This window comes from Papio anubis, chromosome 2 (genome assembly GCF_008728515.1).
Source record: "Papio anubis isolate 15944 chromosome 2, Panubis1.0, whole genome shotgun sequence".
NCBI classification, from domain to species: domain Eukaryota; kingdom Metazoa; phylum Chordata; class Mammalia; order Primates; family Cercopithecidae; genus Papio; species Papio anubis.
Window position 1 is genome coordinate 73,387,955 of NC_044977.1, and position 144,179 is coordinate 73,532,133.

A 144,179-nucleotide genomic window follows, 5' to 3' on the forward strand; every position below is an offset into this window, starting at 1 on the left:
TTATTTTCTTAGCAGTTGGAAGGAGGGAAGGACAGGGAAGTTATGGGTTCTGTTCCACTTGAGTAGTTACAATTTGACTGTAAGTCTACAAAGGGTGCAAGTTCAAAGCTTTGATTTGTGTCATGAAATGATTTTTTAAATATAATTTTGCATTTTTAGTTATGGACACATAATAGTTGTCCATATTTATGGGGTGTATGTGATATTTTGATACAAACATACAGTGTGTAATGATCAAATCAAGGTAATTGGGTTATCCATCACCTCAAGCATTTATTATTTCTTTGTATTGGAACATTGCAGTTTCCCTCTTTGAGTTATTTTGAAATATACAACAAATTATTGTTAACTATAGTCACTCTATTTTCCTACCTAACACTAGATCTTATTCCTTTTGTCTAATTGTATTTTTGTACCCATTAATCATACTCTCCTTATCCCCCTCTCCCCACTACCCTCCCAAGCCTTTGCTAACCATCATTGTACTTTCTCAGGAAATTTTCATTTAACTGTTTCCCACGCAAAGCCAAGATACAGAAATTTCACACATCGCTGGCAGGATCATAAAATGGTGCCACCGCTTTGAAAAAGAGGTTGGCAATACATTAAAAAGTTAAACACAGGGTTTCCTTATGACCCAGCAATTCTGCTCCTAGATGTATACCTGTAGTAAATGAAAACAATCACCTGTAACTGAATGTTTCTAGCAGCATTATTTATAATAGCCTATAAGTGGAAATAACCAAAATGTCCATCACCTGGTAAACAGATCAATAAAATGTGGTATAGCCAATAAATGGAAAATTATTTGACATAAAATAAATTAAGCATTGATATATGCTACAATATGAATGAACCTTGAAAACCTTATGCTAAATGAAAGAAGTCAACCCCAAAGGCCACATTGTATGATTCCACTTATTTGGGATCTTCAGAATAGGCAAGTCTGTACAGACTGAAAATAAACTAGTGGTTGCCATGGGCTAGGGGGAGAACAAAATAGGGAGTGATGACTAAAGGATACCAAGTTTCTTTTAGGGATGATGAAAACATTCTGGGATTAGAGAGTGGTGATGTTTGCACAGCTCTGTGAATATGCTAAAAAACACTAGGTTGTATGTTTTAAAATAGTGAACATTTTGATATGTGAATTATATCTCTATAAAGCTCTTTTTTAAAAAACAATCATACTCACTAGACTGTATTAAAGGTAATGATAAAAACAGACAACAACCCCACAATTTAAATCCCCCCCCCCCCGGGAACAATTTAATATACTTCCTTTTTGTATTTTATCATGTGTATATTTTATTATTTATGATCAGCATATAAATTTAACTTTGTGTTCTGATTTTTTTTTTCACATTAGTCCTAAGCATTTTTTTCAGTTTGCTTCCTGGTCTTGGTGTAACTATCTTCAACAATAATCGCTTAATTTCCACAAGTGTGGATGTACCATATTTTATTTAACAGTTCCTCTATTTGTTACTTGATTTCTTTCCATTTCTTTGCTATAATAAAAACCACAATAATAAGTATCTTTGTGCACATAGTTTTTGTCAGTTATTTCCTTAGAGATTTTAAAAAGCAAAGTGTTAATGCTGTGTGAAAGTTTTTGATCATTTCCTGATGCTTGATTAATATTGCCAAATTTTATTCCAGAGGAATTTTTCTATTTTATCCTTTGGGATGAAACACATTCCACTAAGTATTATATAGTTGAGTAACTACATTACCACTAACATAATATGCAGAGGATTTTCTACAGACCCCATGTGTGAAAATTCACCCCAGACCTTTGAGAAGCTGACCATGTGCCATTGAGTGGGTGAGAGCAGGCGTGAAATTGGTTATGAACAGGTGAATTGCATGACTGATTACCCAAGCCTCACTGTCTCTTCTTTAATTAATCAAAAGCTCTTTATAAGAACCACATTGCAGAGGAGCCCATCACTTATAGAGCAAGGAGGGCACATTATACCAGGAATTAGGAAAGAATGGAGGATACGGTTGAGTAAGGAAAACAGATCAGACTGTCATTTCAGGGCAAGATTCTGTTCCCGTGGGCGTGGAGACTTCACATCATGGCAATACCCTATATGGCTTCCTGTCTGAGCATTGAAGTCTGCGGAGTACAAGCTTATTTTCTGAGGCCTACTCTTTATAAAAGTTCTGTAATTGCTGAGGGAACCAGGTTTCTTTGTGCCAAGTCCCTGCAGACTCTGGAAGTCACATTTGGAAAACACTCACCCACCCATAGCCAAGAGTTCTCAACAAGCTTTCATAAAGGAGAGTTTTGTCATTGATCTAAGTATTCTACCTGAACATACACATCATATGCTGGCTCACGGGCCCCTTTGAGCCTAAAAAAGGAACATTTTCTTACTTATTTCAATGCAGAGCTGAGTCTAAGACCCAATTCTAGGTGGTCCACCAAAAACAAATGGTGGTGTCAAGTAGAACAACTGGCATCTTTTGCAACATGAGCTCTCCGGGAGAGAAGCTTAAGGCAAATCACCAACTGGCATAGCATTCTAATTTCTGACAGGTGTATTAATCACAATGTTTCATTTCCACATGCCCGCACCCTCACTTCACTCTTGCATACATAACTGATGCACTTAGTCCATAGTTCACATCGGTAGGTGTAATCTCCAGGGTAGATTCAGTTAGAGTTTTGACTGATCTCTAAAGTAGCTACATGCTCATGTGGCTTTCAGATTCATTCTAGGAGGAGTCTACATTTCTGCCATAAATGTGAAGATGGTTGCGTTATACCACTGCTTTCCTTTTTTTTTTTTTTTTTTTAACGTTTCAAAGGTCTGAGGGTTATATTTTTCTTGCCATCACAGCTTTTGGGAAAGTTCCTATAATTTATCCATAGTATCTTTGAATGTAGGGTATCTTGTTCATAATTTTTCATGTTTTCAGAATCCACTTTGACTCTACATCTTTGAATATATTCATTTGACAGTCTCCTCCTGCAATCCTGTTCTGCAGTTTGTTTGTTTTTTTTTCATTCAATTCAACTGTTTTTATATCCATCTGCAAACATGGAATCATTTCCAACTACTAATATAGAAATGGCAAATCAGGCCAGGTGCAGTGGCTCATGCCTGTAATCCTAACACTTTGGGAGGCTGAAGTAGGCAGATTTCCTTAGCTCAGGAGTTCGAGACCAGCCTGGGCAACATGGTAAAACTTCACCTCTACTAAAAATACAAAAAATTAGCTGGGCATGATGGCATGCATCTGTAATCCCAGCTCCTGGGAAGACTGAGGCACGAGAATCACTTGAACCCAGGAGGCGGAGGTTACAGTGAGCTGAGATTAACTTATTCAACAGTGTTTTGAAATTGAGTACCTCCTGTTTTTCCTTCACTCTGCTAAGCCACTAGTAAACAAAAATTGTCTCCCTATCTTCATGAACTTATAGTCCAGTAGAGGTGCCAGAAAAGCAAATAAGGACAAGATTTTTAAAAACAACTACAAAATTGTAACTGCTATAAATGCTCTGAAGGAAAGGTCTGTGATGCTGGGAGGATGTATGAGAGGAGGATATGACCTGGTCAGGGAAACCTTTTCTGAGAAAGTGACACTTCTCTGGTACATGAAGGATAAATAGAGTTACTCATGTGAGTGGAGAAGAGGAGATAAGATGTTTAAGGCAGAGGGAACAGCATGTACAAGCTTTGTCATAGGAGCTGAAAGTCTCCAAGACTCTGAAGAAAGTCCACTGTGGCTAGGAGAAATACCTAATGTAGGTGACATGTTGATGGGTGCAGCAAACCACCATCTGCCATGGCACATGTATACCTATATAACAAACCTGCACATTCTGCACATGTATCCCATAACTTAAAGTATAATAATTTTTTTTAAAAAAAAGACCAGTGTGGCTGAGGTATATGGAGAAAATCAGAAGCGTGGAAGGAGATGAGTTTGGTGAAGAAAGCAGTGGCCATATTAATATTTGTCTTTGTCCTAGGAACAGTTACATTAATATCAATTATCACTGTCTTAGAGCTGCAAATGTTGATAATGTATAACCATTAGAATCATTATCTAAGCTATTGATTTTGCAGTATCCAACAGCAAATTTGAATTAAAAACCCATATGTACTAAAGCAGTTACAGGTGTTACACTGGCCGTTTGCATATGATTTTTTTTGCATTTGCAATTGAAAATATTAGTTTTAAGTACCCAATAGTTTTTTTATTCTATATTTCCCCTACCTAATCTTTTATTGTAGTGGTACCTAGCATAGTGATTCATGCTTAGTTGATGCTCAATAAATGCTTGCAGAATGGTGAGAAAAAGAGTGAGTCTCAGGCTGCAATGTGAAGAAATCATCAAGAGAGCCATGCTCATATGTTCATCTACAAATTCATTTATGATATGACAAAAGATAAACAGAGTGGAGCTATGAACACTGTTTCAAATTCAAGTGCATTGCTCTCTGAGTCATTACTACTACTGCAATTGACTTCTGCATTCTAAAATGATTCCTTCTCTTTTCACATTCATTGTATGGCTGTTATCTGGTTCGGGTGTTGACTGATGTAATCAGAGCAGACAGTACACCCATCTGTTTCAAAGATGTCTCTTGCTGTGGGAATGTGAGAGTGTGAAACATCAAACAGCATTGCAATAGATCCCTCACTCCTGGGTTGAAGATAATTGTTTCCCCAGAGTAGTGGGAGGCTTTATAATAACTTGGCTAAAACCTGTGAATCTAGTTAAGCTTATTTCAGTTCTGCAGGCCTTCATGGAATGGTTTCAATGTGCAAGACACTCCCTATGTGAGCCGAGAGATACAAAGATGAATGTGCTGTAACTCCAGCCCTTTAGAGGAACTCACAATTTCATGCACAAACATAATTCTAATTCAAAGCAGATGTGATACTTGCTATAGAAATTAGACACTTGGAGAGCTTTGGTAATGAATGGGAAAGAGCTCTAGTTGTAGATAAAGTTGGTGTCTTAGTCCCAATCCACTTATATTTTAACCAAATTTTTTTACTCAGCGATACCCATTGAGTCCTAATTTTTGTGTTTGGTCCTGGAAATAAAAGGATAAGACATTTCTAGCCCTGGAGGAGCTCACAGCTTTTGATGAAAATATATGAATACATATTTTAGTATGATAAAATGTGGCAACTATTTATATGATATCAGAGGTATGTGTATAATTCTAAGGAAACAGAGGGAAAAGCCTGAAGCACAGGGTGGAGCTGAGACCATTTTTCAGTGGAGCTGGTAGGAGCTGGGTCCTAAAGGATGAGTTGGCAAGGGACAGGTCAGGTCAGGGGGGAAGGATACTGAAGGCGGTGGGAAGAAAATGTGCAAGACTCAAAGAAGTAAAAGCTTGCCATGTCTGGGGAATTACTAGTCATTCTAGACTCAAGAAGTATAGTGTGTGTAAAAGAGATAGAAGGAGGAGATGCTAGACAATTTGCTGAGAGGAAAATTTTAACCTGCCTTAGGGAAATTAGACATTATCTTATAGGGCACCTATAAGTCAGAGAAAATTGTAGGCAGTGGCATGATCTAATCCATATTTTAGAGGGTGCATAGAAGAGAGGAAGCTGAAGGCAGGAGACAGAGCTGTAGACAAATGCAGTGACCACACAGGAACACACTGACCACAGGTGAGGGCAGGGCAAGAAAAACAGCATCAGTGTTGCTGTCCACCTGTTTCAGTATCCCATGCAGGCATAAAAGGAAACAGTATTTTGCTGTTTCTCTGTTTTTGATTTGGCTGTCATAATACATGCAAATAAAATGCAGCATATATTAGATTCCCCCACAGATTTGTTCTGTGTAGTTAAATTAGACTGAGTTAATTTTCTAAAAGAATCAGAAACAAATTAAGCTAATCATGAACACAAATAAGATTTTCAGTGCCCGTATGCAAAATGAGGATAATAATGAGACCGTCCTCATAGGGCTGGTGTGATGATTAAATGAGATGACACCTGCAGAGCACTTGACACTGTACTGGCATGTAGTTGACAAACAAGTGTTAGCTTCACATGTATACATATGTAACAAACTTGCACATTGTGCACATGTACCCTAGAACTTAAAATATAAAAAAAAAAAGTTCAAAATAAAATTAACTAATGTTAAAAAAAGAAAAAAAAAGTGTTAGCTTTATATGAATGGGTGTCATGCGATCTGATGGTTTTAAAAATGGGAGTTTCTCTGCACAAGACCTCTCTTTGCCTGCTGCCATCCATGTAAGATGTGATTTGCTTCTCCTTGCCTTCTGCCCAAATTGTGAGTTCTCCCCAGTAATGTGGAACTGTAAGTCCAATACACCTCTTTCTTTTGTAGAAAAAAAAGTGTTAGCTATTATAATCCATTCAGAGGATAGTTAATAAGCAACTAGTCTGAACCCTCAGACACTGAGGCACAAAGTTATGAAGAGAAGTAAACCCTGCTCTCCTTAGTCTCATAGTCCTTTGGCAGAAAACACTATATAAAGAAATGATTAAAAGAATAGGGCAAGTACAAATAAAGGGTATGAGAAGGATGTTAGAGGTTCTAGAAAAGGATGTATAGAGGGACAAAGTGCAGGAGCTTTTGGGGAAAGGACCATTTTGAGCCTAATCACAGAGAATAATTGAGAAGGGCATTCCAAGTAGTTGCATAGAGCCTTCCTACTCAAAAGGATTCACCAAACTAGCAACATCAGAATCAGCAGCACTTGGGAATTTGTAATAAATGTGAAATCTCAGGGCCTGCACCAGACCTACAGAATCTGCATTTTAGCAAAATTCCGAGACAACCTGTGTGCATATTAAAGCTGGAGGAGCAGGTACAAAGGTGAAGAAGTGGAAATGAACTAAATAAGTACAGCAAGTACATTTATTTACTGAATCCAAATGACTCATTAACAAAAAATCAAAACCTAGCAGATGACAAATTGATGTTTTTCTTTTTTAAAAAATGTTTATTTTAGGTTCAGGGTTACATGTGCAGGTTTGTTATGTAGGTAAACTTCTGTCACGAGAGTTTGTTGTACAAATTATTTCAACACCCAGATACTAAGCCTGGTACCCAATAGTTTTTTTCTTCTAATCCTCTCCCTTCTCTCACTCTCTTACCTCAGGTAGGCCCCAGTGTCTGTTGTACTCTCTTTCTTCCATAGGTTCTCACTATTTAGCTCCCACTTATAAGTGAGAACATGTGGTACTTGGTTTTCTGTTCCTGTGTTAGTTTGCTAAGAATAATGACCTCTTGCTCCATCCATGTTCCTACAAAGGACATGATCGCATTCTTTGTGTGGCTGTGTAATATTCCATGGTGTATGTTTACCACATGTTTTTAGACAGATTCTTGCTCTGTCAACCAGGCTGGAGTGCAGTGGCATGATCTTGGCTCACTGCAATCTCCACCTCTCGAGTTCAAGTGATTCTCCTGCCCCAGCCTCCCAAGTATCTGGGATTATAGGTGTGTGCCGCCATGCCCAGCTAATTTTTGTATTTTTATTAGAAACAAGGTTTCACCATGTTGGTCAGGCTGATCTCAAACTCCTGACCTCAGGTGATCTACCTGCCTTGGCCTCCCAAAGTTCTGGGATTACAGGTGTGAGCTACCACATCTGGCCATATTTACCACATTTTCTTTATCCAATCAGTCATGTAGGTTGATTCCATGTCTTTGCTATTGTGAATAGTGCTACAGTGAACTTACATGTACATCTGTCTTTATGATAGGATGATTTATATTCCTTTGGGTATATACCCAGTAATGGGATGGTTAGTTCAAGTGGTATTTCTGTTTTTAGCTGTTTGAGGAATCACCACACTGCTTTCCACAATGGTTGAACTAATTTATACTCCCTGCAACAGTGTTTAAGTGTTCCCTTTCCTCCACAACTATATTAGTCCATTTTCCACCTGCTAATAAAGGCATATTTGAGACAGGGTGATTTGCAAAGGAAAGAGGTTTAATGGAGAACTCACAGTTGCATGTGGCTGGGGAAGCCTCACAATCATGGTGGAAGGCGAGGAGGAGCATGTTACATCTTACATGGATGGTGGCAGGCAAAGAGAGAGCTTGTGAAGAGAAACTTCCATGTTTAAAACCATCAGACCTCGTGAGACTCATTCACTATCACAAGAACAGCACAGGAAAGACCCGCCCCTGTAGTTTAATCACCTCCCACAGAGTTTCTCCCACAACATGTGGGAATTGTGGGAGTTACAATTCAAGATGAAATTTGGGTGGGCACACAGCCAAACCATATTAGCAAACTTGCCAGCATCTGTTATTTTTTGACATTCCAGGAATAACTGTTCTGACTGGTGTGAGATGGTACCACGTTGTGGTTTTGATTTGCGGAGAAATTGGAATTTCTCCCTTCCATAATTAAATTATTGAACTTCACACTTAAATGAACTTATATGCCTAAATAACCAGTGGATCAAATAAGAAATTACAAGGAAATTAGAAAATAATTTGAGATGACTGAAAATGAAACACAGTCTATCAACTGATGGGATGCAGCTAAAGCAGCTATTAGAGGCAAATTTATAGTTATAAATGCCTACATCAAAAGAGAAGAAAGATCTCAAGTCAATAGCCTTACTTTCCACATTAAGACACTGGGGAAAAAAGAGCCAACTAAACCTAGAGCAGGCAGAAGGAAGGAAATAATAAAGATTGGAGCAGAAATTAATGAACTAGGGAATAGGAAATACAAAAGAAATCAATGAAACTAAAAGTTGGTTCTTTTAAAAGATCAACAAAATCAACAAACCTTTAAGTAGACCAGAAGAATGAGAAGACTCATTACTAAAATCAGGAATGCTTAACAACATGCAGAGAACATAGTGGACACTCAATAAAAATGAAAAATTATAAGTAGAGGTGTCATGAAAATACTATATTATTATTCTCAAAATATTAAAGTTTTAAAATCTGTTAGATGAATATGAAATAATTTGAAGTGAATGAAAGTAAACTGTGGAACAGAATTGCTGGAGAAGAATTTCCAATGAATATATTCAACAAAGCAGATGCATGCGCATAGATCAGTAGGCTTACTATTGTTAAAATGGCAATACTTCCCAAATTGATCTTGGATTCAACAAAATCTTGATTAAAAAACCCAGATGGATTTTTTTTTACAGAAATTGGCAAACTCATCCAAATATTCATATAGAAATGAAGGAGATGCAGAAGAGTCAAAAAATCTTGAAAAAGAAGAACAAAACTATAGAACTTACATTTTTCAACTTCAAAACTTACTACAAAGCTATAGTAATCAAGACAGTGTGATACTTGCTGAGGATAGACATAGATCAATAGAATAGAATTGAGAGTTCAGAAATAAACCTTTACATTTATGGTTCATTGATTTTTGACAAAGGAACCAAAACAACTCAATGAGCAAAGAGTAGTCTTTTCAAGAAACAGTTAAATTGAGCTTGTGGAAGTAAAGAGTAGAATAGTGGTTATTAGAGGCTAAGAAGGTTTGGAGAGGGAGGAGGCTAAGGAGAGGTTGGTTAATGGATATAAAATGACAGCTAGACAGAAGGAATAAGTTCTAGTGTTCTGTAGCACTGTTAGGTGAATATGGTTAATGATAATTTAGTTTATATTTTCTTTTTTTATTTGTTCATTTGTGGTTTTTTACATTTTTTTTTTCCTTTATTATACTTTAAGTTCTGGGATACATGTGCTGAACATTCAGGTTTGTTACATAGGTATACATGTGCCATGGTGATTTGCTACACCCATCAACCCGTCATCTAGGTTTTAAGCCCCGCATGCATTAGGAATTTCTCCTAATGCTATCCCTCTCCTTGCCCCCTACCCCTTGGCATGCCCAGGTGTGTGATGTTTCCCTCCCCGTGTCCATGTGTTATCATTGTTCAGCTCCCACTTATGAGTGAGAACACGTGGTGTTTGGTTTTCTGTTCCTGTGTTACTTTGCTGAGAATCATGGTTTCCAGCTTCATCTGTATCCCTGCAAAGGCCATGAACTCATCCTTTTTATGGCTGTATAGTATCCCATGGTGTATTTTTGCCACATTTTCTTTATCCAGTCTGTCACTGATGGGCATTTGAGTTGGTTCCAAGTGTTTGCTATCCTAAATAGTACTGCAATAAATATATGTGTGCATGTATCTTTATAGTAGAATGATTTATAATCCCTTGGGTATATACCCAGTAATTGGATTGCTTGGTCAAATGGTATTTCTGGTCCTAGATCCTTAAGGAGTCGCCACACTGTCTTCCACAATGGATAAACTAATTTACACTCCCACCAACAGTGTAAAAGCATTCCTATTTCTTCACATCCTCTCCAGTATCTGTTGTTTTCCTGACTTTGTAATGATCACCATTCTAACTGGTATGAGATGGTATCTCCTTGTGGTTTTGATTTGCATTTATCTAATGACCAGTGATGATGAGCTTTTTTTATGTGTTTGTTGGCCACATAAATGTCTTCTCAGGAGAATTGTCTGTTCATATCCTTGGCCCATTTTTTTATAGGGTTGTTTATGTTTTTCTTGTAAATTTGTTTAAATTCCTTGTGAATTCTGGATATTAGCCCTTTGTCAGATGGATAGATTGCAATACTTTTCTCCCATTCTGTAGGTTGCCTGTTCACTCTGATGATAGTTTCTTTTGCTGTGCACAAGCTCTTTAGTTTAATTAGATTCCATTTGTTGATTTTGGCTTTCACTGCCATTGCTTTTGTTGTTTTAGTCATGAAGTCTTTGCCCATGCCTCTGTCCTGAATGGTATTGCCTAGGTTTTTTTCTAGGGTTTTAGGTCTTACATTATGTCTTTAATCCATCTTGAGTTAATTTTTGTATAAGGTGTAATGAAGGGATCCAGTTTCAGCTTTCTGCATATGGCTGGCCAGTTTTCGCAACGCCATTTATCAAATAGAGAATCCTTTCCCCATTGCTTGTTTTTGTCGGGTTTGTCAAAGATCAAAGTTTGACAACCAACAAAGATGGTTGTAGCTGTGTGGTGTTATTTCTGAGGTCTCTATTCTGTTCCATTGGTCTATATATTTGTTTTGGTACCAGTACTATGCTGTTTTGGTTTCTGTAGCCTTGTAGTATAGTTTGATGTCAGGTAGAATGATGCCTCCAGCTTTGTTCTTTTTGCTTAGGATTTTCTTGGCTATACAGTGTTATTTTTGGTTCCATATGAAATTTAAAGTTTTTTTCTAATTCTGTGAAGAAAGCCAATGGTAGCTTGATGGGAATAGCATTGAATCTGTATATTACTTTGGGCAGTATGGTCATTTTCATGATATTCATTCTTCCTATCCATGAGCATGGAATGTTTTTCCATTTATTTGTGTCCTCTCTTATTTTCTTGAGTAGTGATTCGTAGTTCTCCTGGAAGAAGTCCTTCATGTACCTTGTCAGTTGTATTCCTAGGTACTTTATTCTCTTTGTAACAATTGTAAATGGGAGTTCACTCATGATTTGGCTCTCTGTCTATTATTGGTGTATAGGAATGCTTGTGATTTTTGCACATTGATTTTGTATCCTGAGACTTGGCTGAAGTTGCTCATCAGCTTAAGGAGTTTTGGGGCTGAGATGATGGGGTTTTCTAAATATACAATCATGTCATCTGCAAACAGAGACAATTTGACTTCCTATCTTCCTATTTGAATACTCTTTATTTCTTTCACTTGCCTGATTGCCCTGGCCAGAACTTCCAATACTATGTTGAATAGGAGTGGTAAGAGAGGGCATCCTTGTCTTGTGCTGGTTTTCAAAGGGAATGCTTCCAGCTTTTGCCCATTTGGTATGATATTAGTTATGGGTTTGTCATGAATACCTCTTGTTGTTTTGAGATACGCTCCATCAATACCTAGTTTATTGAGAGTTTTTAGCATGAAGGGGTGTTGAATTTTATCAAAGGCCTTTTCTGCATCTATTGAAATAATCATTTGGTTTTTGTCATTGGTTCTGTTTATGTGATGGATTACATTTATTAACTTGCATATGTTGAACCAGCCTTGCATCCCAGGGATGAAGCCAACTTGATTTTTGGTGGATAAGCTTTTTGATGTGCTGCTGGATTCCTTTAGCCAGTATTTTATTGAGGATTTTTGCACTGATGTTGATCAGGGATATTGGCCTGAAATGTTCTTTTTTTGTTGTGTCTCTGCCAGGCTTTGGTATCAGGATGATGCTGGCCTCATAAAAAGAGTTAGGGTGGAGTCTCTCTTTTTCGGTCATTTGGAATAGTTTCAGAAGGAATGGTGCCAGATCTTCTTTGTACCTCTGGTAGAATTCGGCTGTGAATCCATCTGGTCCTGGGCTTTTTTTTGTTTGGTAGGCTATTAATCACTGCCTCAATTTCAGAACTTGTTATTGGTCTATTCAGGGATTTGACTTCTTGCTGGTTTAGTCTTGGGAGGGTGCATGTGTCCAGGAATTTATCCATTTCTTCTGGATTTTCTAGTTTATTTGCGTAGAGGTGTTTATAGTATTCTCTGGTAGCTTGCATTTCTGTGGGATAAGTGGTGATATCTCCTTCATCATCTTTTTATTTTGTCTATTTGATTCTTCTCTCTTTTCTTCTTTATTAGTCTGGCTAGTGGTCTATTTTGTTGATCTCTTCAAAAAACCAGCTCCTGGATTCATTGATTTTTTGAAGGTTTTTTAGTGTCTCTATCTCCCTCAGTTCTGCTCTGATCTTAGTTATTTCTTGTCTTCTGTTACATTTTGAATTTGTTTGCTTTGCTTCTCTAGTTGTTTTCATCATCACGTTAGAGTGTCGATTTTAGATCTTTCCTGCTTTCTAATGTAGGCATTGAGTGCTGCAAATTTCCCTCTACACACTGCTTTAGCTGTGTCCCAGAGATTCTGGTACGTGTGTCTTTGTTCTCATTGGATTCAAAGAACTTATTTATTTCTGCCTTAATTTGGTTATTTACCCAGTAGTCATTCAGGAGCAGATTTTTCAGTTTCCACATAGTTGTGCAGTTTTGAGTGAGTTTCTTAATCCTGAGTTGTAATTTGATTGCACTGTGGTCTGAGAGACTGTTATCATTTCTGTTCTTTTGCATTTGCTGAGGAGTGTTTTACTTCCAGTTATGTGGTCAATTTTAGAATAAGTGCGATGTGTTGAAAAGAATGTATATTCTGTCGATTTGGGGTGAAGAGTTCTGTAGATGTCTATTAGGTTTGCTTTGTCCAGAGCTGAGTTCAAGTCCTGAATATCCTTGGTAATTTTGTGTCCCGTTGATCTAATATTGACAGTGGGGTGTTAAAGTCTCCCACTATTATTGTGTGGGGAGTCTAAGTCCTTTGTAGGTCTGTAAGAACTTTCTTTATGAATCTGGGTGCTCCTGTATTGGATGCATATATATTTAGGATAGTTAGCTTTTCTTCTTGCATTGATCCCTTTACAATTATGTCATGATCTTCTTTGTCTTTTTTGATCTTTGTTGGTTTAAAGTCTGTTTTATCAGAGACTAGGATTGCAACCCCTGCTTTTTTTTTTTTTTCATTCTTCATTTGCTTGGTAAATATTTCTATATCCCTTTATTTTGAGCCTATTTGTGTCTTTGCACATGAGATGTGTCTCCTGAATACACCACACTGATGGGTCTTGACTCTGTATCCAATTTGCCATGCTGTGTCTTTTTACTGGGGGCATTAAGGCCATTTACATTAAAGGATAATATTGTTATGTGTGAATTTGATCCTGTCATCATGATGCTGGCTGGTTATTTTGCACATTAGTTGATGTAGTTTCTTCATGGTGTCATTGGTCTTTATCTTTTGGTATGTTTTTGCAGCAGCTGGTACCAGTTTTTTCTTTCCATATTTAGTGCTTCCTTCAGGAGCTCTTGTAAGGCAGGTGACAAAATCTCTCAGCATTTACTTGTCTGTTAGGGATTTTATTTCTCCTTTGCTTATGAAGCTTAGTTTGGCTGGATATGAAATTCCAGGTTGAAAATTCTTTTCTTAAAAATGTTGGATGTTGGTCCCCCATTCTCTTCTGCATTGTAGGATTTCTACAGAAAGATCACTGTTAGTCTGATGGGCTTCTCTTTGTAGGTAACCTGACCTTTCTGGCTGACCTTAACATTTTTTCCTTCATTTCAACCTTGGTGAATCTGACAATTATGTGTCTTGGGGTTGGTCTTCTCGAGGAGTGTCTTTATGGTGGTCTCTGTATTTCCTGAATTTGAATGTTGGCCTGTCTTGCTAGGCTGGGGAAGTTCTCCTGATTGGCATCCTGAAGTGTGTTTTCCAACTTGGTTCCATTCGCTTTGTCACTTTCAGCTACACTAATCAATCGTAGGTTCGGTCTCTTCACATAATCCCATATTTCTTGGAGGCTTTGTTTGTTCCTTTTCATTCTTTTTTCTCTAATCTTGTCTTCATGCTTTATTTCATTAAGTTAATCTTTAATCTCTGATATCCTTTCTTCTGCTTGATCTATTCAGCTATTGATACTTGTGTATGCTTCACGAAGTTCTCGTGCTGTGTTTTTCAGCTCCCTCAGGTCATTTATGTTCTCTAAACTTAGCAATTCTTGTAACCTTTTTTCAAGGTTCTTAGCTTCCTTGCATTGGGTTAGAATATGCTCTTTTAGCTCAGAGGAGTTTGTTGTTACCCACCTTCTGCAGTCTACTTCTGTCAATTTGTCAAACTCATTCTCCATCCAGTTTTGTTCCCTTGCTGGGAAGGAGTTGTGATCCTTTGGAGGAGAAGAGGTGTTCTGGTTTTTGGAATTTTCAGCATTTTTGTGCTGGTTTTTCCTCATCTGCATGGATTTATCTATCTTTGATCTTTGGTGCTAATGACATTTGAATGGGGTTTTTGCACGGGCGTCCTTTTTGTTGACGTTAATGTTATTGCTTTCTGTTTGTTAGTTTTCCTTCTAACGGTCAGGCCCCTCTGCTGATCTGCTGGAGTTTGCTGGAGGTCCGCTCCAAACCCTGTTTGCCTGGGTATCACCAGCGGAGCCTGAAGAACAGCAAAGATTGCTGCCTGCTCCTTCCTCTGGAGACTTCATCTTCAGAGAGGCACCCGCCAGATGCCAGCCAGAGCTCTCCCATATGAGGTGTCTGTTGACCCCTGCTGGGAGGTGTCTCCCAGTCAGGAGGCATGGGTGTCAGGCACCCACTTGAGGAGGCAGAGTGTTCCTTAGCAGAGCTCGAGTGCTGTGTTGGGAGATCTGCTACTCTCCTCAGAGCCAGCAGGCAGGAATGTTTAAGTCTGCTGAAGCTGTGCCCACAGCCAACCCTTCCCCAAAGTGCTCTGTCACAGGGAGATGTGAGTTTTATCTATAAGCCCCTGACTGGGGCTGCTGCCTTTCTTTCAGAGATACCCTGCCTAGAGAGGAGGAATCTAGAGAGGCAGTCTGGTTACAGCTGCTTTGCCAAGCTGTGGTGGGTTCCACCCAGTCTGAACTTCCTGGTGGCTTTGTTTACACTGTGAGGGGAAAACTACCTACTCAAGCCTCAGTAATGGCAGGCATACCTCCCTGCACCAAGCTCCAGCATCCCAGGTTGACTTCAGACTGCTGTGCTGGCAGTGAGAATTTCAAGCCAGTGGATCTTAGCTTGCTGGGCTCCATGGGGGTGGGACCCACTGAGCAGGACCACTTGGCTTCCTGGCTTCAGCTCCCTTTCCAGGGGAGTGAACAGTTCTTTTTCACTTGGATTCAAGCACCACTGAGGTACGGAAAAAAAATCTCCTGCAGCTAGCTCCGTGTTTGCCCAGTCGCCCAGTTTTGTGCTTGAAACTCAAGGTCCTGGTTGTGTAGACACCCGAGGGAATCTCCTGGTCTGTGGGTTGCAAAAACCATGGGAAAAGCATAGTATCTGGGCCAGATAGCACTGTCCCTCACAGCACAGTCCCTCATGGCTTCCCTTGGCTAGGGGAGAATGTTCCCAAGCCCCCTTCACTTCTCGGGTGAGGCAACACCCCACCCAGCTTCTGCTTGCCCTCCATGGGCTACACCCACTGACTAACAAGTCCGAATGAGATGAACAGTGTACCTCAGTTGGAAATGCAGAAATCACCCATCTTCTGTATTGGTCTTCCTGGGAGCTGCAGACTGGAGCTGTTTCTATTTGGCCATCTTGCCAGATCCCTGTCAGTCTAATGTATATTTTCAAAATGGTAGAAGAGAGGATTTTGAACATTCATGACATAAAGAAATGATAAGTGTTTGAAATAATGGATATGCTAACTACCCAGATTTGATTATTACATATTGTATACATGTATGGAAATATCATGCTATATCCCATGAACATGTACAATTATTACATGTCAACTGGAAATAAAAGAAAAAAATATTTGAACAAATTGAAAAGGCAATCATGTAACTGCATTGTAAGGGAAATGCTAAAGTGTTGATTTCTTAATTTATGGATCTTAAATTTTTAATTAAACTTTTAAAAAAAGAAAGGATGCTAGAACTATTGGTTATCCACTTACAAAAGAACAGAGTTGGACCCCATCCTCATGGCATAAACAAAAGATGAACTCAAGATATATCACAGGCCAAAATATAAGAGCTAAATCTGTAACTGTTAGCAGAAAACATAGGGTAAATCTTCATGACCTTGGATCAGGCTATGATTTTTTTCCTATGCCGTCAAAAGCCTAATTGACCCCAAAATCGTAAAGTCCAGATAAACTGGACTTTACTAAAATAAAAAAATTGTGTCTTAAAGAACACCATTAAGAAACTAAAAAGACAACCCAGAGAATGAAAGAATGTATTTGTAAATCTTTTGTTTATAAAATACAAATATGATGTATATCATATATGTATGATAGGGACTTATCCAGAATATATAAAGAATGCTTACAACTCCACAATAAAAATATCAATTACCCAATCAAAAAATTGACAAAGGATTTTAACAGACATTTTCCAAAAAAATATGTGCAAATGGTCAATAATCACATGAAGAGATGCTCCACATCCTTAACCATTAGGAAAATACAAGCCAAAACCATAATAAGATACTACTTTGCCCCCCTGCCAAAATGCTTAAATTAATAAGCATATATAACAAGCATTTGTGAGGATGTAGAGAAATTGAAGCCTCCATGCATTGCTGGAGGTAATGTAAAACAGTGCAACCACTTAGAAAAACAATTTGGCAGTGCCAAACATGTTACAGATGAGTTACCACATGATCCAGCAATTCCACTCCTAGATATATACCCAAGAGAATTGGAAACATGCATCCATACAGATACCCATGGATATTCATAGCAGCAGCATTCATCACAGCCAAAAAGTGGAAGCAACCCAAATGCTTATCAACTTATGAATGGATAAACAAAATGTGATATATTCATACAATGAAATGTTATTCAACAACAAAATGAATGAAGTACTGTTCATGACGATCACTGATACCTCATGATCAGTATCATTGATACAACATCGTGGATTAACAACATCCAAAAGAACATTTCAACGAATGATGTAAAGAAGCCAGTCACGAAGAAAAAATCATGATTCCATTTATCTAGAATGTTCAGAATTGACAAATCTTGGAGAAAAAAAGAGTAGATTCATGGTTACCTAGGTCTAGGAGAAACTGAGGGAAAATGGGAAATTCCACCATTAGTGGAATTTAGGATTTCTTTTTGGGTGAGAGAAATATTCTAAGATTAATTGTGGTGATGGTTTGTATAAGTGTAAATATACTAAAAATTATTAAATTGCGTAATTTAAATGATCAAATTGTATGATATGTGATCTTAATAAAGCTGCTTTAAAAAAAACCCTATATGTATATGGGTCTTAGTCTTATGTCTGTGAACCTCTTGTCTAGAGCTAACCACCCAATATAGTACCTCCTAGCTACATGTGGCTCTTTAAATGTAAATTAAATTAACAATTCAGTGCCTCATTTGCATCTGCCATATTTCAAATGTTCAATAGCCACATGTATTTCATGGCTACCATACTGGACAGTGTGGATATGAACATATCATCACAGAAAAGTTCTCTTAGCAAAAGCCTAGAATATACATGGTGAAATGTTCACTGGATCCACGAAAACCTGGAAGTGAATCTGAAACCTTGAACATATTTGCATTTTTGGGGGGGCAGAGGTATATAGCTTTCATAAGATTCTCAAAGGAGTTAAGTGCCAGTGTGAACACAGCATTTTCTATAACCACTAACCTGAACTATTAAAAAAAATCAAAGTAATGTCCCACTAATCCTGTACCAAACTAAAATTTTACTTTATTTGAGGGCCAGATTTTACTACCTATTAAAGAATTTAAAAATCTGGAGGAGTGATTTTTGTTAGCATTGTGCCGCTTTTACCTGAAAAACAAAAAGAATTCATAGAAATCTCAATAAATTATTTCTCCCTTAATTAAATCAGAACACACAAATGAGTATTACCCAGAGCAGTAATTATTATGCAATAACCAACACTTGTGAGGCTCAGAAGGACGTTGACCCACAAAGGAAAGTGAAAGCAAATGTCACACTGAATTTGAATTGACATGAAAATGGGCATATTGATGAATGATAATGATGAGAACAGGCACAGTGGTGGAGAGGCTGGAACAATACAGAAAGTACAGGAAAATCTGAAGGATCGCTCATGGCATTCACAAGGTATAAGTGCTGCAGCACAGTCCTTTGAAGCTCTGACCTCAGAATGAAGGTAAATTCCGGGGGGGAGTCCCTGAGAGAAAGGTCATCACAAATCGCACACTGTGGAGATGCAAAGACTTAGTATCTGAAACTCTTTAATTTCATCTGGCCTAGTATGCTATCACCAGCTTGGCGGAAAAAAAAAAAAAAAAAAAAAAAAAATTTGAAATCCGCCACCACAGCTGTCCCTTACCACTGTTTGTTTCTAAAATATCAACACCTGGCACCCCACAGTTGTGCTCTCAAAACCAGGAATTATTGCTTTGACTAAAAGGAGCAAGCATGGAAACAGCAAGCACGTGTGACTGTGGCTGACAAATGGCTTGTGTCAAATTCTTGGGAGATAAATATGCGACCCCCTCCCACGGAGGCTGCACAGATGGATCTTCTTGTAAATCCAATCTCCAGTCAAAGCCACTCTTTGCTTAGGTCACAAGAACTCTAGCTTTTACCTCTCAATGATGAGAAGCCGACATTAAGGACAACGACCCCCCGACCCCTGCCCCACTAAATCATACCACTGGGAAGATCCCAGATCATGAGGTCAAATGCAAAATCATGGGACATGCTGGTGCCTCATGGTCCAGACGTCAGATGTCATACACACACAGTAGCCTCAGTCATTCCTGACAGTGCCATTTCAAAGGGGGAAAATGTTGTGTTTTCCTCCTTTTGGCATAATACTCAGTTAATATTTCAACATTTACAAGAAACCACAATCTGCTTTCTTTTTCTTTAGGATTCACCTTGAATTTGTTAATATGACAGAGTAGTTAAAAGCTTGAATCTTAAGTGGAGGCCTAGCTGTGACTTCTAGCTCTACTGCTCCTTAGCTGTATGACCTTGGGCACAGTACTCTCTCACTCTGAGCTTTAGTTTCCTTATCAGGAAAATAGCAAGAGTAGTAGTATCTGTTTTGAAGGACAGTGAGAAGTAAATAATATGATTTGCGTATAGTTCACAACAGTGCCTGTTGTTGAGCCAATGTCAGAGCTCAAGAGTTGGTGGGTATTGTAAAACCTCAAAGTGGTGTTGATGGCTTTTCATATATTATCTCATTTCATCTTAATCATGTTAACTGATGAAATCAGAAAAAATTAATGATTGGGAAAAAAATATGTTCTGAAATTTTTTTGAAAGAAAAACCCCATTGCTATAGGAAAACATATCTTAGTATTTCTTATACCTTTGTAATTTTGTGTGTGTAAGTTTCTGTGATATTTGAAAGAAGTACCTTTTCCCATCAATAATGTTCTCTCATCCTGTCTGATGAATTTAGCTCCAGGTAAAATTGATCAGGGCACTTTGATATTTAGCCTTTCACTGAATGAACAGACCATGTTGCTCAGCACAAGGCCACTGACTATAGGGCTAGGAGGTGATGTCATTAAGTTGCAAAAGGGATGAACCCCAGAATAAGCAGAAACAGAGCAGGAGTTGCTTTAGGAGACTTGTGGTTTGGGGGGCCTTTGGAAGTCAGAGAAGTATATGATGAGGAAATAAGATGAAAAGATAGGCCAGGGCACAGTGGCTCACACCTGTGATCCCAGCAATTTGGGAGGCAGAGGCGGGTGGATCTCCTCAGGTCAGGAGTTTGAGGCTAGCTTGGCCAACATGGTAAAACCCCGTCTCTACTAAAAATCCCCAAAATTAGTCAGGCCTGGTAGCAGGCACCTGTAATCCCAGCTACTAGGGAGGCTGAGGCAGGAGAATTGCTTGAACCTGGGAGGTGGAGGTTGCAGTGAGCCAAGATCATGCCACTGTACTCCAGCCTGGGCAACAAGAGCAAAATTCTGTCCCAGAAAAGAAAAAAAAAAAAAGAAAAGATAAATACTATTCAGGATTCAAACTGTTTATTTCAAATGACAGTTGTATTTTTTTATTTCTTCCTCTTTGGCGATATATCTGAACTTGAAACTATAAAGTTTGAATAGTTGCCAACAAAATAACCCAATAAGCTTTATGATTCATTTTGCTTCATTTCCTTGGAAGATCAAAATTAATCTGAAACTCACTTATAAATAGCTAAAAATTAAATGATACTAATTGTTCACCTTCTTGGGATTGATCCATAACTAGGTTCCAGTCAGGTAACAGAAGAGCTATTTGATAATCCTGACCTTTGGAGTTCTCCTCTTAAATATAAGATGATTACAGGCATGAGAAACAGCCTGGGTCCTTCATAACATGCTCACCGTAAGATTTCTACTTCAAGAAGTCTATTTGGAACTCAACTCTGTTTATTAATCTGTATGAGGAAAATGTCTTCATTTTCAAAAGAAAAGAGGCCTCAAGATGCATCTACTCAATTCCTCAGTAATTTCTAAGGCACATTTTTTTCCATTTGGAACCTTATGACTTATGAGAGGAACACTCAAAGACCCTCTCTACTCCATCTTACACATGTAAAATAATAACCCAAGGTCACATAGACTTTCTGTCATTGAGCTGGATCTAGCAGTTAGGTCTTCTGATTCTTGGTTCAGTATTCCATTCAGTTAATGAAATAAATGCAGAAAGAGTTTGGGGGACGTTTTTAGTGTATTTTCTTTATGGAATAATACAGTCACATTGACTTTCATCTTCAGGCTTATTTAAATCCTACCGAATTGTTCCCCTTTATTACCAACAATGCTTCTATAAAGTGACTTGAGGTACATGTAATTAAATGTTAACTGGAACATAGAATAACTGAATATGTAATTGTGGTGTACCAGGTAGGGTTACATGGTTACAAGGAACAAAACCTGGACAACTGAAGCCAAAAATGAATGTGTTGAAGGACTTGAGGGATCACACAGAATCAAAGCAACACTTCAAGAACAAGATCCTGAAGGGCAGAAAGCAGGGTAGTACTGGGGTCTCGTTATCCAGGTAGCAGAATTGGATCAAGCTTCTCCAACTCAGTGCAATTGGCCCTTCATATCTGTAGATTCAGCATCTACAGATTCAACCAACTACAGATTGAAAATGTTCAGGAAAAGCTAATAAAAATAATACAACAATTTAAAAAAGATAATACAGCATAACAACTGTTACATAGCATTTACATTGTATTATGTATTGTAAGTAATCTAGAAATGATTTAATGTATACAGAAGGATGTAGGTAGGTTATATGCAACTATTATGCCATTTTATAGCAGGGACTTGAGCATCTGTGGATTCTTGTACCTGCTGGGGCAGATGCCAAGGATGAATGTATGAAGTTTTCATTGATGTTGAAGTTTTTTTTGTCCATGTATGACTCTGCTCAAAATTTGAATTTCCAGGAGGATGACTCTGAATGGCAGAACTCAGGGCACTTACCTATCCTCTGACATTAAAGCAAGACTGTGCATGTGAGGGAAATGGGAGATTAGGTACTTTGAAAAGTTCAGGATGAAGTTACCAACGGAAGGGTGAGAGGATGCTGGACAGCGGAAATCACTTCCATCACTCTTGGCTTCCCTTTAGGGCGGTAATACAGTCCTCTTTGACAAAATCTCTCAAAGTCCAAGCATCTTTAACTCAAGCACATCTTTTAGAAGATGTGACATAAGGACAGGGACAACTTTCTGTGTTTCTTTAATGTTCTCCCCCCATCATCCTCTCTCCTCTCTTGCGCCACAACCAGGACTTAATAGGCACTTATTATTAGATTGACATGGACTGAACCACTCAACTAAAGTCATTTGCCTATTGAACCATTGCTCATGGAATGAGACTATTCCATGAGGTTTATAGTCTTATGGACTATTAGAGCCAGGAGAGCTACTTCATAGACAGTTGAAGTAAATATCATGGAATCTGCAGTGCCATGGTTGCACATCATTTAGTTTATTTGTATCATCAATATCAATGCTAGGAGGACTGAAAAGCACATGTGCCGAGGCCAGATTACCCAAAGTTGAGTACATTGTGCCATTAACCACCTATGTAATTTTAGACAAGTTATTTAAACTCTGTATGTCTCAAATTCCTCATCTGTAAAAATGGAGTTAATAAGCACCTATTTTATATTTTGTTGAGGAGTAGACAACTTAATATATGAAGAATACTTAGAGTACCCAGTTGATGACAACTTAGTTGCTGTCATTATCACCATTATCAACATCATCATGGAAACTTTCAGACATTTTAGTTGACATTTGAGTCAGGATGGGTTGCATTTTTCTAGTTTCTGTGCCCTTTTTGGGATGTGGCATAAGATGGGTTGTAACAACAAGATAATGTTTAATAAGCTAACTGCATTTGCAACTTGTGCTAAAGGTTTACTTTTTCCTCTTAAGCTCTTCCTTAAAAATTGCCTTGACAATTTTTACTTTCTTTGTAAATACAAAACTTATAAGCAGAATCAGCGAAATTCATGGAAGATCTGCATTTATTTCTTTCTAAGGGTTTAGATCTGCATTTACAATGGCTACACATTTAATCAGTGAATTGTGTTGTGATTATTCACTGCCCATTAATCAGCTTGCCCCCTTAAAAGGTGACAAATGGTGGTTCCTTTTAAGTTTCAAAGAGGCCAGTTTAATCTGGGCCTTCTGTTGCTTTGTTAGGGAAATCAAACTCCCAGAATTGTTCTTCAGCTTTCCCTTGTTGCTCAGAGGTCATGGGAAAGTCGATGTGAGAACCGCAGCGTGATTCATCATTGCCTGACGAAATAGCGTGACGCCTAGAAACCGCATTCTAACCAGTGGCACTCACATTCTCTGTCTGTTAAATCATCTACTAGAAAGCAAATGCAGTGGTGACTCTGAGCACGATAGGTAATATGTGGTCACTCCTGGTGTTAAAGCTGTTTCCAACTAGAGTGATATAAGTGACAGAAGATAATTGGGTTTTTCAACCCCAGTTTGTGTCTGCCTCTATGAAGAACATTTTTAGAACCTTCCTTCTTTCCTTGAGTCTTTACATTTTATGCATTTGCAATAAAGGTGATAAAATAACTGCATAAATAAAACTTCGCAATCCATGTCAAAGAACAGCCTACTCCGAGAAAAGGTATTTAAATATGGCCCTGTGAGCAGCTGTCTACGTCTTATAGATTTTTATGCTCAGGATGTTCTACACAGTGAATTTCATTACACAGTGAATGTTCTCATTTTGTAGAAATTCGAGAATTGTCTGTTGGAGACCAACTTCAGTCTCTTGATTAGTGGTCAGCTTGGTGACTTCTATTTCCTCTCCTTTTTCTGGCAGAGAGCCTTCCTTGATCTCAGAGAGGGAAGAAATTTTCATCTTAGAGGCAGAAATGTATCTGGAAAATGCATCCAGTTATGACAGCTACATGCTTACATGCCTTCAGTGTACAACCCGTTTCTGCTCAAAACTACATACCTTTCTTTTTTCTCCTTTCTTTCCATTCTCTCCTTCCGTCTCCTGCCTCTCCTTCCCTCTCCTTCCTCCCCCTCCTCCCTCCCCCTCCACCCTTCACCCACCTCCATCCATCCATCCATCCCTCCCTCCCTCCCTTCCTTCCTTCCTTCCTTCCTTCCTTCCTTCCTTCCTGCCTTCCTTCCTGCCTTCCTTCCTTCCTTTTCTCAGCATCTTGCTCTATCACCCAGGCTGCAGTACAGTGGCATGATCACAGCTCATGATGACCTCGACCTCCCCAGGCTCAGGTGATCCTCCCAACTCAGCCTCCCGAGTAGCTGAGACCACAGGCGTGTGCCACCATGCCTGGCTAATTTTTTGTATTTTTTGTAGAGATGGGGTTTTGTCATTTGCCTAGGCTGGCCTCAAACTCCTGGGCCCAAGCAATCCACCCGCATCAGCCTCCCAAAGTACTGGGATTACAGGTGTGAGCCACCATGCCCGGACCTTCCTTCCTTTTGTTTCTTCCTTTCTTCCTTCCCTCTCTGTTTCCTTCCTTTTTCCTTCCTTACACATATTAAGCATTTACTTTCAACTCCTATGTGTCATCTCTGTACTAAGCCCCTCAGAAAGAGACTAAGACAAGGTCCTGTCCCCTGCCTTCATTTTGCCCAGAGACAACTGGGGAAACAGACAAGTAAACTAACATGAAAAGGTTAGAGCCTCGCTATTCCAAGTGTGATCCCCTGGAAACTTGTTAGAAATACAGAATCACAGCCCCAACCCAGACCTACTAAGTGAGAGTCCACGTATTTGCAAGTTCCCCAGGTGATCTTGTTAGATGTATGTGCAAAGTGCTGTACTGTGAAAGTCTAGGGGCCAGAGAGCCAAGTGAGGGCACAGGCTGTGAAACCATCTTAACTCTGTGAGTTCCATGTCTTCCCACGCACAATCCCATAGTAACCCTGCGGTCCAGTTAGCACTGTGTCCTCAGGACCATGCAGCTGTACTGTGCCAAGAGTGTGGGGGAAAAGTAGGTCAAACTCTGCAGACTGCAGGCCACAACTCCAGGGGGTGTGACTCACACCCCCTTATATGCAACACCATTAGGTATCCCTAAGGCAAAGAATAAGCCTTTTGCTCTTCTACTCACCCACAGTCCCTACAGAGGAAAGGGAAAAACTTAGGTCAAAGGTCAAAGCCCCTGAATAGCAGATTAAGTGAGGTTGATCTGGTTATATGTATTTCTCTAGTAAGTTTTCTGTTTTCACCCTCCTACTTCTAATACTTCTTTGAAAATCTGATGAAAGTTATGTGTCTTTTTCCCAAACACAGAGGGAAGATACATGAATTTATACATCCTTTAAGACACTTAAAGGACCCCTCAAACCCAATTCAGGACCCCCTTAGGTTCACCTTTCTCCAGGAGGTTAAGAACCACTGACTTGCAGAAACGTTTGATGGATTTATAATAGCTACATTTTCTATAGCATATTGAAAGCTTTTACGCCATGCCAGAAATTATACTGAGCAATTTCCAAACATTTTATTGATTAATGCTTGCAGCAGTACTGTCTGGTAGGCCTTTATGAACATCATTTTACAGATGAGGAAACTGAAGGATAGAGAGGTTTTCAAATCGTCCAAGGTCATACCCTACAAAAAGACAGAAGTGGAAATCAAACAGCAATCTATTAGACTGCAGCACGCATGCAACTTCATCACACAACTGTCTCCTCAGGATGAAATACTACCTATGAAAAAAAAAAAAGGCAACAAATACATGTAATGTCATTGAGCTGCATACTTAAAAAATGGCTAGAATAATAGATTTTATGTTATATAAATAAGGCAACAACCAAGAATATATGCCTCGCAGAGCATGATGCTTGGAAATGTTCAATGTTTCCAAGTCCCTCTGGACTCCTTGATTCACCATCCTTTTTCTTATAAGGTAATGAAATATTGTCTGCGCACAGTGGCTCATGCCTGTAATCCCAGCACTTTGGGAGGGTGGGTGGATCACTTGAGGTCAGGAGTTGGAGACCAGCCTGACCAACATGGAGAAACCCCATCTCTACTAAAAATACAAAATTAGCTGGGCGTGGTGGCACATGCCTATAATTCCAGCTTCTAGGGCTACTAGGGAGGCTGAGGAAGGAGAATCGCTTGAACCTGGGAGGCAGAGGTTGCAGTGAACTGAGATCGCACCATTGCACTCCAGCCTGGGCAACAAGAGCGAAACTCTGTCTCAAAAAAAAAAGAAAGAAAGAAAGAAAAAAAAGTAATGAAATACCAAACCAAAATTTAGGCATCTCTGTCCCTTGCTCACCACAATTGAAAACCCTAACTACAGAATGATCAAACTACAGACCTATCTAAAGTCCCCAAGTACTGTTTATAGGATAGACTTTCAACTTGTGGTTACCCTTGAATATGCCAGATATTTGATATATTCATGTAGGCCTTTCAAGTTATAGAACTTTTTTTATTTCAGTTGGTTTTCAGGAGCAGGTGGTATTTGGTTACATGAATAAGTTCTTTAGTGGTGATTTCTTAGATTTTGGTGCACCCACAACCCAAGCAGTGTATACTGTATCCAGTGTGTATTCTTTTAGCCCTCAACCCTTCCCACCCTTTTCCCTAATTCCCCAAAGTCCATTGTATCATTCTTATGCCTTTGCATCCTCACAGCCTAGCTTCCATTTATGAATAAGAACATATGATGTTTGGTTTTCCATTCCTGAGTTACTTCAGTTAGAATAATGGTCTCCAGTTCCATCCAGGATGCTGTAAATACCATTATCTTGTTCTTTTTTATAGCTGATTAGTATTCCATGGTGAGTGTATATATATATATATATTTTTATATATATGGCTGAGAAGTATTCCATGGTATATAAATATGCAATATATATATCACATTTTCCTTATCCACTCGTTGCTTGATGAGCATTTGGGCTGGTTCTATAATTTTGCAATTGTGAATTATGCTGCTACATGTCCAATTTGATCAAGTTATAGAACTTTTAAAGAAACATCATTGTTCTTTATTCTATCCTTAGCTAGCAATATGAGAAATCCTGTCGAATAGCAATGTTTAAGTATTTTATTCCCAGTGTTAAGGGCCACCTAGAAGAGTGGTTTAAGAGCATGGATTCCAACTGGTTCAAATCTTGCATTATTAGTTCTGCAATCTAGGGCAAGTTTTACCGTTTATATGGCTTCATTTTCTTATCAATAAAATGGAGATAATAGTGAGATAAGCCTTCCAGGGTGGTTGTGATGATTAAATGTGATGATACAGTAAAATTTCTTGTAGAATGCCTGGTCCATGAAGAGTGAGTGCTTAACAAATACTAGTGTTGGTGAGAAGGGGATGATGATATCGTTATTCAGATTCTGAAGTCTCCTGAATCATTCGGCATGTCATCTCATGACTTACTTCCTTCAATACTCCATCCCTGTGACCTTGATCTCTGTGAATTTTCATTATTGACAAAATAAGCACCTTTTCCATTTTATGAAGAATAATTGAAGTACACCAAAATACACATATTTAAAATGCATAAGTTGATGTGTTGATGTTTGTATTTACCCGTGAAACTATCACCACAATCAAGATAATGAACATATCCATCACCCCCAAAAGTTTCTTTGTACTCCCTTTGTTATCCCTCCCTCCCTCTCCCAACGCCAACCCCAAGCAACCACTGATCTGCTCTCTGATAGATTCCTCTTGAGGTATATTAAAGCATACTGAGGTTTCCTCTGCATTTTCTATTTGACTGAGCATATCATTTTGCCCTCTCCTTAAATGTAATTACATATTTAACTTCTCTTAAAAGTGACAAGGGTTTCTGATGGGCAGGTGTTCAGCAACGTAGCCTTTCAAGATACATAATAGCCTTTCAAGATACATAAATCAAAAATGCCAACCTCTCCTCACTTTGAATTTCCATGAGTTATCCTGACAAATTTCGCAGATTCTCCTGCTGTTATTTGCACTGCCTGCTGTGTTACCAGCAGTCCTCTGCTTACCACATATATTTTTGTTTCAGGATTGCATCACAGTATTACCATTTTAGAAAACACCTGACATGTTTTCTAAATGCATAAAGCAACTGTCAGGTGTCCCCAGGTTCAGTTAAGATTCACAGGACCACCGTGAGGTGTCGTTTCTAGAAATGCATCCATTTACTTAATATGCAAGGGAAGATGATGTCACAATTTATTTCTCTTCTTTGAAAGGTTTTTTTTTTTTAATTTCAATTGTTAGATGCATCTCAATTTCAAAAACATTAAATATGGAAGGAAAGATGTGCATCTTAGGACCCAAGAAAGGTGGTAACTCTCAACTGCCATTTGGCACTCTTATTTAGCTTTTGTTTTGTTTAAATGATTTTCTTCCAATGGGGAGATGTTGGTCAAAGGGTACAAAGCCTCATTTAGACAGGATGAATATGCTCTGGAGATCAATTATACAGCATGGGGATTATAGTTAACAATAATGAACTGGATACTTGAAAATTGCCAAAAAAGTAGATCTTAATTGTTCTCAGCACAAAAACATTATATGTGTGTAAGTGGATGGATATGTTAGTTTGATTTAATCACTTAACGGTATACACATATATCAAATATCACATTGTGCTCTGTAAATATAACTTTTATTTGTGCCAGTTAGACTTTAACTATAAATTACGTTTCTTTATACTCAATATAAGGCCTAACACATTGCTCAAATGCATACGGACTCGCATACACAGAAAGAAAGTCGAACTTTATTTAATCTATTCCTCTCATTTTGCAGAGAGGCAAACAAATGATAAATACATGCCTGGATTCACATCGTCTTTACAGAGTCAGGATTTGATTTTAGATTCCCTAGTTCTCTGTCTACTGGTCATTTTAGCACAGGCAGGATGGAAGCTGGGAAATGACACTTTGAAAGCTCCCCAGGCAGGTAATTCTTATATGCACTAGGATTTGACTTGCTGCACACGAGATTCTCAGAATTTGCACTCTCGGTAATTCTAGTTTCAGCCATTTGAGAGATAGCAGGTATATGAATATAATTGCTTATAATTTTGCTGAGCCACTTAGTGAAATTATACTGTAGGCTATAAAACAAATATTTGAGTGTGAGTCAATTACCTAGTGACTGAGGCTTACTGATCACCCTACATCCGCATTTAAAATCTGTGTCATTCATTCATTCATTTGTATATTCATTCATTTAGTCATTTATTAAGCTCCTGTTTTTCGCCAGGTACTACCCTAGGATTCAGACACCATTATGAGGATGCAGTGCTGAGTAAGACTGGCAAAGTTCTTGACTTCTGGTGCAGAGGAGGTAAACAATAAATAAATAATTAATAAGGCAGGCAAATAATACAGCCATTGCAAGCCTTAACAAACATTGCAAAGGAAAATAATAGGAAGTTGTATTCATCCTGAAACCTGAAGGAGGAGCAGAAATCATAGGTGAAGAGTAACTCTTGACAACATATCTCAATATTTTATTTGGACACAAACACAATGTAATATTAATATTTAATCGTGACTCATACTCCATAGTTCTAAAAACTAGAATATGCCTAGTGTTTTTATTCCAGCTATTATGTTCCAGACGCCTAAAAGACTCTAAGTAAACATTTTATAGATGCCTTGGGAAGCAGCAGAATGCCTTTGAAAGGAACTTGCTCATGAGCTGAAGTCCTGATTCTCTTTTCTTCTGTATCCCCAGCCCTCCCTTAGCAATGAGTATATCATGAGTCTGGCAACCCTCCTTAAGTGTCTGAAGGAACCCTTAAATGTTGGTCATCCTTACTGCATTATAGGGTAAGATAGCTTTCAGAAGTGTTTGGGAGGTTTCAGCTCCTATGTCTTGTGCAAATTGAGTATCTGCTCTAATATACCCATGCTTCTCATGACATTTCTTTGAGTTTCATCCCAATGAAGCTGTCTTCAATCATTTCTGCCTCCTTCAAGCATTTCACCTTATATTTAGTATTCTTTTATCCACACCCTTGGTGGAATGTGTGAGTTAATTTTATTCTCTAGTACATATTTGGATGAATAGGTTTAAATTATTTGTTTTATAGACTCCTGTAGTTATAAAAATGTACTTTAGGCTGGGCATGGTGGCTCACATGTGTAATCCCAGCACTTTGGGAGGCTGAGGCAGGCAGATACCTTGAGGTCAGGAGTTCATGACCAGCCCGGCCAACACGGTGAAACCCCATCTCTACCAAAAAATACAAAAATTAGCCGGGCGTGGTGGTGTACGCCTGTAGTCCCAGCTGCTCAGGAGGCAGAGGCAGGACAATAGCTTGAACCCGGTAGGTGGAGGCTGCAGTGAGCCAAGATCGTGCCACGGCACTCCAGCCTGGGCAACACAGCAAGGCTCTATCTCAAGTACTTCAGACTTTACAATTTGAGGTGAAACATATTAAATGCACTAGAGACATATGAATATCAGATATTTGGGGTGAAGCATATTAAATGTACCCAAAGACATCTGAATATCAGATAAAAAAATGTTTTTCAGAGTCACATCTAAAGAATTTTCACTACGGGCTTGGAGCCAGCTGCCTAGATTCAAATCCTGGCTCTGCCATCTTACTTGCTGTGTGACTGTGGGTAAGGTATTAAACTTCTTTGTGCCTCAGTTTCTTCATATGTACAATGTGTTGTACCATGCTTATGTGCAATGCTTATGTAATAGCATTAGGGTTGTTATCAGAATATAGCAAAATGAAATTAGGTAGTGCATGTCTAGTACTCACATTAGTGCCTGGTGAATTATAAGCCCTGAATAAATTAACAGGTGTCATCATTTTCTCTGGTCTATTAGCCAGTAGTACCTGATAAGACAGGATGAAATCCTCTGAGAAGTGAATCTCATTTGTTCATACAATACTATTGAAATGTTGCTATCTTTCTCTGTATCAACATCAGCCCTTAATTTTGGAACATGTAAATTCCTTCTTTGTGAACTCCAATGAAAATAAGTATTTGTTTAAAAGACTGATTTCAGTAGTGCCATACAGGCAATTATGTGCGAATCATTTCAGATTCTTTAGAAATGATTGTTCCCAGAATTGCCAAAAAAAAGTGTACCTGAGATACATAGGAGGGCAGCTCCTCCACGCAGAAATTATTGAAAGGTTAGCAACAGTAATAATAAACCACTAACTCATAAGCCTTTATTCTATATATATATTAGTCTGTTCTTACCCTGCTATAAATAAATACCTGAGACTGGGTAATTTATAAGCAAAAGAGATTTAATCGGCTCATGGTTCTGTAGGCTATATAGGAAGCATGGTACCAGCATCTGCTGAACTTCCAGGGAGACCTCAGGAAACTTATAATCATGGCAGAAGTCAAAAGAGGAACAGGCATATCACATGGTCAGAGCAGGAGCAAGAGAGTGAGGAGGAGGGCCACACAATTTTAAGTGAGCAGATCACACAAGAACTCACTATCACGAGAACAGTAATACGAGGGATGGCACTAAGCCATTCATGAGAAACCCACCCCCAGGATCCCATCACCTCCTACCAGGCCCCACCTCCAACACTGGGGATTACATTATGAGATTTTGGCAAGGACACACATTCAAACTATAGCAGTATATATTTTACTTTATTAGTTTTTCCCCTTTCTCCCCTTTTGCCCTCCCCCCACCATCACAAATCTCTTCAGGATAATAAATTGAGAGAAAATATATTTTTAAATTAGTATATAATGTTCTGTCATATAGAAGAGCCAGTTCACCTAATTCTGCCTATTCGATGAATGACAATAATTGAGTTTTAAAATTTTTTAAATTATACTTTAAGTTCTAGGGTACATATGCACAATGTGCAGGTTTGTTACATATGTATACATGTGCCATGTTGGTGTGCTGCACCCATTAACTTGTCATTTACATTAGGTGTATCTCCTAATGCTATCCCTCCCCCCTCCTCCCACCCCATGACAGGCCCTGGTGTGTGGTGTTCCCCTTCCTGTGTCCAAGTGATCTCATTGTTCAATTCCCACCTATCAGTGAGAATATTCGGTGTTTGGATTTCTGTCCTTGCAATAGTTTGCTCAGAATGATGGTTTCCAGCTGCATCCATGTCCCTACAAAGGACATGAACTCATCCTTTTTTATGGCTGCATAGTATTCCATGGTGTATATGTGCCACATTTTCTTAATCCAGTCTATCATTGATGGAAATTTGGGTTGGTTCCAAGTCTTTGCTATTGTGAATAGTGCTGCAATAAACATACATGTGTATGTGTCTTTATAGCAGCATGATTTATAATCCTTTGGGTATATACCCAGTAATGGGATGGCTGGGTCAGAGAGTATTTTTGTTCTAGATCCTTGAGAAGTCGCCACACTGTCTTCCACAATGGTTGATCTAGTTTATAGTCCCACCAACAGTGTAAAAGTGTTCCTATTTCTCCACATGCTCTCCAGCACCTGTTGTTTCCTGACTTTTTAATGATCACCGTTCTAATTGGTGTGAGATGGTGTTTCATTGTGGTTTTGATTTGCATTTCTCTGATGGCGAGTGATGATGAGCATTTTTTCATGAGTCTGTTGGCTACATAAATGTTTTCTTTTGAGAAGTGTCTGTTCATATCCTTTGCCCACTTTTTGATGGGGTTGTTTTTTTCTTGTAAATTTGTTTGAGTTCTTTGTAGATTCTGGATATTAGCCCTTTGTCAGATGAGTAGATTGCAAAAATTTTCACCCATTCTGTAGGTTGCGTGTTCACTCTGATGGTAGTGTCTTTTGCTGTGCAGAAGTTCTTTAGTTTAATTAAATCCCATTTGTCAATTTTGGCTTTTGTTGCCATTGCTTTTTGTGTTTTAGACATGAAGTCCTTGCCCATGCCTATGTCCTGAATGGTATTGCCTAGGTTTTCTTCTAGGGTTTTTATGGTTTTGGGTCTAACATTTAAGCCTTTAATCCATCTTGAATTAATTTTTGTGTAAGGTGTAAGGAAGGGATCCAGTTTCAGCTTTCTACATATGGCTAGCCAGTTTTCCCAGCGCCATTTATTAAATAGGGAATCCTTTCCCCATTTCTTGTTTTTGTCAGGTTTGTCAAAGATCAGATGGTTGTAGATGTGTGGTATTATTTCTGAGGGCTCTGTTCTGTTCCACTGGTCTATATCTCTGTTTTGGTACCAGTGCCATGCTGTTTTGGTTACTGTAGCCTTGTAGTATAGTTTGAAGTCAGGTAGTGTGATGCCTCCAGCTTGGTTCTTTTGGCTTAGGATTGTCTTGACAATGAGGGCTCTTTTTTGGTTCCATATGAACTTTAAAGTAGCTTTTGCCAATTCTGTGAAGAAAGTCATTGGTAGCTTGATGGGGATGGCATTGAATCTATAAATTACCTTGGGCACTATGGCCATTTTCACGATATTGATTCTTCCTATCCATGAGCATGGAATGTTCTTCCATTTGTTTGTGTCCTCTTTTATTTCATTGAGCAGTGATTTGTAGTTCTCCTTGAAGAGGTCCTTCACATCCCTTGTAAGTTGGATTCCTAGGTATTTTATTCTCTTTGAATCAATTGTGAATGGGAGTTCACTCATGATTTGGCTCTCTGTTTGTCTGTTCTTGGTGTATAAGAATGCTTGTGATTTTTGCACACTGATTTTGTATCCTGAGACTTTGCTGAAATTGCTTATCAGCTTAAGGAGATTTTGTGCTGAGACGATGGGATTTTCTAAATAGACAATCATGTCATCTGCAAACAGGGACAATTTGACTTCTTCTTTTCGTAATTGAATACCCTTTATTTCTTTCTCCTGCCTGGTTGCCCTGGCCAGAACTTCCAACACTATATTGAATAGGAGTGGTGAAAGAGGGCATCCCTGTCTTGTGCCAGTTATCAAAGGGAATGCTTCCAGTTTTTGCCCATTCAGTATGATATTTGCTGTGGATTTGTCATAAATAGCTCTTATTATTTTGAGATACGTTCCATCAATACCTAATTTATTGAGAGTGTTTAGCATGAAGGGCTGTTGAATTTTGTCAAAAGCCTTTTCTGCATCTATTGAGATAATCATGTGGTTTTTGTCTTTGGTTCTGTTCATATGCTGGATTACGTTTATTGATTTGTGTATGTTGAACCAGCCTTGCATCCCAGGAATGAAGCCCACTTGTTCTTGGTGGATAAGCTTTTTGATGTGCTGCTGGATTCGGTTTGCCAGCATTTTATTGGGGATTTTTGCATCGATGTTCATCAGGGATATTGGTCTAAAATTCTTTTTTTGTTGTGTCTCTGCCAGGCTTTGGTATCAGGATGATGTTGGCCTCATAAAATGAGTTAGGGAGGATTCCCTCTTCTTCTGTTGATTGGAATAGTTTCAGAAGGAATGGTACCAGCTCCTCCTTGTACCTCTGGTAGAATTCGACTGTGAATCTATCTGGTCCTGGACTTTTTCTGGTTGGTAGACTACTAATTTCAGAGCCTGTTATTGGTCTATTCAGGGATTCAATTTCTTCCTGGTTTGGTCTTGGGGGAGTGTATGTGTCCAGGAATTTATCTATTCTAGATTTTCTAGTTTATTTGCATAGAGGTGTTTATAGTATTCTCTGATGGTAGTTTGTATTTCTGTGGGATCACTGGTGATATCCCCTTTATCATTTTTTATTGCATCTATTTGATTCGTCTCTTTGTTTCTTCTTTATTAGTCTTTCTAGCAGTCTACCAATTTTGTTGATCTCTTCAAAAAACCAGCTCCTGGATTCACTGATTTTTTGAAGGGCTTTTTGTGTCTCTATCTCCTTCAGTTCTGCTCTGATCTTAGTTATTTCTTGCCTTCTGCTAGCTTTTGAATGTGTTTGCTCTTGCTTCTCTAGTTCTTTTAATTGTGATGTTAGGGTGTCAATTTTAGATGTTTCCTGCTTTCTCTTGTGGGCATTTAGTGCTATAAATTTCCCTCTACATACTGCTTTAAATGTGTCCCGGAGATTCTGATATGTTGTGTCTTTGTTCTCATTAGTTTCAAAGAACATCTTTATTTCTGCCTTCATTTTGTTATGTACCCAGTAGTCATTCAGGAGCAGGTCATTCAGTTTCCATGTAGTTGAGCGGTTTTGAGTGAATTTCTTAATCCTGAGTTCTAGTTTGATTGCACTGTGGTCTGAGAGACAGTTTGTTATAATTTCTATTCTTTTACATTTGCTGAGGAGTGCTTTACTTCCAACTATGTGGTCAGTTTTGGAATAAGTGAGATGTGGTGCTGAGAAGAATGTATATTCTGTTGATTTGGGGTGGAGAGTTCTGTAGATGTCTATTAGGCCCGCTTGTATAGAGCTGAGTTCAATTCCTGAATATCCTTGTTAACTTTCTGTCTCGTTGATCTGTCTAATGTTGACAGTGGGGTGTTAAAACCTCCAATTATTATTGTGTGGGAGTCTAAGTCTCTTTGTAATTCTCTAAGGGCTTACAAAGTCATATTTTGACATATTGTATCTTTATCATTTAGTAAAATTATGTGCCAATTTTCTTTACAACTTTTTCTTTGATCTTCGAGTTATCTAGAAGTATACTGTTTAATCTCCAAGGATTTGAGTTTTATATATATATATATATATACACACACACACACACACACATATGTGTGTATATGTGTATGTGTATATACAATATGTATATATGTGTGTATATATGTGTATATATATTTTAAACTTATTTCTGATTTAATTTCTATTTAGTCAGAGAACACACTATGAATGATTTTATTTCTTTTACATTTGTTGAGATTCATGCTGTGGCCCACCAAATGGCTGGGGTGCATGTATTAATAATTAATATGCATACTTGAAAAGAATGTATATTCTTCTATAAATGTCAACTGGATCAAACTTTGATACTGTGTTCAAATCTTCCATATCTTTACTGATTTTTTTTCTATGTAGTTGTTTTAATTGCTGAAAGAGGAAAATTAAAATATCTAAGAACTCTGGATTTCTCTATTTCCCCCTTAAATCCTGCTAATTTTTACTTCATGTATTTTGATGCACTATTATTAGGCATATTTGCATTTATACTTGTTACACCTTCCTGATGAATGGATCCTTTACCATCATGAAATATTCCTATTTATCTCTGGTAATGTTTTTGCCTTGATGTCTATTTTTTCTAATATTAATATACTTACTCCAACATTTTAAGGCTTACAGTTTGCAGGATGTAGTTTTCTGGTCTGTTAATTTTCCCCTATCTCTCTCTTATTAATATTTAAAATTTGTCTACTATAGACAGCATATGGTTGGATATTGCTTTTTTTTAATTCATTCTGACAAGTTCTGCCTTTTAATCGGATCATTTCATCTATTTACATTTAGTTAAATGATGTAGTTCAATTCAGGTCTACTATTCTGTCATTTGTTTTCTCTATGTCCACTCTGATGTTCCTTTGGATCTTCTTCCTTGCCTTTTATTGAATTAATTGGATATTTTTAAAATTCCATTTAAATCTATCTGTCGACTCATTAGCTATCTCTTTTCATTACTTAGGGCTTCTTCAGGGAATAATACATTCTTAACCTTTCACAATCTACTTAGACTTAATATTGTTTCATTTTATATAAAATGTGTGGGATGACCATTGCAACATTTATTACTCTATCGCCATCATTGTTGCTATCATCATATTATTGCATTTATTTGTTAATTAATTTATTTATTTATTTGGAGATGGAGTCTCACTCTGTCACCCAGGCTGGAGTGCAGTGGCACAGTCTTGGCTCGCTGCAACCTCTGCCTCCCAGTTTCAAGCAATTCTCCTGCCTCAGCCTCCCACATAGCTGGGATTACAGGCATGCGTCATCACTGCTAGCTAATTTTTGTATTTTTAGTACAGACAGAGTTTCACTATGTTGGCCAGGCTGGTCCAAACTCCTGACCTCAAGTGATCTCCCTGCCTCAACCTCCAAAAGTTCTGGGATGACAGGCATGAGCAGAAATTGTGCCACAGCACTCCAGCCTGAGTGACAGAGCAAGACTCCTTCTAAAAGGAAGGAAGGAAAGAAGGAAGGAGGGAAGAAAGGAAGGAAGGAAGGGAGGGAGGGAGGGAGGGAGGGAGGGGAAGGGAGATTGACTGTAGTTCTTAGGTTTTATGTTTTTTTTAACCCAGTGGTTCTTTTAGAAACAAGTTCTTAGATTTGATCGTGTGTCAGAGTCTCTATATTTCTTTTGAAATTTTTAAGGTCTATTTGAAATGCCTTTATTTCACCATTTGTCTTAAATAATTTTTTGCTGGATTCAAATTCTGCATTTTTTTTTTTTTTTTTTTTGAGACAGGCTCGCTCTGTCACTCAGGCTGGAGTACAGTAGTGTGATCATGGCTCACTGTAGCATTGGCTTACCAGGCTCAAGCGATTCCCCTACCTCAGCTTTCCAAGTAGCTAGGACCACAGATGTGTGCAGCCATGCTCAGCTAATTTATTTTTTATTTTTTATTTTTAGAAACACAGTTTCCCTATGTTGCCAGGGCTGGTCTCAAACTCCTGGGCTTAAGCAATCCTCCCATGTCTGCCTCCCAAAATGCTGGGATTACAGGCTTGAGCCAATGCACCTAACTTTGGATTTTTTTACAAAAACTTTTAGCATTTTAAAGATATTGTCTTATGACCTCCATTGTTTCTGATGAGAAGTCAGCAATAATTCAAATTGTTTTCCTATAGGTAATATATCATCTTCCTCTGGCTGCTTTAAAGATTTTCTCTTTAATCTTGGTCTTCAGCAGCTTGATTATGATATGCCTAGGTGTGGTTTTCATTGAATATGGCTTTTGGGTTGCTGACATTTCTGAATCTGTTTGCTTTTTATCAAATTTGGAGATTTGTTATTAGTTAATAAAAATAATATAAATAATATAAAAATAAAAATAATATAAAATAATATAATAAATAATATAAAATAATAAATAAATATAAAATAATATAAATATTTATAAATAATATAAAATAATAAATATTTATAAATATTTATAAATAATATAAAATAATAAATAAATAAATAATAAAAAATAATATAAATAATATAAAAATAAAAATAATAGTTATTATTTCCCTAAAAATGTTTGCTCTATTCTTTTCTTTCATTCAGAGACTCAAATTATATGTATTTTAAATAGTTTTATATTGTCCCACATGTCCCCGAGGCTCTCTACTTTAATTTTTTTTCTAGTAGTGTTCCTCTGTGTTCTTCAGCTTGGAAAATTTCTATTAATCAATTTAAAATTTACTTACTCTTTTTTCTGTCATCTTCAATATGCTAGGCTCTAACAGTTCATTTCAGATATTATATTTTTCAGTTATTGATATTGTACCTGTAGCTGCCAAATCGTATCTTGAAATGTAATCTCCAGTGTTGGTGGTGGGGCCTGGTGGGAGGTGTTTGCATCATGAGGACATATCACTCATGAAAGGCTTGGTGCCATGCCCTTGGTGATGAGTAAGTTCAAGGGAGATCTGGTTGTTTAAAAATGTCTGGCACTTCCTTCTCTCTCTCCCACTCTTGCCAGGTGAGATGCCTCCTCCTCCTTCACCTTCTACCATGATTGTAAGCTTCCTGAAGCTGTTAGCAGAAGCCAATACCGGCACCATGCTTCCTGTAAATCCTGCAGAAACACAAGCCAGTCAAACCTCTTTTTAAATAAATTACCCAGTCCCAGATATTTCTTTATAGTAATGCGAGAATGGCTTAACACAGTTATGGACTTTATGTTAGATTCATTTTTATTCTTATTTTGAGACAGGGTTTCGCTCTTTGTGCAGGCTGGAGTGCAGTGGCGCCATCTTGGCTCACTGCAACCTCCACCTCCAGGGCTCAAGCAATTCTCCCACATCAGCCCCCAGAAGTAGCTGAGACCACAGGCTCATGCCACCATGCCTGGCTATTTTTTTTTCTTTTTTTTTGTATTTTTTGTAGAGATGGGATTTCACCATGTTGCCCAGGCTAGTCTCGAACTCCTGAGCCCAAGTGATCGGCCTGCCTGGGTCTACCTTCTTGCAAGGGAATTACAGGCCTGAGCCATCAAGACCAGCCTGGGTTCATTTTTAAAGTTCTATTTCTCTGCTGAGATTTTCTTTCTTTTTACTCATTATAAGCATTTTTTAAAAAAACCTTGACATCTGGGTTATCTTGAAGTTGGTCTCTGTAGATTTTTTTTTCTCTTTTACTGGATTACGTTTTTTATTTCTTCATATTTTGAGTAATTTAAGATAGGATTGGAAACATTGTGAATGATATCATAGAGATTCTGCATTCTGTTGTCTCTCTCTGAAGAGTATTAGGGTTTTTTTTTTTTTTTTTTTCAAGTAGTGCTTAACTTGACTGAACTCAACTTGATAAGTTTGTCTTCTCTGCAGTGGCTTACAGCTAAAATGTTAATTTGCTCCTTTTTTTAGCCTCACATGGGCTACTTGGAGTCTTCCCTACTCATGCACAGTTCAGGAATCAATTTGGGCCAAAGTTTTTTTGGTTTTGTTTTGTTTTTAAACTTTCATTTTAAGTTCAGGGGTACAAGTGCAGGTTTGTTACATAGGTAAACCTGTGTCATGGGGGTTTGTTGTGGAGATTATTTCATCACCCGGGCATTAAGCCTAGTACCCATTAGTTATTTTTCCTGATTGTCTCTGTTCACTCTCCAACAGGCCCTAGTGTGTGTTGTTCCCCTCTAGGTGCCCATGTGTTCTCATCATTTAGCTCCCACTCATAAGTGAGACCATGTGGTATTTGGTTTTCAGTTCCTGCATTATTGGGCAGAATGTGTAAATAGAAATGGGTGCTTTCATTTTCTGAATCTCTTCTTTTTGGAATTTTCTCCATTGTTTTCCAACACCTCTAGTTTCTCTAAACTTTGTCCTCTGTTACCTCAAGCCAATAAGACTATAGGTGTTCTGTCTGAATTTAGCCAGCAAGGAACAGACCAAAACTTAGCATCAGGCTGAAGGTTGTAAAAGATCAGGAAATTCATCCAGTGCCATTCCCTTCTTGCAAGGGATAATTCCCCTCCAGTATCAGTGCCTCCAGAAAACATAAAAACATACTTGTTTTTATACTCACATTTTTATAATATACTCACATTTTTCTCCTTGTTGTGGAATATCCTTTACTGTTATCTTTCTGACAATCTCAATATCCTATGGAATAACTGCCAGATTCCCGACAGCTCAATGAAATATTGATACTCTCACCAATTAAAACTTAGAAGTGGATATTCAGACAGCTTTTTGGTTCAGGCAGTTTATTGAGTGCCTATGTCCTTTCTCTGTTGACAAGGTGGAGGGTATAATAACCACATCTACTTGTGGTAGAAATAAATATCTTTCCATGTCAGGCAATCAGGTTTCCAAATCAGAGTAAAAACTAGTATGAAACATACGTAAGGATTAAGCTAATCTTTATTTGAGTTCCATCTCTGCAACTTTTAAGTTGTGTGACTTTGGGCAAGTGGTCCTGGGCCTTGGTTCCATCATCTGCAAAATCAAAAAAAAAAAATAGTTTTGACATGTAGTAAACCATTACTAAATGTTCACTGTATATATATTTTGCATTTATGTAGATTGATTATACTGATAAATTTGATGTAGTGGGTGTATCAGTCAGGGTTCTCCAGAGGGACAGAACTAATAGGATATATGTATATATGATGGAGAGTCTTTTAGGGAGAACTGGCTCACACCACCACAAGACCAAGTCCCACTATAAGCTGTCTGCAAGCTGGGGAAGAGTAGTGGCTCAGTCCAAGTCCAAAAGCCTCAAAAGCAGGGAAGCTGACAGTACGGCCTTCAGTCTGTGGCTGAAGACCCAAGAGCCCCTGGCAAACCAGTGGTATAACTCCAAGAGTCCAAAGGCTAAAGAACCTGGATTATGATGTCCAAAGGCAGGAGGAGGGGAAGGAAGCATTCGGCATGGGAGAGAGAAGAAAGCCAGAAGACTCAGCAAACCAGCTTATCCCACCTTCTTCTACTTGCTTTGTTCTAATTGCTTTGATTGAACAGTTCCCACCCACGCTGGGGGGAGGGTCTTGCTCTCCAGCCCACTGACTCAAATGTCAATCTCCTCTAGCAACACCATCACAGACACACCCAGAATAATACTTTACCAGCTATCTAGGCACCCTTCAATCCAATCAAGTTGACATCTAATATTAACCATCACATGGGAAATCGAATTATATGAAGACCTGATTTCAGACTCTGCCATAGGATGGAATTTTGGCTGTTGGTTTATTGGAAGGGATTTTATTTCATGATATGATATGATAATATGTTCTTACTTACTGAAAAACAAAACAAAATAAATTGTTTCTTCCCTTTAGAAGTGACTTACTGGATCAGGTGTGGTGGCTCACACCTGTAATCCCAGCACTTTGGGAGGCCAAGGCGGGTGGATCACAAGGTCAGGAGTTCGAGACCAGCCTGGCCAACATGGTGAAACCCCGTCTCTACTGAAAATACAGAAAGAAAAAAAAATTAGCCAGGCATGGTGGCACGCGCCTGTAATCCCAGCTATTCCAGAGAGTGAGGCAGGAGAATTGCTTAAACCTGGGAGGTGGACATTGCACTGAGCAGAGATCAGGCCACTGCACTCCAGCCAGGGTGACAGGGCAAGACTCCGTCTGGAGCGGGGAAAAAAGTGATTTACTGTCATCTGTCATTGGGGACCAAAAGGAAGGGATTTATAGGCTCTTTGATGTCTCCTTGCTCATTGGTTCAGGACCAAAATAGAAGGTGAAGAAGTTCTCTGTGTTCTGGGACGTGGAGCCCAGAGCAGTTTTGGAAAGCTAGAGAACAAGAACACACTGGCCTTGGAAGTTTAAGTGTGACAAGTTGGGCCTTTCTAGAGCTAGAGAAAGCTATTGGGATTATTACAGAAAGCAGAGTACCTAAGGTTTTCCTGCATGCTTTCCCACATTCTGGCTTAAAATTTAATAAAAATATTTAAGTACTAAATTAAATAACTAAATTCTGTCAGTGGTATAGTACTTCATTAGTACACATCACACATTGTCTCTTTTCAAAGGAACCAAAGAGAACAAGGAAGACTAGGATCTCTTAATTCTTGTAACTTTAGAAATCTTCGGAAAATAGAAACCATTCAGACAAAACATTTATTAAAATCTAACTTCTATTATAAAATAATATTTGATACTAACTTATGCCCTTATTATAGGCTAATGTCTACTAAATAATAATGTTACATGTTAATTACTACATCTTCATAAATGATCATTAATAATAATACCTTTCACTTTTCTTATGTTTTTCAAGGTAGCTTCTTACAGCAGCTCCTTGTTACAGTACAACCTTGAAAGGTAGATAGGACAGGTATTATTAGGACAGGAAGCTGGCACATAGGGAGATACAATTATTTTTTTTTTCTTATCCTTAGAGAGAAATAGCTGAGTCAGGTCTAGGACACTGTCTCCTTCAATTCAGGTAGAATGAAACACGGTGTTCTGTCTCCTGAAGAGATAATTGCCGTTTACATCATTTGTTACTCAAAAGAAAACAAATAATATAGGATATCATTTACTTTTTCTTATGAGAATGGCAATAAATGCCATGTGGAAAATACAAAAGAATACGAGAATCAAATTGCCTTCTTATTACCCAAGATAATGTATTCTTTGATGTTTGTTTTCTGTGCATAAACATGGAGACTTATATAAAATTTATTTTACTGAATTGGAATATTGTGTAATACTACTTTTTTTTTTCTTTTTGCTTCATGGTGTTGGAAAACTTTTCCATGTCTGCAACATGACTGTTAATAGCTCTTTAATTTTCCATCATGTGAACAAGCCAAAATTAATGTAATCCCAATTGTACTTTTAGTTTCTCTCTACTTTTCATGCTATTATTGATAATATGGCCTTGAGCATCCTCAATGCACATCTCTGATAATTTCATTAGAACATTTTTATAGAGGTAAGGCTACCAAAACAAAGGATGACCTATACAATTTTAAATACTATATTACTTATATGGCTTAATTAATAGACAGAGATTTGAAGGCTTCACTCACTATAAGATCTTGGCTTTTTTGAGCTTTTACAAAATGCCCTGGAATGCTAGCTTTCTGGTTATATGATTCACTTTGCAGGAGAAAGACTTACATGTCGTATTTCCCAAAATATTATTTAAACACTATAAATGTATATTAAAATGATTGAATTCAACCTAGATGTGTTTTTAAAATTTCATAATATCCCCTGTGATAATTGATGACAAATATATATCAAAACCAAGATTGGGAATTAGTGGTCTAAAGCCCACATAGCACCAAAGGATTTATTTAGGCTGGTGACTCTGCTAAAACGTTTCTAAAACGATTTCACTTTATATTGCTAAGTTTTAACAACTATCAATTTCAGTAAACTATCTGTCCAATAGAAATGAGCATTAAACCCTCTGCTCAATTATATACATCTAATACCAGTTTTCATAGCTTCGGCCCTTCTGTTATAATTTGCGTAGTTTAATATGATCAGAGTGCCAAAAAGCTTAATGTGCCTGGGTGATTTCACAGGATAGATGATGATCATTAAAATATTATGTTGTTTATTTCACTTGAGATAAAAATGAGTGATTAAGAGCTGAGAGATGGAAATGTCATTGAAGTGACCCATTTCTTCCATAATAGCAATAACAGGTTTTGTTTTCTGCATGGCAATAGTGTGTTAGTTGGGACTTTTAGTCCAGCAGAGCAGAAATACAGTGCAGGTAGCACAAGCAAAAGCAAAGGATTGTTATAAAGGATAGAGATGCAGCTGGCCTGAAAACTGAACTAAAATCAGTGCCTTGAGCACAAGGAGAAATCCTGGGAGTCTTCTCCATCTTTCATTTGTGTGACTCCTTTGTGTTTTAAGACTACATTGTGTCTTTTTTTTTTTTTTTTCTTTTAAATGGAGTCTCGCTCTGTTGCCCAGGCTGGAGTGCAGTGGCGTGATCTCGGCTCACTGCAAGCTCCGCCTCCCGGGTTCACGCCATTCTCCTGCCTCAGCCTCCCGAGTAGCTGGGATTACAGGCGCCCACCACCACACCCGGCTAATTTTTTGTATTTTCGGTAGAGACAGGGTTTCACCGTGTTAGCCAGGGTGGTCTCGATCTCCTGACCTCGTGATGCACCTGCCTCGGCCTCCCAAAGTGCTGGGATTACAGGTGTGAGCCACCACGCCGGGCCCATTGTGGCTTTTTTATACTTCTACCGCAGAGAAGAAAATGGTCACCAACAATAGCTAAATTTACATTTCAGCCATTCAAGAGACTAGGTAAACTGAAGCTGAGATTGTTTCATCTTTATTTAAAGTTTCCAAGATGAAATTTACAACAGCATCAAAAAGAATAAAATACTTAGGAATAAATTTAACAAAAGGTATAGAAATGTCCTCTGAATACTACAGAACATTGTTGCAAGAAATTAAACATCTAAATAAATGGAAACATATCACATCTTTCTCCCAAGTCTTCATAGATACAAAAACATGGTATTTGTTAAGATGGTAATGCTCCCCAAGTGGAACTACAGATTCAAAACAATCCCTGTCAAAATTCCAGATGCCAGTCTGGCAGAAATTGATAAGCTCATCCTAAAATGTATATGGAAATGCAACAAACCCAATATAGCCAAAACTGTCTTAAGGAAACAAAGTTAGAGGACTCACACTTCCCCATTTCAAAACTTTCTATAAAGCTATAGTAATCAAGGAAGTGTGGTATCATAGATCAGTGGAATAGAATTGAAAATTCCATTCAAAAATAAACCCTGGCATTTACGGTCATTTGACTTTCTACAAAGGTGCCAAAACAATTCAATGAAGGAAGAGTAGCTTTCCAGTAAATGGTACTGTGGCAACTGTTCATCCACATACAGCAGGATGAAGTTGGACTCCTACCTCATTTCAAACACAAAAATTAACTCAAAATGGATCATAGACCTAAAACTATAAAACTATTCAAAGAAAACACATAAATATATCTTCATGACTTTGAATTAGGCATTACCTTCTTTGTGAAACATGAAAAGCCACAAGTGACGGAAGAAAAAGTAGATAAATTGAACTACATCAATACTTCAGAAAACTTTCCTATTGTAAGAAAATGAAAGGAGGCTGAACACAGTGGCTAACTCCTGTAATCCCAGTGCTTTGGGAGGCTAAGGCAGGAGGATCACTTGAGACCAGGAGTTCGAGACCAACCTGAGCAACATAGCAAGATTCTGTCTTTTAAAAAATAAAAGAAAAAAAATAACTGGGCATGATGGTGCATAGCTGTAGTCCTGGTTACTCAGGAGGCTGAGGTAGGAGAAATTGCTTGAACCCCGGAATTCAAAGCTGTGGTAAGCTAGGATTGCACCACTACATGTTTGCCTGACAGACTGAGACCCTTTCTCTACAAGATAAATCAAGAAATGAAAAGACAATCTAATGAATGAGAGAAAATATTTGTAAATTATATACCTAATGAGAGACCTGTATCAAAAATAGATACATCTCAGGCTATATTGCTGTTTAAGAAAAAAATATGTTTTTATTGAGTTATAAGATATATATATAATAAATTACATATTTATATGTTATATATGTAATATATGTTATATATTATATATAAATATATATAAGTTATGTAAGTTATAGATATATAATATCTATAACTTGCAACTCAATAAAAAATGAGCAAAGATTTCAATAGACATCTATATAAAGAAGATCTACAAGTGACCAATAAGCACATGAAAAGATGCTCAACATCATTAGTAGTTAAGGAAATGCAAATAAAAACCACGTAAGATATCACTGCATACCCAAGTGTTGGTGAAGATGTGGAGAAATTAACACCCTCATTCTTTGTAGATAGGAACGTAAACTGATGCAGCCATTTTGAAAAACAGTTCGGCAGTTCCTCAAAATGAGTAATCACATGAGTTACCAATTTTCCTCCTTGGGTAAATACCCAAGACAAATGAAAACATGTCCACACAAAAACTTACATGCAAATGTTCATGGCAAGCAGCATTATTCATAATACTCCCAAAGTGGGAACAACGCAAAGGTTCATCAACTGATAAATGAACTATGATATATCCATACAATGGGATATTATTCAGCCATAAAAAAGAATAAAATTGGTATGTGCTACATTGTGGATACACCTTAAAAACATTATACTAAGTGAAAGAAGGCAGTCACAGAAGACCACATATTGTATGATTACATTTTCATGAAATACCCAGAATAGACAAACGTATAGAGACAGAAAGTAGAAATAGTGGTTGCCTAGGCCTGGGGATGGGAGGCATCAGGGGAGGGCTGGGAGTGAGGAGGAGGCAGAATGAAGACTGATTTCTAATTGGTATAAGATTTATTTCTGGGTGATATAAATGTTCTAAAATTGACTGTGATAATGGTTGTAAAACTCTGGGAATACACCAAAAGCCATTGAATTGGGAAAAAAATTCCCTAGGGATAGAACTTGAATGATCTGGTTTGGGCTATATATCTACCCCTAGAACCATCAGCTATGGCCAGGAAGATGTTTAGTGAACATATCTGCTTCCATAAATATGTGGACAGAAGGATGTGGGGGAGGGGGGAAGGGGTAGTTTTCAAAAAGAAGCTGCCTAGATAGATAAGTAACACATCAGATGACTCAGAGCTAAATATTCTAACAGCACACTAGTAGATTAGTATGATGAATATGAATATGTTATTTAAACTTACCCTTCCCTCTTTTTTATTTAGTCCATTGTAGGGTAGCTAGAATTTGTTAAAAACATTACTGGATAATATAAGCAATATTTTAACTTACATACAAGTTTTGACTCAATATTATTTTTCTTTTGTCTCTGAAAAGATATTTTTAACCAAAGGCTGTTAGTGAAAAGGCAACTGACGTTTGCTTTATTTGCCTGTCCTCTCAGAACACAAATACTCCTATGTGAAATGCCACCTGGAGACAGTGGCTATGGCCCATAAATTTAATTACTAACCTTTAATTCATGGCTGGCAAGATCAGTTCTGGAAGCATCTAAGCTAATCAGGCTTCTCTGACAATGCTAATCAATTGTTCAGCAGTCTACCTTTGGCTTAATTACTCGTGCACTACATTACATTTTCAAAATGTCAAGAATCCTCTTCTGGAAATGCAATAAATCATGCCTACATGGTGTAGTAGAGAGCCCGTTATTTCCTCACACCTGACCCTGGCTGCGTGAAGTTGAAATTGATCATTTACTGCAGTGGTGCAATGTTACAGAGAAAGGAGCTTCAATAAGAATCATAGCACAAAAGAAAAAAAGAAAAAACACAGGGAGGGTTTTCAGCACATCCTTTCTTCAGCTGAAATGAACCAGGTGCCGTCAGATGTTTTTAAAGGTTTCTACGTCCGCAGTAGTATTTTCTGAAACAGATGAGTGTTGAAGCTTTTACACTTCTGAAATTGTTATCTAAGCAGCATAAAACTACCATCTCAGCAGAAATCCATTTTGAGTCTCACTAGAAATTCAAATCCAAAAATGACTGCTTCTTTTTCTGCTACTTTCATGTAAATTTTGTTAAAAGTCATCCACAAATAATTCTCAGAAAATCAAAAGAAAGGAGAAAGACGGGAGAAGAAGTTTCAATGTTGAGATTTAGTATATGGTTTAGAGTTGGACCTGGGTTCGATTCCTGTTGCACCACTCAGTATCTGCATGAAGCGGAGCAAGTAATTTAGCCTGTGTATGCTTCATTAGCCTCATTTGTGCACTGGGTGTAGTAATGGGTTCATGCCTCTAAAGAAGTGGTTAACCAGCAGTGATTTTGCCCTCCAGGGGACATTTTGCCATGTCTGGAGACATTTTTGACAACCACAGCTGGATGAGGGGTGTATCAAGTGGGTAGAGACCAGGGATGATTCTAAGCATTTTACAGTGCACAGGACAGCCCTCATTACAAAGAATTACCCAGCCCCAAATGCCGATAGTGTGGGAGTTGAGAAGCTCTGTTCTAAAGCACTTAGCACAGTTCTTGACACAGAAGAAATATTCAGTGAATCATTACTATTACTATTTTGATTTGTTTGATTTAAATAAAGCCACTCCTACCACAAATAAAAATTCCCTCTCTCTCCTTGGCTGATTGATATTAATACATCATCAATAAAATATTCTATCTGTAGATAATATTAGAATTTTTTTTCCTTAATAATAAATGAAATAGGGCTTTTTCTCTTTACTAGTATTTAGTGCCTTTAAATGATCTCAAAATAGTGATTGAGATAGTGGTTTTTCAGTTTTAAAGTTGTCTACCATGAGTGAATATGTAGATCAGCTTTTAAAATCTCATTCAATCTTTCAAGGACAAATCTTTCTTTGACTCATAGACTCTTGGAGGCATGTCACAGGATGATATAAATCTTAGATGTCATTGGGTCTGATCTAACACACAAAGCAGAACTCCATTGGGTTTAAAATAATTATTCCATGATTATAATAAATCAGTAGCTCGGTTCACTTCTTAGCTTACTGGTTCTCACATGTAGGTTGGAAGACAGAGAAGGCAGAGTTTCCATGGGTGCCCTGCCCGGTAGGCCTCACTACGAGTCACTCCCAGTGATTACCAGTACATCTGGCTTGGGTACTGTCCAGTTGCCGTTCGCCACCCTTCCTCTGCTCTCCTTTGTATTACAGGGGTCTCTCTCTACCTATTACATTCTCTAGGCTCCCTTGCTAACTGACCTCTGACTACATTAACCCATGACAGCCACTGATGGGACACAAAACAGGAGAAGGCAAGAAGCCAGGGCGACGGCTTTCTGTCTCTCTCTCTGCTTCAAAAATCACCTCTCCATGGTCCTGCCTCCAGCTAGGTGGCCCTGATTCCTGGATTCTGGTATCAGGCATCTCTTCACCTTGTCCCTTAGCCTGAGCGATGGTATATACTTCCATTTTATTAATCCCTGAGTTGTCTCACCATCCCATTTGAGATCTTCCAGCATCTCTTTTTGCCAGCATTTATTTTGTAAACTAATTTTTCCATGTTGAATATCCTCACTGTATATATATTATATTAGAGAATATTTGATTCTGCCATAGGAAACAAGCAAGTAAAAAATGATAGAATTAGGTATAGAAGCAAATATCTTACAATGTGTTAGGCATAGAAAGACCTTGTCCAACCTGTGACCCATGGGCCACATGCAGGCCAGGATGGCTTTGAATGCGGCCCAACACAAATTTGTAAACTTTCTTTTTTTTTTTGAGATGGAGTCTTGCTCTGTTGCCCAGGTTGGAGCACAGTGGTACGATCTTGGCTCACTGCAACCTCTGCCTCCCGGGTTCACGCCATTCTTCTGTCTCAGCCTCCCAAGTAGATGGGACTACAGGTGCCGGCCACCGTGCCTGGCTAATTTTGTGTATTTTTAGTAGAGACAGGGTTTCACTGTGTTAGCCGGGATGGTCTCGATCTCCTGACCTCATAATCCACCCACCTCGGCCTCCCAAAGTGCTGGGATTACAGGCATGAGCCACTGTGCCTGGCCATAAATTTTCCTAAAACATTGTGGGTTTTTTTGTGATGTAGCTATTATATTAGTGTATTTTATGTGTGACCCATGACAATTCTTCCAGTGTGGCCCAGGGAAGCCAAAAGACTGGACACCCCTGGCATAGAAAATGTGAGCCAAGCACAAGTGTGCTTGGAAGGCATAGAAGGACCAATACAACTTTAAATGTCTCTGAAGCACCAAATATTCACACTACGCCAAATAAACATGAGGCTCTGGAAGCTCTCAATATCTGTGATGCTGTAATTGGTGACACCCATTCTGGCCCTTCATCTCCTCTGCCCACAAAGCACTGGCTAATTGATGAGTCACATCTGTAGCTGGGTGCACTTGACCCTACACCTCTCCCACAGAGCGAGCATGTTGGCTCTGAGCTCCTTCCACCTGCCAGGCCCTTTGCTGAAACTTTAACTCTTGTCCTTGTGGCTAGTGGGCAAGGCTGATGCAACACAGTTCCTAGCCTAGAGTGGACATATAAACATGGCACATCCGCAGTCAAGTGCAGTGGCTCACGCCTGTAGTCCTAGCACTTTGGGAGGCTGAGGCAGGCAGAATGCTCGAGCTCAGGAGTCTGAGACCAGTGTAGACAACATGGCAAAACTCCATCTCTGAAAAAAAAAAAAAAAAATTAGCTGGCTGTGGTGCCACCTGCCTGTAGTCCCAGCTACTCAGGAGGCTGAGGTGGGGGGATCACTTGAACCCAGGAGGTCAAGGCTGCAGTGAGCCATGATTGTTAATGACACGGGCAGATACTGTCTCAAAAAAAAAAAAAAAAAAAAAAGAAGATTGCATATTCTAGGTGTGGTCCTTCCAGCCCACTTGCACCCTAATCTAAGTGTCAGTCCTCATCTCTCACTTCTTGCTCTTTGGTAAGCGTTGTAGATTAATTCAAACCAGGTGCTTCCTGACTGTTAACTAGGCCCATGAGCCTTTCTTTTCGATGGCTTCTAGGAACAGCTCTCCTCACAGTGTACTGGGAAGTTACCATCCATCAAGGTAGTTTCCCACATGCCATTTTGAATCAGGCTTTGGTTCATGTAAAGACCCTGACATGTTTCTAGGGCCTGCATGTTGCCCCTCAGGAACCATCTCCCCAATCCAAATAAGAGACATTTTCCATCAGCTTTCTGAAGAGTGAAATCTCAGTGTGTCAGAACTCAACTTGGATTTTATGTTCTGTAGTAAAGCACTGGGAACCTAATCTGGTAGGGCTTTTGACAAGTATGGTCAAAAAGTTCAACCTCCATGAAAAGCAAACCGGCCTGAAACTGAAGGCCGTTCACCAAAAGAACATACATACTACATCAGGCTGGCCAATAGTCTTTAAAACCTGTTGTGGGTCTTGGTTGGTAGAGATGAGACAGACATCCCAGGTGAATAACAGAGAAACTAGTTTAATGAGGTCAACAATGCACTTAAAATATGCCCAGCTCTGTACTGGGCACTTTATATAATTATCTCACTTAATCCTTGAATAATCCCAAAGGTAGATAATATAATCCCTATTTCACAGAGGAGGCATTAGAGGGACTGAAAAGTTCATCCCACAGTCACTGAAGCAAGAAGTGGGCATTTCGTGCTGAAAGCACAGACTATGGAACCAGGCTGTCTGCGTTCAATTCCCAGCTCTGCCACTTTCAAGGTAGATAACCTTGGATGTTCTATTTGTTCTCTTGGTTTCTTTGTTTGCAAAATGGCGCTAATTACAGCTTCTACTTCAGTTTCCTATTTCATTGAGTGAAGATTCGATTAATATTTTAAAAGAATGTATAACAGCTCCTAGCCTAGAGTAAGCGCTAAAATGTTGGTTAAATTTTTAAAAACCCAATCTTCTTGACCCCAAGTCCACTATTCAGCTTTAGGTCACTCTAGAGCACTCTAGACTTGCTTGTCAGGGTATGGCCTGCAAATGTCTCTAGTGGGTTTACTGGAAGCCTGGCTTGAGATAGGGTTTCATATGGAAGTACAAGGCAATGCCCTCTGGAGAAATCTTTCAGGAAGTGAGGGAAGCAAGTGAGGGAAGGAAGTGAGTAAGGTATGCAGTTTCAGGTGAGGTTTAGCTCCAGCCTGCTCCCGCTCTGCTGAGGAGCTCTGACGCAGAAACTATACCCTGAGTTTGGCATCTTGTGGCAAGGGGGCTGGGCTTTTGGGCCTCTGTATCTGTGAGTCACTGGATACCAATTGCAGAGAATGAGGTGGGGAGGGGCGAGACATGAACAATAGCCCAAGGGCAGTCCTTTGGAGACTTTAGCAGCAAAACAGATATCCACTGGGGAATGGACACACGGAACCTGGTAAAAGGAATCCCAGTGGACCCACGTAAGGCACCAACAGCTAGACTCCTCCACTGTGGGATTCCGTGGCATTGGCATCACCTTTTGAAACAGGAAACGTTTCCTTATCCCCTTTGCAGGGCATGCGATGGGGGTGTGGCTCGCTTCATTGGTGCCCCGCTGCTCATACCTCCAGGGGGAGCATGCAAAAGGTCAGGTTGTGGAGAGTGCTGACCCCACAGCAGCATCTAGGCTTGAGCCTTTACAGCTCTCGAAGCCCCAGTGGGTGTGTGTTACAGCGTGCGCTTTCAGTTTTGCCATCTGCTGGCGGCTTGTGTTAGTCAGCTCAATTAGACCCTCTGCCTTATTGCAAGGACAGAGGGCTTTCTGTATTCCAGGTTCTTGCCTTAGTGTACCAGAAAAATCCGATCACGTATGGGCTTGGAGAATAAGTGCAAGGTTTTTTATTGAGTGGTGATAGCTCTCAGTGAGGTGGATGGGGAGGTCAGAAAGGGAAGGGGGTAGGAAGGTGGCCTTCCCCTGGAGTCAGACGACCCAGCAATGGGACTCTCCTCCAACCGAGTTCTCCTCGGCATCCATGTTGTTCTGCCTACCGGAGATGGCCTGCCAACATCTGCCGGTGTGTTCCTCTCGACGTCCAGCTGCTTGTGTCTGTGCCTGCTAGGGTCTCGGGTTTTTGTTTTTTGTGAGATGGAGTCTCACTCTGTCACCAGGCTTGAGTGCAGTGGCATGATCTTGGCTCACTGCAACTTCTGCCTCCCGGGTTTAAATGATTCTCCTGCCTCAACCTCCCGAGTAGCTGGGACCACAGGCATGCGCCACCACGCCTGGCTAGTTTTTGTATTTTTAGTAGAGACAGGATTTCACCATATTATCCAGGATGGTCTCGATCTCTTGACCTTGTGATCCACCCGCCTCGGCCTCCCAAAGTGCCGGGATTTCAGGCATGAGCCACCACACCCAGCCAAGTCTCGGGGTTTTTATAGGCACAGGATGGGGCATGGTGGTCCAGGGTGGTCTTGGAAAATGCAACCTTTTGGTGCAAAATCAAGAGTGCCTGTCGTCACCTAGTTCCAGGGACACAGGCCTGAGGGTGAAGCCCTAGCCAGGGACCCCACCTTTCTCTACCTAGCATTTCCCTGCCCCCCTCCTATATCACTTTGAGTTTTTTGGAAACACACAATTTCAGGATCCATCCCAGACCTTCTGGGTCAGAGTCTATGTTTTACCAAGCTCCCCAGATGTTTGCTCGTTGAGGATTGAGAAACTCTTTTTTAAAGAAGTTTATTGTGTGTGTGTGTGTGTGTGTGTGTATGTATATACGCCCATGCGCATGAATACAAATCTTCAGTACCACCTCCAAGTCAAAAAACATTTCTATCAGAGAATACCTCTTATTTCCATATTCCAGTATTTGGTAAACCACACCTGTAGCATTCCCTTCAACAAAATGGATAAGGAGGCAACAAATATTGTGTCTTAAAAACAACAAATTGGAAAACAAGAACCAGATGCCGAGCTTTAACAGGGATCTGTAGCTAAACTTTGCAGTTTTCCAGAGCTGGAAAGCCTCCAGGAGCTCACTGAACCGTATGAGTAGGACGTGGCATGTGCCAGCAAAACACATGCTCTCCAGGGCCTGGCTCTGACCTGGCTTTAGAGTGGCAGTCGATGAGCTTCACAAATATTTGTATTCATTTTACTGGAGGCAGAGCTCTCCCTGACATGGGGCCAACAGAAAGCTACAAAATGCCCTGGAAAGAAAGATCCAATTTAGAGTTCTGATCAGTGGAATTTTTACAGCCAGAGCAGGTGGCCAGTATTTTGGATCATAATGTTTGTGAGGTCTGGCCTAGGGATTTAGAATGGTTGTACTAAAAGAGGTGAATTCATACGCCATCAGTAATTTTTGCCAGGCCTTTATACTTTAATAAGGATTTAGTGGAAAGGTTATTTGTGATATTCTTACTTTTTAAAAACCCAAAATGCCTTCAAACTTCTTTTTACCCCAAGATCCTATATTTCTGACATCTGCATACATCTTATAGTGATAATACTTTAACTTTGTGCTTCTTGTAAACCAGGCATACACACACAGAAGAGGTGACAAGTGACCATCCATCTCTATTTTTCACTTACTCCCTGGAGAGTAGATTTTCCAGATCCTTTTGGTTTAGACACACCCATGTGACTCCTGGCCAATGAAATGTGAGTGGAAATAACACATCAGCCTTTCTGGATGGAAGCATCTAAGAATCAATGTGCTAACCCACATCCTCTTTCTCAGTGATTCAAGTTGGAGAGGATCTGGTTCTCTATTTCACAGGACAGAGGGAGTGCCTTCTGACTGACCTGCGATTGACTTTGCATGAGTGAATAATTTTCTTTGCTTAGCCACCAAGATTCAATTTGTCTACTGTACAATCTCAGTTCCTTACCCTGTTTATTACAACATTAGCAATCAAGACCATGGAATTTTGTTGGCTAAAATATTAAGATAGCCTAAGAGTTGTGGATTTGGAGTCAGAAGACACAGATTCAAGTCTCAGCTCCAGCACTTACTGAGTGTGTGACATTAGGAACACCATTAACAGTCTCTGGACTTAAGTAAAATTAGATTGAGTTACATAATCTCTAAGATCCCTTCTTCCCCAACTCTAGCATTCTATGATTCTTTAAAACCCCATACCACGTTTTCTCCTTTTAGACTAAAGCTACTCCCTACACACTTTTATTGGAAAATGATTAAGTCATTGCATGTATACACGCAAGTGTATATATTATGCAAATTCTACAAGGATATTCTCTATAAAGAGTCATGGAATCAGTTGGTGCCTCTAAAAATACAGTATTTTTTTCTGTGGAGAAAGTTTTATAGTTATATAAGCTATATTTACAAGGCCATGCCTTATATTTGCCTGACTTATTCATCTACCTGATTCACAACGGAGTCTAAAGGAGCCATTATTGTCACATTGAGGGGTCTGCCCAAAAACGAAACTCATATGAAACTGAGCTATTTTTGCTACCACTAAATGGATGACTTTCCATCTAGATTTAACCATAGTCTAATCTTCAACTTGAATACAGGAGATCAAGGTAGATTGCAGCTGAGAAATGTATTCTCTCTCAAATTTTAGGAGCTATATTGACCCTGACTCCTTTGAACTGCAGGTTACCACTTAGTAAATTACTTGTATGTAGGTTGATTTGGGGGTCTTCAAGTCTTCCTCTCCAAATCCTCCTTTTGTTTTCAATGCTATTGCCATGACACTGAGTCTCTCCTCCTTGTTCCACACATGCATTCACCACCTTCTCTTTTTACTCTTGCCTTTGATACGTCAGATCTTACACTCTAGAGTTTGGACTGCAGCAGACACCAGACTTCTTATTCACCTTTGAAAAACAGACACAAACATTCCACATTGAACATGAAAGAACAGCCTACTATAGGTTTTAAAACGCTGAGCTCTCGGCCAGGCGCGGTGGCTCGTGCCTGTAATCCCAGCACTTTGAGAGGCTGAGGCGGGCGGATCATGAGGTTGGGAATTCAAGACCAGCCTGGCCAATATGGTGAAACCCCGTCTCTAATAAAAGAAAACAAAAAATAAAAAATTAGCTGGGTGTGGTGGCAGGCACCTGTAGTCCCAGCTACTTGGGAGGCTGGAGCAGGAGAATTGCTTGGACCCTGGAGGCGGAGCTTTCAGTGAGCTGAGATTGTGCCACTGCACTCCAGCCTGGGCAACAGAGTGAGACTCCGTCTCAAAACAAAAACCCTGAGCTCTGAATATTGATCTGAGGGAAAACTCAGGGGATTGAACTGGCGGAAGGGAGAAATTGGGGTGAGGAGGGGCAGGTAGGAATAATGCAGTGATAATTTCATATGGTGCATTGTTCATGAAATGAATATGTCCTCCCAACTTGTTTCATCTTTTCAGAGTTCTTCTGAAAACAGAATATATTTGGTTGGTGCAAAAGTAATTGTAGTTTTGCCATTACTTTTAAGCAAAAACCACAATTACTTTTACACCACCTAATATTTGCTTTCTCAGTGCCTATTTACGGTTTGTCCTTTCTGGGGCTGTTCCAGCCACTGCAGCCTCCATCCCTGCTGCTCCTAGATTAATTATCTTGGGCCTCCTGTTTCGGTGAGCCGCTATTTCAGAGGGAAGGCCCTTTTGTCCCAACCTTCTCTGGCTTCACAGCTCAATGCATATTCAGGAGTCCCAGAGAAGAAAAAGCACTTCCATCTACGAGGAAATGCAGAGACAACTGCTTTCTTGCTACAGGGCAGAAAGAAAATAGATTTTTCTCATCTTTTCACAGTGGGTGAAAGTCTGTGAGGACAGACTTTAAAGTAGCAGACAACAAAAAATATTGGTGGAGTTTTGGGGATTTTGTTTTTCTGCATTTGGTCCTTTTGTTTTTGTATTTCGGAACTGGATTGGAAATCTAGGTACTTGTAAGTTGTTCTTTATCAAGTTTGGATAAATAAAAGCTGCTATTGTAAAAGGGAACATTTTTCCTAAAAAGTCATACTAAAAGGAACATTACATTTAGTTGTATGTTGTACAGTAATTTATTCTCCTATAGTCTCTGAAGTCCTTGTAATCTTTAGAGCTAAACTTTAATCTTATGTTTATTCTTTGACTTCAAGCACACGTGTTGTTATTGAACCCCCTGATTTTGTTCTGTCCCCATATTCAACAGACTTTGAAATTGCCTTTCTATCTCTACAGGTTTCTATTGCCATTAGTCCTCTAGAGTTTGTTGTCTTCCTTCCTTCCTTTTTTGGAAACATTTCAATGTATCTTTTCTTTTAAATATTGTTGTTCTACGCCCCTTTCCTGTCTAACCCTATTTCCAAGTTCTTAATTATTCTTTGCCTTTTTCTTTCTAACTTGTCTCAGAATCCAAACCAAATCTACTTGCTTTTATCCCACTGTTAGTTGTTACGAATTATATTAGAGTGTAGAATAACAAAATATTTGACTCATTTGTTTACCAAGAAATTTAAGTGTTTGTGATTCTTGTAAGGATAACATTCCTCCTGTGTGCTGGTAGCATAAGGAAGATAAAATTCCATCAAACCAAACTCACCATAATCTTATTCTTCATGAAATACTGCTAATTTATCTTGATAGCAAATTAAAGATAGCCAAAAATGTTTGATCTCCCATTTAGAAATGGGATCTCCTCCTGAATTGGGATGGACTCTGACTTCTTTAATCCATAAAATGTGGAAGAACTTTGACTGTGCTCAGTCAAACAAAAGTTTGACAGTATGAGGGCCCAGGCCTAAGAGACTCACACCTCTGCATCCTCTCTGTTGGGACACTCATTCTTGAAGCCCTAAGTCACCATGAAAAAAAGTCCAAATCCCCTTGATGGTGCTGGAGAAGCCATGTGTAGATGTTCCACTCAATCATCCCAGCTGAGCCCAGCCTTCTATGCAAGACTCCAAACACACAAGTGAAGCCATCATGAGCTCCAGATCAGTCCATCCGTCAGCTGAATACCACCCAGGAACTTCCAGTTAATGCCATAGGGAGCAGAGGAAGCACCCTGTAAAGCCATACCCAAATTTGTGACCCACAGAATTCTGGAACATAATAAAATAGTAGTTTTGAGACATTATGTTTTGGAGTAATTTGTCACCTAGCAGTTTATAACTATAATACATTTCTTTAATGCCACCAAGCTTGACCATGAACTGGTAGACCAAGAGGTACTCTTGAAGGAAACATAGTTTTTCCCTTGGGCCAACATGGAGCCAGAGAAGCAGTTGACCATACTTCTTCCTGGTCACTTGAGCAAAAGGATTATATCCTACTTGGCCTGAGGCCACTCTAGGTGATTTGAACCTCAATCTGCCATGTCATTGTGTGAGAGATTTAAATTTATTTTTACCCAAACAACTTCTTCTTTAAGCTTTTATTCCACTTTCACAGTGATCATGGAATCCTTCCCTTACCCTGGGATCAGCGAACTATGACCTATGGGCTGCCTGTTTTTTTTAGGTCCTCCAAGCTTAGAATGTTGTTGTTATTGTTTTACATTTTTAAACTGTTGTTTTAAAAAAGGAAAGAAAACTATGCAGCAGAGACAATATGTGGCCTGTGAAGTATAAAATATGTGCTGTCTGACTCGTTACAGAAACAAGTTGCTAACCTTTGGTAATACCCTGGGTATTGAGAATGATATATCAAAGAGTGCAATGGTGAATATTTAGTGTCAACTTGACTGGATTGAAGGATGCAAAGTATTATTCCTGAATGTATCTGTGAGGGTGTTGCCAAAAGAGGGTAACTTTTGGGTCAGTGGACTGGGAGAGGCAGACCCTCCCTCAATCTGGGTGGGCACCATCTAATCAGCTGCCAACGTGGCTAGAATAAAGCAGGCAGGAGAAGCTGGAGCGCTGACTTGCTGAGTCTTCTGGCCTCCATCTCTCTCCCATGCTGGAAGCTTCCTGCCCTCGTACATCAGACTCCAAGCTCTTCAGTTTTCGGACTCTTGGACTTACACAAGTTTTGCCAGGGGCTTTCGGGCCTTTGGCCACAGACTAAAGGCTGCACTGTCGGCTTGCCTGCTTTTGAGGTTTTGGACCTCGGATTGATCCACCACTGGCTTCCTTGCTCCCCAGCTTGCACATGGGCTATTGTGACTTCACCTTGTGATTGTGTGAGTCAAATCTCCTTAATAAACTCCCTTTCATAGATACATCTATCCTATTAGTTCTGTCCCTCTAGAGAACCCTGAGTACTACAAAGAGGCTCTGGATTCTGTTATGCTCCTTTGAAAACTATTTTTGGTTATTTTTGCAAGCAGCAAGTTAACTTTGCTGAACACAAAACTGCAAACTATTTCTCCCTTGCTGTGAACAGCAGCTGAAATCTTAGTTCATTTAGTCTTAGCTGGATTTCTGGGCATCTGACCCATGCGTGTATGACTTGGGACCAGCCACAGATTACGACAGCATTTATACACAAAATTTGCAGCTCCCTCTCTCTGGCTCTCTCCTTCCTATTATATACCACACCCTTACCCCCAACCCTGCCATTTTCCAGCTACTGCAATCCCCTCGGACCCTGACATCTGATTTTTCAAGCTAGTATAACTGCAAGTGTTCTGGGTTTCAGTTGCCCTACACAGCAGACTACAGACTGCCCTCAGGCAAAAAAAAAAAAAAACCTAAAAATATGGGAAACTCACCAAGTGCCATTCCCTTGTTTTGAGTGTCAACTCTAATGCAGTATCTGCTTTCTTCTGATTTTTATCCCATGCCTTTAGATAGTTGTTTTGTTGCACTTTGTCCAGAGTTTATAGTTATTATCGCCAGGAATGCTGGTCAACTTAAAAATACTCAAACAATGCCCAAAACAGAACCCTCCCACTCTTTTTATAATTCTTCAGTTACTCATATATCTTCCATTCGTTGGAGAGCCCTTTACGAGGCTGTATTTTGTTCATCTGTATTTATGATGCCAAGAGTCTTTCCACTCACTGTGTGATCCCTAGACCAGAAGCACTGGCTTCGCCTGAGAGCTTGTTAGAAATGCAAAGTCTCAGGTTCCATCCAAGACCTACTAAACCAGAATCTGTGCTATAACAATGTCCCAGGTGATATCACTGCACATTAAAATTTCATAAGCACAGACACAGGGCACACTAAGGGCCACATCATGGGCACTTGGAAAATGTTTACCGTAAAAGTAAATAAAGAAATTCCTCAGCTCAACATCCTTTTTCATTTTTTACAGTTTTATTAAGGTATTATTGACACACAATAAATTACACATACCTAAAGTATAAAGCTTAGAGATTTTTGACATGTTTGCTCTGTGAAACCATCACATAATCAAAATAATAAACATTTGTATATTTCCAAAAGTTTCCACTTAATCTTTGTTACCTTTCTGTCCCATTCCACATCCCTTTCCAGGCAACTACTGATCTGCTTTCTGAGATTGTGTATTAGTTTCCATTTCATAGATGTTTACATGAATTAAATTGTGTAGTATATACTCTTTTCTGTCTGGCTTCTTTTCAGCATAGACATTTAAGATACATCTTGTAGTAGTATGTATCAATGGTAAACTTTTATCATTGTGTAGTATTTCATTATGGGGATACATCACAGTTTGTTTTATCCATCCGCCAGTTGATGGACATTCAGGTTGTTTCTAGTTTTTGACTTTTGCAAGTAAAACTGCTATAAGTTTTTGTCTGAATATGTGGTATATCTAGGAATAGAATTCACTGGGTCATACAGCAGGTCTATGTTCAACTAGTTACAAGCTGCCCAGTAGTTTTCAAAGGTGGTTGTATCATCATACATTTCCACCAACACTGTATGAGAGTTGGTTAGAAGAATAACCTTGTTTTTCTCAAATTACAATCAAGAATTAGTACCTGACTCCTCAGGGAATAGAAATTAAAATCCTGAGTAATAGTCCCTTGAGGACCTTTTGTCTTCATTAAAAAATCGTATGCGGTTGGGCGCGGTGGCTCACGCCTGTAATCCCAGCACTTTAGGAGGCTAAGGTGGGTGGACTGCCTGAGGTCAGGAGCTCAAGACCAGCCTGGCTAACTAACATGGTGAAATCCCATCTCTACTAAAAATACAAAAATTAGCCTGGTGTGGTGGCGCATGCCTGTAGTCCCAGCTACTCTGGAGGCTGAGGCAGGAGAATGGCTTGAATCCAGGAGGAGGTTGCAGTGAGCCGAGATCATGCCACTGCACTCCAGCCTGGGCAACATAGCAAGGCTCCGTCTCGGGAAAAAAAAAAAAAAAAAATTCATGCTAAATGTACCAAGCAAGGTCTCCTGGAATGAAATTCTTTTGATTCCACACAAAAATAAAAAATATGTTTTGAATAAATTAAATAATTTGCTAATGATTTTGGAGATTGTTGACTAAGCCATGGAAATGCCTCTTCAGAACAGCTCATATCTTCTGAGGATCTCAGGTCAACATTTACTACTAAGTAAGGCATGCTTGCATTAAGAAATCATTTTCCTTTCAGATTTCAATGTCAGCATCTAATTCCAAATATTTTCCTCATCAGAAAACTCTTCCTAAACAGGTGGGAAATTTTGGTTGATAAATATGGGTGTAAACAATAAAGCAGAACTATTTTAAAGTTCTGTCTAAACAGAAAATGTGACCAATGCCGGCCACTTTGTTTAGAGGGGTGCCAACATCGTGTGTGGTTGTAATTGAAATGAGAAACTTTATGGATCAATTTTTCCATCTACTTTTCTAAAAAGTTTCTCCCCCAACCTCTAGGCTGGAGATGAAAATCTCTCTCAAAAAAGAATCTTCCACCCCCACTCTATGCACAAATTCACCCAGATAAAAGCATTCTTCTTCATTGGCAAGCAAAGCTGATGATAATTATGGCCTCTGGCAAAGCAAACCCTGTCATAAAAATATTTCTGATAAATGTTTATAGTTTAGGAAACTACAAAATAATTTGCAAATATAGAACACAGAAAAAGCTTGACACAAACCAATTGAGTGTACTCCCTTTACATTTAAAAATGATCCTACCCAGGTAAAATTTTCTTCACTCGCCTTCACCTAATGGTGTCCTTGATGTGATTTTATGTGTTGCCTTCTTTAAAGGAAAATTATAATTTAGGAGCATCCAAATGAAAAGCCATGACAGTGAACAAAAAGAACCAATAAATAGTGAAAAGTTACAGAGAAAGCAGACAAAAAAGACTCATCAAGAAGAATTTGTAAAATATATACAAAGAAGCAACAAAAACATGTTTCTGTATGTGGACCTTGATCATTGTTTGGCCCATGAACAAGACAACAATGTCAAAATTCTTACCCATAATGAAATTAATTAGTCTAACATTCCTCCCTTTCAAAGTGATCTGTAATTCCTATTACTACATAGTAGGCATAAGCTAAAGTAGTTATCTCTTTTTTTTATTCTGGGTGTATAATGTTATTATTTAAGAGTAATTTGTAAAAACGATGCTTCTAAATAAGAATGGAACAACACATTTAATAATAAACTGTCTTCAAAATGAAAAATGTCATTTCTATTTGAATGTCAAAGCAAATGCCTTTCTTAATCAATATTTAAAATAGCTATCAATACTTGCAATCAGCTAATACTTGGTAGCCATGAGTTCTCAAATTCTAGAAAAGGAGAAGCAATAGAATGACTACCGAAATGAAGAAATAGGTTGTCAACATTAAAATGGACAATTTTCAGTTTTTAGTAGAAGTGGGCATTAGTATTGGCCAAGAATATAACTGTTAGCTAATTGTACTAATTTGTTGAAAGCTTTTGCCAGATCCCAGTGGACCAAGGGCACAGAATCCCTTCCCCTTGACTTTCAGTGGGCTCACTGCTAACGGAGAATGTGGGTCCATTTCTATGGATTTTCTATTATTGAAAGATCATGAGTTAGGAGCATGAGTTCTAGGGTCAAACAGTTTAAACTGGCTCCACCATATATTAACAATGTGACCTTCTGCAATGTAATGAACCATTGGTTGTTTTAGACAAGCTCTTGCTCTGTCACCCCGGCTGGAGTGCAGTGGCATAATTATAGCTCACTATAACCTCAAACTTCTGGGCTCAAACAATCCTCCTGCCTTAGCCTCCTGAGTACAATGTAGTAAACTCTTAAACCTCCATTTATCTTTAGAATGAGAAGGAGTTATAATCTCCCTCATTTCGTAGGACTGTTGAAAGAATTAAATGAGACAATTCACGGAATGTCATTAATTATATTATTATAGTGCTTAACACGGAGTCAGCAGTCCGTGAGTGGTTACTTCTCCACCTCCTTCTTCTTTGTCTCATCCTCCTCCCTCTGCTCTTGCCATAAGATTTTCAGAATATAAAATCTGTTCAGTGGGTGGTAAGTGATATGGAAGTAGGAATAATTTCACACTAGATACTGAGAGGTGACAGTGTGCTAGCAGCCCTCACTCTCAGCACCTCCTCAGCCTCCACGTCCACTCTGGCCACTCTTGAGGAGCCCTTCAGCCAGCCATGGCACTCTGGGAGCCCCTCTCTGGGCTGGCTGAGGCTGGAGCCGCCTCCCTCTGCTTGCTGGGAGGTGTGGAGGGAGAGGCACGGGCAGGAACTGGGGCTGCGCTCCTGGGCCAGTGTGAGTTCCAGCGGGCGAGGACACGGGCTCGGCAGGCCCCGCACATGGAGTGGCCAGCCGGGGCCCCTGGCCCAGGGTAGTGAGGGGCTTAGCACCCGGGCCAGCAGCTGTGGAGGTTGCCCCGGGTCTCCCAGCAATGCCTGCCCGCCGGCGCCTCACTCAAATTCTCGCGGGGCCTTAGCTGCCTCCCACGAGGCAGGGCTCGGGACCTGCAGCCCGCCATGTCTGAGCTTCCCCCTGCGTTGGGCTCCCACGCGGCCTGAGCCTTCCCTACGGAAGCCACCCCCTGCTCTGTGGCGCAGGTCCCATCCACAGCCCAAGGGCTGAGGAGTGCATGTGCCGCTCCAGACTGGTGGGCAGCTCGGCCTGCAGCCCCAGTGCAAGATCCACTGGGTGAAGCCAGCTGGGCTCCTGAACGGGATGGGGACTTGGAGAACCTTTATATCTAGCCAGAGGATTGTATGTGCACCAATCAGCACTCTGTATCTAGCTAACCTAGTGGAGACTTGGAGGACTAGCACTCTGTGACTCTGTGTCTAGCTCAGGGATTGTAAATGTACCAATCAGCACTCTGTGTCTACCTCAGTGTTTGTAAATATACCAGTCAGCACTGTGTGTCTAGCTCAGGGTTTGTAAATACACCAATCAGTACTCTGTGTCTAGCTCAATGTTTGTGAATACACCAATTGGTACTCTGTATCTAGCTAACTCTGTATCTAGCTAACTAGCACTCTGTGACTCTGTGTCTAGCTCAAGGATTGTAAACGCACCAATCAGCACTCTGTCAAAACGGACCAATCAGCTCTCTGTAAAATGGACCAACCAGCAGAATGTGGGTGGGGCCAGATAAGGGAATGAAAGCAGGCTGCGGGAGCCAGCCAGGGGCAACCGGCTCTGGTCCCCTTGCACAGCGTGGAAGTTTTGTTCTTCTAAATCTTGCTGCTGCTCGCTCTTTGGGTCCACGCTGCCTTTATCAGCTGTAACACCGCGAAGGTCTCCAGCTTCACTCCTGAAGCCAGTGAGACCACGAACCCACCTGGAAGAAGGGCCAACTCCAGACGCGCTGCCTTTAAAAGCTATAACACTCACCACGAAGGTCTGCAGCTTCACTCCTGACAGCGAGACCTGAACCCACCAGAAGGAAGAAGCTCCAGTCACATCTGAACATCTGAAGGAACAAACTCCGGACACACCATCTTTAAGAACTGTAACACTCACTGCGAGGGTCTGTGGCTTCATTCTTGAAGTCAGTGAGACCAAGAACCCACCAGTTCCGGACACAATACCAGCCTTAATTCTAGAATAATGTCTAGAGCAGCATTGTTCAACAGACTCCCTGTGATGATGGAAATGTTCTAACCTGGGTTGCCCAAAATGGTAGCCACTAACCACATGTGGCTAAGGAGCACTTGAAGTGTGGCTAGTGCAACAGAAGAGCTACATTTTAAATTTTATTAATTTTAATTAATTTAAATATAAATACAACTAGCTGCACATGGTTACTGGCTACCGTATTGGACAATGTAAATCTAGAGCAAGAATCACAAGCTCCAATGCATAACAAGAGCAGACGAGTAACATAAATGAATGCAATGTGGTCAGTAGATAATAGGGCCAGTGGGACTTGTGTAACTTATACACACATATCTTGTCTAAGGGACTCAGCCAGTCTTAGCCTTAGCCAATGCTGCTAGGTAGATATAGGTCCAGTTTTCTAATGTTTGAGAAGAAGCTAGAAATGCATGTTTTCATGCAAGGCCTCCCTATTCTTTCAAGTATCAAGTAACTAAAAAAATTTTGGAACACAGTGCAGGCCAAACAAAACATATTTACTAACCGAATGTAGATCACAGAACATGAGCATGCATCCTTTACTTCGGAACCTACCCCTGAAATCATGGAAAAGTCTTCAAATTAGACTCTCCGAGGGAAAAGCAGGGAGCATCAATCTTGTTACACACGAGGCCGGATTTGGGAACTGCATTAATATTAGCCTCACTGCCTTCAGTGGGCTTAGCAAACCTTCAGAAGCTATCTCAGTCCTGGGACCTCCTGAAAATCAGCTAGTCTTAGAAGAACCTTGCAAAGACATTAGTGCTTCCTGGTCCAGCTAAACCCCAATGCTGAGTGTCCGCTGATGTCAGCATCTCCCCCAAAGAGGAGAGTGAGAGGGACAGTAACCAGGTCAGACCTCCATGTTGGAAATCCTTAGGACTTGAAAGCAACTAACTCCCAACTGATGGAAAAATCAAAAAGATTTGTCTTGCTTTAAACATGAAGCTAACTGGACACTATTAAGCTACCAGAGTTCCCTCCAGTGTATTTACTCATTCCTTCATTGATTAAACACATATTTTTTAAGCGGCCCTTCTGAATCACCAGCGCCATCTCTGTGCCCACCACATGAATCTGAATGGTTGCAGTGTCAGCTTTCAGCCTGGTTTTCCTGGAGGAACTAGATACAAAGGCAACAGAGCACCGAGGTTAACAGCATTATCTTTGGCCTCAAACAGGGCTGAGATTCAGATTGCACACGTACTATCTATGTGGCCTTAAGCAAGAGACATCTTTACTTCTTAGTCACTCATCTACAAATTGGGAAAAGTAAGAGTGTTTTCCTTATAAATTAGTGAGTAGATTAAATGAGAAAGTTGTGTAAAGGGCTTAGCATAACCATAACAAGCCCTCAATAAAGAAGGCATTTCCAGTTAATAGAGTAGTCTCTGCTCCACACAGTTGCATACTAAAGTAAGGCTGTGATGGGGGTTCTCTGGCCCAGCCAGGAGGGGTATTTTTTCAGTGACTTTATTTAGAATTGCTGGTGTAGGTTGGTCCCCCTTGGAATCATTGGTCAGTTGTGTATATATTGGTGAGTTGAAATTAGGTGTCATGCAAACGTAGACTAAGAACTTAGGACGTAAGGTGACCAACGTGTACCAGCGTGCCCGAGACTTTCTCAGATCGAGCACTGAGAGTTCCATCTTCCCTCAGTCCTGTGCAACGGGGACAGTTGGTTACCCTGTACCTGTCGGGCATTAAGTAAAGATGGTGGGGAAGATAAGAAGCCTGGGTTCAAATACCAAGAGTTTGAATGGCATTTGTATAACAACAAAGGAGAAAGAACTACTTACTAAATGTGTGCATGCATGTGCACACACATGCACCCACAGATTCATAAGTTTCAGAGCTTGGCTCACATAGGCTTTGCCAGATCCCCTGCCTTTAGCCTCACACAAACATCTGCCTCTACCCACTGATCACCTCCATATGCCCAGACTCATTTGGCTGAGCCTGGAAGTAGTGACTTAGCAACCATCTCCTCATGCCCTTTCTTGTCTCATGTGTTTTGATGTGCCTGCTAAGGGAATGTTCAACATGTTCTCAAGGAGGCCACACAGACATGCAGTCTGAGCCAAACTGATCACTGCATAATTGATAATACGCCTTTTGTATTCACATTCTATTTAGATGATTGTATGGAGCAGGTGACAGGTGTTCCGAGAACATTACCCAAGCTGCCTGTTGCCGAGAACATCCTGAGACCAGCTGGGGCGAGGAGCCCAGAGGAAATCCCCATAGTAATTTAATAGTTCACAGGGCTTTGGGTTTGTGAGGATTACAATGAAGAATTAAAGTGATATTGACCACCCACCGAAGAAGGGCCTTTGTGCTTTTCCCTTGATATTTCTACATTTATTATTTTGTTCCCAAGGAAATTGCTACAGGGTGACCAAAAGCAATTTTTTCTTTTTTTTCTTTTTTTTTTTTTTGCAAAGGATGTATGTTGCCACTTAACAGGAGAAACAAACGGGAGAAACAGAAACCATGTATTAATGTTAGTGAGAAGCCTGCTTTGAAACACCCAGCTTAGGGTATACCAGTTTTGGGGTGGATGAGGATTGCTAACTACTTTTTTCAAAGGATTTGTACCAGAGCCAAATATTTAAGGAAAATCGTAGAATGTGACTTTCAGAATTAGAAGTGGGTTCCAAAACAGAACTAGGAGGAACGTTTCACTTGATTTCTCACAACTGATACTCTGGGTTCACAGACACCTTTTTCGAAGTTGATAGAGCCACTACCTGGCTCTGCATTCTAAAATTTAGTTTCAATTGGCCTCACCTGCTTTCGCAGGCAGTTTGGTTGCTTAGAACTGTTATGCCCAGACTGTTTGTTCCCCAAAGAAGACCACCAGAGTCTAGTGTCAAAGCCAGGCGGCAAGGATCTTTACTACAAGTTCGAACCTGGTCCCTCCATTCCACAGTATATAAGAGGGCCCTGAACAATGCGAGCGTTTGCTTTTTATAGCCCGAAAGTTGCAGGGGAACAAAGAAATTCTTTTGGCTCCCGCGCTTTCAGTAACCTTGAACGGCTGTCTCCTTATCGGAGACTTTCCAGGTGGTGTTTGTACTGGGCTCAGGGAGTTTGAGAGATATATGGCGGTATGTGGTGGGATGGGAGGATGGGATGTGTTTGTACTAGGCTCAGGGAGTTTTGAGCCCGGGGCTGAGGAATGTGCCCAGCTCCTTGCATTCCCCCCTTCTTTTCAGGTATCTCTAGAGTCAATCTTGGGTCTTATAAGTCTGATTCTGTTTCAGCGTTTACAGGTTGGTATTGGGCTCTGAGGACTATGAGTTGTACGGTGTTAAACCTCTTTTTAACAAATTGTAAAATTCTGTTAACAACACAAGGTCCTACGGTAAGTAGAAATAGTAGACTTAGCAGGGGTCCAAGGAAGGGGGCTAATAGAGAAAACATAGACGAATTCCACCATTGGTCTGTAGCTGAAGTAAACTGCCGTGTTTTTACTTTTGCGTTTAACTTGTGTAACTGTTGGACCCGGTCCTCTACAAGTCCTGATTTATTTATGCAGAAACAACAGGTTTTTTTTTAGAAATATATATGTACCACCTTTTTTTTGCAGTGAGTAGGTTTAGGGCCCTCCGGTTCTGCAAGATTATCTGAGCTAGGGACGTTAGTTGTCGCTGAAGGAAGGCAAGGGACTCAGCCGACTTTTCCATAGTAATGGCAAATTGTTGGTACAACTTGTTACTTTTTATGAGGGTGTGACCTAGGGCTCCCCCTGCCAGTCCGGCTGCAATGAAGGATGCGGTGAGGGAGATTTCTGCAATGAGGGGGAGAAATATGGCTCGTGCAGGTCTCGGTCTAGGGTCTGGGTGAATAACAGCACTAGTCCAGTTACCGGTATACTCTAGGAACTCGCCAGCAGTTAGTAGAGTTAACCGGGCAACTAATGTGACAGGAAGACACAGTAGGTTGTTAACAGAGGGACTAGGTAGGTTCTTAGATAAGGTTCCATTACACCAGAAGAATATGCCTGATGGAGTCCTTAAGGTGATATTAGGGGGCGTTGCAGTGATGCTGCAGAGGCTGGAATTGGTTCCTGAGAAACAGTAGGGAAACTTTTCCTGACTGGGGTTTAGGTATAGGGGCACGTTTAGGATAGGAGTATATGAGAGGTTTTGGAGGTTGTTAGCTTGGGCAAAGGTAGAGGATCTCCATGGCAGAGGGACAGCGGTTAGCGGTGGACGTCCTAGAGTGGCACACAGAAAGCAGCCAGACAGGCTGTGAAGTCCTGTAAGGTTAGCAAGTTCTAGTCCTTCTTGTAATAACTTTAACCAGGAGAAAGGACGTAAGTCTTGTGTTAGTCTGTTTTCCTGTCGTTGGATATTCCCGTGGACCAGGGGCAGTACTTGCACTAGGCCTCGTTACAGATAGAGGTGACTGCTAGGCCATGTGGAGGAGGGGGAGTAGTATACAGCCCCATGTTGAGGCGTGGTCCAGTGGGAGTTCCAGGGGTCTCTAACTATTTATGTATATGAAAAGTCTCTATCCCGTCTATGATGGAAGGGCCACTTAGGGTCTAACTGTTTTTTCTTTTTTTAATAACGGGGTCTATGGATGTTACAATAGTTATAAGGACAGCTGGCATTTTGGTGCCACCAATAGTGTTTACAATTGTATTTAGTCTGATCAAACTCAAAGTATATTATTGGTGTTATAGGTTTGGCTATTTGAAAACCAGTAAAATTTAGTAGAATTGGGCTGTTGCACCCTGAGGAAGGGCAATCAGCACTGGCCAATAATTTTCCGGGCTTATGAGGTTGCCCAGGGTGGGTTCGGTTTTTATAAAGCCAGAATCTCTAGACTTTCCAGGTGGTGTTTGTACTGGGCTCAGGGAGTTTGAGAGATATATGGCGGTATGTGGTGGGATGGGAGGATGGGATGTGTTTGTACTAGGCTCAGGGAGTTTTGAGCCCGGGGCTGAGGAATGTGCCCAGCTCCTTTCAGAACAAGCTTGGGTCAGAATTTATTCATTGGCTCATTCCACAAGCATTCATCAAGTGTGCCAACTATATTAAGTCCACTCTGTGAGACACAGTTCATTCAATATTCATCTCAGAGATACTTCTGCAGCATCAGCTGTGTGACACACCCTCAGCAAGCCAAGCACTGGAGACACAGTCTGCACTTGGAGCTTACGTTCAATGAGGCTCATGGAAACTTCTAATGATACTTGCTTTGGAGAAAAATTAAGTCAGGTAAAGAAAGGGGGCCGGGTGCGGTGGCTCACGCCTGTAATCCCAGCACTTTGGGAGGCCGAGGCGGGTGAATCATGGAGTCAGGAGATTGAGATCGTCCTGGCTAACACGGTGAAACCCTGTCTCTACTAAAAATACAAAAACAAAATTAGCCAGGCGTGGTGGCGGGCGCCTGTAGTCCCAGCTACTCGGGAGGCTGAGGCAGGAGAATGACGTGAACCCAGGAGGTGGAGCTTGCAGTGAGCTGAGACTGTGCCACTGCACTCAAGCCTGGGTGACAGAGCGAGACTCCATCACAAAAAACAAACAAAAAACAAAAAAGGTAGGAAGTGCTGGAGTAGGGAAGTCAAAGGTAATATTTGAGCAAAAACTTGAAAAAGGTGAACGAGCTAAGTGGATATTTGGGTGGGGGAAATCTTCTGACAGGACAAAAAGCCTGTGCAAAGGCCGCAGGGCAGAAAATACTGGCATGTTTGAAGCTATTGTGAGGACTTCAGCTTCACTCTAAGTGGAAAACCTCCATGGCGCTTGGACAAAGTAGTGTGATCCAAGTGAGGTTTTAACAGGATCACCTCAGGGTGCTCCTTGAGAAATAATGTAAGGGGAGAAAGACATATTCTACCCCTCAACAGGCAGAAACAGACATTTGTAACATTTTATTTTACATGAGGCAGAAAGAAATAACAATGAAATAATAAAAGGCCTGCTGAGCAAAGGGTGGTTAATTTCAAACATGAGGGACAGCTTCTTAGAGGAAGTGACTGTAAGAAAAACTTTTTTTCCTTATCATTCTTTAAGTCCTCACTTCCTCTCTCTCTTCCTTCTTCCCTCTCTCCATCTTCCCATATGTCTTTCAAACATTCTCCAAAGTAGATAGGTATGTCAGTCTATCTACTTTTGTGAATGTTTGAAATTTTCTCTAATAAAATGTTTTTAAAACTCATTAGGTCATTCTCATGAAAAACTGCAATCCATAACATTAAAGGCTTGGCATGTTTCAGAAATTATATCTCTGAAAGCCTTTTTGTGGGGAACCAATCTCTGAATGCAGTGGTTCATAAGAGCAAACATTTCAGGAAATAACCATTTTAAATACAGTCGTGAACCATATAATGATGTTGCAGTCAGCAACAGAGCACATATACAAAAATGGTCATCTAGCAAGCTAAGATCAATTTACTGTTGAAGAAAGAAAAAATACTTTTAATAAATCTAGAGTAACCTAAGTGTACAGTGCTTGTAAAGTCTACAGTAGTGTGCAGTAATGTCCTAAGCCTTCACATTCTCTCATGACTCACTGACTCACCCAGGGCAACTTCTTTTTTTTTTTTTTTTCCCATTTGTTTTTTTTTTCATTATACTTTAAGTTCTGGGATACATGTGCAGAATGTGCAGATTTGTTACACAGGTGCACACATGCCATGATGGTTTGCTGCACCCATCAACCCATCATCTACGTTAGATATTTCTCCTAATGCTATCCCTCCCCTAGTCCCCACACCCGCCGACAGGCCCTGGTGTGTGATGTTCCCCTCACCCAGGGCAACTTCTAATCCTGCAAGCTCCATTCATGATAAGTGCCTTATACAGCTGTATCATTATTTATCTTTTATACTGCATTTTTACTGTACCTTTTCTACATTTAGGTATGTCTAGATACACAAATACTATTATATTACGATTGCCTATAGTATTCAGGACTGTCATATGCTGTACAGTTCTGTAGCCTAGGATCAATAGGCTATACTGCATAGCCTAGGTGTGTAGTAGACCATCTAGTTTTGTGTAAATACACTCTGTGATGTTTGCACAATGACGAAATGATCGAACAATGCAGTTCTCAGAACATACCCCCATCATTAAGCAACACATGGCTGGATATAAACAAGATAGTGCATGTTTTTCTCTGTCTCTTGATTTAACTTACCGATGTGCCACCACTTATTTTTTACTCTTAGTTCCGTAATATTGTCTTAGTTCCATAATATGTAATGCATACCCAACAGAGGTACTTCAAAGGAAGGAGGGTGCTTTGAGGCAGTCGTAGAAAGAGGAAGATCTTAATTACCAGGTTGTAGCACATGGTAGATATGTAACAAATATTTGTAAAACTGATCTTTGAAACAATTTGTATCCAAGTATCTAATCACTACTAGACTTAGTGTATTAATTCTTAAAAGAACAGAACACTAGAGGTCAGTCTTCACATTGAGAAAGAATGGAAAATATAGTAAGATAACACAATCTCTTTGAGTCTTTTAAATAGTGAGAAAATTGTTAGAATAACCTTCACAAATATCATGCAACTTTCATTATTAATACAGTTTAAAAGTACTAAAATCATTTAGATACACAGTATATAAATGTATATGTGTTTACATTTTAATGGAGTATATGGGAAGTATTGTATCACAAATTGGAGTTTTTTCCAGCACTCAGTCTAATACGACATATTTTAAGAATTTTTTTATTTTATTTTATTTTTTTATTTAGACACAGTCTCATTCTGTCGCCAGGCTGGAGTGCAGTGGCGCCATCTTGGCTCACTGCAACCTCCACCTCCAGGGTTCAAGCGATTCTCCTGCCTCAGCCTCCCAAGTTACTGGGACTACAGGCGTGCGCCATCACACACAGCTAATTTTTGTATTTTTAGTAGAGACAGGTTTTCACCATGTTGGCCAAGATGGTCTCAATCTCTTGGTCTCATGATCCACTCACCATGGCCTCCCAAAGTGCTAGGATTACAGGCGTGAATGACCATGCCCGGCCTATTTTAAGAATCTTAAGCCTAAATTAGAAGACAGAAAATTGAAATGGAAAGTCAGACAGGTTAAATAAACTCTCTGCAAACATACCCTGTAAAATCCAGAGCAGTTTAAATGCTTCAGCAGAGACTGGCTTCTGTCACTGCTTCTTTTGAACCAATTTTCCTTCCCAGGTAGTGGCTGGGACGGACCCGGGGCCCTCAGTTCCTCAGCTTCGAGATAACTAGACCTTTACCAGTTGTTTAAGGCTACCAGATTCTTCTTTCTTCAAATGTCCCATTTTCTTCCCTTTACACAGACTATATCTACCAAAGCCTTGGACACTAGCATATTTTCTCTGCCGAAATTCTGCCCATTTTCTTTTTCTGTACTAGAAGAGTCTTCATTGTTTGCTGATGCTGAGACAGCATGTTAAACTCACACAGAGTAATTTCTCATTCTCTTCTGAAACTGTGTCCCTAATAATCTCCTAAGAGGAAAAAAAAATCTCTTCATTCTATAGTTACAGATCTGAAAGAGAAACAAAAAGCATTTTAAACAGCAATAAATGTTAAATTACTGGCCGGGTGTGGTGGCTCACATATTTAATTACAGCGCTTTGGAAGGCTGAGGCAGGCAGATTGCTTGAGCCCACGAGTTTGAAACCAGCCTGGGCGACATGGTGAAACCTCATCTCTACAACAAAATACAAGAATATTAGCCAAGCATGGTGGCACGTACCTGTAGTCTCAGCTACTTAGGAGACTGTGGTCAGAGGATTGCTTGAGCCCAAAAGTTCAAGGCTGCTGTGAGCTGTGATTACACCACTGCACTCAAGCCTGGGCAACAGAGTAAGACCCTATCTTAGAAAAAAGAAAAAAAAGTTAGGCCGGGTGTGGTGGCTCACACCTGTAATCCCAGTACTTGGGAAGCTGAGGCAGGCAGATCACCTGAGGTCGGGAGTTTGAGACCAGCCTGACCAACATGGAGAAACCCCATCTCTACTAAAAGTACCAAAAATTAGCCGGGCATGGTGGTGCATGCCTATAATCCCAGCTACTCAGGAGGCTAAGGCAGGATAATCACTTGAACCCAGGAGGCAAAGGTTGTGGTGAGCTGAGATCGCGCCATTGCACTCCAGCCTGGACAACAAGAGCGAAACTCTGTCTCAAAAAAAAAAAAAAAAAAAAAAAGTTACATTACTAAGAAAAAATAAACATAGTTATTTTAATGCCTCAGAAACATACCTTTAAACTATAAGGCAAATGTTTTGTTAGAGAAAGCCTAGTTAAAGCAGGTGGGAAGACAAGCTACAGAATGGGAGGCAAATAAATATATGAAGAGCTCTCGAAATTCAACAGGAAAAAAAATAAACAATCCAATTAGAAAATGAATAAAACACAGAAGTAGATATTGTCACGAAAACGATGTACAGAACAGCATATGAAAACATGTCCAAGCTCATTAGCCATCAGAGAAATGCGGGTTAATGAGTTACCATTACCCACCTGTCAGAATAGCTAAAATAAAAAGAGCAACAGCACCAAATGCTAGAGAGCATGAGGAAAAACTGGATCACTCGTATATTGCTAATGACAATGTAACGTGGTGCCCTCCCTCTGGTAAACAGTTTGGCAGTTTCTCATTAACTAAATATAGTAACCAGAAAGCCCAGCAATCATACTTTTAAGTATTTATTCCAGAGAAATAAAAAACTTTATATCCACATGAAAACCTCAACAGGAATGGGCATAGCAGCTTTATTCATACAGTCTCAAAATGGAAACAACCCAGATGTCCTTCACCGAGTGGATAAACAAGCTGTGGTGCATCCGTCCATGCCAGGTGATGTGGTTTGGATCTGTGTCCCCACCCAAATCTCACGTCAAATTGTAATCCCCAGTATTGGAGGTGGGACCTGGTGGGAGGCGATTGGATCATGGGGATGGTCCTTCATGAATGGTTTAACATCATCCCCTTGGTGCTGTTGTCACGATTGTGAGTGAGTGAGAGAGAGAGAGAGAGCGAGATCTGGTTGCTTAAAAGTGTGTAGCACCTCCCCGCTCTCCCTCTTGCTGCTCCAGCCATGAGACATGCTGGCTCCCCTTTCACCTTCCACCATGATTGTAAGTTTCCTGAGGCTTCCTCAGAAGCTGAGCAGATGCCAGAATCATGCTTCCTGGACAGCCTGTGGAACCATGAACCAATTAAACCCCTTTATTAATTCCCCAGTCTCAGGTCTTTCTTTATAGCAGTGCAAGAATGGACAAATACACCAGGGAATACTACTTAGTAGTAAAGAAGAACAGACTATCAATATTGCAGCAACTTGGATGAGTCTCCAGGGAGTCATGTTAAGTGAGAAAAAAAAAAAAAAAAAAAGCCCAAAAAATTACACACTAGTGACTCCATTTATAGAACATTTATGAAATGATAAAAGTTTTAGAAACTGAGAACAGATTAGTGGTCACTAGGGAGATAAGAAACCATAGGAGGAGGATGAGGAGAGGGAGGGAGTTGGATGTGGTTGTAAAAAGTCAACATGGGGGATCCTTGTGGTGATGGAACTGTTCTCTGCCTTGACTGTTGTGGTGAATATATGAACCTAAAATGTGAAAAATTATATAGAACTAAATACAAACACAGCAGCACAAATGAGTCCAAGTAAAACTGAAAAAAATCTGAATATGATTGGTGGATTATATCTATGTCAATTACATGGTTTAAAATTATACTGTAGTTCTGCAAAATGTCAACATTGGGGGAAAATGGATAACAGGGATACAGAATCAGTCTCTCTGTATTATTTCTTACGCCTAAATGTGAACCTTCAATTATAGCCAGAAAAACTTTCAATTAAAAGTATACATAAAACAATGGTTAAAGAATTCAATCAATGCAGCCAGTCAGTGAATGGAGGTTTAAATATGGCTTCAGACTCTTAACCAATTTTTTCTGCTTGTTCAGACTTAAATTCTATATGACATTATCTGCAAATTGGTTGTTTCCATGTCCTGAGTTTACTGCTAAAGAGTTGATCAAAATAATCTGAGATAACAGTTCTCCAAGGCAAAAGAAAAAAAACGTAATTTTCCAAGTAGATTGGTCGTTTGAAGAATTGCCACCAAAATTACAGTACTGGAGAAGGAAAATGGTAATGTTGTGGCAGCACAAATCTTTCCTTGCTTATCATGCTTTCAGAATATTTTGCCAGGCTGTGTGGATGAGAACAAGAAATGGAGTCTCTAATTGGCGTGTGCATTCACGTCATGTGGGGAGTGTTGGCATTAAAATCTTTTTTTTTTCTCGCCTTCGACAGAATAAGCCCATCTATGCTTCTGCCGCCACCCTTCTTCTCACATTATTATCAGGTCTGTTAAACACCAAATTTCCCAGGCATTCATTTCTCAAGAAGCCTCACTTTCCCAAACCAATTCAAGTAACATAAATTATTTTCTAAATAACTAAAAGCAAAGGAAAAATTACGCATGTTTCCCCCAACCCCTTCTACCATCCCAGAATCACCTCTGATCTCCCAAATGACCAGAAGAAACACTTTAATCAGTAATTTCTGGCCAAAAGACGACTTTCCAGGAATTAGGTGGCCTTTAAGGTCACACCTAAATGTGGAAGAGGCTGGGTGGATCAGGCAGGGTAGGGAATCTCTGCTGTGATAATAACATCAAAACCTTACAATGACAGGGTTAAGCTGTACATGTGACCAAATCACATGGTACCTCCCGCTCCCCCACTCCCCCTACACACAAAGGACTGCCTCTAAAAACTGGAAAAAAACTGCATAAAGTCTTTAGTCTAGCTAATAGTGCTATACCAACATCAGTTTCCTGGTTGATATCATACTACAGTCATGTACCATGTCACCACTGGGGGAAGCCGGATGAAGGGTTCCTGGAACACTGCATCCTATTTTTGCAACTTTCTCGAAATCTACAATGATCCCAAATAAAACATGCCAGGTTTCCTTCTCACTCACACAATTCTCCCTCTGCAACGGGGCCAAGTTCTCTCTAGGCCCAGGCTGAGAGGACAGTTCCCATCTGAAACGTTGCCCAGGGAAAGCAAGCTTAGAATTATCCAGCCCTGGCCAGAAGCAACACACGAAACTGTTTCTCACCACTTGTTGCCAGATCTCCTAGTCACAAGGGTGGGCAGAAGGGGCAAGGAGGAGGGAATTATGTAATCTTTCTAAGTGCTCAGAAGGTAAAAACCTGAGAATATTTGGTGAATAGCACAAAGTATGACCACACTGAATCAAGTGACAAGCTGAAAAACAAGCTGTCCCTGTTCTAAATATAAATTCTAAGCCCCTAAAAAAGATATTCAGAAAGGACCTACTCACCTTATTAGAAAATAAACCTCTTTTTCCCCCAGGTGAATTCAGGTTTCACTACTTATTAGCAATGTGACTTGGAGCATATTACGTACACCAGGTGCCTCTGAGCTTTAGTTTCTTCATCTGTGAAACGGGCTTGTGGGGAAGATTAAAGGAGATGACATATGCAAAATGCTCAGTGTGGAGTCTGCAGGGAGGCATTCAAATAGTAAATACACAATACATGTTAGCAGTTACTGTTACCATTACTATTTTGCTATCATTATTTTGTTGTTATTAATTGTCTCCACTATCACTTGCCCTTCCAGGAGTGATTAGAACTCAGTCCATCAAGACTTAATATGAAGGAGACTTAATTGAAGGAGAAATAGGGAGAGGCATGCTGGAAGTTGAAGGACATCCATTTATAAATAATTTGATTGAACTATTATTCACTCCTCTTAAACCTTGATTCTTATACTCACGTATCCAGTGCAATCTCTCTGAAACCCTATGAATCTTAGTATATTAGTAATATTAATATGTTAAGAAGGAATATAGAACAGTGGTTAAGATTGATTCTGCAGCCTCACCACCTGGGTTTGAATGTACTTTCATCATTTATTAGCTATGTGACCCGGAGCAGGTTACTTAACCTCTCTATGTCTCAATTTCCTCATCTGTTATGAGATTAATTTGGATTTATATTTTACACCAAATACCAGGGAAACAGCATCAGCCACACAAGACATGATGTCCCTTTCTCCTCTCACTGATCAAATAGACAAATATTCTGAAAACATACAAATTCACTCATACTTAATAGTACAGTTCTCTCAAAATTTAAGCACTCCAGTTTTAGGTGGTGAGAAAAGCAAAGGTGTGTAGCTGAAGAGAAAGGAGCTGATTTTAGAACTTTTTTTGTTTTTTAATTAAGGAAACCTAGGATTCACTCTGGGTGGTGAATAATCTCAGAGTTCACAAAAGTAACTCCTTTTCTTGGTTAATGGTATGTCACCTTTGCACAAGGCAGAAAAGGGACTGCTGTTTCCCTGCATGGTGCAGAGGAGTAACACCTGTTCATAGATAGAAATCCTCTGGAAATGCCCCGAGGACTCCTTCATTTCCTCATGGCTGCTGGTGGAGTTGGAGGCTAGTCCCAGAACCTTTTATTCAGATGACATTTTAACAACTGTGTCCCCTGTGCTCTTGCTGCATTTCCTCAAAGGCTAAAAAAAAAAGCCTATCTAATCTGTCAGAAGGGCCAATCTAATCTGCCTTGTTAACTGTGTTTATGGAATAAAATGTTTTATAACATTATATATCATAAAACTCAACATATAAAGCAGATGCAAAATGTCCCTGAAACTGCAAATATTGACCAATCTCTTTTCCTCCCCAAGCAGATAAACGTGTGATATAAGAAATATATTATCTGTCATCAAAGGACAATAATAGAGAAAGTCACAGTTGAACTGTTTCACCCACCACATCCACTTATTCAGTAATGGCCATTATGGCCCAAGCTGCCTAGAAACATTTTATAATAAAGCATGGTTTTTAAACACTTTTTCAAAATTACATTGGCTACTTTAAATCTGCATGTAGTCAAGTGCACCATATCTAAAGCTCTAGTCAAATGTTTCCCATCACCTACTATTATTTCTTAACCTCCAACCTAGTTTCTCCCAAAGTGTAGCCCACACAGCCGAGTAACTGGGGAAGCTTCTTAAAGATGCAGGGTCCCAGGCCATCTGAATTAGAATCTCTGAGATTAGGGCCCAGGAAACATCATCCTGGAATTGCTGCAAGCCCAACAAACATTTAATAATATATTAATAGTTATAATTTAAATATAATTTTAAATGTTTTAAATAGATAAATTTGTACTATATTTCCTCCTTTAAAAAATGTCTTTTTTTTTTTTTTTTTACCATTTCAAGTCTCTGTGTGCCTTGTTAATTCTTTTGCATACATCATCTCTTTCAATCTCAACAAACCCATTTCACAGATGAAGAAACTGAAGCTCAGAGACAGCTGGTGTAATACGCCCAAAGTCACATAATTAATAAGTAGCAGAGCCTGAATTCACACAGGGAGAAAAATGGGTTTATTTTTTAATAAGGTGAGTAGGTCCTTTCTGAATGTCTTCATTAGAGGCTCAGAATTTGTTATTGTTAATTCTTTCTTAGAGTTACATACTTCACCTTATAGACCACATAAACACTATAGATAGATAGATAGTAATAAATAGCTATAAATTTGATGGATATATAGAGAACTTTAGCTAACTCTAAAAATTAAATTCCCTACAGTGCAAATAGCAAATGCTTTTTAAAAGAAAAAACAGTCCAGGCACAGTGGCTCACGCCTGTAGTCCCAGCACTTTGGGAGGCTGAGGCGGGCGGATCACGAGGTCAGGAGTTCAAGACCATCCTGGCTAACACGGTGAAACCCAGTCTCTACTGAAAATATGAAAAATTAGCCAGGCGTGGTGGTGGGTGCCTGTAGTCCCAGCTACTCAGGGAGGCTGAGGCAGGAGAATGGCGTGAACCCGGGAGGCAGAGTTTGCAGTGAGCCCGAAATCGTGCCACTGCACTCCAGCCTGGGTGACAGAGGAGGACTCCATCTCAAAACAAAAAAAAAAAGAAAAAAAGAAAAAACAACAACTATCTTATCCAAAAGTAAGTGTTTTTTTTTGGTGACCCTTATTAAACCTAATAAGAACATGTGTTTTTGAAATTTAAGAGACTAAGGGGATTGTTGTTAGTTGTTGTTATTTGTTTTTCATTATGTTTTGTTTGACTTAAGGTATTTTCTCTCATGAGCAGTGTGGTAGTTTTAAAAAGATTAAAATGCTGGCCGGGCGCGGTGGCTCAAGCCTGTAATCCCAGCACTTTGGGAGGCCGAGACGGGTGGATCACGAGGTCAGGAGATCGAGACCATCCTGGCTAACATGGTGAAACCCCGTCTCTACTAAAAACAAATACAAAAAACTAGCCGGGCGAGGTAGCGGGCGCCTGTAGTCCCAGCTACTTAGGAGGCTGAGGCAGGAGAATGGCGTGAACCCGGGAGGCGGAGCTTGCAGTGAGCTGAGGTCCAGCCATTGCACTCCAGCCTGGGCGACAGAGCGAGACTCCGTCCCAAAAAAAAAAAAAATCAGTGACTTCAAATTAAAATGCAAGTCTTAGTAAAAAGAGAAAGGGCAACTATCACCCTTAATTTTGCTGAATGACAGGTCAAGCCTGGTGACAACATCATCCTAAACCAATGCTTTCCAAAGCAGTTTCCAAGAACACTAGCCCCATGGGGTGCACCTCTAGGGAAGGGTCCTTGTGCCTAAATATGTTTGCAAATTGTGCCAAACTCTCTTTCCTGTCCCCCACCACAGTGCTTCACAAAAGTACGTGTTCACATGAACGGCTCTGTAAAGTACTGCAGTAAAGCAATTGGTGAATTTTGATCAGGCAAAAGCATTTTGCAAGCTTATTTGTCCTTAAATCCCCCTTATTTTAAATTGCCTATATCACTTTGTGAACAGTTCCACAAAGCAAGGGAACTTTGAGGTTGCAATAAGCAGCTCTCATATCTGTTGAGTCAGGGCTGTGGGGTTAAATTTCATTTCTGTACGTGTCAGTTGGATAAATCCTGTTCCGTAGGCGGAGACTTTACCCTCCCCCCTCATCTTTTAAATCCAGGCCACTGGTCATTAGTGGCAGGAACCTCCAAAGCACCCGCATTCCCACTGCCAGAAAGCAGGCTGGAAACCCATGCCCTGTTTACCAATGACACAGCCTGGCACAAGCAGGACAAGGTGTCAGCATTTGTGGCCCTAGGCTGATATCTAGACCTCTTTAAGGACTCCGAAAAAAGTGATTTCCTAGGCTCCCTTCCTAAAGGATGTATCTCTTCTCTCTCAGAAATCAGAGATTTCTGTCTAATAAGCTCCAAATTATATGTGGTCAATGTGGTCACCTAGGGCCATACGTTCCAAGGCCCTGTATTAGCAGTTCTGGAATAGCTGAGTTGTGAAATACTACACATGGGTAGTCTTTCAACTTTGCAGTTTAATACTTCTTAAATGATTTGTCTAGCTCTGGGGTCCAACAGCAAGAACTTCCCCCCTACCCATTGCCCATTGGATTTCCAGTTTTTGTCAGCACATCTTGTTCACCACTATCCCTGGTGCCTAGAACAATAATGTAGCCTGTAATTGGCATAGAGTGGACATTTGATGAATATTTGTTGAAGGAATGAATTAAGCAGAAAGGCTGTTAATCTAGAGCAGGGATTCCCAACCCCCTCCCCCCGGCCCCGCTCTCCCCACACCCCCGGTTATGGACCAGTACCAGTCTGTGGCCTGTTAGGAACAGGAACTGGAACTGCGCTGCCCAGCAGGAGGTGAGCAGCAGGTGCGCAAGCATTACCACCTGAGCTTCACCTCCTGTCAGATTCGCAGCAGCAGTAGATTCTCATAGGAGCACAACCCAATTGTGAACTGTGCATACGAGGAATCTAGGTTGTGCACTCCTTATGAGAACCTAACTAATGCCTGATGATCTGAAGTGGAACAGCTTCATCCTGAAACCATGCCCCCTGAGCTCAATCCCTGCAAAAATTGCCTTCCACAAAACCTGTCCCTGGTGCCAAAAAGTTGGGGACTGCTGCTCTAGAGCATCTCTGGGGCTGATCCATCAAAATCATACCTATTCCCTTAGGACGGGCAAACCTCCTGAAACTTGTGGCCATCTTCCATATACTTCTTCCACTTCCACAACTCTTGTTGCCTTAGGGCAGGGGTGGTGTCCTTAAGATCCTGTCTGAAGGCCCCTAGAGTACTGAGTGAGTGTAGAAAACCAGTGGCTGCAGTCAAATGCATAAAACTGGTTCTTGTTCCATCCATCACTAGAGGAAAGTCACTAAGCAAAATCAGTGATTTATTAGAACAGGATAAAGAAGAAATAAAGTCCAGATTGGAGAAATGACCACTGGGCTACTAAGAGTACAAAGGTCTTTATGCAGCCAGGCTCTCTCTTGAACCTATGTCATGCCCACATCCACCCAAAAATGCTGGGGGCATGTCTGGCACACTGATGAAGGAGCCCCGCATTTTCTCTGATTCTGGGCTTTTTTGCTTCCTCCAAGAGGACTCCCCTCAAAATAAAAAGATAAGTGGCACAATAAACTAAATAATAAACCTAGTAATCAGAACTGAAACGATTCCAGGGAAAGCTTGTTGACCGTTACTCCAGGGACTCATCTCCGGAGGAGCCCTCTGAGGACATGTCTAGCTTCAAGAGAGAGGGACTCTGGTAAGCCCTGGAAGTGCCATTTCCCTACATTTTAGGTCAAATTAGTTGAAAATGCCTGTTTAGAGCCTTGTATTAGTTCATTTTCACCCTGCTGATAAAGATATACCCAAGACTGGGCAATTTATAAAGAAAAGGAGGTTTAGAACACTCACAGTTCCACATGGTTGGGGAGGCCTCACAATCATGGTGGAAGGTGAAAGGCACATCTTACGTGGCAGCAGGCGAGAGAATGAGAGACAAGCAAAAGGGGATTCCCCTTATAAAACCATCAGATCTTGCAAGACTTATTCACTACCGTGAGAACAGTATGGGAGATTCCATACTGATTCAATTATTCGTATGGAATTAACCCCAACGATTCAATTATCTCCCACTAGGTCCCTCCCACAATATGTGGGAATTATGTGAGTTACAATTCAAGATGAGATTTGGGTAGGGACACAGCCAAACCATGTCAGGCCTCTTTAACAGAGCATCACAAAAATGAAAAAGTTATTCTTTTCTCCTTCTACCAGGCTCATGCACAGTTTTTGTGCACAGAGGGCTCAGTGTGTCTCTCTCGGCAGGGAGCTGCAGTTTTTGGCAGATCAGAAGGATGCTTCCTTCCCTGAGAAACAGGCCAAGTTCTTTATAGTGCCTGGAGGCCGGGCAGCCACCACCTGCAAAGAGCTCCCTGCTCAGGAGAGCAAAGACTGGTGCTTGAAGCTTCTCAGATACCATGGGGGTAAACTTGCTCCCACAGATATTTGTGGGGAGGACTCTGTGGGAAGCTGGACATCTTGTATGTGCACAGGCACAGGTAGGGGCCAGGGGTTGGGTTGTTTTATTGCAAAATAATAAGTTGACTGTAGGATGATAAGACCTTGATGGCCAGTAAGTTTGGGCTTTAAGGACCTCCTCCTTTGGGATATCTTGAGCATGGCTACATGGATTGGGAAACTACCATTTTAGAATAAATGTTCTAAGAGAGGAACTACAGACTCAGGTTATAAAAATTGAATAATTTCAGTTGTAGGATGAACTTTGAAGGTGATTTCATTCAAATGTGTTATTTTACAGATGAGGAAACTGATGCAAAAAGGGAAGCATGGAAGGTCATTTAGTTAGGGGAAGGAATAATTGCTTTTTCCCCAAAACCATAGTATTAAGTGATGGTTCTATTTCAGTGAATCCTGTCATGGCCCTGACATTTCAAGCTGGGCTCTGGGGTGGGTGGTAGACCACTGTGCAGGATACAGAGCAGCCAATGCGATTAGTGCAAAGTTCATCACTGGGGAAAGAGCCTTGTTGCCCTGGAGATATCTAAGCCCACAGTCATTGATCTCCAGAGCAAGGCACCTACTCCAGGCATAGCGGGAAACACCACCCTCCAAACCCAAGTCCAGAGTTCTGCTAGAAAAGCTGCTTGTGACTGCAATGCCAGTCAATGGGCCCCGGAGGTGTCCTGGGAAGTCAATGCCTCTGGTAACACACTAAGCTGCCCACCATTAGAACTCCCTGGGCTCCTGGGTTATGTTAGCACAGGAATACACTTCTCTTTCCTTTCCCATGTGAGCTGCACCATGGCAGTGAGTTGGAGTGAAACAAACCCTTGGCAGCCATCTGCAAGGGGTAAAAAAGACTTCAACTAATCACGCTTGCAGATAAAAGGCCCAACTCCTCCGTGATCGCAGGGGAATCTTTAAAAAGGCCCTTTCTTGGGCTGGGCACAGTGGCTCATGCCTATAATTTCAGCACTTTGGGAAACCTAGGTGAGCAGATCACTTGAGGTCAGGAGTTCAAGACCAGCCTGGCCAACATGGCGAACCCCTGTCTCTACTAAAATTACAAAAATTAGCCAGGCATGGTGGCACATGCCTGTAATCCCAGCTACTGGGGAGGCCGAGGCAGGAGAATCGCTTGAACCTGGGAGGTTGCAGTGAACCAAGACTGTGCCACTACACTCCAGCCTGGGCAACAGAGTGAGACTCCGTCTCAAAAGCAAAAAACAAAACAAAGAAAACGGAAGGCCCTTGCTGGGCCTATTCTGGGAAGAGTCCTCCAGCAGACCCAGAGAGAAATTGTTGTGGGGGGGTTCTCTTAAGCATTTCAATACTAAACTACTCATGGCTTTGTTGCAGGCCTCTCCAGAAATTCAAAATCATACAAATTTGAAGAACAGACATCGTAAATTTCACACGAGGATAAGCACAGAGAGGATCAGTTGGGGTCTAGGCATCACAGACCCACCCCACCAGCTTTTTTTTTTTTTTTCTTTTAAGAGACTGGTCTTACTCGGCTGCCCAGGCTTGACTGCAGTGGCATGATTATGGTTCACTGTAATCTTGAACTCCTGGCTTCAAGCGATCCTCCCATATCAGCTTCCTGAGTTGCTAGAATTTACAGTCACATGCTGCCACACCTGGCTCCCCCGATCCCCTCTTCTACCAGTTCTCCACCTGCACAAACTGGATCTTCTTTAACTCTCACTTTTTTAAGAGAGAATACTTGCCCAGTAATCCATTTATCCATTCATTATTTATTTAGTGAGTCCCAGACACTGTGCTAAACATCAGGGATGCAACCATGACATGACATATGTTCCTGTCTGCAATGAGCCTGCGGTGTGCTGGAGATCTCGATGACTGCTCCACAGGTAACAAATGCCGGGATTGGCATCAGTAGCAAATGACAGGATAATGCACTGGAAGGGCACCTGACTCAGACTTGGAAGGTCAGAAAGGGCATCTTAGAAGAAGTGATGTTTTAACCAGGATCTTAAGAATAATCCAGTCACTTGTGAAAGGTGAAGGTACAAGGGTGATATAAGATAGTGGGACTGCACATAGAGGAAACAGTTTGTAAACTAAAGCTCAGAGGCGAGAAAGGATTTCTGGTTCATCTAGAAATCTGAAAGATTAAGATGATTTAGATTAATGAAAAGAAAAGAACATAGAGATGGGAGTCCCAGGTCCATGGCTCTGGGGCTGGCACAGTGATGTACTAGCAGTGTGACCTTACACAAGTCACCTCTCTTGGAGCCTCAGTTTCCTCATCTGTAATACAAAGGGATTGGCCTAGGAGACAATAGAGAGTAGAGGAACATAAAGCCCCCACCCCATGTCACTGGCACAAAGATCCTTGAGGGACTTGTGCTGGAGGGGCAAGGCCGGTCACCTTGGTCTCCGTCTTTGGAGCTACTCCATGTTCCTGCAGTCATGTGGGAAGGAGGGCACCAGGGAGGCAGTGGAAACTTTCCCAGGACCTGGGGCCACTGAAGTCGCCAACGAGTTCTATTATCAGAAGGAGACATTTGTACAGTCCTCGCTCTTTGATAGTCTGTGTCTAAAATGTTTTGTTAAGCCTAGAAAAAGGCAAATACTTAGGTGTGATTAGATGGCATGCTGAAAGAACTTTCAATGCTAATGAATGGAAAGCAAATATTGATTGGAACTTGTTAAAATGGTGTATAGCATAAAAAACAATGTTTACTAAGGCACTTACGCTTGTCCTACACATAGTAGGTACTTAGTAATTATTTTGGCTTGATTTAAATAAACATGTATTACATCTAGTAACCCTGATACTAGATGTTTGTTACATAGGAATTGTTACTATTTGATTTCCAAAAAAAAAAAAAGTCACCTACTTTTAGGCCAAGTTTTCAATGTATTAACTTAAACTCATGGGATGTTTTTCTCCATGTAAATAATTTTCTTCTGACTTGAAACAGTACCCGTGGCAGTGACCAAACAAATGTCAGTCAAGGCAAAGCCGTATCATCACACCACAACATGTTGTAATCAAGGTCATAGACCAAACTCATGCTTTATCTCTCATCTACTAAGGTCTTTGTGCTGCTGAGAACAACTGTTACAAATACTGGAAGATATTGCTTAAAGGCAAACAGAATGAGTACTTGGAGGAGGTGGCCCCATAAATTATATATTTGATAACTGATTCCACTTTTAAAGGAAGCTGCTTCTGTTTTTAAATACCCATGAGATAGGTGCCCCCTGCAGAGCTATAACCTATAGTCTTTTAAACTATACATAAGAACCATTTAAAATACGTTGGTAGGTAAGACTGTGTTAACAGAAACAAAGAGGTTAAGTTTGGGAAGGTTATACTTTGGTTTCACGAAAACACATGTCAAGCTGTTCAGCCCACGTTATACCTGGTGCAGACATCACACTGTAATCACTCAAGCCATGCGTCATTTCATCTCCGCTCACCCAAAACAAGAGATGTCACCAGTGAAAGATATTTTCTAGGTGGGAGAAGTTCAGGTAAGGATTTCAAAGGCAAGATAATTTAAAAGCAGCTAGTGTGAACTTTTTCTCAAAAAACCCTAAAAGTTAGAGAAGAGCATATGCGCTCTTTCGAACAGACATGTAACTGGAATGTCACCACCCCTTCTTGAGTTTGAGAGGCACCAATATGTATTCCCAGACCATGTGTTTTCAAGCACCCTCACTTGTCTGAGAGCCACCTAGGAAATAGCTGATAACAGCTCCAGAAATCACCACAAGGGGGAGCATTGACCTGGCGAGTTAAGCCCTAGGGGGCAGTGTCAGGTGGAGTCTACAGTCTGGACTTAACAGGGCATGTCATGAAGCCAACTTCCATCATTCACAGGTTCAGCCATTACCCAGGCTGCAAGCCAGCCCTGTAACACTTAGTCCGTGTGAGCTGAACATCTACCACCTTTTAGGATCCCAAACAAACTCTTTTTTTTTTTTTCTTTTTTTTTGAGACGGAGTCTCGCTCTGTCGCCCAGGCTGGAGTACAGTGGCGCGATCTTGGCTCACTGCAACTCCGCCTCCCGGGTTCACACCATTCTCCTGCCTCAGCCTCCCAAGTAGCTGGGACTACAGGCACCCGCCACCTCGCCCGGCTAATTTTTTTGTATTTTTAATAGAGACGGGGTTTCACCGTGTTAGCCAGGATGGTCTCGATCTCCTGACCTTGTGATCCGCCCACCTTGGCCTCCCAAAGTGCTGGGATTACAGGCATGAGCCACCGCGCCCGGCCCCAACCAAACTCTTATCTTACAAGTCACCCCAGGGGTCTGGAAGCTTCTCAAGCAAAATGTTTTCTTTACTCCCTGTCCTGAACATTGGAGTGTGCTGCGTAAACCTCTCAAGAAAGCTCAACTCAAATGTCTGCAATCCTTCTTAGAAAGGGGAGGATCTGTCTTTTGGGCCCTATGGGTAATTTCTAATGCTGACCACGGGGACTCCTCAAAAACATTTCTACTAGAGCAAGAATGTTGAACAATTTGTGTAACCTCTCCCAGGTACCTACTATAACCCATTCTAGAAATCTAAGTAGAAAACTCTGTTTTTCCATCTAGTGTCCATGCAAGGATGGTGCATTTCTGCCAAAAATAAGTTTGGGGTCTGGCGTGTTATCTCTAGTTGATTCTTAGAAATGACTGACCAAAGAAAGTGAAGGGGAAAAGAAAACAATTTGTGGAAAACTCGTAAATAACTCTTTGTCCCCCTCCCCCAAAACTCTGTAAATGTAAAGAACACAACGTATAAGGAAAATACACCCAAATTTAATGTGCAGTTTGGTTGCCATGTAGCTGTTCATACATATTTTGCCACCTAAAGAAAATTGTACAGCTTCTAATTGTTTTGTTCTGTTTTGTTTTGTTTGAAACGGAGTTTTGCTCTTATTGCCCAGGCTGGAGTGCAATGGCTCAATCTCGGCTCACTGCAACCTCCGCCTCCCGGGTTCAAGTGATTCTCCTGCCTGAGTCTCCCAAGTAGCTGGGATTACAGGCATGTGCCACCACACCCAGTTAATTTTTGTATTTTTAGTAGAGATGGGGTTTCTCCATGTTGGTCAGCCTGGTCTCGAACTCCCGACCTCAGGTGATCCGCCCACCTTGGCTTCCTAAAATGGTGGGATTACAGGTGTGAGCCACCGTGCCCGGCCTCTAATTGTTATTGTGACATATTTTCTTCTGGCTTTACAATTTATTTTTGTAACAGGCCTTAGACCCTAGATGCTAAGACAGTGCGGGTCATTTTTGTGTAGAAAGTTACGCTGATCTTGACAATTCACTTTTACTTGACAATTCACTTTTTGGCCAGAGGAAATAAAAAGAAAGTATATTGGTGTGCAATATACCAGCTTTGGAAAATGAGAACAGTTTAAGGATCTGTTTAGAATTTACATGTCTCCCAACCCAAAACTCACTGTTGTTCCTATTATTGCAGTTTCATTGGAGTAGAAAATTTAACCCGATGACCAGGAAACTGAAGAGACTCAGTAGCCTAAGAAGGGGATTATTCAAAGGAAAAAGGTCCTAACTTACGTGTTGAAATTCTCCTGTTCAAAATCTTCTAAGGGAGAGAATAGGCCATGTAGGAACATTACTGATATTGGTCATTTGTGTTTCTGAAACTCTTCATAGGAAACCACCTTGGCATACATTGTTACTTTGAATTTTCACAACAACCCTGAGAAACTGGCTCGAGGGCAGTTATTGTTCTTTACAAATAAGAAAATTGTAGATGTCAGGCTCACAGTCACCCAAATAACTGGCAGAATCAGCCCTCAAGTCCAGACCTTCTTTCTGAATTTGAAAGTTCACTGCTTTTTTTGTATTCTTGCTGCTACTTCTTAAGAAGCAGAAAACAGGCTCATTTGATTGTGAGGCCTTTCAAGAGTAACTATACTTGCAGGCAAATAGTGTCTCCACAATAAAACTGCCTACTTCTTTGCAAGAGATTTCACAAAAAAAGGCTTTTTCTACTCATGCTTACTGTCAGCGGTGAGACATAAAACTGAAAATGTCCTAAAGGACTAAGTTAGCATTTTGATGCCGTGAGCCTTTTAAATACCCCATTGTCTCTGAAGAGAAGGACAATCAGCCTTTGTACTGCCGGGGCATTTTTCATCCATCCCGGATCCCTGGAAGGCCCCCATTCCTCAGAAGGGCTGTTGTCTTTTTCCTGCCACAACATCAGCGCGACATATCTCACACTTAAGACGGCAGCCTACTCAGTCCCCATTCATAGATTCCTCTGGAAATTAATGTCTGCTACCTCCACCCCCTCAAAAAGAAAAAAAAAAAAAAAAAAAGCTCTGGCTTTGTGAAAAGAGTTATTGGAAATAGAACTTGTGAAAAACCCTTACTATGCAATGGGAACTCAGACAATAATGTTTTGTAACAGTTCTGTTTGATGTGTACTGACGGGAATTAATCATTTTAGTTAACAGAATTGCTCTTTGTTATGTAAACTTTGTAAAGTCTGCCTCATATGACCTCTTGCGTTTGGGGAATCCACTGTTCAAAACTGTCATCTTTCTGTGGACAGCAGTATTCCTCTGGCCACTTATGGGGCCACATTACTACTTGACTTCAAAATCTGCCCCGCTGCTGGGTTGGATGCCAAGCTAAGCAAAGATGAAAATACTGTAAAATGTGTACACATACAAGTCCCATTCCCCAGGAATTGATTAAGTGGAATGAATATTTGTTTTCCCACTTCGCCTTTTCATAAATAGCCAGCCTCTATCAAAAATGACCACAACCCTAAAAATACACCATTTCTAGATTAACACACTTCTGTTCACTTCAGATCTCTGTCTCTTCTAAATGTATAAAATGAATAAATCGAGTGCCTTGGAGAACATAAATAGTTTGGCCTGGGATTGTGTGTTTTTAGGTTGGATATTTAAGGTAGGTTCCCACCAAAATCACCATCTCCCCAGTCCCCCTAAAGATGGAATTCTCTCCTCACACGGTTTCCCTAACCTCTCTGATATGGCTTGAGCCAGCTCTTCCCATCCTAGCTAGTAGGTTTGCATTCTGTAAAACAGCCCACCGCCATCATCACAGAGACCATCATCAGACTGTTAGAATCCATTCTTCAGTCTCTTTGTGCCCATGAGAATCTAGAATGACTTCACTAACAACCAAGATTCATCAAGACCCCTTGAACTAGAGCTGGACTCTGTCTCCTAGGTTAACCTCCTACAGTTGGCTGTGAAGTAGTCAGTCCCTACGTTTACCACAAGTGTGTAGCTGATAAGCCCATTGTTAGCCTCAAATTGTTTATCTGCAAATGCAAGGGACATACCAATACATCAACATAACGTACATAGAAAGAAAGCAGGTGTCAGACTAGAAAAGATCTGAGGTTGCATTCTTTTTCTGCTACTTGCATATAACCTGTATGATACTGCAAAGAAATGTCTCAGGACTTATTTCTCTCTTGTATAGTAAGGACAACACATGGTGGAAATTGAACTAACACATACTAAAGCAGAACTTAACACATGGAGCGTAGTAGGTGTTCAATAAATGACAGCTGCTATAATTACTATTGTTATAGTCTCTGCTATGACTCCTTTCTATTATTAAAATAAAGTCAATTTTCCACATGGTTTTCAAGAGAAAATTAGGAAACCATCCCAGGAAATAGATCATTATTCTATTTAAATTCTAGTTTTTTTTTTTTTCCTTTTCTACCCCAGGTTTTCAGATATGTAAATCTTTAAACCCCTGTGGAATGCTCATTGACATCAATAAGGACACATGATAATTTAATCATGTGTTCTTGATTCAGTTGGTTTTTAAAAGAAAAGGATAACATAATGGAAAATTACAAAAGCAAAGCACTTAGTCCCTAATACTTCTTTCTTTGAGGTGACAGAAAAAGCCCTTACTAGTTTCACACAAACTTTATCTGCCATCTAAGTGAAACAAGATTAAAGTTCTCATCTATGCATTTAGCACAACTGATAATTTTGTAAATGCAAAAAAAAAAAAAAAAAAAAAAAAAACTAGTGGGAGCGTGCTATTTGTCAAGCACAACGGTTGCCTTGTAACCCTACCTGGGTCTTCAGTGATCCCGCAACCTTATCAGAAGCTGATGGGAAATTCAGGGCACTTGTTCACCAGCTGCAGGGGGATACTGTGGCTCCTCCAAATAAAGGTAATGACAGGCATAGTCATTTGAATACTTATCTGCCAAGGTATCTGCCAGCCCATCAAATGTTCGCTGGTAAACAGGTAATCTGAACTGGTGAATTCCTGCAGACAGGGAGCAATTGAGGTCCTCTTGCCAGAGAGGGAAAGAAGAATTTGCCTGATTCAGAATGTAGGTGCTGGGCCTGCTGGCTGCTGAATAGCCTCCCATTAAAGAACATAGAAGCTTTTGCATTAGTATCGAAAGCTTGGGCATATGGGCATTGAGCCTGGCTGGGGCCTGAGGTATCTTCCTACGAAGACATCTGAGACCAGACTAAGCCAGCAAAGCTGGATCCCAGGCTTCCTCCAAGGAGACCTCCTTCTGCTCTTGCAAAGGAAACCTTCAGCACAGATGTTATTTAGTTTTTCTAATGCCGTCGACTACAGCAATGTAAAAACAGATGTATTTGAAACACACATTTGGAGAAAAAAAATATGGAGTTTATTCTATTTTTATTTATTTTTATAACATGTATTAATTTAATACAGAGAAAGAGAAAACAAATGGGCTATAATCTTACTGCCCAAGAATTTCTCTTGGCATCATTTTTGGACCTTTTTTCCCCAGCTTAACACATGCAGAAATATGTACAAATCAAAAGCGTAGAGCTTGATGAATCTTCACACACTGAACACACCTTTGTTGCTGGTACCAGCTCCCAGATCAAGAGAAAACATCGTCAACCCTCCTCCAAGTCTCTTTTGTGCCTTCTAGGCATGACCCACCTCCAAGGGCAATCTTGAGCTGAACTTCTCACAGCATAGATTAGTTTTGCCTTGGCATTTTTTTTCCCTTAATCAACACAAATAATACAGTTCTGTGTAATCAGAGAAACTTAGAAATACAGAAATATAAACTTGAAAGCAAAGCCCTCCCTTTCTTCTTACCTCCTTGTCCCTCAATGCAACTTCCATTAATAGACTTTTTGTTTTATTTTTGCCTTTTTCCAGGGCAACATGTATGCTGTTTGCTAACATTATTATGTCTTCTTCTCTTTCTCCTCCTGCCCTCCTCCTTCTCTCCCCTCCCCTTCCTCTTCCTCCTCCTCCTCCTTCTTGTTCTTTTACTTTACACACAGCACATCATATATATGTATTGTCCTATTAGTTGCTTACCTTCTTTGTACCATTTTTCCTCATCGAAGGCTATTTGTACAAATTTCATACTACTCTGTTAACAATATTTCAGTAAATAGTTTGGGAGACAGGGAGGAGCAACATTTCATGTTTTGTAACCAAATAAATTATGTTCTTGAATAGTAGAAAGAAGAAAAATTTTAAAAGATACCTTTTTATCCCCTTCTGTAAAAAGGCAAACAGTGGCTCACATCTGTAATCTCAGTACTTCAGGAGGCTGAGGCGGGGAGGATTGCTTGAGGCCAGGATTTGAGACCAGCCTGGGCAATGCAGAAAGACCTCATCTGTACAAAAAAATCTAAAAATTAGCCAGGCGTGGTGGTGCACACCTGTAGCCCCAGCTGCTTGGGAAGCTGAAGTGAGAAGATTGCTTGAGGCTGCAATGAGCTATTATCACACTACTGCACTCTAGCCTGGGCAACAGAGCAAGACCCTGTTTCAAAAACCAAAAAACAAAAAGGCCGGGCTCGGTGGCTCAAGCCTGTAATCCCAGTGACTGGGAGGCCGGTGACTGGCGGATCACGAGGTCAGGAGATCGAGATCATCTCTGGCTAAAACGGTGAAACCCCGCCGTACTAAAAAATACAAAAACTAGCTGGGCAAGGTGTTGCCGGTAGTCCCAGCTACTCGGGAGGCTGTGGCAGGAGAATATGAACCCGAGGTGGAGCTTGCAGCGAGCTGAGATCCGCCACTGCACTCCAGCCTGGGCTGGTGAGAGCAAGACTCTGTCTCAAAAAAAAAAAAAAAAAGGTGAACTAAGTACCCTGTGGCAATTCCTTTCTCTTCTCCAGATTTCTGGGTTCTTCTATAACAGACATGAGAAAAGAAAACCCACTCAGCCCGTGTGAAGGACCCTCTATGCTCAGACTCCAGGAAACTCAGCCCCATCAGGGGTAGTCCTGCAACAACTGTAGAAAAGCCCATTCCTGATCTATGGTGTTTGTTGGTCTAGTATTTCATTAATATTTAATATTTTCTTTGCTATCAGGTTGAAAAATGAAAGCCTTTCTTTCCAAAACAAAATACCTAGAGATCACCTAAGTTTCCTTCAGTGAGCTGGCTTAACTTTGTTTTACTTTGGCAGAGGAAATTGCCATCCTAGAGAGGCATTTTTCAGTATTGCCGACTTTAAGCCTGCAACTTTATTTTAATTGAAATATATTTTTTCCAATAGGTGGCACTAGTGTGTTTAGCTAGAGTTAATGCATGCCCAGTGAGGGGAATTGTGCAGTTCAAAGTAGCTGCACTTAGCACTTATCAGCACCTTTCCCATACACTCCTAGAGGCTGTCTTGACTTCTCAGCACTTCCAATGAGATAGCAAGATACCCAAACAAGCATTTCACAAACTGGCCCTTGACTTGTGGCTAATGAAAAATAGATTACAGAAAGGGGAGAATGGATTGCCAATGAAGAATATTCCCTTTGCCCTTTAGTTCATTTAAGGAAGTATTAATATCTGAAATTTAAAGTCCAGAACTGACATTTTCCCTGTACATACAACTAAACACTGATGAAATACTAAAAGGCTAGCAGGCCTAGAAGTCAGCTACTTAACACGAACATCCAAACAGAGCCATGCACTTTGCTTCTGTTTCAGATTTTCCATTTGTGAGAAAAAAGTAATAGTGTCTTTCCCCAAAGAATCATTATATTTGATGATGTCTCAAGAGAAGACATCAAGAATGCACTCCATTCAAGGTCAATTTATATGATGCTCTCAAAAAGACTTTAGCCTTCACCACCTTTCAGCAATATTGTAAAGGGAAAATTAGAGCTACTCTGTGCATCACAGAGTCTGGGAGAATATAAAACGATACACCATGTGGGTTGTGTTGAGTACAATCCTAGTTTCTTCCCTTTTCTGACTGTATCACCATGGAAGAGTTATGTAAACTCTTTGCTTACTGTCCATCTGAAAAATGGAATTCAATATAACAACTTATTTTATTATTATTATTATATATATATTTTTTCGAGATGGAGTCTTGCTCTGTCACCCAGGCTAAAGTATAGTGGTATGATGTCAGCTCACTGCAACCTCTGCTTCCTGGGTCCAAGCGATTCTCCTGCCTCAGCCTCCTGCGTAGCTGGGATTACAGGCACCTGCCACCGCGCCCGGCTAATTTTTGTATTTTTAGTAGAAATGGGGTTTCACCATCTTGGCCAGGGTAGTCTCAAACTCCTGACCTCGTGATCCACCCACCTCGGCCTCCCAAAGTGCTGGGATTACAAGCGTGAGCCACCGCGCGTGGCCTCCTTTTGTTATTAAGAGTAAAACAAAAAGCCAGGTCTTTTCAAATCTTCGGGCTTGAGTTGTGGATACGGTCTTATTTTTTCATAGATGCGATATTGTGAAATATATATCTGGTCTTCACCCAGTTTTCTGTCACGTAGCTCCTAAAATCCTCAGACTCTCCAGAGTGATGAGTGTCTTTTGTATGCTAATGAGATGACTGGCGGCCTGGGGCTTGTTGGGTAGCTTCAGGATGGGAGATGGTCATCAGGCAGACCAAGCCACAATTAGCGGCTCAGCCCCACCCCCCAATCTCCAGGGAGAGAAAAGGGCTGAAGGTTAAATTGTCCAGTGATTTAATCAATCCTGACTATATAATGAAGTCTTCTTAAAAACCCAAAAGGACAGGGTTCAGAGAGCTTCTGGATAGCTAATACCTGGAAGTTCCTAAGAGGCGGCTCGCCATGGGAGGGCATAAAAATTCCATGCCCCTTCCGGCATGCCTTGACCTATGCATCTCTTCATCTATATCCGTTGTGAAATCTTCTATAATAAACCAATGCATGTAAGTATTTTCCTGAGTTCTGTAAGCTGCTCTAGCAAATTAAGGGAACCCCCAGGCAGGGTCATGGGAACACTGACTGATAGCCAGTTGGTCAGAGGCACAGGTAAAACAACTTGAGGTTTGCCATTGGCACTGGAAGTTGGGGGCAGTCTTGTGGACTGAGCCCTCAATGAATGGGATCTGATGCTATCTCCAGCTAGATAGTGTCAGTATTGAATTGAATTGGAGAACATCCCACTGGTGTCTGCAAGAGAATTCCCACAGAATCCACTGGAGAACTAATTGGTTCTGGTGGGGAGAACACATTTTGGTGACCAGAGATGAAGTGTTGTGTATTGGCTATGTGAGAGTAGAGAAAATACTTTGGTGGGATTGTTTTCCTCTAACATCTCTTTAAAATACTGTTTTTTACACTTGATGTATTTCATAATCAAACATTAAATCATTAATTTTTTTTTTTTTTTTTTTTTTTTGAGATGAAGTTTCGCTCTTGTCTCCCAGGCTAGAGTGCAATGGTGCAATCTTGGCTCACTGCAACCTCTGCCTCCCAGGTTTAACCTCCCAAGTTCTCGTGCCTCAGTCTCCCAGGTAGCTGGGATTACGAGAATGCACCACCACGCCCGGATAATTTTTGCATTTTTAGTAGAGACGAGGTTTCACCATGTTGGCCAGGCTGGTCTCAAACTTTTGACTTAAGTGATCCACCCACCTCGGCCTCCCAAAGTTCTGGGATTACAGGCATAAGCCACCGCACCTAGCCAATCATTAATTTTTTAATAAGCATCACTGAAAGACAATATAGAAATCACTGAAAAGACCCTATATACATTCAAAGTAAAAGTAACTTTATAGAACTTTTATTCATAAAAGCGACACCTGATCGTTATAAGAAATTTGGGAAATTATGAAGTGGAAGATGGGGTGGGGGGAATCACTCAACCAGAGGAGAGATATACACAGTTACTGTAAACTTGAATACTTTTGGGAATTGCGAGTAGCATTTTTCAAAACAGTGCTTGTTAGGGTGTAGCAAGTACAGAAAAATAGGGCTGCTTTAGATTGCTGAAGCCCAGGACAAGCCCTCTACCTTATCGACTCCCTTAAATTGTTGAGAATGTTGCGTGAGGCAGAAGAGTCAAGTAGATGGCTTCTAAGATATTCTCCAAAACTAAAATTTTGTCATGTTATGCTTCCACTCAACAAGTGTGTATTGGGTACCTACTACATGGAAGACACTGTGCTGGTAATAGTCTATATACTAGTGAGCAAAGTGGCAGGAAGATAGGCATCAAACAATGCATCAGATAATTCATAATTGGTTACAATGTAGTAAGTGAGGTTATTGTGAGATTGTGATAGACAAGGTGTCCCATCTGAGAGAGGGAAGAAGGCAGCTGAGCTTTGGACACTAAAGGAGAATCAACTAGATAAATGGAGGAAGGTGAAATGAAGGAGAGGAATGGTCTGTGCAAAGGCCCTGTGGCAGGAAAGAGATCCATATTCTCTGAGAACAGACCACAGAGATTAGAGTGATGGTGGGTACAGGGTATGTCACAGATGAGACTAGAGAGTTATCAGGAGCTCTTTGGATTGTAAGTGGACTCCTCAGACTAACAGTTTGGCTTTTATTCAAAATAAAGTGAGAGTCCATTGAGGAGTTTTCAGTAGGGAGTACCTGCTGTGCAGATTGGGCTTCCCTGATGAGTCTGAATTAGATGGTGAAAGGATGACTATATGTGGAGACCAAGAGTCTGCTGAAATAATTCAGGCAAGAAGTGACAGTGGCAGAAGTGGATGTGGAGAATGGTATTTAAAAGTAACATCACTAGGACTGGGTGCAATTGAATAATAGAGGGGGACGGCTGTAGAAAGGATGACTTCTAGGCCAAATGTATTAAATCTGGTTGTTCATGTGTAAAGTTTCAGGAATGTGACTTTGTAAAGTCAAGAAACACATATTAAGCCCTTGTTATAATTCAGGCCCTATTTTAGGCACAGAGAACACTACAATGAACAAAGGAAATTCCCATAGCACCTATGGATCCACGTTAGGACAAAACTTAGACCAGATGTCAGTGAACTACAGTCATGACCAAACTTGGTCTGCTGCCTGTTTTTGTAAATAAAGTTTTATTGGAACGCAGCCATGCCCATTCATTCAAATATTGTTTATGACTACTTTCTCCTGGAAATGTCAGAGTTAAGAAGTTGCAATGGAGACTGCATGACCCACAAAGATGAAAGCATTTACCATCTGGACCTTTACAGACAGTTTGTGAACCTTTAACTTAGATAATCTGCATGTTAATCTTATCCTTCACTCTGATTTCCTGATAACTTGGGAAAGCTAGGTAACCTCTCTGACTCAATTTTCCTAGATGTAAAATAGAGCTAGTAATACCTATGTTATTTGTCCATGTGAACAAATTGAGAAAATATCAGTGAGGGCTTTGGAATATAAAAAACTAACATGCTAGGCTGGGTGCAGTGGCTCAAGCCTGTAATCCCAGCACTTTGGGAGGCCAAGGTGGGCAGATCATGAGGTCAGAAGATAGAAACCATCTCGGCTAACACGGTGAAACCCTGTCTCTACTAAAAATGCAAAAAATTAGCGTGTGGCAGATGCCTGTGGTGGCAGGTGCCTGCAGTCCCACCTACTCGGGAGGCTAAGGCAGGAGAATGGTGTGAATCCAGGAGGTGGAGCTTGCAGTGAGCCAAGCTCTCTCCACTGCACTCCAGCCTGGGCGACAGAGCAAGACTCTGTCTCAAAAAAAACAAAAAAAAAACAAAAAAAAAAACAAAAAAAACCATGCTAGTAGATGATATCAAGGTATATTATGAGAGTATGCTATTTTGATTTTAATCTTCCTTTTTTCTAGCATTTGAAGCCCTCAACCTACTTTTCCAACCTGATACTGCTCCACCTTCTAAAAGTATTTTCTACAGAAGCCAAGCTGAAAACTGTCTCAAGTGTAGACCCTCATTTATACTGTTCCCTTTTCTCTCACCTCCCCTTCCTTCAGTTTACTAAAATCCTGCTCTATTATGGTCTTTTATAAGTGTCACCTTCTTAATGAAGACTTTCCAAATGGACTCACCCAGATGCCTCTCCTTTGTTCATATATACTTCATGCTAAGTCTGTCCCTTTCTTAACTGCCTATCCCCAGTCTGTTATGGCATTGTACTAGTTTGTCTTGTTCTGACTTATGAGATAGGAGAGAAGATGAGCACTGAAACTTGCTCATATCTATAGTTCTATAGTGCTTAGCACAATGTCTTGTCCTAGCAGAGGCTTTGAGTTGCAAGTAGGGACTTGAAAACACAATCCAAACCACAAACTATAAGCCATTGATTGAAATCAAATATATACCTAATCATGATTTGGAGTTTTCAATTGCAATCCTAGGACTGGCTCCTCCATAGGAAGAAGGCTATGCAGAAATAGAGGCTTCCCAGCAACCTAAAGACAAATGCAACAGTGGCTTAAAAAGATTCTTCATGTGAATACAGAGATCACAACCTGATGACCCACAAGTTTATTTCGGTCTCCAGAGCTGTTCTTTTTCCTCTAGAATTGTGTAGACCAATGCAGGGTTATACATTTTTTTTTTTAAATTACCAGCATTTTAAAATGGGAAGATTTAGTACAAAAATCTAGATTTCTGACTTCTTTTAGAAGAAGCCTGGGTTCCCACGTGGCGACTATCTATAGTAGCATAGTAGTGACTGCTCTCTGTGTATGAAGTATATGATCTCCAACTTGCCACAGTCCCCACCAATCCCTATTGTATGTCTGATGTTGTAGCTCCAACACAGTAGCTATTTATCTTTGTGCTTGCTCTGTTTATGTCTGTTTTCAAAAAATAGAATTGAAAGAAAAATAAAATATTTATTTTACCCATATTTTTAATAAAAATGTAAAATTAAAAATAATCTGAGAAGTAGCTGGTAACCTAAAATTAAGCTTGTGGATTCAAAAGTCAGACTATCTCGGCCCAAATCTGGTAGCCTGTCAGTTGAGTTGCCTGATAAAATATAGAAAACACAGTTAAATATGCATTTCAGATAAACAATGAATAATGTTTAATATAATTATATCTCATGTATTTTTATTTACCAAATCTGAGAACCCTACTTGTACTTACTGTGTGACATCAGGCAAGAGTTAGCCTCTCTGTGTCTCAGTTTCCTCATGTGTAAACTGGGGATAATAAAGGAACATTGTGAGTATAAAATAAATATTAGCCACTATCATTGTTAGTTTATTTAAGAAATATAGCAGACAGAATATTTTCTTGAGACAGTGAAGAACATGTCTTTATATTTGATAAAGTGTGTCTTATCCAAGATGTTGCATTTGAGTAGCAGCTGCTCTAGACAAATCTCGAAAATCTCAGTGGCCTTATGCTAAAGATTTATTTCTACTTTATGTAATGTGGACTATAGGTCAAAGGCCAGATAGCTCCCTCTTACGTGGAAGATGTGACCTCCAAAGGCACCACAGCAGAGGAAGGAGATGGAGAAGGCATGCCCGCTGGAAGTGATACAAGCAGCTTCCCCTAACAGCCCATTGGCCATAACTAGTCACATGGTCCTAACCTAAATGCAACGGAGACTGGAAAATACAGGGGAGCTTATAGACTGGTGAACAGTAACCGTTTATCTGCCTGGCTGCTATAGACAACTGGACTTGTAACTCCAGTATTTGCAATGGATTCAAAATCAGAAGACCCTCCTTCTTGTTCTGCTCTTTCTCAAGCCAGAGAAATATAGCCAGAGGATTTTTCTTTCCCTGGGAGGTTCATTTCCTCCCCCACCACTGGAGAAACAAAGAGATTTCTTTTTTTCTTCCTGTCAGGAACAGGAAGTTGTTCTAAGTTCAGTTGATTATATTGTTGACTTAGAAACTTTGAAACAGAATCCAAAGTCAAACAGAAGAGAAAAGGGAAGGGGGAAATTAAAGTATTCTGATTAAGGACCCACAGATATCACAAGTAGGAAAGTCTTTCCAATTTGTAGCACATAAACCAGATCTCATTTTTCATTTTGGATTTGGAGCTTCCTAAACCCTGATTCTTCCAGCATTTGCAGAGCAATTCTCAGAGGATAGACAAATGCCTGCACAGGTCCAATCACTGGGGTGAATCCAGGTGTTTGTCTGGAATGGAATTTTGCCAAAAGAAATTCAGTCTGCGGCTTTGCGTTCAGGAGAATGACACATGGATCAATACAGCAGCCAGCACCAGGCTCACTGGCTGGTCCTGGGTTGAAGGCCAATGCAGTCTGCCAGGTTGCCAAGGTTAATGAAGCTGTGTTGTTCTAATCTCATCTTAAATGAGGTTTTTGAGCTGTGAACAGGGAAGGAGAATGGGTGAACCTATCATGAGTGATGAGGCTTTGTCAGTTATACCCCATGTGTACGATTCGTAAGTCAGGTAATATTTCCTGATCTGAAAATCTGAATTTGCAGCTTTGGTGATGATTTTTAGATAAGTTCTGAGGAGTTGCAAGTAGAGACTTGAAGACACAATCAAAACCGCCAACTGGTAAGCCATCTGTGTGTGCTCAAGGAAGAAGTTCGTTTAATCTTTGTACTCTGAAAGAAAAGGAAGGTACAGTTGGCGGATCCATAAAATACATGTGATGCTAGAGTGGCAGAGACTCAAAGATGGGAAGAAAATCGTTTACCCAACATTATCGTTCTGCCTGGATCATCATCTAAAATTTCATAAGCATTAGTTCTAGTGCCATAATAATCTTTAAAAAGAAAACGTTCCCAAAATGATAGACTTGTTCTATACTTATTATCATCATTGGGAGGCATTTGCTAGAAGTTTACTAAAGTCAAGGGAGACTTAGTGGCACTTAAATTCTTTTGAGAACTATATTGATCCCTTTCATCTATCCTTGGGTTTGCCTCTGTCCAAAATCCAGAAACCTCTTACAGTTCCATGTTCATAACACATGCTAAAACCTTTCTCCTTAGGGGAAGTAATGATTTTTAATATGAAGGCTATTAAAATGCCAACAAGGAGTTTTTTATAATATGCTAAATTGTTTTTACCTCTACCTAAGCAATCTTTACTTAACTGAAACGTTGTTGATTTCTTTTTTTATGTCATGGTTTCTTTCATGAAGAATCTATGCGTTTCATCTGCTTGAAGGTAATCCTTCCCAGACCAAGTACATGGTCCACAGAATTGGAAGAACTATAAAGTAGTATTTTTATCCAAACCCTTTTACTTGATGTTAATATGGCACTTGACACTGAGATGATTCTACTCTAGTTGAATTTCTAAAGAACTCTATCTGCTCTTCTTTATCATACCCATTAATCAGTTTGATTCCCGAGTCTGACCTCTCCAACACATGGCATTATGTTTTCTCAGCACTTCCTTCTACTTGGCATTGCACAGAATTCTTTTGACCCTCATCCTGTCTGTTCTTTTTTTTTTTTTTTTTTTTTGAGATGGAGCCTCCCTCTGTTGCCCAGGCTGGAGTGCAGTGGCGCAATCTGGGCTCACTGCAACCTCTGCCTCTCGGGTTCAAGCAATTCTCCTCCCTCAGCCTCCTAGTAGCTGGGACTACAGGTGCATGCCAACACACCCAGCTATTTTTTGTGTGTGTGTTTTTAGTAGAGATGGGGTTTCACTGTGTTAGCCAGGATGGTCTCGATCTCCTGACCTTGTGATCTGCCCGCCTCGGCCTCCCAAAGTGCTGGGATTATAGGCCTGAGCCACCGCGACCTGTTCTGTCTGTTCTTAATACTGGTATCAATTTCTTTGGATTTGGTCAGAAATTTGCATCCCTAGATTAACCTCGAATATCATATTGTCAAAGTGGTAAATAGGAATTAGTTGTTTTTAGTTTTTAAAAAGTCCTAGATCCCCACCAAAAGCATTACCCAGGAACTGCTGTAGTTAAAATAGAATCCATTCGTCTTGCCAGAGTTGTTAATTGGGGACTTACTATGGGTAGGATTGACTCAGATGTTAGCCTGATTTAGAGATGAATGTAGCATGTCCACCCCTGTTGTAGAAGCTCAGAGAATAAAATTCTCTATAGAAGATCATTTTTATTTCAGACTCACTTTACCAGTCATGATTTTGAGTATAAATGTAAGTGTCCCAAGGTCTCTGAGGTGACAGGAGAGGGTGGAGGAAAGGAGGGAAAAGAGAAGATGGTCGTAAGGCAAAGAGGCTGGTTAAGCGTTATTTCAGTCTCCTCAGTCCTCTGGAATTCTTCTCATGCAGTTTCACAGATAATGGAAATATCAGCTTAAAGAAGTCTGGCAACATTTCCCTGGCCACACAGCCAGTTGGAGTCACTTGGTGGACTGCAAAGCCTATGCTCTTACATCTCATCTCATCTTTTTCTTTTTGAGATCAAGTCTCACTCTGTTGCCCAGGCTAGAGTGCAGAGGCCTGATCTTGACTCACTGCAACCCCTGCCTCCTGGGTTCAAGCGATTCTCTTGCCTCAGCCTCCCAAGTAGCTGGGATTACAGGCGTGCACTACCATGCCTAGCTAAGTTTTGTATTTTTCGTAGAGACGAGGTTTCACCATGTTGCACAGGCTGGTCTTGAACTCCTGGGCTCAAGTGATCTGCCCGCCTTGGCCTCCCCAAAGTGCTGGGATTACAGGCATGAGCCACTGTGCCCAGACTCTTCCATCTCATCTACCAAACTGCCCCACAGATGGGGAGTGGAGCATGGAGGATGATGGGTGAAAAACCAGGACAAGTGGTTCTGACCAGTTGAAAGGCCTCTTATTCTTATTGTTACAGAATCTGAAAAGTTAAGTAAAGTCAAAGAAAGAGTAGTCAAATGATTTTAACATTTGACTATTGTTAACAACCAAATTAGAAGGCATTAGTACAGTCTGTTAAATTTCTAAATGTGCTTATCTCTACCAGTCATTCTACATCTTTGTGTCTCCCTGAGAGAAATACTTGCACATTGGTAGAAAGAAGCATGCACATTAATAGTGAAATTGTACCTAATGTGCACAAATTAGAAACAACAGAAATATTCATTAATGGAAAAATAAATTTTGATAAATCTGTAGTATTGAATACTATGGAGATAAGGTAGATCCATACATGTTGAACTAAAAAAGGATTTTCAAGACATATTACGCGGAAAAAAATCAAGTAGCAGAAAAATACATACAGAATGATCATACTTATGTAAAAATTAATTTAAAAGTCTACATTTCAGAAAAGGGAGTGATGGGTTAAGAGGGAAATAATACTTTCAAATTTGGGAGGGAGAGAGCACAGGTAGTTTCACGTAGAGAAAATATTTGAATTGGGCGTTGGAGGATGGTGAAATGTAGAGATGGTCAGGATTTACCCTAGGCTACCTTGCTAATAAGGGGTGGAGTCAACATTTGAAGTCAGTTCTATCTGAATCCAGAGTTGGTGCTTTTAACTAAGATTCTTCTCACAACACAATTGTAAACTGAATATAAGTTGTAGCTGTAACTCACATATGTAGTTACACGATGTACACATGGATTTTTTAGGTATGTTAGGTACTCTCCTAGAAATCCTGTGGAATACCCAGATGAATTAGAGCACCTGGCCTTAATAGCTTCAAGTCTAGTAGAGCAAAGAAGATGTATTTACAAATCTTTTTAATATATGAAAGAAAGTTAGCGAGGCTCTAAAGCAAAATCATAGGGAAATTCAAAAAAGGATTGGTAAATCAAGAGAAAATTAAGATACTCCCAGCTGAGGGGCTAGAAGCTGTACCGGGTATAATGTATTCAACTGCAAGAAACAAATGAAGTAACAGTGACTTAAACCATAAGGTTTCGTTTCTTAGCAAAAAATCAAATGTTAATGGTACAATGATGTACCGCATTCATCTCAACAATGTCACTGAGGACATAGTTCTATGATGGTTAATTTTATGGGTTACCTTGGCTAGGCCAAAGGATGCCCAGATATAAATGTTATTTTGGGGCATGTCTGTGAGAAATAAGCATTTGCATTGGACTGAGTAAAGCCGGTGGCCCTCTCCAATGTGAATGGGTATCACCAATCTGCTGAAGGCCTGAATAGAATAAAAAGACAGACAAAGGCTAGATTTACCCTTCCTCTGCCTGAAGACTTGAGCTGGGACATGAATCGTCTCCTGCCCTTGGTGTGCTGGTTCTCAGGCCTTCAGATTCAGACTGGAATCTATACCATCAGCTACCTGCCCCTCAGGCCTTTGAACTATATACACCACGGGCTTTCCTGGGTCTCTACCTTACAGATGGCAGATCTTGGGACTCTCAGCCATCATAATCGTGTGAGCCATGCCTTTTAATAAATATCTCTCAGATCAGGGGCAGTGGCTTACACCTGTAATCCCAGCACTTTGGGAGGCAGAGGAGGAGGATTGCTTGAGGCCAAGAGTTTAAGGCCAGCCTGGGCAATATAGTGACACCCCAACTCTACAAAAATTAAAATTAAAATAAATTAGCTAGGCATGGTGGCATGCACCTGTAGTCCTAGCAACTTGGGAGGCTGAGATGGGAGGATCACTTGAGTCCAGAAGTTTGAGGCTGATGGGAGCTATGCTCAAGTTACTGCACTTCAGCCTGGGTGACAGAGAGACCCCATCTGTGAAAAAACAACAACAAAACTCAAAGATAGATAGATAGATAATCTCCTAATGGTTCTGTTTCTCTGAAGAACTGTGACTAATACAGATTCCCCCTGTCCTTTCCAGTCATCCTTCATCTTTGGGCTTGTCATAGTCCAACATGGCAGCCACAGTTTCTGGTGTCTCAACCACATTCAAGGGCAGGAAGCAGAAGGTAGCCAGGGAAGCAAAAAAGGTTGGGGAGCTTAATGAAGGACACACTGCATGTCTGAAAATAATTTTTTCTCAGATGCCTCCTCCAGAGATTTCCTCTTATATTTCATTGCCCAGAACTGGGTCATAAGTCCTTGCCCTCCCCTGTGTACTTCCTGATGGGACACTGACAGTGACAGTGACAGCAGGATTCTGGCTTTCCTACCCTCTGTCATTAAACACCAGCTAGGAAGAAGGAGCCTCTTGGTACTGGGAAGCATCCAAGAGTGTCTGCCACCGCAGCTTACGGGGAGGAAGCCATAGCTGGGTTGGGTCTTAAACAGTGATGAAAAGGACATTTATTAGATTGTCTCCCCAGTGTAAGTAGGAGCTGCCCAAACCATATAGTATGTTCCCATTCTCTGGGGATACATTGTAATAGATTTTAATAGATCCTGCCAAATTACCGTTTTCTTTTGTTTGTTCCTCTCTAGGGGCGTTTCTCGCTTTCTTCCTTTTATTGAAGCTAATTGTGTAAGCATCTAACTCCTGCTGTGCTGTCCGTTTGACATTGTTAATTCTCTGTGCTCAGTTTCCTGTGTTAGTCAAGATCCCACTTATTGTATTAGAGTTTAACACCAAGTATTATTAAACATGTCTTAGAAAACTGAAAAGGCAAAAAAGGAGCCCAGAGTATTACACGGGAAGTAATCGCAGGAAGCTGCTACCACCCCAGCTGTTGGAGGAACAAAGAGGTCAAGATTGTTAAAACTTAACAGAAAACCTTAAAAGAGAAATGAGGGTAGAAACGGGGAGAGAAGGTAAAAGGCTTGGGAGAGGGACCCGACAATGCTGGATCTCGGGCTTTTGAGGAGGGGATACCTGCTGGTGCCGGCATCTCTGAGAGAGTTTGATGCACCTGGTTCTGATAGTGGGGAAAACTGCAACTTGGAACGAGCTACTGCTCCTGGAACCAAGGACTTGCCAGCTTTAAACCCCTGATGCTGGAGAGATCCCGACTGCAACAGCAAGCCAGACCAAGAGGGATGAGTCCCTTTCCTCTCCACCTGCAAGCTCCCTCTAGTGCCTCCTATTGGTGACCTAACAAAGAGCAGCTGGCAAAACAGAAATTAGGTTTGTTGGTATCAGCTGCAGCATCACGTGATGGCAGAGGATGGAAGATTTAGAGCTAAGAGCTCCAAACAGCACAGCCTTTATTATTATTATCACATCCTTATTAAGTATAAGTAATAATAGAAGTTACCTCATAGTGTTATTCTGAGGGTTAAATGATGTAAACCATGAGAAGTAAACAGCTGAGTACCTACAGCCTAATAAGCACTCAGGAAGTATTAGCAGATGTTTTGGTTTTGTTGTTGTTTTGTTTTTTGCTATACTGTATTCTTCTTTTATTTCATGCATGCAAATTTAAGTTTATTAAGTCAATCAGTAGTGCTACAACTACAGACATATAGCTATACTGACAATTTTTAATATTTGGTTCACTTTTAATAGTAAACATCTCAGTATAATATTAGTTCAGAAATTTATCTAATTGTTAGACGTTAGCTAAAATGGATCTTTTTCTGAAACAGTGCTGCCAGATTTTAAAAAATTAATAGACATTGTGTAGAACAGTTTTGAATTAACATAAAAATTGAAGAGGTAGTGCTAAAAGTTCTCATATTACTTTTACACTTTTTTTTTTTTTTTTTTTTGAGACAGAGTCTCGCTCTGTCGCCCAGGCTGGAGTGCAGTGGCCGGATCTCAGCTCACTGCAAGCTCCGCCTCCTGGGTTTACGCCATTCTCCTGCCTCAGCCTCCCGAGTAGCTGGGACTACAGGCGCCCGCCACCTCGCCCGGCTAGTTTTTTGTATTTTTAGTAGAGACGGAGTTTCACCGTGTTAGCCAGGATGGTCTCGATCTCCTGACCTCGTGATCCGCCCGTCTCGGCCTCCCAAAGTGCTGGGATTACAGGCTTGAGCCACCGCGCCCGGCCTATTTTTTTAAACTGCATCCTTTTGAACATTTCAACTTTTATTTTAGATTCAGGGGTACATATGCAGGTTTGTTACCTAGGTATATTGCATAATGCTAAGGTTTGGGTCACTCAGATAGTGAACATAGTACCCAGTAGATAGTTTTTCAGTCCTTGTCTTCCTCCCTCTCTCCTGTCAATAGATACTTGTAGTACTCAGTATCAATTGTTCATGTGTATGTCCCTGGCCCAGTGTTTAGCTTCCACTTATGAGAGCATGTTATATTTGGTTTTCTGTTTCTGCATTAATTTCTTAGGATAATGGCTCCAGCTTGTATCCATGTTGCTGCAAAAGTCATGATTTCATTCTTTTTTATGGCCATGAGGTATTCCATGGTGTATATGTACCATATTTTCTTTATCCAGTCCACCACTGATGGGCACCCAGGTTGATTCCATATGTCTTTGTTATTGTGAATAGCGCTGTGATTAACATACGAGAGCATGTCTTTCTTATAGAATGATTTCTTTTCCTTTGGGCATATACCCAGTAGTGGGATTGCTGGGTCGAATGGTGGTTCTAGTTTTAGTCCTTTGAGAAATCTCCAAACTGCTTTCCTGTTAGTAGATGTTATCACTATTCAACAATTATTTCTTGTGTGCCTACTACGTGCCAGGCACAGATCTAAGCCTTGAGAATACAGTGGTGATTCAGATAGATGAGGTCACTGGCCTTGTGGAACTTGCATTCTGGTTAGAGGTGGTCTGTAGTAAACAAAATCATTTCAAAAAGTGATAGGTGGTGAGGAGAGAATAAAACAGTCCTGCAGCTGAGAGATGCAGAGAAGAAAGTAGCTAAACTTCAGACAACAATGAAAAGACAAGCTACAGACTGGGAGAAACTATATATGAAACACATAACTGATAAAGGGCTTGTATCTAGAACATGTGCCACTTAACAAGGGGGCTACATCTGAGAAACAGGCTGCTAGGCGGTTTTGTCAATGTGCAGGCATCGTAGAGTGCACTTCCACAAACCTACATGGTATAGCCTGCTACACACCAAGGCTATATGGTATAGCCCATTGTTCCTTGGCTCAAACCTGTACAGCATGTTACTATCCTGAATACCCTAGACAACTGTAACACAATGGTAAGCATTTGTGTACCTGAACACACCTAAAGATAGAAAAGACACACTAAAACTATAGTATAAAGGAGAAACAATGGTACACCTGTATCGTGCACTTACCATGAAAGGAGCTTGCAGGACTAAAGTTTCTCTGGATGAGTCAGTGAGTGAGCGGTGAATGAATGTGAAGGCCTCGGACATGACTGTACACTTTGTACACTGTAGACTTTATAAACACCGCACACTAAGGCTACACTAAACTTATTTAAAATGTTTTTCATTCTTCAGTAATAAATTAACCTTAGCTTACTGTAACCTTTTGGCTTTTTGTAAAGCTATACAAAGATATTTTCTTTCTTTATATCCTTATTCTATAAGCTTTTTTCCTATTTTAAAAACTACATTTGTACTCTTTAAATTTTTTTTAATTAAAAACTAAGACACAAACACACCCTAGGCCTACCCAGGGTCAAGATCATCAATATCATTGTCTTCCGCCTCCACATCTTGTCCCCCTGGAAGGTCTTCAGTGGCAATAACATGCAGGGAGCTGTCATCTCCTGTGATGACAATGCCTTCTGGAATACCTCCTGAAGGACCTGCCTGAAAGTGTTTCACAGTTAAATTTTTTTAAAGTAGGAGTATACTCTAAAATAATAATAAAAAGTATAGTATATTAAATATATAAACCAGTAACATAGTCATTTATTATCAAGTATTATGTACTGCACTTAATTTTATGTGCTAGACTTTATACAAGTGGCAGCTCAGTAGCTTTGTTTACACCAGCCTCACCACAAACACATGAACAATGCACTGCACTACAATGCTAGGATGGCCATGACCTAACTAGGCAATAGGAATTTTTCAGCTTCATTATATTCTTACTGGACCACCATCATATAGGCAGTCCGTCATTGACTGAAATGTTGTCATGTGGCACATGATTATATATAAAGAACTGTCAAAACTCAATCATAAGAAAACAATCCAGTTTAAAAATGGGCAAAAGGCTTGAAGAGACACTGCATCAAAGCAGATCTACAGATGGCAAATAAGCCCATAAAAAGAGGCACAACTCTATTAGACATTAGGGAAATGAAATAAAAACCACAATGAGATTCCACCACACAGGTACTGAAGTGCCTTTTTAAAAAACTGACAATACTGCTGACAAGGATACAGAGCAACTGGAACTCTCGTATATGTGGATGGGAATGCAAAATGGCACAGCCACTTTGGCAAACACTTTGGCAGTTTTCTAGAAAGTTACACATACACTAACAGTATGACCCAGCCATTCCTGTCCTAGGGAAGAATAGTTTTACATATTCATTATTTTTTTAATCTATATATACATTTTCCCCGTACTCTTACCCTCATTTAAGCAGATAGCCGGTTCTGGGCTTGGGAGCCCCAGCTAAATTTTGTGGCAGAGCAGAAAGCAGGGTAGCCTATCTTTTTAAGGGCAGAGGCAAAGAGGGTTGGCTTGAAGAGGCATGAAGAAGAGTCCTATGGGGCCAGCAGGAACAAGGACCAGGGTTCAACTTCCTGGCAGCACCCTGAGAAGATGGCAGAATCCCAGAGAAAAATGGCTCCATGGAACATCTCAGGCAGCACAGCAAAGGAGTTCTAGTCCTCTAACTTCACATCAAAGCATCCACAATCTTTGGAACCAGCCTCCGTGGATGACGACAATGGTAAAGCTTTGTGGCTATCTGGCTGTGTGACCTTGGAAAAAGTCACTTAATATCTCTAAGCCTCAGTTTTCAAAATCAGTGGAGAGGAGGAGGTGAACCATACACCCGGAGCTGCCACGAATGGTTGGGCAAACCATGCTTTGCAAGCACAGTGGCTCACACCTGTATTCCCAGCACTTTGGGAGGCTGACGCAGGCGGATCACTTGAGGTCAGGAGTTGAAGACCAGCCTGGCCAACGTGATGGAACCCCATCTCTACTAAAAATACAAAAACTAGCCAGGCGTGGTTGCGTATGACTATAATCTCAGCTACTTGGGAGGTTGAGGCAGGAGAATCACTTGAACCTGGGAGGCAGAGGTTGCAGTGAGCCGAGATAGTGCCACTGCACCGCAACAGAGTGAGACTCTGTCTCAAAAAAAAATAAAAATAAAAAAATAAAAAATAAAAGAATGCCCAGTCAAGGGAGCACAGAAAAAAACAAGCCCAGAAGTCCAGCCCATCCTCTACTCATCAGCCCTGTGTTCTGGGACACACAAATTTCATTATAAGAAAGTTGTTACCATGTCAGGTACAACCTCCAGGCACCCTAAAGATACCTGCAAAGTAAGACTATTTCCTTTTTTTCCCCACCCTAATTTCTTGATACAACAAATGAACAGGGAGATTTGTCCAGTCAATAGCAAATGAAATTGGATAGTAATCCACCTTCAGGTCTCTGGTTAGCAGGCCTTGAGGGAAACAGAGGCTACAGGGGAGTTTCAGGTCCAGCCAACAGGTCTTCAGAAAAATATGCCCTTTTAGTTCTGTTTCTGAAAACCACACTGACGGTCTCAAGCTGTGGGGATCGGGGAACTGTTGTTGCCTCCTTCCAGAAGGCCTCCTCCCTCACTTGGAGAAACAGTTCTGAAGTTGCAACAACGCGGCTCAGCTGGGGTTTCTCAGAAGCCCGGCATTCACCCATGACTGAGTCCTGACGGAGCGGAGCGCTCTGTAGGGAAGCCAGGCAGCGAACACATCCTGGGGAAATCATTGTCCTGCCCCCTGCTTGGCCACGGAAGGCGGACACCCGGTTTCAATGTTGTCTTTGTTACCAGCTCCAGTAGGCGCTCTGATGTGCATTTTAATGAAAATGGGACACCTGCGGCAGCGCTCTCGGATCAACAGCAAGGAGGGAGAAGCCCCAGATATGGACCGGAGTCCGGGGGATCCCCTTTCAAAAGGCAGCCGGGCATTCCAGAGAGGCTGGGAAGAAACGTCCCTTTATCTGCATCGGGCCAGGGCCCTGCCCCGGGGGCCCCCTGGCATGTAGCCGGGACCCTCAGCAGCGTGTCCGCCGCTTCCTCCCAGCCCCCTTGCGGGGCTCCCAGGAGCAGCCGTAGGAGCGCCCTGGGGTATTTTTTCTATCTTCTGGCTTGAGCTACACGAGGCAGTTGAATTAGAGTCATTACTGTAATTTAATTTCTCCAAATTCAGAGCTATTTTCTTTCCAAATATATCAGGGGCCGGCAAACGTTCAAAGAATTGGAGAAACCATTCCAAATTCAGAAAGGTTAAAAGGAAGACCAGTCATAGGGTGAACACTACTACTAATATCATATTTCATAATAATTATATATTATACAACTGAATGTATTATATGGCATGTAACATATATTATTACATATGACAATGTATAGTAATAATCCCATAAAGATATATCATCATTATCATAGTGTGTTATATATTGTGTATAGACACATAATGTGTCTAATATTCCACCCTAATTTATTGATACAACAAATGAACAGGGAGATTTGTCCAGCCAGTAGCAAATGAAATTGGATAGTAATCCACCTTCGTGTCTCTGGTTAGCAGGTCTTGAGGGAAACTGAGGCTACAGGGGAGTTTCAGGTCCACCCAACGTGTCTCCAGGAAAATATGCCCCCTTCCTTCTGTTTCTGAAAACCACACTGACTGTCTCAAGTTGTGGGGATCAGGGTCCTGTCTATATTATGTATAGATACAATGTGACTTCTTTCACTGAGCATAATGTTTCCAAAATTCATCTATGTTGGAACATGTATCAGTACTTCATCTTTTTGATAGCTGCATGGTAGTCATTGTATGGACATACCACATTTTGTTTATCCACTCATCACTTAATAGACATTTGAGTTGTTTACACTTTGGGGCTATTATGAATAATGCTGCTATAAGTACTTATGAGCAAGTTTTTATATGGATGTATGCTTCTGTTTCTCTTAAACATACTGTGTTTCACCCCATTTTACAGATGAGGAAATTGAGGTTCAGAGATGCTATGTAACTTGCCCAAGGTCACACAGCGTGTGAAGGCTCTGAGACTCAAACTTAGCTCTGTGTGATGCTCTTAGTTACTCTGCTCTGTTGCCCTCCATTTTATCAAAGGTTAGTATGTGGAGGGCAGAGACTCCTATCCCTCCTGGGTCTCTCCAGAGATACTGAAGAAAAACAAAGCAGGAAGAGTTTCTGCTGGAGCTGAGAATGAACCTGCTCCTGTTAAGGGTAGTTAGTTAAGCCTGGAAGTGATTGCCAAGAAAGTAGTGAATTCCCTTTTGGGGATGAAAGATCCTCTGTGGGGTGGTTCAGACACAGCAGGGATGCTGCACTCCCAGGAATGGGGTTTGGCTCAAGCCTGTCCAAATGGCAGCCCTCATTCTGCATCAGGTGTCCAAATGGTATGAGAGGGGCCAGGCTGCATTTCAGGCCTCCCTCACTGCTTCTCACCCTCACCCCACCCCAGCCACCCCAGCCCCCCAAGCCTGTGTCCAGGGTCTTGTCTCTATACAAGGTCCCCCAAACCTCCTTCCCATACAGCTGGAGCCCTGACCTGCCCCACCTTCCAGTTCCCTCCCACTGTGGAGGCAACAAAGGGAGATGGCCAAGGTCCAGCTAAACCAGGGCTAGGGTTGGGTATTGGTGGGGGAGAAAGGTGATGGAGTGCAGGGAGGGAGGGATGAGTGGGAGGGCCCAAAAGGGCCCAGAAGCCTCAGATTACCCAGGGCAGGACAGGGAATCGGGAGAGAAGCCACAGTGCCTCCTCAGGGGAGATGCTGTTCATCAGAGCACATGGTTATAAAATGAGACCTCTGTGCCTATGTGGCTGATGAAACCAGTGCCGTTTGAAATATTTCAACAGAGCATGGGGTTTTTAAAAAAACAGTCCTACCATAAACATCCTGAATCCTAAAATTGTTGTTGTACCCGTCATAGAAAAAGCAAAATCTACAGTTTCTTTTTGTTTTTGTTTTTGTTTTTTGGTGTAGGGGTGATGTGGACCTAGTCATGAAATGTGGTAGAAACCATTTCAGTTTTTTTGTTGTTGTTTTTTTGTTTTTTTGTTTTTTTGAGACGGAGTCTTTTTTGTTTGTTTTTTTGAGACGGAGTCTTGCTCTGTTGCCCAGGCTGGAGTGCAGTGGCCGGATCTCAACTCACTGCAAGCTCCGCCTCCTGGGTTCACGCCATTCTCCCGTCTCAGCCTCCCAAGTAGCTGGGACTACAGGCGCCCGCCACCTCGCCCGGCTAGTTTTTTGTATTTTTTAGTAGAGACAGGGTTTCACCGTGTTAGCCAGGATGGTCTTGATCTCCTGACCTCGTGATCTGCCCGTCTCGGCCTCCCAAAGTGCTGGGATTACAGGCTTGAACCCATTTCAGTTTTAAAGTCAGTGACAGCACCTGTCCCCCCACTGGCTATATGACGCTGAACAATTTTCTTAACCTTGCAGATCCTCAATTGTTTTCACACATAAAATGGGAATAATAACAGCAATACCTGCCTTTCACAGTTTCTGGCGCAGGATCAAATGGACCTATGCAGCTTTCCCCAGTGTATGTTCTTAGCAACCACACTTCTATAGGTTATTGTAATGTGAGGAGCACAGAAGGCCCACAGGCTGGTGATTTGGGCGAGCAGTCATTTAAACCAAGCTAAATAGCTTCCATTCTGACACTACTCTCCGAGCATTTAATATTGACCTTCATCAAGAATACTGAAGAAGGATGCCATTGTGTTGCATTTTGCAAATCTAACCACAGAAATCTTGATATAACATCCAATGTAGAGATTCAAAGCCAGCGGTCCGCGGGCCAAATCTGGTCCACAGATGTGAAGTTTTTTTGGCCAGCACAGTGTTGCCTTCAAAAGTTTCCCGTATTTAAATATAGTGAGATTTCACACATACATCACAAGATTTCACATAAAAATTAACTTTCAGCTTCTCTTGAAAAACCTAAAGATTAGAACAAGCTGCGTTCTCATTTTCACGCGGTGACACTTAACCATAGTGGATGGTCCACCCAGGCATCCAGTTTGCCACTCCGAGGGTCTAGTACTGCTCAAATGCTGAGGTAAGACATGTAAAAGGGTGAGTTTTGGCCGGGCATGGTGGCTTACGTCTGTAATCCCAGCACTTTGGGAGGCTGAGTCAGGTGAATTCCTTGAGCTCAGGAGTTCGCGATCAGCCTGGGCAACATGGTGAGACCCCATCTCTATAAAAAATACAAAAATGTGCCAGGTATGGTGGCACGTGCGTGTAGTCCTAGCTACTCAGGAGGCCGATGTGGAAGGATTACTTGAGCCTGGGAGGCAGAGGTTGCAGCAAGCCGAAATCGTACCACTGCGCTCCAGCCTGGGTGACAGAGTGAGACTCTGTCTCAAAAAAAAAAAAAAAAAAGAAAAAGAAAAAAAAAGGGTGAGTTTTATCTACACACCCCTGCATTTAAAAATTGTTGAATATCTGCTTTTTATATCATAGTCATGCATTATTGAACATGATATGTACATTATAAAGAATAATTTAACCAAGAATAATTTAACAAGATGAGATGAAAAATAAGCATAAATCAGAAGTTTTACTCTTCACGCTTCACCCTTTAGAGGCCACTGGTACAGCTCCTCATACAGAGTTGGGGCTCATTAAATGATTATAGTTACATGTAATTCTTGGTTGATGGGATCTGAGGATGTCCAACTTCCCCATTAAAATGAAAAGCTGAGCCTGCGACCACCACCCCTGCTGCTGACACTGAACTTGGGTCTTGTGTTTTGGCACTCATCAGTCCTTACAAGGAGATTGTGGATTGAGTGCTATTTGGCTTTTAGTTTGCCCTGGAGGGTATTTTTTTCTTTCTTTTAACTATGCCCAGTAGCATAAACAATAGTTTTGGGGCATTTTTTTCTTTCTTTTAACTATGCCCAGTAGCATAAACAATAGTTTTTTGAACCCAGGCCGTGCCTGAAATACTAATTTAGGCAAACGCCAATCTAAACAAACAAACAAAAAATAGGTTCACCATATTTTTTTCTTTCAAATATTAGTGAAGTGCGTGCTTTAGCCAGAAAGAGCCAGGAGAAAATTATACAATTTAAAGGGACTCTTCGAGTCTTGAAGCAGCCACACTCCATTATAGTTCCCAAGGGAGTAATATAATAGTAAATAGTAACCGCTTGTGAAGTCGTCTGAGAGTTTTGGATGAAAGACCATGCAGAAACATGAAAAAGTGTTATTTAGTGTGCCAGTTTCAGGGTTAAATGTTGGATGTTTCAACCTTATCCCCTACCAAATTTTCAAAATAGCAAGCGGCAGTGTGACTGGCAATATTAGATTTTCCTCCTCTTAAAACCTAGTAATGAAGCCAAGGGAAGCAATTATGACTGGGCAGTGAAGCCTTCCCCTCCCCACCTTGCACCAGAACATTTTCAGTGCAGCTTCGGGGGCCTCCCAAAGACTGAAGGAATCCCAGTTTCTTGGGATCCTGCTGTAGCTGCAGCCCATGCTAAGACTTTGGGTGCCACTGCTTTGAGAAGTTGAAAAAGCAGCCATTGCATGCTTCCTATGACATGGAACCTGTCAACAGGATAGCCTCATGGTCGAGACTTTCGGCTCTGAAGTCACCCCTGTGTTCCAATTCTCACCCTACCACTTGTCAGCTGGATGACCAGAGCAAGTGATTCAACATCTCCAGGCCTCCATTTTTTTTTTTTTTTTTTTTTTTTTGAGACGGAGTCTCGCTCTGTCGCCCAGGCTGGAGTGCAGTGGCCGGATCTCAGCTCACTGCAAGCTCCGCCTCCTGGGTTTACGCCATTCTCCTGCCTCAGCCTCCCAAGTAGCTGGGACTACAGGCGCCCACCACCTTGCCTGGCTAGTTTTTTGTATTTTTTAATAGAGACGGGGTTTCACTGTGTTAGCCAAGATGGTCTCGATCTCCTGACCTCGTGATCCGCCCGTCTCGGCCTCCCAAAGTGCTGGGATTACAGGCTTGAGCCACCGCGCCCGGCCTCAGGCCTCCATTTTCACAGCTGTAAAATGATTACAATCATAGTACCTCACTTGTGGAGTTTAAAAGAGAGAATGTATGTAGAGTGCTTGGCAAAGTAGTCAGGCGCATGAGAAGTACCCAGTATGTATTCCTTCATGTGTTGCAAACCAGCTGTTTCTCTTGCTCTTCTGCTCTCAGGACCAGAAATCTAGTTGTCCTCGTTTAATTCTTTGAAGTTCCTATTTTTCAGCTACTCTGACCCATGTTTCAGCAGCTTTGATCCATTTATTTAGCTGCTCTGTCTCCTTTATTTAAGCAGGGAGTTAGAAAATGTTTTCCATAAGGGGCCAAATAGAAAATGTTTTCACCTTTGTATTCCATACAGTCCCTGTTGCAACTACTCAACTCCGCCTTTGTAGCTAAAAAGCAGCTAGGGTCAACAAGTAAATCAATGGGTATGGCTATGTTCTAATAAAACTTTATTTACCAAAACAGGTAGCAGTAGGATTTGGCTGATTTAAGCTCTGTTTCTCCCCGAAATGTGCAAACAGCAGGCAGGAGGCCACTTGAGAGAACCAAGTGTTCAGCACATTTTCTTCCAAAGGAACCAGGGAAATGAGAGTCACTTGTGTGAAATTTTTTTTAAAGGGAGAAATTGAGACCTCTCTCCCAGTAAAAACGTCACCTAGACTCTCTCTGCAGAGCAGAACAGTCTCCAAGTGGAAAGACAGGGGCCGTTGGGGCAGGGAAAGTGGAAATGATGTTTGGTGCACATCAGACACCAAACTCTTAGACTCTGCTCACAGGGCTCCATGCTCCTAGCATATGGTGCTACATTCCCCAGTGTTCAAAATCCCTGGCAGATGGAGGAGACATCTGCAAGTGTCTGCATCAACAGGAGCTTTGAAAGGGTTCCAGAACAATCCCCTCAAAACGCTCTTGGTTTTGCTATATGGAGAAGGTGCCAGACATTCCCAGAAGCCTGCTGAAATCTTTAAGAAATGGGCATTTGAGAAAAATACTTCCTAGTATTTGTTTGTGTCCCTCTCTAATAACCCTATACCTTTGACTTCCTCCGACATTATCTGCATAGGGCAAATATCTTCTCAAATCATCAGTTCCCCGTGATGGAAATCATTTATGCCTGCTGTTTCCATTTTTCTCTGGAAGGAGAAAAATCTTTTCTCGCTGCCTCCCACAACCTGCCCCCTTCAAGCTCTTGAGTAGAGAAAGAAATACTTTCACAGGATGAACCAGACAGCTTCTCCTTAGAAGTGGCACTACCTCCAGTGCTCTTCTTTTCATCTGCCCTGCCTTTAAGACCAGAAAACATCTGGAAGTGCTGAGTGCCTGGTGTGTCACAGATCCCTGAAATGGGATCTTCATGTTTGGGAAAGGATCTCCAAAATGAAGTAAGGCTTCTCTACCTCCCTCCCACCTTTGGTCCCCATTGATCTCCCCCACTAACCCTCAACATCTGGCATAGCTCAGGTTTTTGGTGTCACTCTTCTGACACTCCAGAAGGTATCTCTGTGGTGGCATGCAGGGCACAGGCTCTTGGTGGTTTGCTTACTTGTGTGTGACTCTTGGAAGGGTCCCTGTGGTACTAAGCTGATAATGGAACTGGGATTCCGCCTTGAGTGGAGATGTTTATTTTCCAACTCTCCTAACTGGGGTAGATGTTTGATTAAAAGATGACGGGTCCCCATGGGAGCATGGATTCCGGTTTATCTGATGTGAGCTCAGGTAATAATCAAGCTGAGAAATTTCCAGAAGTTTATATGCCCACCCTCTGGGCTGCCCAGACAAAAACTCTGCTTCTGCACACAAAAATGATAATAATAGAAGCAATTTTCCATAATCAAGAGGTTTTCAGACTTGAGTGTGCATTAGAATAATCCAGAATATATCTGGAATAGAAGAAAGACAAAAGAAAGTCACTGGGCCCACCTTTGTTAGGACTAGGGGAGAGCCTGAGGAATCCCATCTTCAACATGTACTCCGTCCACCCTCTCACTCACCTAGGTCATCTTAATGTGGTGAGTTAGGAACCACAGTTAGAGATGTGCTTGCTTTACCTGAGGATGGGGAAAACGACAGGCTAACTCTGAGACCTGATTCTTTAGACCTCAAGTGGGTATTAATGGCCTGTGTTGTAAGGATGGTTCTTGCCAAAACCTAACAACTCCCAAAACTTCCTCAAGGAAACTAACATAGGAGGAATCTAAAGACTCAAAGAAACTTGAACCAGATGGCTTGAGAATCTTCCTCTATCTTTCAAATTCATCAAACCACACAGTTTACAAAGCATTTTCACATACATTATCTCATTTTTATTAGAGTTTCTTGATTCCTGGAGTCCGTGGACTCACAGGAATATGTGAATCAATTTCAGTGAGACTAAACTTGGATGAGAACTTTTTTTTCCCACTGAACTCTAACTAAAACTTAGCATTTTTAAAAATTATGAACATAAGTAACAAGTCACAGTCCTGGCAGTACCTGTGACTTTGACTTTGTCACCAAATGAAATCAGATACTTTCATATCACATCACTACTGTTGTAGATACCTCAAAGTATCATTTAGACTCATCACCAGCTTGAGAACACTGTGGTTTTTAGACCCACTGCTAAATCTTCTTATTTAATGCACTAATAGAAATTTATTTTTATATTAATTGATTTAATACTTTGATAATTGTGTTTTAATACAATTGGTTTTGCTGGCAGTCCTATATATTTTATTTATTTAAAAACACAATTCTGAGAAGGGATTTTAAAAAAATAATTTAAAATCCCTCATCAGATTATTACAATTATTTCTTGAAGATGGCCAAGTACTTGCTATTATCCTCTCTCCAAAGATGAGGAAGCTTAGGCAAATCTCAACTGACATGTCCAAGATGGTAAAACTAGTGGGTGACAGGGCCTGAACTCAAATTAGGTCCTCAGGGTTCCTTACTGACCAGTTAGCTCTGTGGGAGGGAACCACAGCCCCTTTCGGTGCAGTAGCCAGCACATGGAGCAATAGGGAAGAAAAAAACATTGAGAAATTCTTGCATCTGGGGAAGGCTTTAGAGTAATCACCGGAACAGCCGGAGGATGAGCTGCAGCAAAGAGCCGGGCCTGTCACGCTGGGGTATGGTGATTAATTGGTGCGGAGGAACACAGCCAAGAGCAGAGAAGCCACACCAGGCCACCATCCATTTGTCCATGCCCTGGGGTCAGAAATGGAGCAAATGGAATCTTTTATAAGAGAGGAAAGGGTGGAATGTAGCCATGGGGGAGTTCTGCAAGGAATTCACAGGTGTTTTCTTATTGCATTTCCCCTTCCCTAAGGATCTCTGTGTGTGCAGTTAGCAACAGAGAGAAGGGGTGGGGGTGTGGCTGGGCTGGGCTCTGCAATCTCTCACGCACCCCTCCTCCAGCTCTGTGAGCTATGGTACTTTCAATTGAAATAGCAGAAACCATGTTCAAGTCACAGGGAGCTGGGTCACTGGGAAACTCATTGAATTCTTTAGTTAATTTCAATAGGTGGACATGGTGGGCCTTGGGTTTTTGAGGCAGTCGTTTCAGTAGGGTCATTCTAATCTGGGCCATGAGCAGACCTCTTCCCCACTCTGTAAGTCACCCCATCACAGTGATTCTGCAGATTCCAGTTCACGAGCAATTCTGCCAACTTTCCTTTCTCTTTAAGGAAGCAAGCAAGCTACAGAGGTTGGTTCAGTTCATTTCTTCCCATTGAAATGCTGGCAAGAGCACGTTGGTAATTGATATTCAGAAGCATTATTGATGTGGAGGCACAGCTGCTGTGGATCAGGAGGTCATTGTTTTCCCTAACATTTATTTGAATTATGAAATGATAGAAGATTTGGGAAAGTTTTTTTAAAAAAACAAAAATAAAAATCACTTTTAATCTTACCCAGGAAAGCCAGTATTACTATTTTGGTGCGTTTTTTTCTGGACAGACATGCAGAGAGGCAACCTCCCTATGCCCATAATGTTTAGAAAGCAGGCAAGTACAACCATTAGATCTATTTTAAAAATTCTCATTAGTAGGCTATAATGAACACAGAGTCCTACTACGTTGCCTTTTGTGCCAGACCAAATCAGGTTACAGATTTATTTTATTTTATTTTGAGATGGAGTCTCTCTCTGTCGCCCAGGCTGCAGTGCAGTGGCACAATCTCGGCTCACTGAAACCTCCACCTCCCGGCTTCAAGCTGATTCTCCTGCCTCAGCCTCCAGAGTAGCTGGGATTACAGGTGCACGCCACCACACCCGGCTGATTTTTGTATTCTTAGTAGAGATGGGATTTCACCATGTTGGCCAGGCTGGTCTCAAACTCCTGACCTCAGGTGATTCACCCACCTTGGCCTCCCAAAGTGTTGGATTACAGGCGTGAGCCACTGCATCCAGCCAGGTTCACAGATGTTATGGGAGGTCTTCCTTCTTTCTGTTTCCCCTCTCTTCCTCTGTTCGCCTCTCCATAGCTTCTCAACTTCATCTTCTATCCTGAAAACTGTTATTGTCAGAGACTTAGTAACAGAGCACAAATTCTAACCTAGATCCTCTAATTTGGGAGCCCTTATCTGCAGCAGACCATATTTTCCCTGTAGTCAGCAGTTTCCTCCAAGGGACCAGGACCAGGTGAAGGGTTTCAGATTCTTTGGATGAGAAAAGGTACGAGACTAATAATCCCTTCCCTTTTATTCCAGTATCAGTCATCTCTTACAGTGTAATCTAACTTATTATTATGCTAAAAGACCCTTCGTTCCCACTAGAGAAAGGAAAAGATGGAAGTGGGTGGTGAGAACAGAGCATCCCCCAGCTACATTATATAATAAAACCTGACTTTTTAGGCAGTTAACATGTGCCAAGTACTATTCTAATTGCTTGATATGTACCTCACTGAATCTTCACATCAATACTATGAGGAAATTGAGGTACAGGGAGTTCAAGTCTTTACTAGCCCAAGGTCATACTCACCTAAGGTTAGCAAGTAGCACAGCAAGAATTCCAACCCGGGCCAGCTCACCCTGAGAGGCCCTATCTTGGCATATTGTTTTTTCCAAAGATGGCGGCATCAAAACATGTATCTCATCCCACATGACATTTTACAAAGTATTGTGACACCTCTTCATCCAGCAGGGAGTCTGTTTCCTCTCTTTGAACCTGGGTAGACTCTGCTAACTGTCTTGACCAAGAGTTTGAAGGAAGTGACACTGTGTGACTTCCAAGGACAGATTATAAAAGGCAATAAGATTTCAGCCCAGCTCTCCTCTGTCTTCAAACGCTTCCCTTTTAGAATCTAGCCACCATGTTGTAAGGAAGCTCAGGCCACACAGAGAGGCCCTACAAGGTGTGTTCTGGCTGACAGCCCCAATGAGGCTTCCAATTAAGAGCCAGCATCAACCACCAGAAAAGTGAGTAAATGGGCTTTTAGATGATTCCAGGCTCTAGTTTTTGAGTCTTTCCCCTGAGGCTCTAGACACTAGCGAGCAGACACAAGCTGAAGTTACTATGCCCTGTTTGAATTCCTTATCTACAAAAATTATGAGAGATAATAAAGGATTACCATTGCTCGAAACCACTAGGTTTTGGACTAATTCATTACATAGCCAGAGTATGGGAATGGTGCTCCTAACTATTACAGTAAGACTAGCATATGCTCTCAGCAGCTCTCCATCCCCACCTTTATCCTGGCTGGCTCAGGCATCACCAAGCTTAAGGTTGCCATGAGAGAAATTTTGCATAGATTTTTCTTGGTCCAACTCCTTCCAGGGAATTAGTCCCATTAGACTTTTTATTGTTTAAGTCTTTGCATTTTCATTAGTCTTCACAGGTCTTTTCTTGGGGAATGAGAAGAGGTTGCCTCAGAGCCTGCAAGCCAAATGCCATTTTAAGACAGATGTTAAATTGGCCTCTATTAGGAAAGTGTAGCCCTTCCTTCAATAATTGTTGAGTAAGGACTTACTGACACCAGTGCTGGGCTTTGTCCAAGTGAGTTTTTCAGGCAAGAGGAAAGCTGTACAATAATATTCTTTTTATAAAAAGTAGAAATGTGCCAGGTGCTTAAAAACTTGACCATTAGATCTTCTCTATACTGCCCTGTTCTGAAAAGAGAAAAAGAAAGATGGAGGTGGTAGGTGGGGAATTAGCAAACCAAAAGAAAAATGTAAAGGCCCAAGAACCAGGTGAGAGCAATCTGCTAATGTTAAACTGGATTGCAGGAGATTCCGAATGTTTATTTGCAAGGCTTTGGACTGTAAGCTTGTTCCCCAGCCCCCACCCCACTTCCAGAGCTTTCGTACATCTTTAGAGTTTTGTCATTAGATATAAGTAAGGTTCACTTCTTTTAGCCCTCTGCTCAGATTTCTTTATGAAATGTTGATAGGTGATGATATACTTTCAATGGTTTTGTGGGGAAATAGGGAGTAAAGGTGGTAGCAGATAATCTTCTCCCACTAACATAAGGAAAATCTGTGTGCCAGTTTCACATGGATTTTAATGCCCAAATTGGCACCTCTAGGTGTACATCTATTTGTTTATTTTATATCCCAGGTTGGAGAGTTGTACTCCCTGATAAATTACCTCCTGAAATCCTGTATATGGCTCTGTATACATATTCCTACACCCTCACAGTTCATAAGACTGGAGGGGAGGGGAAGAGGACAACTAGAAAAAGAAAGCGGACCAAAATTAAATGCATAAATACCCTGGTTTAAGTTTTTAAAGATTCAGTATCACTGTACTAGCTCAGGGTCCCAATAGGGGCAGATGGCACACACAAAATAAGATAATTTGAGGAGGAGGTTTTATTTGCGAAGAGTCTGTTTACAGTGGTGTGAGTGTAGGAAACCACAGGGGATAGTGCATAAACTGGGTACTGGCACTAGTGAAGTTGTCATCACCCATAGGCCTGAAGGGGACACGGAGGCTACCAGGACTTAAAAAAGAGTCACATAGAACAGGCTGCTTTGACCTTCTGTCAAGATATAGTTGAGAAAAGAGGGAACCTGGGGAATGAGTAGTACCCTGATCTTACTATCTTCTCTCCCTTTTATCTTCTGGAACTTTCCTTCGGCCACCTACCTGAAAGCCAGAGGGCCAGGAGGCTACTGAACTAACACATAGAAATAGTTCCTGGGGCAGACAGCAGGATATGGAGGGAGAGTGGAGCCTGGGGGCTAAAAGGGAACAATCCAGTACAATTGCCACCCCATACATAGAAAAGGTTTTTCAAAAGCAGAGAATGCTTGCTTGGAGACAGCGCTAAACACTATTAAGAATGCCTAAAAAGTACAAACGCAACTTTAAACCAAATACAGATTCTAGAAAGACATTTACAAGAGCCCAAGGTTTATCACTCATCCCTTGGCTCAAATATAATTGAGTACTCTGGGTGTGTAGCAATAAACTCCATTCTGATTTATCTCCGTGTGGTTGATCTTCACAGTGATAGCAACTACACTATAAAGTCCTGGGCATTGTGCCTCGGTAAGTGATCGTTTTAAGATATAAGTCCAATAAAATTTCTTTTCTCTTAACCGCCCTCCCTCATGGCTTGGAATAAAAATTATAGTCTTTACAATGGCTTACAAGACCCTTGATAATCAGCCCCTGGCTATTTCTCTGTACTTACCACTACTGCTATTCTCTCTCTTGCCTTCTTGACTCCAGCCACACTAGTTCAAACACATTCATTATAATCTGTCCCCGGGCCTTTGCACTTGTTTTCACTATTCTTTCCCAAATACAATGTGACTCACTCCCTCACTTTTATGGGTATTCAAATGCCACCTTTAGAGAAGCCTGTCTGACAACACTGTATACAATAGTAACTATAACAAATGTCTTTCCAAAAATGGCCATACCAATATTTCCGGTCCCACATGATCTTTTGGAAACTTGCACTTGCCATTAACAGGTGGAGTCTGTCTTCCTTCCCCTGGGGAAAGACTTGCAACTATCTCAACAAGTAGAATGTGGTATAAATAACGCTGTGGACTTCCAAAACTAGGTCATGGAAGGTGATATGGCTTCTTTCTGATGCTCTCTTTTTTGGGAAATTGGCTCTTGGAACTCACCCACCATTTTGTAAAGACGCCAAGGCCACATGAACAGACCACACATAGATCTTTCCTTCAGCAACCCTCGCTAAGGTCTCAGGAATAGCCAGCATCAATCAGCAGACATGGAAGTGAGTGAGCCATCAAGTGGTTCCAGCCCACAGCCTTCAAGCAACCCCAGCCAAGGCCAATGGAGTAGACAGAAGCTATCTCTACCAAGACCTATCTATGTTACAGATTCATGAGTGAAATAAATGATTATTTATGCCACCGTTTTCTGGAGTAATTTGTATACAGCCATAGCATTGGATCGTATTTTTTGTGTCAAAGTAAGATGTGGTGGCAATAAAAAACCATGTGAGAGTGGCTTTGGGACAAAGTAGTGGGCAGAAAAGAACTCTAAAGAGAGTGTTAGTGAAAGTCTAAAGGATCTTAAAGAGGCTGTTAGAGGAAGCCTCATAACCCTTGATGAAGCTGTTAATTAGGGCTTAATTAAAAGTGAGGAAAATGTTATTGGAAACTGGGAGAAAGGAAATCCTTGTTAGTAGTGGGAGAAAGTTTAGCAACACTGTTCCCACAATCATTGAGAAAATCAAAGACATACCTAATTAATCAGATGATCTAGCTAAAGAAGTTTCAGGCAGAATACTAAAAGTGCCTCTTGGCTTCTTCACATTGTCTATAATAAATACGAGAGGAAAAAGATGACCTTTTATAAAAGGAATTATTTACTCTTCAAGTAAAATTTAGAGAAAATACAGGAACCAGGACTTGCAGTGTTCAAAAATAAACTCTTATTTAATCCCAGCCTCTCTAATATTCTGAAATTAAGAGAGGGCTTCCGAGCAAAGATTAAAGATTATACCCATAATATTATTTGTTAAAACCTCAGAAATACCTAGGGCAGTGCCTCAAGAATTGTTTAGTTCAGACGAAGGGACCTATAAAGATCGTCAAGAAGTGCTTCATAGATTTTCTCTGTTAACCACTAGAACTCTTAAGAATTTAAGGAGTCCTTCTGCAGCTTTATAGCAAGCCCAAGGTGGAAAATCTTTGCAAGATTTGTGGATGTAGCTTTTGTCTGATGGAGTGTATCAGAAATCAATTCATAAGAAATCCACAAGGTTTTTAAAATAATTATATCAGCTTACACGAAAAAGATGCTTTAATCAACATTTTACATGCAGGAAGCTGACTGAGAAAACTATTCAACTGCAAAATGGGCCACTTTTTATGGAAAAGGAAAGAGGATATGGAGGGCATAACGCAGAGCCACAGTGAATTATATCCAGGCAGTAGGACTGTACCCTCACCAAGGAACTGGCAACAGGAACCCTGCTGGATTTCAAAATGGTTACAGATTCCTGAGTGCCTCCTGTTTCGCCTTTTTTGAAAAGGAGGCTCGATGGTAGTTATGCTTGTTTCACCATTACATGTTGCATCTCTAGGGAACAAGCAAATTGTTCCTTTTTTTTTTCTTCTTCTTTTTTTTTTTTTTTTTTTTTTTTTTTGAGACACAGGTTCACTCTTGTCCCCCAGGCTGGAGTGTAATGGCACGATCTAGGCTCACTGCAACCTCCGCCTCCCAGGTCCAAGTGATTCTCCTGCCTCAGGCTCCCAAGTAGCTGGGATTACAGGTGCTCACCATCACGCCCAGCTAATTTTTTTTTTTTTTTAAATGGAGTCTTGCTCTGTCACCCAAGCTGGAGTGCAGTGGCGCAATCTCGGCTCACTGCAAGGTCTGCCTGCCGGTTTCACGCCATTCTCCTGCCTCAGCCTCCCGAGTAGCTGGGATTACAGGCGCCCGCCACCATGCCCAGCTAATTTTTAAAAAATTTTTAGTAGAGACAGGGTTTCACCACATTGGCCAGACTCGTCTCGAACTCCTGACCTCAGGGGATCCACCCATCTCAGCCTCCCAAAATGCCGGGATTACAGGAGTGATCCCCCACGCCCGGCTGCAAATTATTTCTTGAGGTGACAAATCTTAAGATAAACAAGAACTGTCTCCAGAAGCTCTCTTTGAGGAACCAAGCTTAAGGAGCTTCAGGTGCACGTGAACGTGATCTTACTGGCAAGATCTTAGACTGTGAGCCTAAGCTTTGCAGACTGTAGGGAAGAAGGTAGGGGTTTTCTTTTGCATATGACAAGGACATAAATTACTGTGGCCAGAGGATAGGCAGTAGCAAAGTGTATTTTCCAAGAATAGCCACGGAAGTATTTCTGGAGCCGCATACTTTGCCAGAAGCCTGCCACTTGCCATTAAGAGGTGAGGTCTATTTCTCCTCCCTTTGGACAGAACTTGAGAAACATGACACCCATAGTAAAGCAATGATAAACTGCTGTTGAAATGCTTAAAAGAACACTGAAATAAATGAAGAAATATTTATGGATAGGATGCCTCAATGTCATACAAATGTAAATTATCCCCAAATTATAAATTCAAAAATTTTGAGTACCATTTTAACAGGACTTTTCGTAGAACAAACCGAGCTCATCCTAAAGTTCATTCATCCTAAAGGAAACCGCTACGTAAAGTCAGGGCAGTCACAAATAAGAAGAAAGTGGGATGTGGAGGGAGATATTTGCACTGGCAAATAATAAGATTATACAGCTAGAGTAATAAAAACATTGTGGAATTAGGACACAGATAGATAGATCAACAAAACAGACTTGAGAATCTGGAGATATTCCCTTGGACATATGCATACTTGATTTATGATAAATGTGGCCATACAGAGCAGTAGGGAAATGGCAATCTTTTCAATAAATAGTGTTGGGACATTTGGGTATCCATAAGGAAAAAATTTAAATACAAGTTCTCTATTCTAATTCCAGGTGGATTTTAGAACTAACTGTAGGTAAAACTATAACATTCTCAGGATATTATGTAGAAGGATGTATGAATGACTTCGGGGTAGGGAAGGATTTCCTAAACAATACACAAAATGCACTAACTATAAAGAGACTGATTAAATTGACTACACTAAAATTCAGAACTTCCAGTCATCCAAGGACACCAAAAATAAGATGCAGAGAAGCTCACTGACTAGGAGGAAATATTTGCAATGTATATGAAACCCACAAATAATTATCATCCAAGACATATAAATAATCCCTTTTCATCACTAGGAATTAGGAAAATGCAAATTGAAACAAAGATAAAATACTATTCAGAGCCTTCAGGTTGGCAAAAAATTTTAGTCTGTCCACACCAAATGTGGGCAAGAATGTAGAAGAAAGAGAAATTTCAAATATGCTAATGGATTATAAATAGGTCTTTAAAGAGCAACTTGGCAGTCTCTAATAAAGTTGAAGCTGCACATGGTATATAACCTAGTATTTCTACTTCTAGGCATGTACCTTACAATAAATTTCTGCATACATGCACAAATTTTCATGTTCAAGAATATCTTGTAGAGGCATTGTTTGTTATAAGAAAACACTGGAAACAATCTACATGTTCATTGACTGGAAAATGGAAAAACAAATTTTGGTTTGTTCATACAGTGGAATGTTTTATAGCAGTTAAGATGAGGGAGCATTTAGCTACATATAAACATGGATAAGGCTCTATAATATCAAGTAAAAAATCAAGTTGCAGACTGATGTAAACAGAATAATCCACTTCTATAAAGTTTAAAGACATTCAAAGCAATACTATAGTCTGTGATACCATCTGTGTAAGTAAAAGTATTAAAACATCCTTAAGAATGACAAAAATAAAATCCAGGAGGAAAACAAAGTCCATCTGGGAAACAAAGGGAATAGGAATGGAAGAAGTAAAAGAGAGTTTCAAGCATATTTGTGTTGTTTTGTTTCTTTAAAAGGAAAAGGGGTGCCATCTCAAAATGTTACGATTTCATCAAGTTTTGCTGTGGGTAAGTGAGCACTCCATATATCATTATCCTTTTCTGCTGACATAGTTTTTCAAAGAGCTTAATGGGAGTCATAAGCTTCATTGAGTTCATATGGCTTGTGGTCTTATGTGTGGATCTAGTAACACATTTGTTATATAACTTCTGCAGACAATATTCTAAAGGTATGTATGAAATTCTGTTCATATTGTACTCTAAAGTCAAGTCTACACATTGTCAGCAAAGCTCTTCCATTTTAGTTAAAATGAACAATCGGTTATTCTCCCTTTCCTGACAGAGGAGTTTCTTTGAAATTTATCATCAGAAAATCCTCTCAACAACCAGTTCAATCTCCATAAGAAAGATAGGATGTAATCAAACTCTCCCCTAAACTGTCTAAAGACCAGAATGAAAAGAAGATCTCAGCATATCCACTGTGGTTACTAGGGCATATTAAACATCAATTTTCGATTTTCCACAATGAGAAGAAAGGTTGAATCATCAAAGATGACTATGGGGGCTTGCACTAAGAGTCTACAAAGTCTTCATTATTGGAAAGTTTCTAAGAGGTTAGTCCTTCTCCCTGGCTGCTTCTACATCTGGATTTGCCTCACCGTTTTAAGAATAAGAGTAGTACAGGATTGGACGTGATTATCAGGAAACAATAGCAAGTAGATAGCTTTGTTTTATGTTATTTCTTTCTTTCTTTGTTTTTTCATTTTTAGATGCAAAGCCGGAAGATATACTCTTTGGTTGTATTCTCTAAAAGCAAACCCTTAGGAAAGGATTTAGGTGAAAGCAATTCATCTGGGGAGGAAATCCCAGGCAAGACAATGAAGAAGTCGGAGAATGAGACTAGGAAATGAGGAAAAGTAATGTAGAAAATGTGAATGAGCAGGTTGCTGCTGTGGGCACCGGGGGCTCATTTGTGCAGAAGACTCTTTGAGAGACTGCATAGAACAATCCTTACACTCGGCCAGACAAAGCATAAGGAAGCAGGGGTATTTATCCACCAATTCATGATTTGATGGCTATTCTTGGGGATTTATCTCTGCACTCCAGGCCTGGCCCTCCTGCATGCTAGCCATGCAAGATCCTATGGGCCATAGAAAGACCTCAGGCTGAGTTCAGAAGCCAGCTGCATGCAAAGGAATGGTATAAAAATTTCAGATGGCATCCTGCATGGGCCAAAGGAATCTGCCAACAACATCTGTCAAAGCTATCTACAATAGAGTATGCTGTATCATGTTTTCCCAAGCATGAGACAAGTACCGCCAGTGGTTCAGGAGATGATTTTAGATGGTTCTGGGTCATGGAATTAAATAACATTGAATTACATGGTAGGGGAGTTCTCTTCTTTTCACTTCTCTCTCATTCCTTCTGACTATCCAAGGACAACCTCTCTTTTTGCTACTAATTATGGCTTTATTATACCTCCAATCCTTGCAAGCTTCCAGTTTAAGCAGAGAGTCAGCCTTGGGCCCTGGATGTTTACTGACAACCACATTTGGCTGCAATGTGCTGACACATTCCTCTTTTCATTGTATTTATTTTTCCAATCACCTTCAACCTATGGCAAGTGATATTATTTCTTCATTACCAGCAACAATGCAAAGTTAGCTTTTTGAATAAATTTATTTCATCTTTTAAGCCAGTCAATTTAAAGAATAATATTGAGCAAATAATAGAACCACAAAGATGGTATGAAATGCTAAATTTGGGGAAATTCCATGAGCTCACGAGCTACGTGTTATGATGGAAATTTTGGGGAGATCACCTAACCCCTCTAAGCTTGACCCTCCCTAATGTTGCAACCCTTCGTTGGGTTGTTGGGAAAATTCAAATGGGATGTTTGTCAGGCAACAAGCCCTCCACCTGGAAGTAATACAAAATCAGTAGATGTTAGTTCTCTGTTCTTGAAATGTTTATAAGAAAATATAGGTATTTTTAAAAATAGACCCTAGGGAGTTTATTAATCAGATATCAGGACGCTATTAATCAGATATTTATCAGGTTTAATGTGATTTTCTTTAGAAAAGCTCCTTTCCCATCATTTTTTCCCATCATAAGAAACTAGGTACTGCCAGCTGGGCACAGCTCGTGCCTGTAATCCCAGCACTTTGGGAGGCCAAAGCGAGCAGATCACTTGAAGTCAGGAGTTCAAGACCAGCCTGGCCAACATGGAGAAACCCCATCTCTACTAAAAATACAAAAATTAGCCAGGCGTGGTGGCAAGTACCTGTAAGCTACTCGGGAGGCTGAGGCAGGAGAATTGCTTGAACCTGGGAGGCAGAGGTTGCCGCAGTGAGCCAAGATCATACCACTGCACTCCAGCCTGGACAACAGAGTGAAACTGTCTCAAAAAAAAGAAAAAGAAAAAGAAAAAGAAAGTACTGCCATTACTGGGTCCTTTTGATCTGTTTGGAACTGCTTATTGTGGTTGGGAAGATGACATTGTACATTGGAAAGCCTACACATAACTGGAGTAGTGGTGTGGTCACCACTTAAGTCTTGCTGTAGCATATTAATGCGTGCATTTTGGTTGTAATTCTTGAAATGAACCACAGTGTTTAAAACTGTTTTTTCTATGACTTTTTCTCTCAACAGAGGAAGAAGTCACATTTTTAAAATCCAAATAGAAGAGCAAGGGGCGCCCTAAGAGCCTTCCTCTGGTGCCAGAAGGGAGGACTTTTCAGTAGAGAAAAATTCATCATTTCGGAAGTCTTGAGATTTGTTCTGAGAACGTAGTTTGTCTCAGTGTTTTTCAAACGGCAAAAATGTCAATTCAGAATACAATGTGATGTTTCTTTCATGGGGGGTATAAAAACTACATGCAAGTCTCCAAAGTATGAGTTGTTATTGTCAGGTTTGTTTCTTGTTAGAATGTTTCAGTTTGAGGTTTTGGCTTTTTAATGCTGTTGCCTGCTAACAGGGACGTATTGAAGGTCTGGCATTGTGTCTAGAATCCCTTACCTGCTGGCAGGATTTTCAGGAATGTTATCTTCAGTCATTCAAAGGGATGCAATTCCTTTAATGAATATGCCACCTATGGTGAGTAAAGGAAAGGTGGCTCTCAGGGAAAGTGAGGAGCTGAATGCTAGGGTGAGGAGAGGATGTAAATAACCGAGTCCTATCTGGCCTTAGGTTATTCTTGAAATTAATCAAATTCCACCATGTGGTAGACTCTTGAGCAGAAGAGATGAGCAATTTCCAAGAACATAAGAGAAAAAGTCTTGGAGCTTGCGTTCTAGTACGGGATTTTAACCTCTTCTTGTGCCATGGACTCCCATGGCAGTTTCATACAGTCTATAGATCCTTTCTTAAAACAATATTTTCAAATGCGTAAAATAAAATATGTAGAATTCAAAGAAAACAAATTATATTCAAATTCAGTAACTTGCCACACTGTGCTTGACCTGTGTGACTGTGCAGTCTGTTAGCAATGTTAAAGAGCATACTTCAGTAATTATTTCAACCATCAAATGTATTTGAATGTTTATTCTTAGCCTGCACACTATCCTTGTTGTAAAATGCCATGTGCCTTTATGGAGAATTAAGAATTCTCATTTGAACTGCCCAGTCTTACTTCAGTTTAAACAAACAATAGACACAACTCATTCCTTCAATGTATTGATAAACATTGTAAGTAGGAAATACTAAAAAGCAATGAGGTGTCTGGGTCACTAACACCAACACAATTTGATGACTGAATGACAACCAGGCATAGAGCTGCGCTCTAATCTGCCAGCTGCACCTCATGAGGATCTCTAAAAAGGAAGGCTGCAGTCACACGCCATCTACCTGCATGTGCCTAACGACTACCACAATTTCAAAGCAATCAGCACAATTTATATTTCAAGGTATTGTCAACAATTGTAATGTGATAGGAAACACATCTGCGACTTCTTGTTGATAACAGGTCACAGGCCCTGCTAAGTCATGGAGTTTTCCATCTCTACTCATAATTAAAGGAAATGCTCAATTTCAGTTAGAAGATAGTCAAAATAATGATACGATTATTTTCCTAGCCAAAGACCTCCTGAAATCCCAGGTTAACTCCAGGTAAATGCCCCTTGTGGAAAAGTTGGTAGTAAATAAATAACGTACAAGGTGGTGGTAAATGTAATATAGGAAAATAACGCAAAGGGGGATAGAGAGAGCCACGTGTGGGTGGTGGTAAATGTAATATAGGAAAATAACGCAAAGGGGAATAGAGAGAGCCAAGTGTGGGGAGAGGCAGCAATAGACAGGGAGCAATTTTCTTGAGCAATGTTTGTGAGTGATGAGAGTAGGTGGAATTCAGTACAAAGTGGAAAAATCCATCCTAGAAAAGAACAGGAATGGTTTATCCATAGTAACAGGACAGAAGTAATAGCGCAGAGCAAAAACATAGGTGAGTAAATATTTTCTCAGTCAAACTGGACTCACGGTCTTCAGCTAACAGTGACAAGCAGGGAATGCATGTTGGCAAGAGAGGAAGGTATTAACTAGTTGTCTAGGTTACTCCTCTTGGGGGAAAATGGTCTGGTGTGATGGCATGAGCTGCAAAGCTTGGGGAGAGAAGAATGACCAGGAAGAGGCAACAAGCAAGGATACCTGTACCCTCCAGGTCCAGCAGCTGTGAAAAAAGCAGCCACATTCGAGAGGGTTGTCCGGGAAGCAGCATCCTTAAGGGAGAATCAGTTTTCAGTTGGAGCAAGAAGGTGAAAGGACATTCAGAGAAGAGGTGGAAGATGTGGGGGCTTTGCTGAGAACACACCATGAGTTCCAGGGGCACAGAAGAGTTTACTTGTAGGGGAGGGGTGGGCAGGACCCAGATGATAATAGCTATTCTGTGGTTAGTGAGCTTCATATGGTGTCTCTGACAGAGAATGATATACGGGATATGATGAAATTAGTCCTGATGGTTCTTCAGGCCGGTGCAGTGGTGAGCTTGTTCATATTGTCGGGAGAAATTGGGGCTTGCTGGGGCACCTATAGCTCTCTGAAAAGGTCTGGTTTGAATTCCTGCCAGCAGCCTGGCTATCCTCTCAGCTTCTTGGTTACAAGAGCAAGTAATTTCACTTCATCTTTTTTTCAATATTATATCATGAATCGTTTCAACATACAGCAGTCTAAAGGCTTTTTCAGTGAATACTTAAAGGCTATCTTTTATATTTTGCCATACTTTCATGACCATATATCTATCCATATGTCCATCCTTCTCTCAGTCCATCAATTCAACTTATTTTTGATACATTTCAAAGTAAATTGCATGCAGTTTACCATATATAAAATGGAATCCTTCTCAGCAATAAAAAGGAATGAGCTCCATGTAACAGCATGGATGCATTTGAAAATTATTATGCTATATTATTAGGAGATATACCTAGTGTAAATGACGAGTTAATGGGTGCAGCACACCAACATGGCACATGTATACATATGTAATAAATCTGCACGTTGTGCACATGTATCCTAGAACTTAAAGTATAATAAAAAATAAATTTTTAAAAAAATGAAGGCAAAATAAAGACTCTAATAATTCAAGAAAAAAATTATTATGCTATATGCTATTGTGCTTCAGATGGCGTGTCTGACAAGAATACTACAGCATCCACATCACTAACTAAATACTTTAGCATCCATGTTATTAAGTGGAGATCAATATTTATTTATAATTTTATCTTTTGAAGTAAAATTTGTATGCCATGAAATGCACAAAACTTAGTTGCAATTTGCTAACATTTTTGTTTTTGTTTTTGAGACAGTGTCTCTCTCTGTTGCCCAGGCTGGAGTGCAGTGGCAAGATCACAGCTCACTGCATCATCAGCCTCCCAGGCTCAAGTGATCCTCCTGCCTCAGCCTCCCAAGTAGCTGGGACTACAGGTGTACACCATCATGCTTGGCTAATTCTTTAAAATTTTTTTGAAGAGACAGGGTCTAGTGCCTAAACTGGTCTTGAACTCCTGGGCTCAAGCAATCCTCCCACCTTGGCCTCCCAAAGTGCTAGGATTACAGGTGTGAGCCACTACACCGGGCCGACAACTTCCTACGTTTTGACAAATGTATACATCTATGTAACCCAAACCCCTACAAAGATATAGAACATTACCGTCACCTTGGAATGTTTCTTCTTGATCATCCCCCATCCGAAACCTCTAGAGGCAACTACGTTTCCGATATTTTTCCACATAGTTTTGTCCATTTTTAAATTTCATATGTGTGAAATCACATAGTATGTATTTTTTGTGTAAGGTTTCTCTTAGCATAGTAGTTTTTGGATTCGTTCATATTGTTACATGTAGCTTATTTCTTTTTGTTGCTGAGAAGTATTCCATTTATGAAGAGACTACAGTTCAGCTGTTTTTCTACTGATAGATACCTGGGATGTTTCCAGTTTTTGCGTTCTATGAAGAAAACTGCCATGAAGATTCTTGTACAAGTCTTTTGTGGACATGTGTTTTTATTTCTCTTGGGTAGATACCTACAGATGAAATGGGCCAGTGGTTAAATCTTTTTATTTCTAAAGACTAGTGTGGGTTGAGTTTTCTGTTGCTTATATGCCAATACACACTCCACAGATGAATTACCATAATCCACACTATCCCTAAAGTGGACTGGGTCTTCAGTGGGTGCCCCTAATGCCAATTCCCTTATTAAGAACAGTATTTACTATGTGTTCTTGACACATTATCCTCTTAACAAATGCAGAAGGTTTTTATTTTTCTTTTCTCTTTTTTAACCAGGCTAGCCCCAATATGAACCACAGAACTCTGTCCTTATAAATCTCCAGGGTTCTGAATTTTCCTACCACCAAAGAGGCTGCTTTAAGGTAAAAGACCTAGCTTGAAGAAACTGAATTATTTTAAATATGTTTATATTTATACACACATATATACATATATGTATATATAGTCACATATATTTATGTGACTATATTCACATATATTTATACACACATATATCCACATATATTTACATATGTGTATAGTTACATATATGTAGAGATATTATCTACATTTGTGTATATTTACATACATGTCAATATACATACACATAAATATACACACATATCTGTGTATTTATATACACATACATACATGCACACACCAAATCCTCGAATGTCATTTAGTTCGATGTCATTTAGTTAGGATGTCAATAAGAAAATATCACATCCCAGCCAGGGCCACTGTGTGGGGTCTACACATTCTCGTTTCTGTGTAGGTTTTCTCCGGGCCCTCCAGTTTCCTCCCACATCCCAAACCTGTACATGTTAGGTTAAGTGGCATATCTACACTCCCAGTGTGGGTGTGTGAGTGTGACTGTGTGAGTGTGCCCCACAATGGGAGGGCAACCTGTCCAGAGTGGGTTTCTGTCATTTGCTCTGAGCTGCCAGGATGGGCTCTGGCCACCCAAGACCCTCAACTGGAATAAGTGGGTAAATCATTATCTTACTTGTTTTTATGAATCTTTCCTAAATGTATGTATAACTCACATTTATTTCAATGTTTAATATCAGAGGTGTCTTGGTCTTTATTTAGAAGTTTGGTGATGTTTTTGTGACCAGAAATATGCTGTAGAAACTTAATTCTTGTTTATCAATTGGCCTATGATAAAATTATCTCAAGTCATTTCCTAAGAACCTATCAATGATGTGAACGGAAGACTTACCATATATTTGTTGAGACCCTTCTGTGTACCCTGCACAATGACACTGTTCTAGGCATGTGGGATTTATCAGTGAACACAGCAGACAAAAATTGCTTCTCTTATGGAGTTTCCATTCTGGCATATGGGAGAAAAACGACGATGTGAAAATAATTAGGTAACATAATATTTCTAAGTACTTTGGAAAATAATAAGCACACCACAGTAGGGCAGTCAGGAGTGCTGGGAGGACTGGAAAGGCAGGTTGCAGTGTTAAACAGAGTCAAGGAAGGCCTCACTGAAACGTGAGCTGTTAGAGATAAAGGAGTGGGCCATGTGGATATCTGGGGGCAGAGGGAACTGCTAAAGCAAAGGCTCTGAGGCAGGCACATCCCTGGTATGCTCAAGAAACAGCAAGGATAAGCGGGGGTGCAGGGGCGGGAATCCATAGATGAGGTCAGAATGCACAAGGTCAGGAGTTTTGAGTCTTGAAGTCCCTGTAAGGACTTTAGCTTTTACCCTGAGTGAAATAGGGAGCCATCACAGAGTCACAAAATTTAGAACTGAGAAAAGGGCATCTCACTGTTGACACATGCTAGGAATTTCATTCTGTAAATTCATTCTCAGATACTATATTTTTGAACTAAAATGCAGAGATAGCCTGAACTCATTGTTTCCAAAACCAGATAAGAAAACTTGAATCTCTCCTAGAGGAATAATAACAGCAGAAAAGAAAAATGGGAGCATGAGCCAAGACCAAGATATCAATCTTCACAACTGCAACTCAAGAAAGGGGGACTAGGCTCACCTGAAGACGTTCTTCATGTTCTTGGAAAAGATTTCAAATGGACTGAAGCAACCTTGCTCCAGGATCCCTTGGGGCTTGGAATTCGCCCAGACTTGGTATTTGTAGGCCCCAAAACACTGACTGGGACTTCCCACAATACACTTGATGTTGATTAATGATAAAAGGCCTCCCTGTTCTGTTCCTTTGAGTATAGGAAAACCCCTATCTCTGGAGATCTGATCTGCTGGCTGGAAGAGTTATTCTTTATTATACTGCAGACCCTCAAGTGGTAAAAGATTCCAGCTCTCATGGAGACCTAGATTGGAGAATCTAACCCAAGGGCTAGCCAATGGCAGTCACGTCACCAAATCCATACTGTTTGAGTCCAGCTGTTAAACCAGAATGGTTCCTTCTCAAGTTGGTTACAAGACTACCATCTTCATGATGGAACCAACTCACCCAAAGGATGGGAAACAAACTTCCCAAGAAAGGCACTCACTACCTCTCCAACCACGTCACTCTTAATTCAGGGCCAGAAGATCCAGCACAAACTTCTTTTATATGCAGGGGAGGTAAAACCTGCCATTGAAAGCAGGTTAAAAAAATACATATGTATATATAAGTACTATTTTGGATTACTGGGCTGGCAAAATGGCCTAATAGGAACAGCTCAGGTCTGCAGTTCCCAGGGAGATCAACACAGAAGGCTGGTGATTTCTGCATTTCCAACTGAGGTGCCCAGCTCATCTCATTGGGACTGGTTAGACGGTGGGTGCAGCCCACGGGAGGGCGAGCCAAAACAGGGTGGGGTGTCCCACCTTACTTGGGAAGTGCAAGGGGTCAGGGAACTCCCTCCCCTAGACAAGGGAAACCACGAGGGACTGTGCTGTGAGGAACGGTGCACTCCGGCCCAGATACTATGTTTTTCCCATGGTCTTCGCAACCCACAGACCAGGAGATTCCTTCAGTGCCTACACCACCACGGCCCTGGGTTTCAAGCACAAACCTGGGTGGCCGTTTGGGCAGACACCAAGCTGGCTGCAAGAATTCGTTTTCATAACCCAGTGGTGCCTGGAATGCCAGTGAAACAAAGCTGTTCACTCCCCTGGAAAGGTGTTGGAAGCCAAGGAGCCAAGTGGTCTAGTTCAGCAGATCCCACCCCCATGGAGCCCAGCCAGCTAAGATCCACTGGCTTGAAATTCTCACTGCCAGCACAGCAGTCTGAAGTCAACCTGGCATGTTGGAGCTTGATGGGGGGAGATACGCCTGCCATTACTGAGGCTTGAGTAGGCAGTTTTCCCCTCACAGTGTAAACAAAGCCACTGGGAAATTCGTACTGGACAGAGCCCACTGCAGCTTGGCAAAGCTGCTGTAGCCAGACTGCCTCTCTAGATTCCTCCTCTCTGGAAAGGGCATCCCTGAAAGAAAGGCAGGCGCTCCAGTCAGGCACTTATAGATAAAACTCCCATCTCCCTGGCACATAGCACCTGGGGGAAGAGGCAGCTCTGGGTGCAGCTTCAGCAGACTTAAATGTTCCTGCCTGCTGGCTCTGAAGAGAGCAGTGGATCTCCAAGCATAGTGCTCAAGCTCTGCTAGGGGACAGACTGCCTCCTCAAGTGGGTCCCTGACCCCCGTGCTTCCTAACTTGGAGACACCTCCCAGCAGGAGTCGACAGATACCTCATACAGGAGAACTCTGGCTGGCATCTGGTGGGTGCCACTCTGGGACAAAGCTTCCAGAAGTAGAAACAGGCAGCAATCTTTGCTGTTCTGCAGCTTCTGCTGGTGATACCCAGGCAAACAGGGTCTGGAGTGGACCTCCAGCAAACTCCAGCAGATATGCAGCAGAGGGGCCTGAATGTTAGAAGGAAAATTAACAAACAGAAAGGAATAGCATCAACATCAACAAAAAAGACATCCACACAAAATCCCCATCCGAAGGTTACCAACATCAAAGACCAAAGGTAGGTAAATTCACAAAGATAAGGAAAAACCAGCGCAAAAAGGCTGAACATTCCAAAAACCAGAATGGCTCTTCTCCTCCAAAGGATCAGAACTCCTCACCAGCAAGGGAATGAAACTGGATGGAGAATAAGTTTGACAAACTAACCAAAGTAGGCTTCAGAAGATGGGTAATAACAAACTCCTCTGAGCTAAAGGAGCATGTTCTAACCCAATGCAGGGAAGCTAAAAACCTTGAAAAAAGGTTAGAGGAATTGCTAAGTAGAATAACCAGTTTAGAGAAGAACATAAATGACGTGATGGAGCTGAAAAACGCAGCATGAGAACTCCATGAAGCATACACAAGTACCAATAGCAGAATCGATCAAGTGGAAGAAAGCATATCAGAGATTGAAGATCAACTTAATGAAATAAAGCATGAAGACAAGATTAGAGAAAAAAGAATGAAAAGGAACAAACAAAGCCTTCAAGAAATATGGGACTATGTGAAAAGGCCAAACCTACATTTGATTTGTGTACCTGAAAGTGACGGGGAGAATAGAAACAAGTGGGAAAACACTCTTCAGGATATTATTCAGGAGAACTTCCCCAACCTAGCATGACAGGACAACGTTCAAATTCAGGAAATACAAAGAACACCACAAAGATACTCCTCGAGAAGAGCAACCCCAAAACACATAATTGTCAGATTCACCAAGGTTGAAATGACAAAAAATATGTTAAGGGCAGTCAGAAAGTTGGGTTACCCACAAAGGGAAGCCCATCAGACTAACAGCAGATCTCTCTGCAGAAACCCTACAAGGCAGAAGAGGGTGGGGACCAATATTCAACATTCATAAAAGAATTTTCAACCCAGAATTTCATATCCAGCCAAACTAAGCTTCATACATGAAGGAGAAATAAAATCCTTTACAGAGAAGCAAATGCTGGAAATTTTGTCACCACCAGACCTGCCTTACAAGAGCTCCTGAATGAAGCACTAAACATGGAAAGGAACAACCGGTACCAGCCACTGTAAAAACATGCCAAATGGTAAAGACCATCAACGCTATAAAGAAATTGCATCAACTAATGGGGAAAATAACCAGCTAACATCATAATGACAAGATCAAATTTAAACATAGCAATATTAACCTTAAATGTAAATGGGCTAAATATCCCAGTTAAAAGACACAGACTGGCATATTGAATAAAGAATCAAGACCCATCAGTGTGCTGCATTCAGGAGACCCATCTCACATGCAAAGACACATATAGGCTCAAAATAAATGGATGGAGGAATGTTTACCAAGCAAATGGAAAGCAAAAAAAAAGCAGGGTTTGCAATCCTAGTCTCTGATAAAACAGACTTTAAACCAACAAAGATAAAAAAAGACAAAACCATTACATAATGGGAAAAGGATCAATGCAAGAAGAGCTAACTATCCTAAATATATATGCACCCAATACAGGAGCACCCATATTCATAAAGCAAGTTCTTAGAGACCTACAAAGAGAATTAGACTCCCACACAGTATCAGTGGGAGACTTTAACACCCCACTGTCAATATTAGATCAATGAGACAGAAAATTAACAATGATATTTAGGACTTGAACTCAGCTCTGGACCAAGTGAACCTGATACACATCTACAGAACTCTCCACCCCAAATCAATAGAATACACGTTCTTCTCAGCACATCACACTTAGTCTAAAATTGACCACATAATTGGAAGTATACCACTCCTCAGCAAATGCAAAAGAACAGAAATCATAACAAACAGTCTCTCAGACTACAGTGCAATAAAATTAGAACTCAGGATTAAGAAACTCACTCAAAACTGCACAACTACATGGAAACTGAACAACCTGGTCCTGCATGACTATTGGGTAAACAACAAAATTAGGCAAAAATAAATAAGTTCTTTGGAACCAATGAGAACAAACACAATGTACCAGAATCTCTGGGACACAGCTAAAGCAGGGTTTAGAGGGAAATTTGTAGCACTAATTGCCCACAGGACTAAGTGGAAAAGATCTAAAATCAACACCCTAACATCACAATTAAAAGAAGTAGAGAAGCAAAAACAAAAAATTCAAAAGCTACCAAAAGACAAGCAATAACTAAGATCAGGGCAGAACAGGAGATAGAGACATGAAAAACCTGAAAAAAATCAATGAATCCAGGGGCAGGTTTTTTGAAAATGTCAACAAAATAGATAGACCACTAGCCAGACTATTAAAGAAGAAAAGAGAGAAGAATCAAATAGACACAATAAAAATGAAAAAGGGGATATCACCACTGATGCCACAGAAATACAAACTACCGTCAGAGAATACTATAAACACCTCTATGCAAATAGACAATCTAGAAGAAACTGATAAATTATTGGACACATACACCTCCCAAGACTAAACCAGGAAAAAGTTGAATTCCTGAATATACCAATAACAAGTTCTGAAATTGAGGCAGCAATTAATAGCCTACCAACCAAAAAAAAAAAAAAAAAAAAAAATTCCAGGACCAGACGGATTGACAGCTGAATTCTACCAGATGTACAAAGAGGAACTGGTACCATTCCTTCTGAAATTTTCCAATCAATTGAAAAAGAGGGACTCCTCCCTAACTCATTTTATGAGGCCAGCATCATTCTGACACCAAAAATGGGAAGAGACACAACAAAAAAAGAAACTTTCAGGCCAGTATCCCTGATGAACATCAATGCAACAATCCTCAATAAAATACTAGCAAACCAAATCCAGCAGCACATCAAGACGATTATCCACCATGATCAAGTCAGCTTCATCCCTGGGATGCAAGGCTGGTTCAACATACACAAATCAATGAATTTAATCCATCACATAAGCAGAACCAATGACAAAAACCACATGATTATCTCAATAGATGTAGAAAAGGCCTTTGATAAAATTCAACAGCCCTTCATGCTAAAATCTCTCCATAAAACTAGATATTGATGGAACATATCTCAAAATAATAAGAGCTATTAATGACAAACCCACAGCTGATATCATACTGGATGGGCAAAAGCTGGAAGCATTCCCTTTGAAAACTGGCACAAGACAAAGATGCTCTCTCTCACCACTCCTATTCAACATAGTATTGGAAGTTCTGGCCAGGACAATCAGGCAAGAGAAACAAATAAATGTATTAAAATAGGAAGAGAGGAAGTCAAATTGTCTCTGTTTGCAGAAGACATGATTGTATATTTAGAAAATCCTGTCATCTCAGCCCAAAAACTCCTTAAGCTAATAAGCAACTTCAGCCAAGTCTCAGGATACAAAATCAATGTGCAAAAATCACAAGCATTCCTATACACCAATAATAGACAAACAGAGAGCCAAATCATGAGTGAACTCCCATTCATAATTGCTACAAAGAGAATAACATACCTAGGAATACAACTTACAAGGGATATGAAGGACCTCTTCAAGGAGAACTACAAACCACTGCTCAACGAAATAAGAGAGGACACAAATGGAAAAACATTCCATGCTCATGGATAGAAAGAATCAATATCGTGAAAATGGCCATACTGCCCAAAGTAATTTATAGATTCAATGCTATCCCCATCAAGCTAGCTTTGACTTTCTTCACAGAATTAGAAAAAACTACTTTAAATTTCATATGGAAACAAAAAAGAGCCCATATAGCCAAAACAATCCTGAGCGAAAAGAACAAAGCTGGAGGCATTGTGCTACTTGACTTCAAACTATACTACAAGGCTACAGTAACCAAAACAGCATGGTACTGGTACCAAAACAGGTATGTAGACCAATGGAACAGAACAGAGGCCTCAGAAATAATGCCACACATCTACAACTATCTGATCTTTGACAAACCTGACAAAAGCAATAGAGAAAGGATTCCCTATTTAATAAATGGCATTGGGAAAATTGGCTAGCTGTATGCAGAAAACTGAAACTGGACCCCTTCTTTACACCTTATACAAAAATTAACTCAAGGTCAATAAAAGGCTTAAATGTAAGACCTAAAACCTTGAAAACCCTAGAAGAAAACCTAGGCAATACTATTCAGGACATAGGCATGGGCAAAGTCTTCATGACTAAAACACCAAAAGCAATGACAACAAAAGCCAACATTGACAAATGGGATCTAATTAAACTAAGGACCTTCTGCCCAGCGAAAGAAACTATCATCAGAGTGGACAGGCAACTTACAGAATGGGAGAAAAACTTTGCAATCTATCCATCTGACAAAGGGCTAATATCCAGAATCTACAAGGAACTTAAATTTAGAAGAAGAAAACAACCCCATCAAAAAATGGGTGAAGGATATGAACAGACGCTTCTCAAAAGAAGACCTTTATGTGGCCAACAACTGTATGAAAAAAAGTCCACCATCACTGGTCATTAGGGAAATGCAAATCAAAACCACAATGAGATACCATCTCATGCCAGTTAGAATGACAATCATTAAAAAGTCAGGAAACAACAGATGCTGGAGAGGATGTAGAGAAATAGGAATGCTTTTACACTGTTTGTGGGAGTGTAAATTAGTCCAACCATTATGGAAGACAGTATGGCAATTTCTTAAGGATCTAGAACCAGAAATACCATTTGACCCAGCAGTCCCATTACTGGGTATATACCCAAAGGATTATAAATCATTCTACTATAAAGACGCATGAACATGTATGTTTATTGCAGCACTCTTCACAATAGCAAAGACTTGGAACCAACCCAAATGCCCATCAATGATAGACTGGATAGAGAAAATGTGGCATATATACACCATGGAATACTATGCAGCCATAAAAAAGGATGAGTTCGTATCCTTTGCAGGGACATGGATGAAGCTGGAAACCATCATTCTCAGCAAACTAACACAAGAACAGAAAACCAAACACTGCATGTTCTCACTCATAAGTGGGAGTGGGACAATGAGAACATGTGGACACAGGGAGGAGAACATCACACACTGGGGCCTGTCAGGGGGTGGGAGGCTAGGGGAGGGACAGCATTAGGAGAAATACCTAATCTAGATGATGGGTTGAAGGGTGCAACAAACCACCATAGCACATGTATACCTATGTAACAAACCTGCACTTTCTGCACGTGTATCCCAGAACTTAAAGTATAATAATAATTTTTAAAAAGTACTATTTTGGAAGGAGGTTGAAGAGGGATTGCCCAATACTTGGAATACATTTTAAGATCGAGTCCCATCATCTATACAGAAAATTGTATGTAGTCCATTCCCGGAGGCACTGTGATGAAATCTCCTGTGGAGTAAACAAAAAGAGAATAAGCATCAAGACCCAACAAGACTGACTCAACCGGAATCAGAAGAGGACTGGCAAGCTCACAACAAAATCATAATACTGGTCACAAAATCCTCCCTAAGGCTGCCAGTTTCCAGAAGTGTAGCCAGAGCAAATCAGCATGCTGAAAGACAAGTATGAGAGGCTCAGACAATGAGACTTTTTTTTAAGGCACGGCACATTCTATAGCTCACCTAGAGAGGTGCTGCAGATGGTGAGAAAAATGGAGGTCTTCTTCTGCAGGGAGAGTAAGACGTGAAAAAGATTGCAAACCTCAGGGTGATTTAAGAGTACACTCATTGTCTTTTGATTTTTTAAAAAAGTATTGAATTAGGCCCCTGTTAGCTAAAGATTTACAGACCCAGGCCAAATTCCAACAGTCTCAACTCCTTCCAGCCAGCTCCAGGAAGCTGCTGTACAAATTTTTGGGAAGGGAGCCTAAAGAGCTGGAACCACCTGGTTTCAGGGTTACTTGGGGGCATCGAGTTTGCTTGACCTGGTTCATTAAGGGCCATAAAATAATAACCAATTTTTCTAATCTGAGCCTTATTACTGGATAATAAGTTGCCTATTTTATTCCTGCCCTGGGTAAGGAAAGCTCCATTTGTCTTGTTCATCCCTGAAATGAGAATTGCCTACTTTCTGATATGATCCACTGACAGAAACACTGTCTTAATAAATTTTTCTGAGGAATTTCCCAGACCACAGTGAAGTATGAAAACCAAGGCTCTGGAAGCCAGCTGGGGTGCAACAGACCCAGGGTCCAAGGATTTCCCAAAAGTTACCTCTTTCACTCAAGTTGGTGGGAGAGTTTCAGGGCCAAGGGAAGTCATCACATTGCCCGACAACCAAGGAGGGCCCTGTCATCGTCTTCAGCAGAGAGACT